This window comes from Lepidothrix coronata, unplaced genomic scaffold, assembly GCF_001604755.1.
Source record: "Lepidothrix coronata isolate B3197 unplaced genomic scaffold, Lepidothrix_coronata-1.0 Scaffold34, whole genome shotgun sequence".
NCBI classification, from domain to species: Eukaryota; Metazoa; Chordata; class Aves; order Passeriformes; family Pipridae; genus Lepidothrix; species Lepidothrix coronata.
In genome coordinates, this window is record NW_016690214.1 from 4,289,359 (window position 1) to 4,433,537 (window position 144,179).

Consider the following 144,179-nt stretch of genomic DNA (forward strand, 5'->3'; position numbering starts at 1 on the left):
TGACTTGTTTCTGAGTGAAGCAAACACTGAATTACCCGATTTGTGTTGAGCTCTTGCAGATTTTACTAGAATGTGTCCTTTACAAGCAGGTTTGTATTTATAGCTGTGACACGAGTCACCTCCTCAGGTGCCATGGATACAACGATCCATCCACTGGCTCCATTCAGCACCATCAGCCTCTCACAGCACTTTGCATTTGTGCTTGTACAACTCAGTGATTGTTTTGCTCCTCGGGGAACTCCTTCCTCCTTGTCCTGGCGAGGGCTGGAGCCGCTGGGGACAGCAGTGCCTCCATGGCCAAAAAGCTTCCATGCAACAGAAACAAAGCGTCAACTGCTGCAGACTTTTAGACCAGATTTTTGGAACATTTCTCTGATGCCTTGCTCAGACATCCAGCACCACTATTTTATCTGGGTCATTATCTAACTGTCTTGTCAACTGTTCTGTTCTGTGAGTTCTTCCCTTCTGCAAGCCCATATTGTCTTATTATTTTAATTTTCTTGAGCGGGAGGTGTTAGACCCAGATGGGAGAGTTAAGCACCGTGTTTGTTTTTTTTTTTTTAATACTGTGTTTGAAAAATAAAATTTTCTTCTAATTTAAACTTTTACACCTGATCTGGAGTCTTACTGAGACAGTTCAGTGGAAGCACCAGGCTGGTGACCAAGTGTTCACCTCTCCAGCCTCTGCCACCACTTGCTGCATGACCTTGGACTGAGTTTCCATCACTGCTGTCTCTCTCACTCTTTGTTTCCTGTAAGAAAGACCACAAAGAAGGTGAGAGTGGTTTACTTACCACATGCATTGAGGTCCTTTGGAAGTCAGTCAAAGGCTTTATTATGCTAAGATTAGTAGCTCTTGAGTAATCTCTACTGGAACAATTCACTCTCACTAGGCTGTTGAAACTTCGAAGGTGCTACAGCTCCCTGCCACAGGGAACAGGTTTTAAAGCCAAAGAAATCTGTGGAAATGTCATATTTCTGGCATAAAGTGTCAGAAAAGGGTCCGCGGTGGAAAGGCAACACTGACTTTGTTGTCCATGTGGGATTTGTTGTTGATTGAAGGCGCTTGTAAATTTGAACACAAAGTAAAACCTGCAGGAGTTCACGGGAGAGAGTTGTGCAGCTCTCACACACACTGCAGGTGCAGGCACAAAACACTGGTTTTGGTTTGTTTGGAGAACACACTTTTCAGCCCCCAGAGAGCCCCCCTCGTGATACGGCAGCAGCACCGACAGCACTGAGGGGAGTTTGCAAATCAACCGAGAAAAAGAAAACAAAATTAGGCTTTCCAGTTTTATAATACCTAACAGGAGATGTGATTTCTTTTCAATATTTAAAACACTTCCCTTCAAAATTACAAAAAATCGGGTTGATTGAGCTTTTTTTTTTCCCAGGTTGTAGGTTCTCCAGGCAGTGAGTAACTGCTGTTCCTTAGCAGAGGATGTTGCACACAAGAACTGAGCACCCTGGCAGCCTGTCCCTGGCTGTCCCTGCTCACGGAGTGAGGCTGTGACGGAGGATGGCAGCAGATATTCTGAGCTCAGAAGTCCTCCCCAACATCACTTTCTTTTCATTCAGGCAAGGGTTTAGGTTTGTTTTTTTTTTTCTCCAATACCTGCCATTCCCTGTTACAAAGAAAGATCTCAGGTGGCTTTTCTGCAGCAGAATTTGCTCTGCTCGAGCCCTGAGCGCCAGCAGTCCCTGTGCCCCTGGTTTTTTGGGTGCGATTTTACAGCTGCTGTAAAGCCCAGAGGCACCAAGCAAATCACAGGATTGCCACTGGGCTTTTCAAGAGCACTAAAATAATCTCACTCCAGCTCTGGGTCTCACCAAAGCAGGTGAGGTTTAGTGACTTCTCCTTGTGCCTCAGTATTTGGACAATAAGGATAATGTTTGCTTGCCTTGAGAACTACAGAGGAACAACGGTGTTCCCATGAGGATCAGCCTTGTTATGAGCACAAGTGAGGCTTCCCTGGAATGTGGTACCATTTCAAGTGGAGACTCCAGGGAGAAGTCTGCCAGCAGCCTTTTCATCTTCCCTGCACCCCGACTCATGAATAAACATCGGGAGAGCTGGATGAAAAGCAGCCAGGACCCGTGCTGCTGCAGAGCTGTGGATCTTCCCAGGCAGGAGCTATAAATGGCTCCTCTCTTTCGGGGATATCCAGGCTTTTAGCAGGTGTTGTGGTGTCTCCCCGAAGGGAGGCAGAGCAGCTCGTGGCACCCACGTGCTAAAGCAGCTCCCACTGATTTTAGGTCACATTAACAGCGAATCAGGGGATTTACTCTGCTCCCTCTGCTACTGTGACTCCAGGCATCAGCCTGCTTCTGATCTGGCTTCAAGAGAGGCTGGAATCTGTTTGAATCCCACTGTTACCTACAATTTTAACGTGTACCTCACCTCCCAAATTTGTGTGAACCAGCACAGGGCTATCATGTGCAATAGTCCTAAAAATCTTGGCAGGTTAACTTTGAAGTAGTCCCTGCTAGCAATTACCAGGCTTTTATCTGTGGCTGTCAGTGCACTATAAAAAGTGGCTGCTACTCCCATTTTATAGAAGAAACAGATGTTCTAGGGACGTCTGAATAGATTTAATGCAGAAATTGCATGCCTAAAAGGTGTTCTAGAAAATCCCATCATTATCACATGACTGATTTTATTCAGTGCACCCAGGAATTCAGCAGATCTGCTGGCTGCGCTTTGCTTCTCTGCTTATTTATTTTAAAGCAATAGTTCTGGTTTGAAGTTTTCCTTTTGCTCCCCTTCTGGGGCAGAGGAGGGGCTGGAATGAGTCTATCATAATTATTTTTTTTTTTTAAGGCAAACTTGTAGGTAGGGATTTGTTCAAAACTTCTTGAGGTTTAATTTGGTTTTGTGATCAAGAGACACAGAAGTCACATTTGTGAAATCCAATTAGGCTCCAGCCCTGGCAGGGACACATGACATCAGGCACGTACATCCATCCCAGTCCCTGCCCTTCCCTGCTTTTAAAGCCCTCAGCCTCCATGGCAGAGCTGTGTTTCTTATCTCAGGTATTTGGGATTACTGCAAACTCCATTTACCAGCTCGGGAGCTGTCAGAGCTGCCATCCTCCCCTTGGAAACGTGGCAGGGAAAAGGCAGCTGAGAACTGCTCTGCTCCAGGGGAGTGATCAGAGCAGGGTAGGGCAGGGGGAGAGGCAGAGATGGGTGTTGTGTGGGCACCAGCACCCACAACGTGTGAATGCAGAGAGCACAAACAGAGGGAGGAGGCTGTGCCGTGGCCTTGGCTTTAGCCAGGAATTACACCCTGCTGTGCATTCTCTGCTCACCCTCCTGCTGCAGCTGGAGCCTGTCAGTGCCTTCACAGGGCACACTGGGTTTTTGGATTGAGGACTTCCCACTACAATAAACTCAAAGCTGCCAGAGCAAGGAAGAGCTCACCCAGTGACGATCCCTCCTTAGGATCCAGCTCCTGTGCCCTGCAGGTTCAAAGAGGTGATGATGTGTCTGACACTGAGCCACTGTCCTCATTCCCAGCCCCAGAGCCCTTGGCTTGCCTTTCCCTTCTGGATATAGCAAAAGAAGGAACTCGATAGTTCTCCTTACCTGGAGAGGCACGATTTCCCTCAGCCACATCAGAAACCAAATTGCTCATTCCCCCTGAGCTGCCACTGCTCCAGGCCAGTGCCCCTGGCCCAGAAGAGCCCTCTTGTAGCACCTCAGCTAATCCTGGAAGTTGTAAATGGAGATCCTGATCATATGCGGCCTCGTGGCTTCAGAATTTGCATGGGACAGAATTTGCAGGGCAAGAACTAACCTCCCAAAACATACCTGGGAGCAGGAGGGATACAAACTTATTTATCTACTCTCTTCAGATGATCAGCTTTAATTAGTTTGGGTTTGACTCAGATACTGTGCCACGGGGACAGAATCAGCATTGATTGTAATTGATTGGTTATCATTCATCAAATCATGATTTCAACTTCCCAACCTCATATTTGGAAACACAAATCCCTATTTGTAACAGATTTTGGCCCATGCCTTTTTTTCTTTATTTCAATTTTATGACTTAATGATGAATGAAACAAAACTCATTGCACCTTTGTGGGAAGTGAATTCAATATCATTATCTTGTAATAAAATAACTTACCTTAAAAGGGTGTTGTGAAAATATCAACCTATTAAATCCAAGGCAACATCAACCACTGTTTGGGGAAAAAAAATCTTGAATGAGCAGTAAATAATCAAACCACCAAAAATCTGAACAGAACCTGGATGGCACAACCTGTGAGCTGGCTGGTATTTTTAGTGTAACATGAAAACAATCCCCAGGGAAAGGCAAAGCTGGTTACAGAGGACAGAGGTGAGGCTTTAGCCACTGGTCTTTGATTTTTGGTAGGCTATCACTGCAAGCAGTAAGGGGAAAGATTTACCAAGGTATTTAGGTACCTAAACATGCCTAGCAGCATTTATAGCAGCATCTAAGTAGGTTAGGTGCCTAATTCCCATTAACTCCACGAACATGTTTAAGCTGCTAAACATCTTTGCCAGGCTGGCCCCAGTGCCTGGGCTGACAGGTGCCTGTTTGAACTGGTGCAACTGGGCTCATTCCCAGTCAGGCTGATGCTCCTTGGAGCGGGTGGAATGGATGACACACAAGGACCAGGAGCACAGAACTGAACAAAGGCTCCTGAGCCGACTCACAGTTTTGCTACTGACTTAAGGAAGAGCCACACAAAAGTCACTCAGAGCAGCATTTGCAAAAAGGCCACTGAATTCTGGCGCTTGGTTTGGAGTGAGGATTAATGTTCCTGCAGGAGTATCTTGAGCTGAGTGTTAAGAATCCCATCAGTTCCCAGAAAAGTAGACATTTCACAGGCCAAGTCAGAACAGCATTTCCCGAGCTCCTGGACAGCCTTTCCCACTTCACAGCCCAGCCTGTTCCACAACCACAAGCATTTTTCTTAAAGGATTTTCCTTGTCCTCCCTCAGTGCCACCAGGCACCTCCTGCGTGTCAGAGACAGACTTAAAGAAATGAACCAAACCACTCCTAAAGCAGCCTCTTACAAGAGGCATTTGATCAGATGAAGAACATTACATGGGACAGGTCTACTCCCATATAAAGCTGTAGTTTCATTATTTTAAAGGATACAACATGCACTTTAATATATTTTCTACTTAAACTTTTTTTTATTCAGGAATAAAAATGAAAAGTTGCTGTTTACAGCGTTGCATATGTTGACAACTGCTCTTTACAAATTCTGTTCAAGTTACCCTACAACCATTTTCTCCAAATACACAGTTCAGTTTAATCAAAATAATTTCACAAAACTATTTCATAGAAAGGAAGAGACAAGGGGAGATCAAGAGAAATAACCTAGGAAACAGTGTATGGCAGCGTACAAAAATAGATTAGAACATTTGGAGATTGCAGGTATGAAAATGTATTCCCCACCACGGAGAATGTGAACTAGTGGATTATGTGGAGAGGTAAAAGCTCACTGGAGTAGCTGGAGAGATGTAGAGACCTATTTCTAACGCCTTTAATTTCTAGGCAAATTTATAAGAGAGAGGGAGGAAACAGGCTCCAGCTTCTGGCACGTTCTCATCCGTGGGTGGGGACAGGGAGCAGAGCAGGCAGATCCCCCCGGTGCACAGCAGGCTGGGATCATTCCCAGCTCCCCGGGAAGGGCAGGCAGCACGTGCAGAGCTGTCCCCCTCCAGCTGAGCCAACAGAAGGACAGCTCTAAATTGCTCCCCGTGAAGTCTCTGCTCCTGCAGCCTCCCTGATCCACAGCCCCCCGTCCCTAAATAGCTTCTCCTCTTTGGAACACCCGGTGAGTTGTCACAAAGCCACAAGCAGAATAAATCAAGGCTGCAAAGAGGCAAGTGGAGATTCCAATCTCTCCTGAGCAGAACTGGAAAACTGGAATCTCTGTGCAGGCTGGATGTCACGGAAGTACGAACAGAAAGAGCTGTCATAAAGCATCCAAATGATTTCCACAGCTACAGCAAACACCACAAGGAATTCAGAGCCTCACATGTCCTCTGTGGGTCATGAGTCTGTGCCATTTGCAGAAAAGGGATTTAAATAAAAATGCTTCTGGAGTCTCCAAGCCTGAAGCACAAGCTCTGTCCCTTGGGACTGTGCTCTCCAGGAGCACAAAGGAGGCTGTGAAGCTGCAGGAGCCACTGGGGTAAAAAATGGCTAAAATATTCATGTGTTATTGTTATGAGAAGTTTTCTTAGAAATATAAGTTACTGTGGGTCTGCTGAGCAAGCTTTTCTTAATCCACACCACCTGTGTAGATTCACAGATAATTTGGGTCTGACCTAGTTAAAAGTACAAAACAAGTTTTTGCTATTTGCTTATTCAATATATCCTGACATCTACTTCCAGCAAAGCCTGCAAAAGCCTCTTTTGTGAGCTGCACACTGTTCCTCCAGGAAGAACATTTGGTGATGTGTCTGCAGCTCTCAGACCAAGTGCAGGAGATTCCTGCACTGCTATTCAGAGACATGACTTGGATTTCAAAAGAAGGTGTATTATTTTGACTCAAAAGGATCAGCAGCTCCAGCGTGCCTGACCTGGCACAGCTCTGCAGTGCTGAGGACAGAGTGTGTGGTTTGAGGCACCAGAACTGTGAGGAAGCCTGAGCTTTATATCCATTCCTCAGAGGACAAGGATTCTTAAATCCAGTGACACATCTACTGAATACAGACCTCAAAGATGTGACTGCAGCCTGTGCCTTCCTCACACTGTCACAGTCCCCTTCTCCCTTTTGCACTGAAGGTCAGAGACAGTTTTCCTTTGGCATATCCATCAGTGCTTCTGCAGAGTTCAGGCCTGTCTTTCATTCATTAGTAACACCCACCATTACACACACACACATACATAAAGAGCCTCCAGAAAAACAGAGCACAGAATCATACATTTGACAAAGCTGACATCAGACACTGTGCTGTCAATAATGAGATTTAAAATATCCTGTGCTATTGAGGTAAACCCAAACCTGCTCATTAACTTGCGCCAGCACCCCCCGTCATTTTCTTTATCCTCTTTAAATCATCACCAGTGTGTACAAAATGATTTTGTTCTACTTAAAGACCAGCTCTGAGGAGGTGACTGATTTCTGCTGATCCTGGAGGTGGTTTCACAGGTTTCATTGTACTTGAAACTTCACAGCTTCCACTGAAGTATTTGATGTGTGCATGTATCGGTTTAGCAGAGCACGAAAGTAGAATAATTTTCATTCTTGCCTCATATTGTTGAAAGAGCATGGTGTCCTCTACCAAAAAACTTTCTTTTCACTTGACAAGATATCAAAGACTCATTTTTCTAAAGCTCAACAACTATTCATAATAAGTATTCATTTTAAAAGTCATCAGAGCTCCAATACTTGTAACAAATAGCTGAATTTCTATTAGCAGAACTTATTTGCAGATTTCTTTCATAAAAATAAAGATTTTCAGTAAAGCCATCTGCATTATACTCAGCAGCATTGGTTCAAAAACCCCAGCTGACCTTGCATCTCAGTCAGGCATCAGCTGGAATCTACCACCAACTGTCCCATCTTAATCTCATGTTGGCCAAAGCCGTGAAAATTTCACTTCAGGTCAGGTGAATTATGTCAGTGGGGAAGTCATGGAAAGACTGGACTGGGCCCTGAGGTGAGACTGATCCCTGCACACCAAAGTGGGACAGATTAAGGACTCCTGCAGCACCCACCTGCATCCTTTGTACCCCCATCAATAAACCCACGTCAAAAATGGCAGAACCTCCTCCAGCTTGAAGGGGAGAAACGTCACCAGGTACAACTACATTACACTGGAAAGCAGGTAGATTAAAACCTGGGCATCTTCTCACTAAGGAACTGGGACCAGACTAACTACTCCCTGCCAGCAGCCTCAAGCCCTCAGCTCTTGGACCCGGGCAGGTCTCTCATTCCATCCTCCTCCTCCTCGGAGCAGAGCAAGCTCAGGGCGCTTGTGACGGGATGGATCCAGGACGTTGTCTGTGTCACGTGGCTGAAAAGACACAAGAAATGCCATTAGCAACCCCAAAGAGGCTCAGAGACCTCAAACCAAGAAACACCAGACGCGGTCTGGAGTTGTAACGATCATTATGACACTTTCAAACGCAGAATTGTCCTTTTCTTGCGAACTGTGAGATTTTTACAAACGAGATGTGGCGTGTTCTGGGTGCCAGAACCTGGACTGAAGGTCCCATTTCGCAACACAGAGAGAATGCTTTTGTATGAGACTCCTGATACACACTGGTGACATTTCCTGTTAATTATCTGAGCTGTAGACAATTAATCCAGCAATGATGTGCAGCCCAGACAAAGGAGTCTTGTGAAACTCCAACATGGTTATTCACATGGCCAGCACACCAGTTACAGCTTGGGCAACAGTGGGCAGGAGGAAGCTGAGCAAATGTGGAATCACATCCCAGAAATACACTCAGCTCTTTAGAACATGAACCCTGGAAGTGTTCAAGGCCAGGCTGGAAGGGGCTCTGAGCAACCTGTTGAAGGTGTCCCTGCCCATGGCAGGGAGTTGGAACTAGATGAGCTTTCAGGTCCCTCCCAACCCAACACATTGTGATGTGTGATCTATGATCACTATTTTAGCACCATTAAGTCATTCCTCTTCTTTCAGAAAAAGGCTGGTGAATAAATCAATTATGTTTACATGTCCTCTAGACCAGTTCAATAAAAGGGTGTCAGTGCTGCTTTTTAAGGCTTAAACCCTACATTTGACATGCAGTCTGAGCTGCTTTCCAGTGCTGGGAAAGCTTCTCTATGAATGGCAAGAGCCCGACCCAGGCTGGGTAAGGACAGATCCATGGGCTGGGTTTAGTGTTTGAGGGTGAGAACACTGCACACCTTGTGATTGGTGTGTGCATGTGAGCCATACTGTGTGTGGGCAAGACACTGCCTCTGCTCCCTTCTGGAATAATGTGTGCTTGGGAAAGGAAATAGCTTCTCTTCACTTAAAAAAAAAAAATCCTGCTAATAAATTCACAGTTTTTGTAGTCAAGTCAGTGCAAAGATTAATTCTGTAATGTAAGTTCATTGCATGAACTAGCTGAAAAATATTGTACATATAACATACACCATGAAGGACAAGCAGCTCTTCTCACAATGTCTGACACACAGTGTCCCTAAAGCCCATGTCTGTACTCACCTTTCAGGTGCTCTGGTTTAATTAAATATGAAGTGCCATGATGGAACTACTCTAGATTTAGCTTTTCAAGTGAAAACAGGCTTTGTCTTTTTGTCTTTAAAAGCACTCTCTTAAATACCTGATTATGGAAAGGGATATGTTAAAGTAGGAATTTGAGTGCATGTTCCACTACACTGAGTTATGGGTTTGGGGATCACTGTTCCCATCAACATGATGGTGCCATGATCTTACCTTAAATCTTTCATTTGAGTACACTGAGCTCAGACTCAGCTGGGTATGATGAGGATGTTACTGTTCACCAAGAGGTGAATATGATGATAAGGTAAATCACAGCTCAAGCTGAATGAATAAATTAACCTGCCTCTGAACGGGTAACAGGAATTTAGGCACCACTTCAATTGAAGCAAGGCCTGAGTAAAGACCACACAAGAAAAACAAAATGTGGAATATAAAGACCATCAAACCCGCAGCCCCAGTTACGTGTAAAAGCAATTCAGAGGTGCTCTTTTGGTGAGAGCAGCACTGGATGGACTCCATTCCTTTACGAGTATGTTACAAAAATGTCCATTACTGGAGCTGTAGAGAGCAGTTTCACAGGAGTTAAAATAGAGGGATAAATGAAAAACATGTTCCTACAGGAGATACACTGCAGTAGACACTGACTACTCTTAAGCACAGTAATTGTTTCATTCTAAGAAAGTGAATGTACCGTTTTTACTGGGAATGAGAACAACTTGCCAGTGTTTCCAATGTTTACCTTTACAAAGTCAGATGACAGCTAACATGGAGTCCTTCTACACTGTTTTATGAGAGACTTGTGAATAAAGTCTATCTAATTAAAAACATCATTCCTACTGTTCCACAACACAGGGAAATGTATATAGTCACATTTATATTATGAATATATTTATATTTGTAAATATACAAGGGAAAATATCTTTGCTGTATTTTTCTGCAATGTTTTCTACAACATCAGGAAATGCCTTCTCTTTTCCTAATTTAAAAATTCAGCCAATAAGGCTTTTTAGTGAAGATAGCAATTTAAATTGAAGTCCCAGCATGTGATTTCATTTATCAGTGTAACAACACAGAACTCCTTCCAACACCTGCAGAATCATGGGAGCTGAATGAGCTGGATTCCATCCATTCCAGCTCTGCCAATGCAAGATTTATTGCCTACACTACTATTTTAAGTGTTTATATCGACTACTTTTATCAAGCCATTTCTGAAAGATCCATTATGGAGTTTAAATAAGAATAAAATTACTTTTAAATTTGTTTTTCTGCCCATTTGACTTCTCCCTGTAGCCTGCCCTGACCTGCTGTGTGCCTCAATCCTTAGTTCCATTTTCTCCTGAGCACTCCTGTGAAATGGGAGAAGCTGCACAGGAGCAGAAGAGTTACAGGGAAAGGCATTCACAGGGCTTTGATACAACCAACTTAAAAATTCCTTGTTAAGTGTTTATTCTTCAGAAGGTTTTCCTCCTACATACTCCAGGGCCAGGAGGCAAATGACAGCACGTAGAAGTTCCTGCTGCAAGAACCTCAGTTTGCTCTCACAGAAATTAAATGCAAAAAACTCTCCCGACCTTTCATAGCACAGAATTGTGGCACTGAAATCAGGATTACAATTTTCTGTATTCAGTGCCATAACATTGGTGAGAAAGAACTAGTTTTCATCCCCTTTCAAAACACACAGGGCCAAATTTTGCCCCGATGTCAATCTGCTGCTGTAGATGCTTCTCATTTGAACTCGGTTCCTTTCAACTTGCACTAGACTTTATCCCATGAGCGACTCTCCTAGGACAGTTTGTTTTAAACCCTTTGCCAAAATCCTTACTAGGAAAAGAGCTCTTATAAATAAACATTAAGTCCAGATACCACGTCTCACACTGTAGACAGACAGACACACACAATACGCGCAGATTATTTAGGCAGAGAATAAATGTATAAACCCCGCTGCTATTTATTTTTAGCTCTCCAAAAGTGCTGTGGCTAAAGAGCTTTGACATAATCAGTCCGAAGAGATAATCCCAGATTTACTGGTTTGCAGAACATTCTTGTATTAGACATACATCCTCCCTGATTTGTGTGTTGGGGCCAGCAATAAAAGTGAGAGGGAGTCCAAATCTACCTCTAGGTATTGCATAATCGATGCAACTGGTTTGAATGTTCAAGGGATATCTGGAAAGCCAGCATCGCAAATTTCAAGTGCACAACGTTTTTCCATTTTGCAAATCTTCCTTTCAAAAGTCTAATTTAGCATTTGCAGAGCAATTAACAACATTTAAGGATTTTTAGGTTTTCAAACAAATCATTGCTATCGGAGGGCAGCCAAATTTATTGTTAGAAAACAGAAACATTTGATCTGGAAATATGTCAGCAGATTTAGTCTGTCGTTTTAACATTAGCAAACTGCAGGACAAATTTCAGAGCTCGGGAAAACAAAACATGAGAACAGAGGGATGTTTTGGCAAAGGAATAGTGGTGGATTATTTCAAATGCCATTATAATTACCCTCCTTATGGCTCTGCCTTCTTCACATGGAAAATTATTTCTTTTAAAATGACAACTACAGATGATCTTTTAAGAAAAGAATCACTCAAAGAAAAACGAAAGAGAAAAACTAATTGAAAAAAAATGTCTGCACCTTAGATTTTGAGCATTATCAAGACATACTTTTCACCTTAGATTGTGTTCTCCAGCCAGGGCCAAACTCTGGAGCCTGACAGGGAATTGTGAAGTCTTGCAGACCACTCAAGTGCTGCAGGTCCCAGTGCAGGATGCTGAGCTCCAAAGCAGCCATGCAGCATTCTTGGAAGTTGTTTTCCCTCCCTTCCTCTCCCCATTTTGACATTCATAACACCTGGCTTGATGTTTCAACTGCACCAGGGTTCCTGAGCTTTATAAGGAGCAATCTTGTGCAAGAGCCTTTTGTTTGAGATCTGTTCAAGAGAGGAGATGCAGCTTTAAACAATTAGTCAGACTCTCCTAATGAACAGGGACCACTGCTCTTTATGGGCCAAACAGGATTTAGTTGTAGTTGAACTTGGAAAGCCAAATTCTGGCCTCAGATGAGCCCTGTTTTTCTCTACCAAACAGCATTATGGAAGGTGAAAATGAAAGCAGAACTCTGCTCATAGGAAATAACACAAAGCCCACAGTAGCTGTTTTCCTCCTAAATGAGCACACCCCATCAACTAAAGCCACGTAATCCATAGTGATAATTTTGCTAAACTTTTAATCTTTCTTATCTTACTTTTTGATTTCCCAAATTTCACTTGCCCTTTAAAGTGCAACGATGCTCAGCTGAAGAGCATTGATGGAGCTGTTCCTGATCTGCTCACAACTGCAAACCTTTGCTGAACAGCCTGAGACACGGGCACTGCACACTCTGAAAGCTGTACTCTTTGCTGCTTTCACTGCTATTGAAATAATCATTAAAAACCGAAGAGAATAACTCAAACAAAGCCCTGCGAGATGTAGATGCAGTGGGTTGGAAGGGGACATGCTCTACACTACCGAGAATTATATTCCAGACTAGGCTTTTGTAGTTTTTAGACTTACATGCACGTCCCAGTGGGAAGTTTTGAAGTTCCTGAGAAAGGAGGATGTGCCATCTGCTAGAGGAGTGGGAATATGGAGACTGCACATCCTCTGTTACCCGCTGGTATGCAGGGCCCCGGGCACTGGAGGCTAATGAGGGCCAGAACAACAGGAAAATAAAGAACAATGCCCCTCAATAAAAATCCTGAAACTTAATCCTTCCTCTAGATGTTCTCCCATCCTCCCTGCTTGCTCTTGCACAGTCTCTATGTTGCTCTTTGCCTTGAATTACTGCCTTTGTCTTTTGTTCCCAGGCCTTTCTCTTCCTGTTCCCCCCTGTGCCCTTTGCTTTGCAAGGATCCTTTTTCTCTTCCAAATTCAAATCTCACACCTTAGAGAAGGTGTCTAAGCTCAGAGACCCAGCTCTTTCATCTTTATTTTACTCACGTTTCTCTCACTTGCTAAAGCAAATCTCTTGGACCACGATCAATGCTCCTTGGGCACCTTTGGAAACGCTGCATAATTAGAAAATACACCATCAAACAGAGATCCTGCACAAAAATGGAGCAGTCCCAGTTTGCACCAGCACCTTGAAGACCTTCAGAGGTCATGGCAGGGAGAGGCAGAATCACTTTTCCTCATGACAGCAGGTGACAATGGAGCATCTGCTGGAGCACAGGGAGCAGAAGGCACAGGAAGGCAGACCATGGGATCATGGCAAGAGCAGGGCTTTAGTTATAGAGGAGCCCCCTCACATGACTGTGGAATTTAGATAAATACAGCAGATATATACAGCAAGATTTGGTACACAGGATGGTCAAAATGCTGGATATGTGCTAGTTCTCTTGCCCTCAAATCTCTACCTGACAGAGTTTCTAAATCACTCCATAATCAGTGAATATAACGTGGAGTTACTGGTGCTGCACCCCACACATGTTGAGAATGCTCTCCTAGGATTGCATGATTTTTAGGAGCAGAACTATTTCTCAGCTTTCAAGAGCCAGTGTTTTTAATACCTTGCTGTTGCCCCTTATGAATTTAAACCTGGTATTAATTCTTTGTCTCTTCAGCACCATGAAAGCTCTCAGAGCCAGCACACACCTGCAGAGCCAGCCAAGGATGGTGTCTGTCATGTTTGGTGTCCCCCCTGGAAATGCCAGTGCTTGGAAAGCAGATGTTAAATGCTGTATGGGGATACCAAGTCAAGCAATGGAAAACTCTTGCTATTTTGAAAGGCAAATGCTGGGAGGATCTGCAAGGAATAACTTATTCTGAGCTGTAACTAAAGCATTTTACAAAATAAGACAAGTGAGTGACATTGATGCAAGTATAATCTATCAATCAACCCTGAGAGCATCTAGGGACAACAGTTTCCAGACACAAATCCTAAAGGCAGCTTGCATTCAGTTTTTGCATTGTATTTATCGAAATCGTCTTATTTTAACTGAAACATTCATTTTTTTCCTTTCCCCTTTTCTGTTAAAATTGGTTTAAGCCTGTACCCTCTTACAAGACGTTTCAAAAGGAACATACAACATTTAATAGTTCCCCAGGAGATGCCAGGCAGGTCCTGGAAGATGGCAGTGACCTTAATTTTATTGGCTGTAATAACATCAAGAGCACTTGTCACCTCATGGAGCTGTGTCCTGAGGCAACATAAATGTTGCTTGTATTTCCCTCAGAGATCACAGATTTTGCTTGAGTATTAATTAAAGATTGAGGGATATAAAGTGAAACCCCAGAAGACAGTCTTGCTATTTATTCCTTGATTAAACCGATTAAACCCTTGTCTAATAAGAAAAATCTGTGAGCCATTTCAGAAGGCAGTAATCTCTAGGAAGAAGATTTATCAAGCCAAATAGTGTGCTGCATCATTAAAAGTTGTCAACAACAAACAAATGGCCCAAAGTAAAATAAAACCAGTAATAACAGTAGAATCTGAGCCAAGGCTGAATCAGCCCTAAGGTTTGAGTGACAGAGTGGCACTGTTTGAAAGCACCACCTGAAATCTGTCTCCCCACTATCAGCCAAGTGCTGTTTCTCTAGAAGTGCAGGTTTTAATATGTGCAGTTACCCAGAGTTCTGTGTCTCTAAGGGAACTTATAAAAAAAAATTCTGGTACCATTTATTTGCAAATGCATCAGAGCACACTCGAGGTTTATGTTTAAACTACACGTGTACCAACGTGACATGAAGCTGGAGTGATGGTTTTGGCCCAAAGCACCTTGCTGTGCTTTGATCTGCCTCTGATGGCTCTCCCAAATTCCAGGGAATAAAATAATTTCAGCTCCTTGTATTTTCTCACAGAAGAAATTTTAACAGCTGCCTTCTCTGACAGGCCAGAACTTGGACAGAGTGTGCAGGATCTGTGGAAGCTGAAAGAATGTTTCTCCATTTTGGTTCTTGATATTAAAAAACAAACAACTTCTCAGGAAAAAAGATTGCCCAACCAAAAGCAGCTTAAGGTCTTAACATTCTTGTATTACAAGCTCATGTTATCATAAAATCCAATGCCAAGTTTCCTGGTTTTACATCTGAGATTATTTTGCTTATAGTCATGCAAAATGATTTCAATGAAAAATCAGAGAAACTGAATTCCAAAAATCCCAAAGAAACATGTCAGGACTTCTTAAATTCGTGTTACATCTGAAGGTGTGTGAACTGACATTATGCTGACAGGTGCAGACTGCTTTGGATCCTTATACATTAAAAAGTAGTAATAGCAGTTAGCACTTGGTTAATGCTGAGCCAGTTCTATTTAAATATTTGCCATTTCTTTTGACTACACAACTATTCTTTCTCTATTTTCAGTTAGAAGGACTTGAGAGTGACAGGTAAAAGAAAACATTTTCAAAAATCACCTCTATTTTTCTGGGGGACATGTAAAATAGGAAAGGTCTGATTTTAGGAGATGCAATGTAACTTCAGCTTTCTTTGAACTCACTGGAACCAGCACTCCATGCCTCAGAACCAGCACTCCATGCCTCAAAATACCCATTCCTGCCCACAAAACATCAAAGTTAAGATGGGGACACCTACAATGATGATTTTGATAACTGCTAATTTTGGTGGAACTAACTTGCCTACCACTATACAAGGAGCTGGGAGCAGGCTCTGGATTCAATCCAGGGGGATTTCAATTGCTGTTGAAATCAGCATGGCAGATCACGGTTTTTCTTAGTTTGCTGCTCTGAAGTGACTGAAACTTGTGTGGAACACACAGAAGTTTATACTTCTAGATCAGGTCTGCTGTGATTTGAACTTCATTGAAGTTGATTTCTTCCAGGAAAGTTGATTTTCTTCTAGGAAGAAACCAGCTAGGACTGGTCCTCCAACCCCTGCTCGGATAACCAGGATATTTTGATATGCCAGGATGTACTGGAATGAAACAGCAGAGGCAAAGCTGGACACACCTCAGTGTGTTGGGGTTTGGGTCCTCCTTTTATAAAGGGAGTGCTGAGTACACTTATCAAAGGCACAACTTTCTTTTTGCAATTTACTTTCCAGTAAGTAAAATCAACTGTGATTTATTTTCCTTTTACGACGACACCTTTAACTCTAGTGCTATAAAACATCAGTGTTTATACTACAGGAGTTCTTCCTCTATCACACATGCTCTGCTATTCTTAGTTCAGCTGTAAAATCATAAACAGCTTCTATGAATGCCCAGTTTTCAGTAAAATGAATGGTGGGTCTTTCCCAAGCAAGACCAAAAAAACCCAGAATATTATAAAATATTGAATATAGAATATATGATGTGTCAGCTTTCCAAGTAAAAACCTGATTTGTTAGGCATGATTTCAAACTCCACCAGAACACATCATGTATGGTTTTTACTAACCTGTATTTTATAAGTATTGACTTTAGGCTTCTACTTAACATGAACAAATTCTCTGCCTTCCAGCGAAGGCACCTTCATTGCCTTCTTTGACACACTGAAGCACAAAAGGCCTGCATGGAAAGCTTCTGATTTTTAGATAAACTGCTGAAAGATAACCTTAAATCAAACCTTACTGTTTCCCCTTTGTTGTAAGATAGAAAACATCACAGACCCTAATACATCTGAGGGAGAAGATCCCAAAAGTTTAAAACATTTGGTAACTTTTCCTTGCCTTTCGGGGAAATTTCAGATAAATGTTCTTGAGGAAAATAGCAGTTAATGTGGAATATTTGGAATGTAGCCCTATTAAAATGCTAGAAAAACAGTGTTTACAGGGGCAAAATTCACAGCTGGTCCTTACAAACCATATACATATGCAAGGAGTGGGTGGGAGTAGGAGGGAGAATAGCAAGGCCCTACCTAATTTTAGGTGCCAGTCTCATGATACAGAGCTGCCATATGTTAAAGGTGAACAAGGTGGGAGGGTGGAAGAGATTAACCAGAATGGGTTTTCTGGGGAAAAATTAGTGTCCCAGCTCTGGGGTTTTATACTGTTCCTGTGGGATTCTTAACTGGCAGAACATAACCATAAATTAGCATGTATGGGCCTCACTGGGAGGGCAGTTCTGCATAGATTGTTTCTCCTGTTTGAAAATCAAACCCAGAAGTTTCTAATTCACAAAATCTGTTCAATGATAGAATGAACACACACTGTTTGCACTGCTGGACTTTAATGCTAGGGCATAGAACAAAAGTGGGATTTCGTTCTAATATCGGTTACAACACTTAGTAAACTCATTCAGCTTTAAACCTGAACTAAGCCTGGGCAAAACCACCCACAGGTCTAACTTTAAAAGTGAACATGATGGCTTTTCTCTTATTACAAAACTTTTCCCATCCTAATGCCTCCCAGCTGACTGATAAGAGCACACACACTCATCTGGATGTAGGTGATACTTTATAAGGGCTCATTAGCCCCTTTGTGTTTCTGGGATTTACAGATAAAATGTCTATTTCAGACAGGAATTTCTATTAGAAAATCAGTAATTAAATTTCTTCCAACAGTCTTAATTGTCTAATAAGTAAAATTAATTAATGAACTTTTTTACCTTATTATGTGGGGTTTCTTCAATACACTGGTCCTCCAAGCTCAAGACAAACAATGGAAAAATTGGAGAGGATCCAGTGGAAGGTCACCAAGATGATGAGAGGGTTGCAGAACTTGGCACACGAAGAAATGTTGAAGGAATTGGGTTTGTTCAGCCCCCTCTTCTCACAAAGAATTACAGCATAGACAAGAAGCAATGGGCACAAGTTGCTTCAAGGGAAATTCTGTCTAGATTAACAAAATATTCCTCAGTGTGAGAACAACTAAACTTTGGAATAGGGTACCCAGGTAGGTGATGGAATCTCCCTGACTGGAAATATCCAAGTCCTGGTTTGCAGGGCTCTGGGTGACTTACTCTTCAATAGATGGTTAAATGAGATGACTCTTCCAATCTGGACTTCTCTGTGATTTTATTCCATTACTTTGGAATGGCAGTGGACTGCTGAAAACCCCATCAGGATACATTCAGTTGTCCCCTTGAGCAAATGAGGTCAGAATCTCAACTCCTCTTAACCAAACTGGCTGAAATAAACACTGATAGAAATTCCAGCTGTACATTGGTGACAAAACAGGCACCAGTGCTGTGTTTCTATCACTCACTGACTGATGGGGCACCAATCTGTGCCGTGTGTGAATGACTGGCTGTGTTGCTACGTGCAAAACACAGCAGTGCTTGCCTTCTCTGTTACTTTAAAGTACACCAGGTTATCTTAAAACATATCTGAGGTCAATCTCAACCTTTCTTGTCCGGCAGGAGGAAAGTTACATTCTCAGTGAAGCTGTTCCCTACCTACTAGTGTAATTTTTGTCCTTCTGAGAACTGACAATTTATATTATGTTAGTAAGACACTTGAACTTGCTTTGTTTCCCAATGCACACTGAGCTGTAGCTCATTACAGTTTACATTACAGTTTGCTATCCCACGGTAATCCCTGGTCTTAATGCCCAGCACAGACTCGCACCAGTTTTAGCAGTCTAAAAGTTAAGTTTTGTCACACTTGCAGCACTTTGTGACCAATCCTGGCAACCTGGTTGATTGAAAATAATTTACTGAGACTGAAATGATTTGCTGAATAAAGGGGTGATTTCAAAAATTGTCAGAAGGTGAGGATTCATGGGCAAGATACAGCTTTCTCTAGTAGGTACAAGGCACTGCTCAGCCCCATGTAAATGTTTTATTCATGTCAGTTATTCACATAAGTGGGTTTCACTTTAGTGTGTAACACAAGCCAGCTGGTTTGCTTCTTTTAAACTCTGATTTCTCATGCACTTCATATTGCTACACCCCTTCAGAGATATTTATGGAAATTTCACAGCAAGCTGTCTCAAGCTTATGTGCTATTAAGATTCCATTCTGGGGTGTTTACTGCATTAGATTTATAATGTATAGATTTATGGACTCAGCTACTTGATAGCCCAATAAAGCATGTTGGAACCGAAGGCAACTACTAATTAAAATAATATTTGATTGTCCTTAGCATACTGTAAAACTGCTGGGGATTTAAACAAAGCCATTGCAGCTCCTATAGAGCCTCACAGCCCAACTGCACAGGAAGAAAACTGGCAATTCCCATCCAAGAGCAGTTCAACTGTGGCACCACTTTGGGAATGTTTTCCTATTTGTACACATGGAACTGGGCTAGTGTTGAAATACTCTTAAGCCCCTCATGGCTTTGGCTGGGCTAAAAATGAATGAAAGGATTCTAAAATAGAATAAAAGGATTGACATTCACAGCCAAAGAGAACAAGAAGGTTACAGCATTAGTACCAGGGTTGTGAGGTATCAACTATTCTGATAATCCCCATTTAAACAATTAGATTAAATCCTCCTGGGAAGGATCAGCTGATAAGATGCCCCTCAAGCTAAGTTCCTCCTAGAAAAGGATATTTTCAATGTTGGTTTTCACCTTGAAATCTCCACCATTCGATGTCAGAAACAAGGGACTTATGCAACCCCTGCTCCTTGCTCCAAACTGAACCTTCTCAGATGACTTTGTACACATTACACAGTGTAGTAAGAGGGGTGAATTGCCAAGCATGCAAACAGCCTGACTTACACTCTGCAAAGGCATTTGGAAACAGTCATGAAAGCAAAATAAGGAAATAGTTAAGAATAATATTAATTGCCATGATGTGCTATTGAAATGCTCAGTTAATTCCATTCTAATGAACTCCATTAACAGTTCTGAACACCACTTGTGGTTACTCCACTCAGAAGAAGTTTTTAGCCATAAAGGGCGATTTCAAACCCTTCTCTGCAATTAAAATGGGTAAATTTGCCTTGCCTGCCACGCAAAGACTGACAGGCAGAACTTTACAGGACAGACTACAGAAGGTAACAGTGATGGCAAACCTGGGGCACTCTCACCTGCAATGCTGGGAGCACGTGGAGAGGGCAGAAAATTCAGGATTTATTTTGGCACAATCAGATGTGCCAAAATTCCTGAAAAAGCTTTCTCACGTGAAATCTTGATTTCAAATCTGTAGTTTTAGCAAGTGGGGATAAATGCAAATTGGGCTTCCACCACCTAGAGTAGCTGAGATTCTACTGTTGCTAATAAGCATCTGGTTGTCACCTCTGCAATGGTTCAGCATCCACGTGCAGAGCTCAGGAGGAAATGCCTGCACACATTCAGCACATCCAGCTTTCTGCTGAGTCATCCACATACCTACGTGAGCGAGAAGCACAGCAACAAACCCAAAAATAAAACAGGAATGGGGGGGATGTTTCAAGAATGTGACATCTCTCCTCTTCTGATTCTAAATTTTACTTGCTATTGTTGATGGGTAACACTATCTTCAAGCTCAGTTTGCAGTCACACAGGTATAAACCCAGGGTATTACCCAGAAAAGTATCCAACTTCCCAACTGTCCTATCATGGCTCTCTGCATGAACAGACAGAGCCCAAGGGAACAGTGCTCTATTTTAATAGTTGCTCTTGTATTTCTTTCCATTGCTACGAAATTGGCTTTTAATTCACTTTCATTTCCTAAGTTATTTTTCTACAATTTTTTTTGGTATAGATCTTATGTAGTAACCTACATCTGTCTGCAAAGAACAGCCACCCTTTGATTAGAGCTGGAATGCAGGATCATATACAGTGTGTTTGGAAACCTCTGCAGAAAAAACCCATGTCTGCTTTAATAGATCTTGCTCGAGGCAGCACGGGGTGAGGCAAGGACAGCAGAGCAGTGTGCTTGAAAAAAAAGGGAAAAAAAAGGTCCCTGCTTTTCTTGCCTAGTTAATGCATCAAATTCATTGTTGTTTACCTGACTTTTATAAGAGTTTGGGATAAAAGTAATTTATTTGCTGCCCTTCCTCTCTTTTAGGAGACTGCAGAAATCCACCTGCAAAATGGCATCTTTCTGGCATCTATAAGAATTAAACTATATGCAAATTTCAGCAGCTAGAATAACCTGCTATTAATTAAATCCATGATATATAGGGAATGGAGATGAATTGTATTTTTCACCATTTGCTTCAACCCCTTAAAATAAAAACCCCTCTATTATACAAATTAATTTTCACTATATTCTGGAAAAAACCCCCAGCATACAGTACAATGTACAATAAATTTCTCCACTAATTCTAGGTTTAAAACTGTGTTTAGTTTGAGGTGCTTTTATTACTACTCTGACTCGTTTTGCCCAGAACTACTCACTTGATAAAATACTTGATTCCATCAGCTGTATAAGCCTCTTCCCATCCATAAGGCAGACCTAAGAGGAGATAAAGAAATAAGATGTCTCTCTAAGCTCAAGTGACACACAGAACAGTTTTGAAACAGTGAAAGTTAGAACACTATAATCTCAAACCATGTCATAAAAAGATTATAAATTCCTGCTATTTTTGCAACAAATAATAATGTAAACAATACAATTTAACAAATATTTGCTGTGCTACAAAGCTATAAACCGTTTGAAGGTATTTTTATTATTAGAATGATGAGTAATACTTTTAGTAGGGTGCTATACTATATCCCTTTAAAAATTAAATTTTCCTCTCAAATCTTTACCTTTTTAATTCCCATTTGCTCAAAAGCAACTTTTTGTAGGGTTTGAAAAGTGCTGGAGAAAGAAGCATCAGTCAATGTGTAAAAATGCCTCTGCTTTTGGGATACTGTACTGTAAAATATATAAAGTGCAAGGTCCTGAAAAATCGCTTTTTTTTTGAGACTAGAAATATATATAAAATTTAAATATGCGAGAAAAATTGTTCTGGAGGAGTTTTGCTTGAAAGTCATCTCCAAATGTGAGTGTCTCAGGAGTTAAACTATTTTTGTTCCAGTCCAAGTGTATCTCAAAGACCAGCTCATTAGAACCATCTGTGAGCCTGCTTTAGATTGGAAGCTTTGATTTGGGAAATGTGCTGGACCGCACGCACCAGATGAGCTTTGGGAGCTGCTTCCTACCAAGGGCTGCCCTAAGTGCACACAGACGTATTTTTTAAAAATTCTTCTACAAGGCTCATTTGCTTCCGTTGTCACACCTTTGTCTCCTTATTTCTTAAAAATCTGGAGAGCGATAACCTCAGTTCTCCAACAGAAACAGCAAGGACTTGGCAGAACGAAGCAGGTACAAACCACCTGAGAAGGAATTATACCTGTAGGCACCAAGTGAAGAGCAGCAAGGAACCAGGACTCCAGAATTCAGGAAGGGAACTTGAGAGGTAAGGGTAAGAACAGCACCATCATTATTCAGTGCAGCTTGAAAAAGCCCACTGGATTAATTTTTTTCCCTCTCACTTTTACCCCATTAGTCAGTTGTCTCAGGCTTCTTCCCATTTTCAGTTTAGAGCAGATCTATACAATCTGTTCCACAAAACATGCCACCTACTACCTTGCAGAGAGAATAATCCACAGCCACTTCCCTTTAAACACAAGGTACCTGCTGTGGAGCAGTTTTCAGGCTCTGGCTCCATTGTGAGGGAAGGAAGAAAAGGATGTTTCAAGTTATAAATATGCTAGACATGATCACTAGTTCTTCCTTCCTCTCCCATGAAAGACGGGACCTTTATTCAACATGGATATTTTCTGATGATTTAAATGGCAATAGGATTCATCCCTCAATTGCTTCCATCTGCCCTGGCCTTTCCTCGCTCCTGCCTGCAACACACACATCCAAAATAAATGACAATGGATTTGCTCAATTATGAATAAAAGCTCAGCATCTGCTCTGTGCTCACATGGATCCCCTACATCACCTGTTTCATTCATCAGTGATAATTACACTTTTTTCACTAGTGATCTGATTAAAATTGTGTCCTTTTTTTTCCCTTCTAAACGAAGAACAGCACGTAGGTAGCAATGGTAACTGATGTTCTGTATTCTTCCCTTAACCACTGAAGACTGTGCTTTTCAAAAACACTGAATACATCTGTCACCTAGAAATGAAACTCTGGAGATATCTCCACAGCTTTATCTGCCTTTTTGACTTTATATGCATTAGATTGTATATCCTGTCTGTTCTTTGCTTCAAGGTTCCACTATATCTGTAAGTTTTTTTAATGCATTGATTTGCCACATTTTTACTTTCCACTAGTTTTTCACTGCTGTTCCCTTTACTCCATTCCTTCCCTTTCAGATTTGTAGTTCTATTCCTTGTATTTCCCATGGTAGCCAGGAGGCTCTCATGTTTTGCATCCTATTTCCCCAGACATGATCTCCACTTCCTTCAAGCTTGCTGTCTCCATGAATCATTCATAAGTTGATCTACTTCCTCATGCTCTATTTTTTCACACCCTCCAGGGTCAAATTTGTTGTCTGTCCCAGGACCTGCCTTGAAAGACTGCTAAGCTCTCACCTGGAGTCAATGGGAGGTAAAGGAGCTGAAACAGTCAGGAATAGAGTCTGAAAGATACAGGGTTAGCCCACATAAACTCCAGCAATCTCAGATTTCCTGCATATTTATAATTTCTTGTGTGAACTGCTACAGTCTTTGATGAATCTTCATAAATAATAAATCTCGGCTGCAGTTGTCTGCACAGATCATCTTGAAAGATTACGGATTTACAGTATTTAAAAACTAGTTCTTTTCAGCAGAAAATACAGGGCTTCTTGCTATTCAAATATTTGTGATTATTTACCTTCTGGAAGGTAAAGCTGCAAAAGCAATTGTGCATGCAAAAGGAAGAACAGTCTCCTGAGAGAGTGCATTTCAGTCAAATCACATTGTAAACTACCAGTATTTTGTTCTGAGTATATGCATTTAATTAGGGTTAGTGCAAAAAAAAAAAAAAAGTCTATAGTTCTATGTGAAAAAATGACCAACATGAAACCAGTTGCTGTTGTTTGTGCCCCAGCCCTGCTGCAGCTGGTCCCAGAGAGCCAGTCAGGATCCCTGGTGACTGCTTCCCTCCTTCCCTGCGAGATGCCAGCTGGGATAACCACTGCTGGAAAGTCAACATTATATAAAGCTGAAAGGAAATGAAGCCCTTGGGCAAACAGAGTCCTCCTGATCCTTGGTAAGTGTGGAGTTCGTGGATCTTTATCACTTCCCTGGGTTAACAGGACAAACAAACTGCACCGGCGCTGGCACTGGGTGGGTTGCAGGAAGAAAGATGAGCATCAGCCCAAAGGATAAACTTCCCTGAAGTGACAGACATTAAAGGCTGTGCCTCCTGTTCCCAAGGCAGGATGTGTGTACTCTCCCTCAATAACAGCTGCACACAGCATGATCAAAGTATGTCTCTAAAGGAAGAAGGGGGAAGTACAGATATTAGGAAAAAGCTTCATTTTCCCCGGGTTATCACTTATCGATCCTATAAACTCTGCAGTAATGCAGCTGGCCAGGGTTTTTTTCCTCAATAAGTTAGTTAAAAATTATTACAGCAAAAGATATGTGCAGATCAGCAAATGAAGCCAGTAAAGCAGATGCCAGAGCAGAATATTCAGTTGACTCAAAGCTGCAGTTATTTCCCTGACATGGAAATACTGCAGTCCAAATACCTTTTATTTCACTTATTTTCTGATAAAATTACTCAAAGGAAATGAGAGATTTAGAGACTATAGTAAGAATTGTTAAAAAAAAAATGCACTGTGCAGTAGGATTCTATCTAGATTTGGCCTATTTAGATGCTTCAAGATAAGTATGTCTTTAAGTGCTTTATTCTGGCCTTGAGGCCAGACTTTAAAACCCTCCTTCCATTATAAGCAGGCACCAAACACCAGTGGTGAATTTGGAAGGAGTGCTTAGGGACAGCTGCCTACCAGAGGTGCAAACCTCACCCTAAACACTCTTTTGTGAAGCACAAACTAATTTCCAGCATTGTGCACAGCTCTGTTATCCACCATTAAAAGGACGTCTGGCTGCAATTCCTTTCCTGTTAGGGGTAAACAGCCTCGTGGCTGTACCTGGAATTAATAGCAAGTACCAAGCTTAAGGAATGTAGTGTCTATCTGGAATTCAAAAGCCACATTGTACAAATATTCTGTTTCACAATGAACGATTCTGTGACCAACAATAGAAATAAGGATGTCTTTTTCACATATCCTTTTACCTTTTATAACTTTTCTAGTTGTACACATCTTTTTAATGTACAAGAGTATGGGCTAGCTCATAGCCTTTATTTCTCTCCTTATAATTTATTTATATTTAATATTAGAATCTCAAAACTAATGAAGTTTTTTTAAGAAACAGGAATTACCTGCTAAAAGGATTTCTGATATCCAAGATGTGCTACAGGACATTAAACCCAGTTTTCTCTGTCACTTGATAAATGTGGGTTTGAATTCTGGTCTCTTTTCAATAGTCACCAATTTCAGCTCCTATCAACACTTAAACCTTCCTCATGTGGCCTCAGTAATGAAGCAAAATTTGTTAGTTAAGATCTCCAGTGCCTTTGGCTCTTCCCTTTTGAGCTACCTGGGCAAAGCAAAGGGGATGGAAAGCTGAAGGTCTGACTTGGGGGTTCTAAATTATCTGGTCTTGGACTCCAGAGTGCTACTGGAATATGGGAATATCCCAAATAAGAGACTACAGGTATCATACGAGATATGAGACCAGCAAAGGAACTTCTCTGTGATTTATGTAATTTGACACAGCTAAAGCAAAACTCTGTGGGGAAATATCCACCCTTGTTTGTGGAGTGTTGTCAGTGGGGTGCTGGCAAAAAATGGCCTTTTATTTTTTTGAGGCTATCAATAATATAAACTGTATTTTATTGCTTACTGGGGAATTAAATACGAACAATCAGATTCAGAAAAACAGCTTTCAGAAGTGAGTATGCTCTTCTGGCATTTGCTTGTGTGTCACTTCAGACCACTTCAAGTGCTCTTCCCAAAACCAAATGTGTTTCCTTTCGTGAATAATACTCTGCTAAGGGGACATTCCATTCCTTTCTTTCACATATCAAATTCCATTTTAAAGAAATTGCTTTTTTCTTTTGTTGTTGGTAATTTAATAAAACAAAGATGGAGTCAGTAGTCTTCAAGTGGAGACATGTGGGAAATACTAGCAGCTGAAATTTATGTTAATTTAGAGTATGGCTGGCAGATTGGCTTGTCTCCCTTCAGTCCTGTTCCTAGAAACCATTCTTCAGGAAAAATATTTGTCTTACTTTGGATATTCAGGGTGTGGTGAAAGACGAGCTTGTGTATTCCCACTGCCTATAAATCACAATATATTGACCCATCTATGTTGGCAAACCCATTAATCTCTTATTAAAACAATTATAAACCAAGTTACAATACAGAATGAGTTATTAAATAGTTTGCTTCTCATGCTGAAGGATTATATGATCAACTTTAAGATCTTTTTGGTAATTTTGAAATTACAAACTGTTATAAATATCTTTCTTCTATTCTAATATTTGTCTGTGAAGAGCTTGGTACAGTTAATTAGAAACAGTTTGGATACAACAGCAATTGAAACATAAGAACAATTACCAGTCAACTGACTGATTTAAGGAACTAAGAATGACCTCAAACAGTACATGTGATCAGACATTAGTATAAGAATATTCCTCTCCTACTCAACAAGGGAACTCCACTTTTAGAACAAACTCTGCCCAGTGTGTGCACTTAAATTCTTCAGAAATAAGTGAGAGCTACATTTACCTGAGCAATGAGGTTGTTGCTACCTGTCTTCAAGAAGGATAATTACCTTTAAAACTGTACCTTTTCAGAAGCTGAATATTGGAAATGCAACAAGAAAAACCCAAAATACGTATTTTTCAAACAAAGATTAATTTTCTCCAGGTCTGAAGGCTCCAAGCAATTCAGCCAGTTATTAAGATGAGAAGCAAACAGAGGAGCTGATGCTCATTTTTACTTCATTTTACTGTTTGTTTCACTGCTGGGTAAGTCCTCCTTTAGCCAGGGGTAAACAGCAGATCCATGGCATTACCTCCTGTCACAGGCTGGAACCTGAGCACCTACACTGCTGGAAAACTGGGAATGTCTTGCAGCATACAAAAAGCTGGAGGAAGACTGCATCCCTTCAAATGCTCACATGAAAGGAATTCAAAGTTCTAGTAATGATTATTTTTTATGTGATGTCATCACCTTTCAGAAAAAAAAAAAAGTAATGAATTAGCAACTTGCATGGAAAAAAAAAGCTTATTTCAGTATGCTTCTAATAAAATCAGTATGTATCACATTTGGCTTCCAAGGCCTTTCCACATACCACACATTTGACAGTCAGGTGTTCAACAACTGGTTTTGAGGAGGCCAAGATACCATGAAGCAATATGTCCCTCACCATTACTGTTATTTTAGTCATTTATCTATTTAATCATTAGGTCAAGGGAGCATCAGCCCTCAAAAGTGAGGGAGAGTGAAAGCAGGGAGGAGTTTCAGACCACCTCCTTCTGACCAAACACTGGATTTTGCATCATCTACTGGCTGTTATTATTTGCTTCTAAAAATGTTCTTAACACCCTGATTATCTGACAATTATTTTTGTATTTTTCATCTACACTGCTTCTTTCTCAAATGCTACTGCCTGTCCAGTGAAAATACAAAAGAATGCAGCGACCAGCTCCCCCCAAATTATTTTGCTTATTGTGGTTAAGAATCTGTGGATAAGGTGAATAAAAAATCAGAAAACTGCAGAATGCAGCAATCTACCCTTTCACAGAGAAGGCTGCTAAGAAAAAAAATCATACCAGTGCTCCTTATCCTCCAGTGGCTCCCATCTGCCTTTAGTTTGCCAACTCTAAGATGTTTTGTTTTATTTCAGTGTTAAGGGCTGCAATAACAGTCTCAATTAGTGACACAGCAAGAGAAATACAGCACCCGAGGATCACAGAGCTGGGAGAGCTCCCTGGTAAAGTCTTAAAAATGGTAAAAGCACATTCCCTAGTACATTTTTTTCAGTCTTGTCCAGCTTCTAAAAAAATATTCCTTTCTAAGAATTCATTGCAGGCTTTTTCTTTTACAGTCTCCCACTAGTGACTGTTAACATGACGTTGTCTATTTGGGATTAGTCAAGAACACATTATTGCTTCCATTGCTGACTGAACACACTGCAAGTTCCAAAGCAATTTTTGATGAACATTTGCATAAGTGAAATTGAAATTCATTTTGTTTATACCTGTGAATCTCAAACTGCTGAAGAGAAGACAGAAAACACATTATCAATCCTCACATTAGAGAAACAGCCCATCACTGGGGAATTCTACACCAATGCCATTAGGCTAAAAACATAGTTAAATTCACAGAAGTTAAGTACTCTCTTGAGAACATTCTTGTTCTCAATTGGTACAATCCACTTTCAGCTGATTAAAAAGAATCTGGAATAACAGATTCTTCTTCCAGAAACACAAGGCTCTGCACACAGGGCTTTCACAGCCAGTTCCAGGTAATAGCCTGGAATAACTGCATGGCCCAGCTCTAAACTTTTCCTCAGTTTCCCTCCTTTCTTCCTCCCCTGATCCCTCTGTTCCAGAATTCATCCATCTCCTCCTTTCCTTACTGGATCAACTCCTCTTGTCACCATCTATTGTGTGATCCACCCACTTCCATCACTGTCATCTCACATTGCTCACTGACGCATGTGATCGTTAAATATAAGTTTAATTAGAAAGAATTCATTGGTAACGAATTAAAATGACTGGCTAAAATTAGAATTGAGCAGAAATTGTCTGAGACTTAAAAAGCAATAGTATTACATGATAGGCCTTTCTTGCTAAGTAATATCTTACTTTTTTGCACTGATGATGCAATTAAAACTGCTCAGGGGGCTGGAATGAACCACCTACAATTGAGAGACAGAACTACTCTGCTGAGCTCATTTCACAGTAAGTACAGACCAAAGTAATACTTTTTCCTTTTGCAGAAAAATTGTAAAAATACATCCATTCAAGATATCCTTTTAGGCCAATACAAAAAAGCCTGTAGTTACACCTAAGTAAAAGAAGGGGTTTATTTACAGGAAGATATGACTTTAAAGCCAGTGTATTTTAAAAGTAATGCTAAAAGTTCTTAAAATCTAGGATAGATACATTTCATTTTTTGTTATAAATCTGAAAGGAAACAAAAAAATGCACAGTGTGCCTCAATTTAGCACACTGGATTTTACCTGAACTGTAAAGGTGACATTTATAGGTAAAGGTAAAATTGTGTTATCAAAGACAATACCCAGAGCAATCAGTAATTCAAGGTAAAAATCCCCATCCAACTGCCAGTCAATGATCCATATGCTTCAGGCCATCAGGTAAGAAATCCAGTATGAGCCATACACACATTTTGTACCTCCTTTAGGTCTCCTTCATAAGCACCAAGCAATTATGTTTTCCTCTTGTAAAATTCTCCTTAAAATATACTTTCAAAAAGCTTCCTCTCTCATTCTTGGCAATCAACTTTCTCTGTACTTCTTCCCATTTGAATTATCACACTTGTGCACCATACATGTCTAAGGAACTCTGCTGGCCCTCAGCTTCTCACTCCTACCTACTGAGGAGAAGTGAAAAAATGTGACAACTGCAGGAGCTGACAGCAAATCCTCCCAGGCCTCCGAGACAAGATGAGCCCTGATAGCTCCAGCACACACTGATTCCCAACAAAGGTCTGCTCATCCCCCCTCCCCTTGTCAGCTTCCATCCAGATCTCTCAGGATGCTCGGAGTTGTGAAGCCAAAGAAAATTAACTCAGCATTAGCTGCCAAAAGCAAACACTTCTCTGGTTCAGCTCCACACTGCAAGGTTGGGTTCTTTGTTGTTATTACCTGAAATAAGGAGGCAGGTGCTCCCTGAGGGGGGTGTGGACACACACGAGAGACATCGGGGTCCCCACCTCTCCCCGTCACCAGCTGACTGCATCTGAGCTGTGCTTGCAAGTCAAAAAAGAGGGATGTCAGCCCTGAGAGCTCAAGGTTCAATTCCCATCTTACCACCTGCATATTTCCTGAGTTTCAGACACTGATCTGGGACTGAGACCAAGCCCTGTCTCACCTGTGTGCTCCCTCTGACTTGTGAGCAATCTGCATCTCCACGCTACGGAATTTCAAAGTTTCTTTCCTCCTCCTTCACGTCGAAACACAACACTATAATGAAGGTTTGCTATACTGAAATTCTAAGCATTATGTCAACAGAAATTAATAGAAAGACAATTTAGGAAGTATTTACCATCCAGTAAAATTGTTGATTCTGGAGAGTTTTGACTTCAGTCTCCATAGTTACCAAGAGCAACTACAACTTGTATGGGAAGAGGCACAAAGTCAATTAATTTTTTCATAGAGGGGTCACACTATGAACTACACAAGACTGTGGACTTTTAAAGGTCTGCTTTTTAATGAAGTCTTCCTTAAGAGATGCTGGCAATTATCCTAATGAGACTGCACTAATCTTGTTAGGTCATCTGCATGTTAAGATATAATAATATCGCTTGTTTTTCATTAATAAAATGTTTTGATTTGAAAGTCAGGACAGACAGTGCCTATTCAAAAGCTGACTCATCTCTTCTCATTAAAGGTAAGTGAATGGAGAGAGAATAATTTGCTTTTCTAGCAGCAACAACAGAGTTCTGAAATCTAGGTCACCTTAAAGAACTGTCTTAAAATACAAGCTTTAGAGACTGAATTTTGGTTTTCCTTGCTGTGGAACATGGGGAATAACATGCATATTCAGTTACCAATAAATCAGCATGCAACTCCTTCATAATTGATACTCTAAATATATTTTCTGATTTGATCAGGTCATAAAATTATTCCATCCTTATTAGTGTCATCTTTTATCTGGCTTCTCTGCTTGCACATAATTACTGTAATGTTCTGATTCTTGGACATCAAATTAAACAAGCAGGGTCTAATTCCTGGGCCCTGTAACATCATCTACAAGTAAGACCAGTCGAGTGAAAACAATGTCATTCCTTACTCACATTCAACAAAACATGGGTTTAGTCCAAGGAAGGAGGGTTCAGGGATAATTCAGGATTTAAAACCCCTTGGGAAACGGACATTTCTTTGAAATGCCATTGAAAAACAGGATTAGAATTTTGTAAGAGCTTGACTAACTGGATCAAATGTGTGAAATAAATAGGGTGCAACTGAATGAAGACAACAGCAAAGTGTTGTACCTGAGGTGTGGATAATCAGCTGCACAGAAGGAAGTGGGTACACCCAGCTGCCTTTGGTTCTGGGGCACAGGAAAGCCCAAACTTCACACAAACCAGTAACATGAAGCTACTGGGGCAAGGGAACACCATCTGGGAACTGGTGTGCTATATTTTAAAGCAAACAAGCTTATTCCACTTTTGTCTCCCACAGGAAGGTCCCAACTACAGAATTCAATACAACTTTGATGAATTGGAGAGGAGTCAGAGAAATAAAAGGGTGAGGAAAGAAAGAAAGGGTAAGGAAAAAAAATCAGCTAACTGGTATTATTTATTTGGGAACAGAAAACAAAGGGGAGACACTACATGGCCTTCAAATATGTTAAAAGCTGCCAAAAGGAGGAAGGTAGTGGGATGTTTTCAATAACTCCAGGGGTCAAGAGAAGTAGTAATGAGCTTTAACTGCAATGAAGAGGATTTAGGCCAAAGGAAAAGGTTTCCTAATGGCAAAGATAATTAAGGATGGGAATAGTTCACCCACAGAGGCTGTGGGATTTACTAGACAAATACCTGTTTGGATTAATGGAGATATAATTCATGGTGCTGGAGGCACATGGATGCACTACCTGACTGCTGGAGGTCCTTTCCAGCCAAATCTTTTCTGATTCCTTGGTGGCAAAGTACTGAGTGCTACTTTTACAAACTTTGGTGTGATTTACATTACATGCAGACAGTTCTTCTGCTTCCCATTTGCAAGGCATTTTTATGTCTTGTGTTCACAGAAGTAATACATTTTCATTTTATCACGTACCAAAAATCTCTTCTTGTCTCCTTCTAAGCCTTTCTTGTAAACCCAAGCCAATTCTGGGCACAGGAACAGGGTTTAGATTATGGTTTTTAGGCTTGTTGTGCAACACCTGAAGTCACATCCCAATAATAATACTAAAGCCAAAGAAAACAACAAAACCACAGCCAAAGGTATAACTGCAAAAGGTTTTGGGTTTTTTCTTGCCTTCCTAATAAACTATTCAACACTGATTTAGGTCCACTGGTGTAACTTATTTCCATAACATTATAGGCACTGCTTTAAAGTACAGGCATGCACATAAATATTACTGTTTTAGCAGTGATGATGCTACAGCTCAGCATTCTCACTTTTTTTTTTTTTTCTTGAGTCAGGGATCACTACCCAACCTCAAAAACTCTCATAGATTATCATAATAAATCTTGTAATTGAAAAGAATATAAAAGTGTCCAGGTTCTGCAGACAAGTTGTAAATCAGTCATAAGAGTTTTGTGGTTCAGTGGCTGACGACAGAATTGAGCCTGGAAACCACAGCTATAATGCTAAATTGCTTTGAAATATGTGGATGACTATGCATTAAAAAATTAATGTGGATCAAGCACACGGCACTGAAACGTTGCATCAAACATATAGTGACAAAGAACTGCAATTAAAAAAAGCAACAGACCCAAACCAGTAAAACATCGTCAGATAATTGTCTAACTCTGTTCTCCAATCTGTGCTTCTTTGTAAGTCATGCCCTTTCCCAAGGAAGATTTCCAGAAGGTAAGACAGTGTAAAGGTACCACCCAACACATTTTTTTTTAAAATGTCAACTCAGATAAGACTCAACAGCAAAAAGTTCATTGAATAATTTAATGTTATTACTTTTGACAAAAATGAAATTACCTCCCCATTAAGTATTTTTGTTTTGAGGAAAAAAACTTCAACCTTCAGGGACTTGCAAAACTGTGCAATTTTTCTTTGGATAAAACAGTTGATAAATTCTCTTTTGGGAAAACTCACCTCTTTTGTTGTTGATCAAAGTTTCAAAGGAATAATGCATTTTTATTTCACCAAAAGTAATATTTTCTAATGGAAGTACTGTCTCAGAAAGTGTTTAATTGACAAACATAAGCTTTTTATCTTTAAAGCATGCAGCACTGATTTTAATTCTTTTGCTAGCAAAAAACTATTAAAAAGGGAGCTGTACAGCTGTGTTCAGGATATACACTGTATAATTTAATAGGTCTCTTCTATTTCTGATTTCAGTAATTCACTGAAATATTTATGGCCTTGCCAGAACAATGAATACACAGAGTTATGTCTTTAGTTATCATTAGGCTGCTCCTTCCCAGGCAGCTCTTCCAGTAAGGAAGAAAAGGCACAGTTCTAGTTTATTAGCTGAAAGAATTTCAAAGGTATTCCCTCCCAATGCAGGCTCATCCCCACAAATTGGATCTTGCAGGAAATAATTTTCTCTCTCTAATACTAAAAATACAAGGAGACAAAGCAACATGAGTTTCAGCAAACCTTAGCAATCAGCCAGTACTCCTGGGGTCAGCAGAAGACACCTATTTTGATATTCAGCCTCTGCAAATGCATCTTTAATATTGCTAACCCAGTAACAGGAGTCAAATTAACCAGGACACGCCTGTCCATGCTACAATTACATCTGGATTTTGATGTACAGGCATAAAAAAGGGGATGAGGAACAGCCCATGTTTACATGTCAACTTAATAGAAACTCTCCTGATGAACTACAGCCAGTGACCTGTGCAAAGTTACAGCACTGTTGTATCCATAAGATCTATAAGATCCATAAAATAGCAATAATGTATATGGCATTAATTCTGTTGTAATAAACACCAGGCCTGCAACAAATAAACACAAGAAATGTGAATACTTAGCAATACTGGCTCTTCTCAAAACAGCAAAATTGTTATTTGTGAAGATTTGCCTACTCTGCCTTATAACTGAGCTCCACTCACATTGTCAAAAGAATGGGAAGGGATAACTGAAACGTTCCTGACTGTGGAATGGTTTTGGCAATTGAACATAACATAGTTGAAAAAACCCTGAACTGAAGAAATTGCTAAAATTTCATATTTCAGCTTTTAATGCCTGAGATCAAAATCACCTTAACTAGACCAAGCACTAACTGAGCTGAGCACCAGCAGTTTCCACTGCCTTCTTTTTATCCAGTCAGCATCCAAGGAGAATGAATACAAAAACTGGGCAACTAAACTTCTGCCTGGAGGATCTTTGACATCAAAAGCACGGTGACTGTTGTGACCAGCAAGATCAATCTGAGCCAGGTAAGTAGGATTTTTGGAATTTATACTGATTTGGAGCTCATGCCAGTGAAATTCAGCGCGACTGCCGTGTGTCAGATCTCAGGCTGACGACGGATTAAAGGATGGGATGAAACAGTTCAGGACGCACTGCTTGAGTTCCTGCCGACTGGAGAAGCAGGCTCCATAGCATTTCATGGATACAGATGGCTGGGATTACATCAACAGGAGCAAGACTGTATTTTTGGATGGAAGTTTCAGAGGCAGAGTGAGGAAATTAGCAGCCAAAATACTTGAAAGCTGTGTTAAACCAGTGCCCATTTGCCTGTTATTTTATGGGGAGATAAGTATGTTCCAGGGTTAATCAGATTTTGGCCATTACCAGCACCAAGTGTATTTCTTTTCTAATTTTGTAATAGAAAAGAAGAAAATGCTCTCTCTATTCTTTTTAGCCTGATTTGCACCATATGGTCTACTAAGTGCAGGCAGCAACTACTTTTAAATGCTGCAGTTCTTTCACTGAGGCATTATTACCCTTTGTATGATGAAAGTAATTTTATGTCTTCAGGAGATCCTTGCATTCTGCAAAGCAGAATGGCCTCTCAAGGCTTAGTTTCTAAAAATACCTTAGAGCCTTTAAAGAAGATGAAGAATGAATCTTTCAAGGGCTGAGCCCGATTATTCTGTTTATTACTTTGTTATTTGCATTTCAGGATCTTGAGGATCCTGCAGTAGTAAGCATTGGAAAACGAGCTGTTGGGTTTTTTTTTTTTTCCAGTCCTCACTTGAAGAATTGCCAAACTGCCTTCACAGAGCTGTCATTCAGCCTGCAAAGCTGAAAACTGATCTGCAGCACTATCACAAGGCAATATGCACTTGAAGATTTTCAGGAATACACTGAACTTCTTCAAGCTTCTTCCCTCAGGCAAAATGTCTTGCTATTACAGAAGAAGGGGACAGTTCGCGGGGCTAATTCATAAATATGTCATTTTGACCTGCTTGTCAAGGATGATCTTTAACAAAGGAAGCAGTTTTCCTTTGGAAGAACACTCCACAACCTTGTCTTGGTACCCAGACTTAGTTTCACGTGTATTGTAAATGAATCAAAGAGGTATTTTGGTTGGGGCTCCTTCACTTCATATTGCACAAAATGAAGCAAAAAATGAAGGAGAAGTTCTGTTTAGAAGGTAAAATACATCACAGTGGCTTCCCAGCCAGCCATTCTCATCCACTGAGCAACATCAAAAATACCAACTCCAACTCTCTTAAGAATTCAATAACAAATTATTATGGTGGGGACATCTTTCTGGCAAAAAAGGAGAACTTCCAGTCTGCAGTGTAATGTCTACTATACTTTTGTCTTTGATATCTGATATTTATGAAATGCTACATCCACAAGAGCCCCCTTTTCATTGACAGCCCATCTGCAAGAAAACTTTAGATCACATGGGGAACACTGAGTGAGAAGCTGGCACAGAGGACTGCAGACAGAATGCTATCAAATAGTTACTTTGCCTTAACCACTTTTTTTTTTTTTTGAGGGAAAGAGAGAAAGCAAGTGAGGTTTAAAGCTTTAATCTCATACCCAAGCTCGTCAGAGCCCAAATCTATCTGTAATACTCTCCAAATCAGAATGAACTCAGAAAGATGACGTTCAATCTTTAAATCCTTCTCTGCAGACCTATTTTTAATTCTCAGGTTCAGAAAATGGATCCCTGCTGTGGCTCCAGAGCTTTCTAACATGTATCCTACCTATTATGTTTGACACAACCACATGGTAGAATTCAGTTGCATTCAGAACTAAGGGTTTTCCTTGCACAATTTCCTGTGTAGGGTTTTAAAACCAACTCAATGTGACAGAAATACCATTGTCACCAGTGGAAAATCAATTGTCTCTTCTCCTGGTCACTGTTATTTTCTTTCACTTCCACCAGTAACTCTTAAATTATAATATTCTGGAAACTTCTGAACAAATTTTATCTTCTCATTTTGCTTTTTTTGCCATAGAGGGATGGAATAAATAAATGCTTCATAAATAATATCAAATAAAACATTTTTCATATTTTGAAACATTTTCTCAAACATATTTCTTCAGTCTCTTTCTAAATTAATTCTGAAAATATGTAAGATATTCAAATCTTTGATACAATAATTATTGACAACCATAATGAACCACCTTTCCCAAACCTCCTGTGAGGTACCAGGCCATTTCTGTTTTGTTTTTTTTAATCAATCCATTTAAGATGGATCAGAACTGACATGTCTGCTCAACTATAGACAAATGTGATCAAAATACACCATTCTTTTGATGATCTGAGTCAGGAATCCTACAATAACCCATAGTTGTTTCTTAGCTTTCCAACTGATGCAGTTTATTACAGTAACTCTCATGAACTATCATCATTTTTACCAATGGGAACAGCTTCCTGTTAATGACCTGAGGATATACATGGATATCTCCAAATGGAACTGCTGGCTACATTCACTCCCTAGAGCAACAACATCTTAATGAAGACACTTAGATACATGTTAATGCAAATCCAGCAGAGAAACACGTTGTAAATATTCCAGTATGAAAAAAAAAGACCATTAAAGTAACGAAATTCTGCTAGTTTTACATGATTCTGGTAATCTTCATATTCCTCACTTTAGCATTAATTTTCTGCTTCAAGTTTTTCAGGGAGAAATGTACTCTGGAATAACTTTATATTCTAATTCTAGTTTGATTAAGATGCATATTGAACTGACACTGAACCTGCACTATCCTCCGCTTCTATGAATGATTTATCCTGCCAGTCCCCATCCAATTTAGAATGAAACGATCCATCTTCCTGGCTAATGAACTGATAGCACATTTCGAAGCACACAAAGATGCACACACTCACTCACAATCGACTTCCAAAATGGCACGGACAGACTTGGCAAGGTCTCTGGCTTCTGCTGCAAGAGCCGTGGTGGCGGCAGGTCCGACCCTTCCCAGCCGGGCGAGAAGAGCTTTAGTGGACAGTGTTGCTCTCCCGTCACTAAGAGAACAAACGACAGTCAGTGTTTCTTTGTAAGGTGATAAAGCAAACTGCTGCTTTTAATACAGCCAGCCTGTGTTTCTAGATTGGTTTTGGTCTCAGTGCATGGACAAAAGCCACGGATGCTGCCAAAGCAATGAGTTTGCCTCAGCGGCGGTTCTGTCTGCACAACAAAGGTATTTGGAAAGCTCAGTTCAAGCCACATTTGTGACTCAAAGTGCAGCATCAAGAACTCAGGGGTATTTGGAAAGCTCAGTTCAAGCCACATTTGTGACTCAAAGTGCAGCATCAAGAACTCAGCATCAAGAGTGCAGCATCAAGAACTCAGGGGGTGTCAGGGAAGGAACTTTTACTTCAAAGGAATTATTGTATTAGCATTTAAGAAGGGACACTGCTTCATAGGACCCAGTTCTTATCTTTGGGACTGTTACTGAGTCAGTTTGTCACCTCGGCATTGTGTTTGATACTTAATCCATTTACTAAAATGACCTCTATGAGCTCTATAAAACAGACAATATCACTGTTGTGCAGTGCCCATGGAACTGCTTTTCACTGACTATCTGCAATATCATCATTGGTCTGAGCCTCTCTATTTTTTTTTTTGAAAAAATGTTCCACCTCACTTCACTTAAATACATTTGATTTCCTTGAGAGCTTTACTGAAAAAGATCACAGGATAGAGACCAAAAAACTTTCCTGTTATAAAAATATTGATGGAACACTGTCTGGGATATATAAGTACAATCATGTCAATATTCTGAAGGACAAAAGGCCGCTGAAATCTTTTTGAATATTCCTAGGCAATATCCCCAGGATCTTCAACAAGATCAACTTCTTTTACAAGAAAAGTAATAAAATGTAAATGGATATGCATGTTATCAATTTATTTATATGCTACTGAATTCATCATGATGCAAAAATCACTTAGGCAATTCTAAAAAAAAAATAAATTTAAAAAATTATAACCCACCGTTAAGGTTCGTTGCATTTTAACTAATCCTGAGTACATTATAATTACTTCATGGAAACATCCAGACAACCATAGCTATGTAATTACTAACTGTTTTAATTTAATTCAGAGGTTTTTAATGAAGCTGTATCCTGAAAGCCTAATTTATAATTCATGCCATTGCCTCTCCTCCAATAAAATGACACTCAGAACTATACAGCAAAAATATAAGGAAAAAAATAGCTACAAGACAGTTTTTGGAGACTTGGGAACAATAGTAGGGTTTTCAATATTAATATTGCCATTTCATTACCTTAAAACTGTTGAGGAAGTAGAGTTATCTGAAAGTATTTCATGCACAACCTGTTGGCCACAGTCAAGAAGTTAACAGTTTAGAGATGGACACAGTCAAAAAGTAATACCTTAAAATTTAATGTTCTATTTGGGTGTTTAATTTAATGTTCTATTTAATGTTTCTATTTGTGTGCATTTGATTTGCAATTAAAGAGTCTAGTTTCTGCCAGCTAGAAGTGTGAAATTAAACACCACAACATTATATTTACTTCATTTAAGGGGGTTATAACAACATCACTTTTATTATTGTTTCATAACATTCCTAAGTATTATCAAATATCAGTTCTTCTGCCTTTTGCTTCTGAGGAATTTCACAGAAATTGATACAGTTTGTGAAAAAAACAAGTGAACAAACTTATATGATCATTTCCATTTGTTTAATACAGCAAAACATAAAGTAAATTCCTGGATGGATCTGTACACTTATACACCATCTATATTTCTAGCAATGAAAGGATCCCTGCAAACTAGTGTACAGTCAGTTTATTGTGCTTATTCTTCTGAAAAAAGGACACAAAAAAACTTTTCCAAATAAAATATTGCCAAAAACGAAAGGCAAAGTTACCTCTACAAACTGTAGCAATTTTTCAGTAGCCACTTCAAAGGTCTTCCTTGCTGATTCTGATTTCCTCAGCTGGCAGTCAAGCACTGTAACTCTCTTTCTCAAGTCTTGAATGTTATCCTGGGAAAGGTATTTTAAGGCTTTTATTCTAGTAATTTTTTCCCCTGGCTCACACAGATACATGGTGTGAACTGAAAGGGATGCTCGAAATGTTTAACACGCTCTTTCCTACATTTCTGAACAACACATCGCTGCTCCTGAGGCAGGAATTGCCTGACCTGCTGGCAAAACAGCTCCAGAGGGCAACAGATTTTGGCCAATGATATAAAGGTAATTTAAAGTTGGAAGATAATAACATTGATGGGGCTGAAGATTAAGGGAGTTTTAACCGATTTGTGAATGGATCAAAAATCCAACCTGATGGTGACAGCACCTGTCAGCAGGGTGGCACAACCAGCCAGTATGTGAACAGACTCAGTCCTCCAGTTTGCATCCACACATCCTTTGGCCAGCACAGTGATTATGGCCCAGCCTGGAGAAAATTACCCCCTGCATGCACTTGTGTAACCCATTGATCAGTGTTATGTATCCCTCCCTACTTCAGCTGGGGACAATGTGAGCCCTGTCAGATCAAGTCCTGGAGGCTCCAAGTTGCAGGTCAAGCCCCTGTTTGTGTGAGAGGATCATGAGGAAAACCTTCACATGCACATGGGCACGTTTGTTTAGCTGAGCTGGCTGCTGAGCAGACAGCCTCTAGAAAGATCTCTCCAAAATTAAGAAGATATCACTATAATTAAAAACAAACTTTTCCATGGCACTGTAGGTGATCATTCTGAAAGCCCACTACCTACTCCAAAACTCTCACAAGAAATCACCATAACCCAATTATTGCCTTTACTCGAAGCAAGTAAGTACAGACATTTGTTTGTGTACATTGTACAAAGCAGCAGAACCATCATCACCCTGAATATCAGAGAATCTGTTGATTCCAAACACCTTTCTTTGGTAATCTCACTGGTGAGATTGGTGAGGGACCTCACTCTTTCATACCAAAAAGAGCGTCCTATAGAGTTGGTACCTACTTGATACTGAAATGTAGAGATTTAAATCTCAGCACAGGTATTCAATCAGAATTTAAGGAATTCAAACTAGTATCTCCAGAACAATTCTCTAGGAAAGCAACCCATACCCTCTGAATTTCTTAAAATTTTACTTTTTATACCACTCCTAGAAAACAAACATTGATTCAAAAACACCTGACATAAAAGATGGGGCATCTCACCCAGATGTTCAGAAATAAGAACTTCCAGGGTATGAACTCACAATTAAATGAGAGGAATTTCTTTCCAGAAGCCACAGGGACTTGCTGTGTTGTTCTCTGCAAGCTTGTTTACCACACAGCTTGGGTTTACCTTTTAATGCCTTGTAATATTGAATTAATTCTAATGATGAAATAAGGCAACATTTCAGTAGGTTTTCTTCATCGAGTCATATGCACATCCATTTCTCACGAGAAAAGTAAGGTAACACATGCCAACCCACTTGCACTTCTACTGTGAGCAGAAAATGGATCTGCAGTTATTGGGAAAAATTTAAAAGTGCCTCAAACATTTTCTTCCTTGGCATATTCTGGAATGCCTCACTGGAGATGAAGTGGGTTTAAAATATAAAGCTCAATTAAAAAGAATTTTTTTTTGGCAGGATTAGTAGCATTTAAGTGATTATCTTGATTAAATCTAAATTTACTTAAGAACAGGACTGGACTTTATACTGTTGTTTTTTGCCTACCAGAAACATAAACATGAAGGGCATTTTCACACGAATACAAAGGCACACGTGTAGCCTTTAAAGACAATATATCTACAGCTCAGAAAGTATTCCATGCCTTAATGCTTGAGATGTGCCACTCTGACCTGTGACCCACATATACCCTCCTAGCTCCTGTTTTTCCAGCCCAAAGATATCTGGATAAAGGAAGACTCGTACACTCCACATCACCCCCTTCCCCACGCGTCCTTCCAGTTATTGAATAATACAAGACAAACAGTGACCTACTTTAGAAAAGCAGATGAAAAGAAAATGAAAACAAGATACATGACAACAGCGAGGAAACCATGGTAACTCTGACAGGCGACTGCTTTGCTTACTTTATTTTGGCCGGAGTGATCGGCGAGCTGAGCCTTCAGCTCTCCAATTTCAGCTTCCAGCAGGCGAATCACTTCTTCGTAGTCCATCTCCATCCCCCGCGCCTGCCTCTGGGCAGCCTCTGCGAGATGGATCCGGCTCCGCAGGGCTCTCGTCTCCTCCACGGCTGCCTTGGCTTCCTGCAGGTTACACAGTTCCATGGAAAAGTTACAATTCCCTTGAAAAGTTCCAAGCCCAGCTAACAGAAGAACAGATTTAACTCACAGGTGCCGCAGGTGAAGTCAGGGCTACCTGCCAGTGTTTATGGTTGGGTGGTTCAATCGATAATTTTTAAAGGGTAGGATGTGAGGCCACACCTGGAGTACTGGTGAGGCCACCCCTGGAGTGCTGTGTCCAGTTCTGGGCCCCTCAGTTCAGGAAGGATATTGAGGTCCTGGAGCAGATCCAGAGGAGAGCAACAAGGCTGGTGAGGGGACTTGAGCACAAGTCCTATGAGGAGAGGCTGAGGGAGCTGGGGCTGTTCAGCCTGGAGAAGAGGAGGCTCAGGGGAGACCTCCTCACTCTCTACAACTCCCTGAAAGGAGGTTGTAGCCAGGTGGGGGTTGGTCTCTTTTCCCAGGCAACCATAAGCAAGGCAAGAGGGCATGGTCTTAAGCTGTGCCAGGGGAGGTTTAGGTTAAATATTAGAAAGAGTTTCTTTCCAGAGAGGGTAATCAGCCATTGGAATGGGCTGCCCAGGGAAGTGGTGGATTCACCATCCCTGGAGGTTTTTAAGATAAGACTGAACGTGGCATCAGTGCCATGGGCTGGGAACCACAGCAGGGTTGGATCAAGGGTTGGACTTGATCTCGGAGGTCACTTCCAACCCAGCTGATTCTGTGATTCTATGAGGGAGCAAAACCCAGGTATTTACAGAGGCAGAATGTGCCTGATAAATTAAATAATAAAATCTATAATTGGTGTAAATCGAAAGGAATGAAAGGTTTTATAGAAATGCACCAGGTGCTGTTAATCTGCCCCCTCACTTCCATCCTAAAAAAGTGCTTTACTGAGATATTACTTCCTTTTATTATTATTGCCTGAATTCACACTCCAGTGAGTATCCTCCAAGGTGTATATCACCAAGGCATATCCTTGGTTTTCCACTCCAGTCAGAGCTCACACATCATGGAGATGGACTCTTAATGCAAGTATTCTCAAAAATCAATGCTTTTTTAAAATTGATTTTTCTGCCTAGTTCCTGCTCCTATATCTTTATCCTCTATTATCACAGAAGAGTGTTAGATAAAATGTTCGTATAAATAATGTATGGAAAACAGAAAGCAGAAACCGTTAGTTTTTAATTCAGCAAACGCAATCCCTAAATGCTGCAAAATCTCACTTTGAGAAAGATACTTCGCAGTTCATTTGACTACTGAATATTATTTCAAGTTAATTTTGATTTGTAAAATTTAGAAAGTCAGACTAAAGGTCTGGACAACAGATGAGTTTACAAACTAGGAATAAAACAAACAAACTGCTCATAAAAAATGTAGACACACAGGCTCACTGGCACCAAAACCAACAAACCTTCTTTCCCCTTAGCTTTTAATTAATCAGTGGGAAAAGTAATTTTATATCAATTTTCTGAAGAATTAAAGTTACAAGCTTTAAACACAAATACACAGAGGCTTTTTTGTACAAATTCCTCAGTTAAGGACACTTAGGTGAATATCCTATTCCTAGTCTACCTATTATTAATATAACTATATCCTAGTTGGGAATGGAACTAGAGGGAAAACGTGGGGGAAGAGGAGAAACACACTATGAATCTATAAAAAGTAGGAAATAACCCTCTAGAAAGTAGGCTTGAAATCACTGTTTCTGAAAAACCTAAATGACCAAATCTCCTATTTTTGTGGAAGAAATGGCATACAATATTTAAGAGGTGCCATAATGGAAATGTCTGGAGAGGTCAGCTAAGCTTACAAATGCAGATTTAATTCTTTCCTAACGCAGAAGGTTTTGCCCTGTGCAATCAATATCCTTCAAGTCATGTTTTCCTGTACTTTGTCATAATGTTTCTTCTGTAAAATGATCTACTAATCTCAGCTTCAGATGACTTTTGACTTGTACTCTGTTAGCCTGAATAAGCAATACAGTTCAGGCCATAGGTCAGTTAATCTCAGCGATATATATACAGGACACCATCCTCCTCAGATTTGCAATGGGTCTGCATAAATAAATAAAATACCACTGTGCACCCCAGCCCCTTAGAAAATACAGCAGTAGAAGAAGTGACCACACGTGCAGAACAGCAGCATCAGCAGTGAATACAGGTGATATTTGTGTTTTATATAATTTACAGGTTTCTGTTACAGAGCACAAGCAATAATCGATCCATTTAAATGACCTTTAATTTCACAGCAGGTAGAATGAGTTTTTTTTTTTCTCTTGAAAGCCTAAAGCATGAGATGAGCCTTTTTAACACTTATTCACCTCCATCTGGAGACACAGCCTATTCCAAAGCTTATTGCTCCATGTCTGCCTGTTATTTGGTGACTTGGCTTCATGGTTGTCTGTTTGCAGCACCACGAGCAGTGCAAGGGTCATCACTGAAAGCAGACTAGAACAATCCACCCCTCTTTTGAGCTGCTCAAAGCAGTTCTTTTTCCTAGAAACAATTCAGAGAACACAGGGACTTCTTAGAAGTTATGAATCTATACAAGCAGAGGTCAAAATTACTGCCTCTGGAGAGGGCACTTTTTTGCCACTCTGAGAAACAATATGACTCAACAGCAAGAAAAGCTGGGCCCTGCTGATCCAGAGCATGAGCTGTGAGTCTTCAGCAGCAAAGGTATCCTTCAGAAACAGGCTGGAGGAGGGAAAAAGAGCCTTGGAGACAAAAGGGGAAAGGTGCTCTGATGTTAAGTTTGACTAATATAAACGAACACTGAAGCCTTGACAAAGGGTGGCATCTTAAAAACCCACACACAGGAATTATTTAAATAAACTGACATCAGAAAAGTGAGGGGAAAATTGTTATAATGAATAGGGAGGTCTTAGTTTTGAAATAAGACCTCCTTGAGATAAAGGTTTAATCTCATATAATCCAGAATTGCCTTTACTCCTCCATTGCTCTTTTCAGAAACCCGGTTGTTGAATATTAATTTCTCTGTAATAGCAGACTGAGTATGACCAGATTTCAACAGTGAAAGACCTAAAGGAATAATTAACAAACAATGGCTTCTTACATTACAATGAAACAATTACACACACTACAACTGAATTAGTAAAATTTTCTGACAAACCAGAGCTGTTTTCTGGAGCAGGGAGGCACAAAGGGAAAGGATACCACCAGCTTTCCCTGTTCTCCAGTTACTGCAGCTGGCACTGGGGGTTCTGTGCAGGTAAGGGGCCCCCACCAGTGAAGAACAGATGGGTAACACCACAATTCAGCAACGTTTGCTCCTGTCCCACTCAGCTGTTGTATGAAAGAAGTGTTCAAGGCCAGGCTGGATGGGGCTCTGAGCAACCCGGTCCCGTGGAAGGTGTCCCTGCCCGTGGCAGGGGGTGGAACAAGATGGTCTTTAAGGCCCCTTCCAAGCCAAACCATTCTGTGATTCTAAGACACACCAAAAAACCAGGATCTGCAGCTGCTAATATTGCATTTATATAAATGCCTGTTGGGACCATTTTTCCTACAAACAATAAGAAATTGAAAGCTGGAGGAGAGAAACCCAATTCTTACAAAATTTCAAGGTACAGGTTTCTTCCTGTGCCAGGTTCTATTTCTGCCTTGGAGAAATCTGAGTGTCTGAAGCAGGTTTTATCCAAGTAATACTCCAGCCACCACAAACACTGGAACTAAAATATTCTCTTAAACTATGTGAAAATTCTAGTTACAATTCAATTATGTTTAGTCATTAATTTCACAAACACCGTATGCTGAAAAGTTAATGAAATGAAAATAAACCAAATACTTCTTTCAGGCAGGGTGAAATAAATTACATACTGCCTCCAAAATAGCAGCCATTCAAAGCCCAAAAAAAATAATAGGACAGAAAATCTCAGCCCTGTGAACCACGAGTCCAGCAGGTTGGGATACCACAAACAGCATCTTTGCAACCTTTCCCATTTACTATGTTTAGCTGAGGTGCTTCAGCTGACAATAACTGTGGAAAAAGCTGCAGCACAGAAGAGATCATTCAGGTTGGTATGACCCAGGACTTTGAGGCAGCACAGGATACAGTCAGACTCCTCCAGGAGGACAGAAGACACTACAGAGTCCACATTCATGCTGTTGACAAGACTTCAGGGACTCAAAAATACCTTTCTGTGTTTTGTGCCAATTTCATCCCAATTTCAAATTAAAAAAAGATCAGTTAATGTATTTTAGCTGTCATACATCAGTATTAGAAAATACTTTCTAGCTCATTTCAAATTTAGCAATACTTCTAATCCTAAGAGCTCACCCCTCCTGTTAGCTACTGATTCAAGCACTGTTTAATGAATTACTACCAACAAAGCATGTTCATTAACCAGAATATTTGTACCCCTGTCTTAATTAAGCTGTAATCTCTGCAATTCACAATTAGTAGACAACAGAAATACCACAAAAGATACTCCCATATATGACTGGTAGCCTATAAAACCTTGTTTTTTTCAGAGGAGCAGAGATTTTAAAAAAATGTTTAAATTACACTGAATTCAGAAGGCCTTAAGCACATACTTAAATTGGGGTTTTGTTTACTTTGGTTGTTTGTTACTTTTAATCAGGCCATTAGGGCCCAATAATGTACTCATTAACTCATTTCACCAACTTCAGCTCAAGCTGGAAGGCATCACAAGTTAAATGGAAACTTGCACCCTAAGTAGCCTATTTTTTTAAAACCTTTGTATCACTATGAATTGCATTGTTAATATTGGTTCCAAATGACAGAAATATGTATAATAATATATATAAAACACTTGAAAATGCACCAAGTATAAACAGAACTAAAATTTCCATTAAAAGCCAACTTGTGGTGCTGTAATTACATATAATTTATTACTTCTGTTTCATTTCACCGTGTGGAACCTTTTGAAGGCTCACTAGAAGATCAGTATTTAGCCCCGGGAGGTTTGCACGGCAAAGCTGAACTTCCCCACCACAGGACAGCACCTGAGAAAAATAAAAGCGTGAGGACCTCGAGTGGTGGCAAACGGGCATTACTGGTGCTTAAAACACCCTCTCAGACCAGCCTGGTCCAAGTCTGCCTTCCCAGTAAGAGCAGGTTTGCACTGGGCTTTGTACTTTCTAACAGCATTAGTCTAGATTAATAGGCTGAACATCTGCTCTGGTTTGAACCCCTATTAGTGAATGGAAACGTGAAATGCATTGTTGGAACACACCTGCAGTTAAATTTTATCCAGAAGATAATTCAATTTATTTCCCTGCCATCCCACAGTGCAACAGCACAACATCAATGGAACAAGCTTTCAAGCACTTCCCTTATATTCAAGGAGCAAAAAGTAATAATGAAGGTGCTCAACAAATCCACACACATAAGCAAAAATATAAAATATAGCAGTACCTAGGAAGACTTTTTAAACTGTATCTTACATTTTTACACATGACATCTGATGGAGCAGATATTCCCTATAGGTTTCTCATGGCTATTTGTAACAGTACAGGAGAGAAGAAGGGCAGGCAGCTCATTAGAAGAGATGAGCTGACAGGAGTTCAGGAGAAGAAGGGAACAGGAAAGTTACTTGGGTTTGAATCCTGGCTATAAGTGACATGAGACTTACATGCAGTTGGAAATTTCCTTTAAGAGACACAAGAAGGCTGAATTTTGTAAGAAACTGTGATTTCTTCTCTCATAATTACAGATATATTTGGAGACAGAAACAAGACATTCCTCACAAAATCCTCACCATCACTTTTTTTCCCTGGTAAATGTCAGGTTGCATTGTCAAGTGTGTCTGTTTTTTCATGCTTAAGACTTTGGCTGCCATACAAAATAGTTAGTGTTAGGACTGTAAATTAGGGACACTGTTGCCTAAGAACAGCAAAATCACAACACCAGAAAGGTACTACATCATTATCCATCCTCACTGACCCAGGTTGTCTTAGGGTTCCTACCTCAATTCAACAGCAGAGGAGTATTACTGCTCTAAAAACTGAAGGATTAATACTCTCTACTTCTAATCAAAAGGTTTGTAGCAACAAAAGAACCACTTTGTGTTGAAATCAGTGTGAAAGTATAGTCTATATGAGCATCAAGACACAAAGAAGTGTTCCCTTCTCCTTTCCACAAGAAAAGAGTTAAAAAAATTTGAAAATAATAATTATAATTTTAAGAAACTTCAACATACTTGCTTGACTGCTTGTAGCTGCTCTGTTAACTGTTTCTGTGCATTCACAGATTCAGACAATTCTTCCTGTTAAAAAAAAAAAAAAGGAGAAGAAAGAATTAATAATTCAGACTAGAAGAGTTTTTAGTCCTAAAACTCAATTAGCTCCTTCAAAACTACAGGTAGCAATTCTTAACTTTTATCCAGGTACTTTCTGCCTTCTGTACAACTACTGTGTCTGTTAACAATGCTGTATAATCAGAAACACACATATTAAAAAAGTTCTGGTGGCAATAATAAGTAATGAACAGCTTTTATAAAACCTTTGACAACCCCAAATTCCCATCTCTCAAAGGCAGCTTTTCAGTGAGTTCAGTGAGACTGGTTAGGTTACTTGAGCATTTGAGGATTATTCACTGAACATTTCTGGGATATGTGGAAAAGAGTATAAAAAATGAGACTATTTCAGATTAATCATTGCAAGTTTTCAACATCAGCAATTTAGGGACTCGTGATAAGTATTCACTGCTTCAACACTCAATGGAAATTGGGTTCTTTCATTTCAGTACAAAGCTTTCAGAAGAAGAAGCCTCGTGCACAGAACAAAGCACAGACCTTTGGCCATATCAACCCACTGTTTTCGTAATTTATAGCAAGAAAGAATTCTTTTTGGACCAGGAGGGAATTTGTATAATTGTCTATATCCTCAGATCAATTTTCCTGTCCAAGAACAAAAGCTACACATGCTGAATAGAGAAATTTTTATCTTTTGGTATGTTAAAAAAGCAATTCAGGACCATGGGGGCGTGATTGTAACCCAGGGTATTAAGAAACAATAAATATATTCGTTGCTTTAGGTTTTAGGAATTTTGTAAAGTCTGTGAAAATATGTATTACTTTGGAACATGATTAATTTGTCCCCCAGTTCTGATTTCTTTCAAAAGTATCACTACATGCTCAGACTCTACAGTCACTAAGATCACATTTTTATCTCTAAATAAAATTGCCTGGCAAATCAGTCACTTCTCCAAATTCACTTTCGCAAAATTTAGTTTCATTTCTCTGTGGATCAGATTAAAAAAATGTGTTAGGATTCAGTATAACAAATAAAATTTACTGTCTCCAGAAATATATTATAAGCAATCTTCAAATGTATTAGGACTGTTTGCTCTGCCTTTGTACTTAATCATGAAAAATTCCACATAAAATTCAAAATAAGAACAGTAAATTATTACATACACTCCAAAAAATGATTAGTCTCTTGAATAATTTAAAGCAAATAAAAATGGTTACCTTTAATTTACCAATTTCTTTTAAAGCTTCATTTCTTTCTTTCTTCAGTCTTTCCACGTCATCCTCCAAAGAATTACAGGTTACAAACTATTTAAATACATAAGGTTATTGCTAACTGTGTCTTCCATAATCTTTAACATCTTATATTAAGAGGTCTTGTTAATAAAATTAGAGAAAAATCTTAACTTTAAAACAATTTAAAGCTCTGAAAATGCTAAAAATGTTTAAGAAAATTTTGACCAACTTATCTTGCCAAGGAACAATTATTTTTCCTGTTAAAGTGAATTAATAAAAGTACTTTTTAAAGTATCGAGAAAACATCATTAATAGCCCCTGTTTTCTGCATTATTTTAAATAATACGTCTTTTTATTTTAGTATTCATATGCTAAAAATGATTTTTTTTAAAGTCAGCTCTAGAATAAAATGATTTTCACAGTAGCAGGAGCTCAAATCACTTGGCCCAGTAATTGTTTATCATTCACACAGGTTGTAGCATTTCCATTAAGAAACCTCAGAAAATCTCTGTTGTCCAGACTTATAACAAACCACAACATAATTATATTAATTGCTCTCTGCAAATCAGGCTGCTTAATAAAGCTTGACAGAAACTGGGTTACCTTAAAGAACCCCGGGATATGGAGCTGTTTTAAACATCTGCCCAAAATTTGGAATGATTTCACATATAATACACTCTCCAATAATCTCCTCCCAACAATTAAAACACTGTTCAAGCACATATTTTTACCTGTGGATCCTGTAAGCTGGAAACTTCACTGACCCCAAATGTGACAGATTTGTGGCCATCATCTGCTGTATTTGAGAACAGATTCCTTGAAACTTCAATGAAATCTAAAAAACAGTTCACATTTTGTTGCTGCAGCCTGTAAGTTCACTTCAGTAGCAGTGTCACCAAATGCAACACAACTCCAAATATTCACAACGAACAGCCAGTCTTTTATAAATGCAGCTTAAGCTTTCTAAAGGAAAATATGAAAATCAGACACATCCCTCTCAAGAGAAACTTTTGGTAAAGCTGGTAAAGAATAAAAATGTCCAGAACACGTCTTGGGAAGAAATAGCCTCAAAATTAAGTCGTGAAGGACAAAAGAAAACAAAGGTGGTGTGAAAGTTCAGCTTCCAAGTACCTGTTTAGGGATGCTTTACATTTGGCAGGTCTCTGTGACAAATGAAAAGAAATCTGCACACCAGGTCTACACCTGCCCTCCCCAGTAATTAATTATGTTTGAGGAGACACATTATCTCTGCAGGAAAAGGGAAGAAAATTCATGCTGGCTCAGAGCTCGTGGTTTCCTCTGCAGGTCCTTTAAACCCCTGACAGAGAGCCGGGAAAACTGACGTTGGCCAAATTGAAAGTTCTAAATACAAACACTGCATCACTCACAAGCAACGTGGCTTGGATGACCATTCATTATGAATGTATTAAAAAAAAAAATCTGCCACGATATGACAGAAAAGTGGAAATATAAAGGTCAGTTAGTTTACTCCACATAAAATCTGATGGAAGATCCGGTATCTTTCACGATGAGATACTTGAAAATCCAGTGCCTTTTTGGATGGTTAAGTATAAAATATTACTTTTCACACACTAGTTTTTGATGCTGTTCTTCATAAACTTTAGGAAAAGTGAAATTTCCATCAGTTTTAGCATCAGAACTTTCACGTCTCACAGCTTTTGAAAAATATTGTTAAATTGTCAGTGTCACCAACCAAAATTGTCATAACCAACAGAAGCGACTCTTTCCCATCAGAATTAGGTTTAGCCAGAAGAATTGTGATGGTCTCCATGCAAACCTCTTTCTATATGCAATAGCTGAAATGTTCTTGCTTCTCACAAACTGAAGTTAAAAAAAATCCATCAGTTTAGTCCCTTCAAGAAGTCTCTTTAACCATCAATACTTTCCCAAGTAATTTTTGGAACAATTACAGCTCCCTATCGTCAAGGTAAAAAATTTAGGCATTTGTGAGCACAAAACAAAGCTTTCCCAAGGCTGCTCTTAATTAGATAAATTTGTGATTTGCTTTCCCAATACTTAGTTTCAGAATTTCAAGCGCATTTTTATACAGTAGAATAAGGTTCTTGCCTCAAACTATCATTTTATTTGCAGCAGCAACCCAATAGTGACAGAAAATATATTAAATGGTTATTATCTATCATTTCTGTACTCCTACTTTTCATTCTTTTCCATAGTAATTAACAAATTATTACCTCCAAAAGACACTGTTCCTTTAGAATCTTTCTGAAGTTGCTGCCTGAGGGCTAGCTGCTGTTCATCTGTGAGCTGAATCCCAAGATAATTCAGTGCCTGAAAGGAAAAAACTTATTTTGGAGTAAAAAAAGAAAGGACTAGGGATAATGACTGCAGGGACATGGGGGAGTAATTAAAGAGCTATACTTCAAAGAGCCTTTGTATCCTGGTACACTCTCACTGACAACACTTTTATTCCAGAGCCACTCTGTGACTTTTCCTTCTAATTGAGAGATGTACAGATATTATTTAACCTTGAATATGGATGAGTGTAATAAGCAAAACCCTTTGTCCTTAATAACTGCCTTAAAAATCCTGAGGGATGTTCGGATTCCCAGAAGAGTTAGTCAGTAATTAGATTAACAAAAACAGTAATTTGCCCAATATATAAAATGAAGTATTGCCCTGCAACACGAAAGAACTACTCGGATGGAAAATTTTGTGTGTCATTTATACCTTAAAAGTTTGTCAGCCTAGGAATATTGTCCAGATGTTTTACCTGCATCAGGAAGGGGGAGGAAGGAAAACTCCAAAGATTTTAAGTATTTACCCTCTCCAGTTTTTCTGTTTTGAGGCGAATAGACGAGTTCCTTCCTCGAGGCTCATAATCATCATTCTGGCTGGGGGCAACAACTAAGAGGAAAAAAATTAATTAATAATTATCTAGTTGTAACTATTGCTTTGAAAAATTTGTTCTAAAGGTCTGCTTGTCAAGTGGGTGCCAGCTAAATACCCACTTGCTAAAAAGACATTTTAACACTTAGACTGACTTTTTTTTTTTTAAAGGACGCAGTTGTAATAAACAAAAATTACGGGTATCAATCACCTACACTATTTTTTTTTTGTATAAAGAAGTGACAAGTAGCAAATTAGTAGAAAGGAACCAGGAATAACTGAGTGATCCATCAAGCATATGGCTTATCCTGGTGGTGTTTTCTCTTCTCTCAGAGATACACAGATAGCCAGGAAACAGAAGGGGAAACACAGTTGTGAATTCCAAGAGAGACCTCCAAGACACACCCTCATCACAGCTGACAGCTCCCAAAAACATATGGAGTGATCCAGAAAACACTGTGGAAAGAGAGGGGATGACCTGTTGCCAACTAAGGGCTGTGTGGAGGGAGCTTAGACTGAATTTCCCAGGCTCCTTAGGAACTCTTTTCCAAGAACTCTCAGCCATCAGCCCCTTCCCCACGTTCCCATGTTTTTAGCCAGCTGCATTAATAACCTGTGGTGCACCCACTGCATTTCCAACACACACAAACCATGAGGCTGAGGCAGGGAGAAAAAGGCAGCAGCACCAAGGAGCCCCTATGCAAGATTTCACAATAATTGCCTTTTATTTTTTTTTTTCTTTTTGTGTGTGCATGCTGAGTTTTGATGGAACTTGAGAAAAACAGTCACAGCTTTGTCATGTTTCAGACACACCTGTGGATGCAACACAACCACCTTTGGCAGCCTTTGCTCACAGACAGCAGGCAGAAGGAGCAGTGAACTGCCTATTGCTTTGGATTTTAGATCTGTGCACGTAGAAAAAATTCATGGTTTGCATTCATTAGTTATAAATCTAATTTAGATCTTAATTCACCGTTCCATTAATGGATTAGAGAAGTACCAAAACCAAACCCAGCATTTAAAAAGCGAAGGATTTTGCAGTTTGAGATTCTCTCTAAAGGAACAGAAGGAAGCACAGAGAACTCTACTTTTTTTTAATTTTTTTTTTAGTTTCACAGCATATCTGTTTCCAAGCTCCAAGTAATTTACATTCTCTCTATATGCCAAAAGCATAAACCAAAACATCTTGAAAATCTCTGACACTAACACCTCTCACATGCTATATTAAATTCTGAAGACAGTGGGCTAAACCTCGGTGGAATTGGCACACTTCCTTTGAGCTCAGAATGAAAAAGCCTCTCGTATGGGTTTGTGCAAAAAACTTTTCAAAACTGTGCTGATTTTTTCATAAAGCATAAAAAAAAAAAATCCTCTAAGAGATACTTTAATTTTTTCAAGGTTATCTTTGAAAGGTTATCCTCGATAAAGGGCAGCATGAAAGAAGTGGCAGGTTTGACAAAGGATGTGCTATTAAAAAGGAAGAAAATGAAACATAAGAAACAGCACAAACTGGAGCTGCAAGTGTTTGTCCTTTCCACTCCACTACCCACTTATTCAGATGTGTTAAGAAACTGTGGCCTTCTTGGTCTCTTTAAACAATAAAGCTCCTGGGTATTGCATTATATTAACCAAGAGTCTCATATTCTGAATATATTAAAAAACAGCCTTTTGTCTTGTTTCTTTCATTTAGTTGAAGTGTTTTTCATGGTCAGTATGAAAATCTGTGTGATCATTAATCTCCAGGTATATTCAATACTACAATCTTTCCAGTTCCAAAAGTTCACATTCATTCAGCTCACCCTTCAAGGAAGGGAGACAACCAGCCAGATTTGCATTATAGGAACTGTTTCATTTTAAATTTGAATATCTAATATGGGCTATAATAAATGCAGGTATAATTTAAGTAACATCTGGAATGAATCAGATCCTGTATGTTTGTTCTTCCTCTTCTCAGTAAATTAGACACCAAGCTGAGGAGCTCAGGTTATGCTTAATTGCTACTACCTGAAGAAAAAGGATATAGTTCAGGTCTTCACAAAGAAATACAGAACAGAGTCAGTTCTGTCACTGTGCCAATGGGGACTCCCATTATTGGGTCAGACTCCTGCATTTTCACTGTTTCTAAACACAACACATATTTGTTTCCCAAAGGAATTACAATTGTTCAGCTCAAATCTGGTTCTGACCAAATTCTGCAAACTCTGTTTTTCCTTAAGTGTTGTTTTCAAGGTAGATCTTTAGAGACATGATCAAAGTGACTCTTGTCTTTCTTCAAATGCCATGGCTCTCAAAGATAAATATTAACATATATATTCTATTTGTTATGAATTGAAAGGCTGTTAGAGGTCTGCATGTTATTTCTACCCCTCCAATATGCTGCCCTGATTTAAACAAAAAACCCCATGCAAGCAGCACACATCTACAGAATTTCATCAAATCAAGAAAGCACAGTTTCTATGGCAACCTAATCTTGATCTATATGTGAGTCTTCATTATCTGGTTTCTCCTGAGTCTATTATCATTACTGCTGTATAGCAAATGTTGTGATCACTCGTTTTTGTTTGGTTTCAGCTGTTTGTTACAGACAATGTAAGTTATATTTGACAGAAGCTCCTAAAAATCCATTGATCTCAGTTCTTTATTTAAGACTATAAAAATATTCCTTTTTTTGAAGACTACTGAGTCTCACCATGTAGTGTGTGCTGCAAGACAGTTATCAAAGAAAAAAAAAAAAGGGTGGTAGGGAATGAAGTCAGCACTTACCCGTGGCAGACACATCAGCAGGACTGTTGTCTGGAGGAGTTATTGGAGATTGCTCTCCCATCTTGACTCCAGTTTCCATCTACAAAAGAAAATCAAAAGTCATGAAACACCACTCCTGAAGCAGATCACAAGCTAAACTAGAAATACACATTAATGCAAAAAGAGAGGGACAGGAAGGAAGACCAGGGGGAGAAAAAAGGGCTGGATAGATCAAAGCAACAATGGAAGGCAGGGAGGGGGTGCTGGTGGTGAGAAGGGATGGCATTGGAAAAACTCAGATCAGGACCTCTTCAAAACCCTGGGTTTTGAATATCTCCACAGATTAAGATAACACAGTCTCTCTAGGCAACCTGTTTCAATATTTATATCCCTAACAGGAAAGAAAAATGGGCAAGAATTTTAAGTACAAACATAAGAAGAATTGAGAATCACCTGCTTTGACTTTGTGTTTGACACAGAACATTTTATTCATTCTTGTTCGAAGGTAATACTTTATTTAGCTTTAAAAGTAAGATAAGCTGAAAAAGTTCCTTCAAAAATTAAAATAATAGTTTTAAAATCTTCTTTCTTATGGTCAACATTATTCCCTTTACAAATTTACTTCTTTAAGGTGAGCTGTATGAACTAAAACAACAATTGTTGATGAGCTCAAAGGGGAAAAAGGCCACATTCTTCTAGGACTTTTTTAAAGCAAAAATCCCAACATCACAGAGCAAGTGTAACTTCTGAGATTGTACTGTTCACACATATGTAGTAAACAGAGAGTATTTTATCTCTGAAATAAATAACTATAGATATCACATTCCAAAACTTTACTACCTAGGGAAACATTAGGGAGAACTTTGTATCTAAGAACACAGTTAATGCTTATTTTATTTGATTTGTTGTCTTACCCCAAGTCAACTAACAGTCTTATTCCTCTCATCAGTGTGGTTTAACCTCCTGTTACACAACATGGTTTTTGCAAATCTTTTGATATTCCAAAGACTTAACATTGTGCAGGAAAATAGCCATTTTCTTACTAAAATGGAAACTCAATTAAAATTAGGAGAAAACAACCATTTGCTCACTTTATTCTAAGTGGAGTAATAAGTGTACTCACAGCATCTGGAGTGAATGTTGAAACCAGCTTCCCATTAGGGGATGGCAGAGCCTGTTGCTCTCCATATGCTACAGAAGATGTCAAGAGGCTGAAAGGACGCTGCAGATTCTCTGGATAACTGGGAGTATTTTTTTGCCTAATAAAAGCTATCTCCCAGAAGTTTTCCAACCTAAAATTAAAGAAGTTTCAACATATTATATGCTATGTTGTTTGTAAGATTATATGTCGCTTCTGCAAAAAATTACATGTTTTCAAACACTGTCTGATTTTATTATTTTTTTTTTCTAAAAGGGTGCTCTATTCCCCATCATTAAAAAGGTTGTGGGTTTGGGTACTCCTTTGATTTTTTATTTTTGAAAGCACTCAAGTATCATAATTTTTCAGGTCTAAAAGGTGCGTCTGAGTCTTTTCTATGAAATAATATTGCAATTGAATCTTAAAAAAATTAATATGCCTGCATTTCCTCTAAAGTCAAGTCATTAATCTGATCATAAACATCATATAATAAACCATTTTGGAGGGTTAGCTGCTTGACAGTAGCAGATACCTCATCTTTGTTCTGTTGATTATACTTTTTGCCTCTTCATAGGAGACACCAATCATGGACTCCTTGTTGATGGACACAAGTTGATCTCCAGGCTTCAATCGTCCATCCTAAGACAGCAAATAAAAAACCAAACCCGTTATTTTTATAAGAACTAATAAACACTACAGAAAGAACTGCATAATCACAGCACTTTCACATATTCCTCTGGATCTGTTGAGACAAGAAACACCAAGAGCAGCTGTGCATTCTGCCTGACAATCTTCCAGGAATAAACAGATTAAATGATCATTAATCACCATCACAGCAGTCATTATAAAAACTTCATTAGACAGAACACACCACAGATATTGTCCAAAAAAGAAATTTGGACCCACATACATATTCTGTTAAAAAACCCCATCCAAAGGAAGCCCAGATTTTTCCAGCAAGGAGCACCAACCCATCTGACTTTAGGAAGCTTCTTTACTAATTAATTCAGCTGTGAGCTGGGTTAATTTGTATTTCAGACCCAAATGTTCACAGCAATACATGGGACTCATCAGGCACTCACTGGCCATGTTAAGTTAATGAGAAAACTAGATTAGTCTATTAGGAATTCACCAGGCAAAACCACGACAGAAATAACACTGTCAACTTTGTGCTTCTGTTAAATTAATTGCAAATTCTCTACCACATTTCTGTCTGAGAGACTATAAAACAAGACTTTAAACATGCTAGGCTATGCTTCTCAATAAGAAAAAGCTTTCTCTACTCACATTTTAAAAGAGGCCTCAACAATTTAGCTGGAATTTCATGCAATTCACCTACAGTTACAGAGTTTGTTATGACATTTATCTAATGTAATAAACATCGAATCACACATCTCTGTTCTTCAGCTCTTAAGAAATTAATCACCAAGTGAAACAAACTGTGTACAGATGATACACAGGAAACAAGAAAAATACCTTTTCAAGACCAGTATAATTATACCTATTTAATATCCACATACCATAATACTAGCTGTGTCATTTCAAACCAATGACAGCATTTTATTACTTTTTTTTTTTGTCACTTAATGTTTTGGTTTTGATTAAAGAAAAAAGCTGTAGGTCTTTTATTTTGCTTTCATCCAGCCTGTTAAAGAATATCCATTTCAATGGTGCCCTCACGTGAACACGTTTTCTGCTTCAGCTTCCCAAAGGGGATAACCAAGGTTGGGAAATTACCTCCATCAGTGCTAACATTGGAACCTACTGAAAATTTATGTCTCAGCCTCAGCCTATTGATTATGTGTGATAGGCTTTAAATTTATGTTTGCAATGAGAAAAAAAGTTTTAGAAGCCACAACAAAATAGGAGAAACAAAAGAAGAATGATTATCATTTATCTACTGAAAAAGGTCTTTGAGAAACACCGAATGTTTTCCTTTACTTAATATTTTAGGACTAAACTTAGTCTACAAAAGTTCAGTAACAAATACTTACAGACTGTTTGGGGACAAAACTGATTGTTTGTGAAATCAGCTTGTAGCCTTTTGCTTGGCCTGAGGCAAAAGCTGGTTATCTACACTTCAAAATAATCATAATAACTCAGGATGCCAAAGGAGATTCTTGGATAAACAGTCCTGTTTACTTGTACCAGATAGTTGCAGTATTTATTTACTTTTTAAACTGACAAGTCCTCCTGATTTACATACTGCATTTGTCATAAATGAAAACAGTAATCAGAACTGATTCATACATTTTATTAATCTGCACTTTCGGAATATTCTTTTTTTTATTTGCCTACACAATGATTTCCAACTGCAAGGATTCATCTAAATAAAGCCTCAGGGAAACATGATTTTTTTGAATGTCCAGGAAAAGAACCAAAGAGATGACATCTGTAGCTGTGTCCCATCCTTCCTATTTACCTTCCACCATGCAACCTCTTACAGAAGTTGATTTTGTACCTTCTCATACATAAACTGGGGAATGAAGATCCTCATTTACCTCAAATAGACTTATGAATAATTTTCATTACCATGTAACCTGCTGCAGTGCAGTGAGAGAAGTCTGTTTAAAAAGAGGGCAAAGAGAAACACAAACATATTTTGTATTTAAAATATGGCTGTATATATAACATACTGAAGCAGGTACTAAATGAAGGCAAAAATACAGGTGTCTGAAGGGAAAAAAGGTCTTTACCTTATGACAATCACCACCAGGGATAATTTCTTGAATATATACCAAAGGCCCTTCATTTCTGTTAATTCCTCCCACAATATTCAAACCTAGGCTTGTTCCTTTGCAAACAGAGATAATCTGAAATGCACTATCCCTACAAAGAGAAGGAAAGGTAGAATTACTTCACAGAACTAGATACTCAATAAAGATTGAAACAACATATTATCCTTATGTATTTGCAAAATCAATAAGATATTACAGCAACAATCTCAATGTTCAAATATTACACTGCCAAATTACTACAAAATCAGCGACTTCAGGTGTTACTTCTGACAATTACAAAAGGAATTGGTACATAATATTACAAGGTTAAAAACTTCTGTCTATTATAGAGATAGATATATATATATATCTCCAAAGCTTATGAGAGTACTGGACATAAACCAGAAGCATTAATTCTTTAGGACACAGATCAAAAGTCAACTTCTACCATGTAAATGACAAATAAATAGGAAAATAACTTATTAGAACTGAAAGTCTGCAATATCCACGGTATTATAAATTACAGGATTAAAAATTAAAAAATAAACCAAAAGTTTAACACTTAGTGTTCAACTCAAATTCTCCTGACCAGCCAAACACAGTATTTCCTGCAGCTCACATAAGACAGTGACAGTCAGTTTTGGAAATTACTTTGCAGGCTTTGGGGATGGTGCTGGGACAGAATTATTTCTGCTGCTGGTAGTGGTGTTCTCCTTCAGATGCAACTGAGGACTCTGTGACCTTGAGGATGACCCAGAGGAAAGGCTCTCTGTAGATTTTGCTTCAAGAAAAGAAACGTTGAAAAAAAAGAAATAAAATACACATTGGGGAAAAAGCACAAAATTTCAGCTCGTGTAAGTTCAGTAGGATTATTTTCATGTTGGAAAACAGACAAATAAAGCATTTAGACAATCAAAAGGAAGCTTAAGTCTACACAGTAAGAAGTGCAAGTCACCCAGGGTCCCAGGAATAATACTTTAAAACATAGCAAGTGACAGTTTTTTCCAATCTAGGTGCAAAAAGCAAAATCTCAACTGACTTTCCTAAAGAATAATCCTCTGTGCTATATAAAGCATCTTAATTAGGCAGCAATTCCACAAAGATTAGAATTTACGGTACTCCAGCTCAAATTTTGTGCTTTGAAATCTTGCAGCACATTTCAGCTACAAATACCAAATACTTTTCACATCATTCATTAATTAAAATTGCTGAAAGCAGACAGTAATATATTTAAAAGTCGAGGACACTGACACACAAAGCCCTCAAGGTATATTTTTAGACTACAAATGTCACAGTCTAAGTGACCATGTGTTTTGCCTGACTTTTAGTCACTTCCTCCAAGAGATCTCCCCCCAGATTAAGAGTTTTAAGTGCAAGTTTCTACTCCACCCAAGGCTGGCTGTCCCACAGGATTATGTCAGGCTTGGAAGTGATCTCTCACCAGCTAACAGATGTGTTGGAGAACTTCTTGCAGAGTTGTTGTCACTGTGAGAGCCATACTTATCCATCAGGTCATGGAATTCTTTCCTGTGGCAATAAAAAGATCCTCTTTGTCAGGATTTGGCATTAGTGAAACCTGCACTGTACTGAAGTTTCTCTTCCTCAGAAGAGGAGGCTCAACCTCAACTGAAAGAGGAAAGCCCTGTCAAATGTCCAGAAAAGGCAAGGAAAAGATCATGTAATACAGGGTAAAGATGGAAAAGCAACAGACTGTGAATGAAGTGGACTATTGCTGAAAAAGCTTAATTATTATCTCTCTTTACCCTGGACTGCATAATTTTAAAAACTTGTAATCCAAATCAATTAGAAATGATAAAACAGTGGTATTACCTAGATCCAGAAAAAGTTATTCATATTAGAAGGCATCAGATTACAGCATACTCATGTTTTTTAAAGAATGCTTTTAGTTCAATTACACTGAACAAGAACTCAGAAGAGACTGGCAAACAAAGATGTGGCACCTCAAAAAAAAAAAGAGGACAGAAGAAATATTTATTAATTACTCAATAATGAGCAAAACAGAAGTAAATTTCAACTTGTACTTAGTTTTCTCAGAAATTTTCAGTCCATTTCATCATTTTTGTATATTAAATATTAAATATGTTTATCCTTAGGCTTTATCTTTTTGATTATGAAATCTCTCTCGTTGAAATAAAGAGCAATTCTTGGTCAGGTGCACTGTTGAAATAATGGAAATAGTTGAAAATACTACTACTACTACAAACCAAAAGCAGAAGTTGTTTGTTATCCATCATATTGTAACAAACTGGCAAAGATCTAAATCTTTGGATCACGTGCACTGAAGAGACAACAAAAATGCGTGATTCACCTAACATTGAATCCAGCCTAATTAAAAATAAAAAGTTTATAATCAGAGCTATGATTATCTCGGCGATACCCGATTTAAAAAATGTAAGTAATCTAGAATGATGTAAGCCAGAAACACTGGCAAATTAATACTGCAGAATTAAACACAGAGAAAACAAATTAACTGATTGCAGGGAGAGTAATTCCCAGGTAATTCCAGTGACTGCAGTTGAAAGCTGCTGGATGTGTTTTTTTTTTTTTTTTAAAATGACAAAATTTACTGTACTAATGCCAGAGCCAGGGAACACACAGTTGAGTGTAAATCAAATAATCTTTTAGCACAGGAATGTAAATCCCCAAGAAATGAATTCACAGGTGTCTAGGTGAGGGACTGTCTGGAGTGGCAAATTCGGCCCAGGCCACTGCTCCTATCCCCAGAGTGGTTAAAGGACTGATGGATTTTAATTATTCAAGGAATTTAGAGGAACTAAGCCAGTATGCTTTAGATAAAAGCAGATTAAGAGTGGACCTCACATATATCTGGGCAGTCTGAAAAAAAATGAGAGATCAGAGGCTACAGAGTGATTTAAATGTCTGTCAAATACACAAAATAAAGGAAACAGAAAGAAGGAAGCTTAACTCGGACAAAAGGCTAAAGGAATTTAGAGAAAAATCCTTTATGCAGAGATTACTCTGTAAGTGGAACATCCCAGGAAAGGCAAATAACAGCAGCTACTCTTGCAATGATTATCAAAAATAGTTACATAACAGCTCATTTCTCTGGAGATTTAAGTCACAAGGGGATACAGACCTGGATCCAGTGCTTCCGATGATGCTCTGCCAATATAGGTTTATATGCTTAACTTCCAACAGTAAGGTTAAAGCAATATTTAACATAAATGCCCTTATAATGGATGTATTTTGGACTACCTGCTGCACTGAACAGTTTAACCTGCTTATCCAAACCATTCAAAGCTCATTAGAGATTGAAAAGCAAATTTCCGAGGGGAAACAACAACTAAATCTGCCTTTTTTTCAGAAGGCCAGACCAGTCTGAACCATATAGTTTTGTGGTACTGCAGCTCTAATGTAGATTCTTAATTTTTTATTATTTTAAAATGTGAGAAGTATTAAAAAAATCTATCACAGCACATAATTTTTAATGGTATTAGCTGGGCACATAACATTAAAATCCTCCTCTTTAAACTCAAATTGGCCTGAGCTTGCTACTTGAATTGATGCAAGTGATCTCAGAATGAACTGCTATCAAATACCACACAGAAAAACGTGACATGTGGTGTAATCCTGCAATTAAATCTAATCTGAAAGAAAAATACATGCAAGCCCAGCCCCCCCAACCCAAGATATAGCACTGGAGTTTTATTAGTTTTGAGGTTAAAACAAATTTTTCTCTTACTTTGCTTCTTCATCTCTTGCAACGAGCAGAGACATGTGATTAGATGCTGATGCTGTTCTCAGGATGTCAACAGCCCTACAAGGGGGAAAACAGCCAAATAAATACACCAGGGGGCTGTCAAGAAGTACAGAGCAATGCTAAAAGAGCAGGAAAATGGACAAATTCCTATCAGAGTTAATCATTTTCACTGCCAGATACAGAGAAAAGAGCTTTCCAGCAGCGTAACTCCAACTAAGCATTGGGGAATGGAGCAAGAGAGACTGTGGTGCCTCTGTGCTGCTGACAGCAACAAGCTGGGACTGACCCCTCCTTCCCTTCCCTTTTGTCCCCATCTCTCCTTGGCCCATCCTACTGCCTTCCTGGACTTCCTTCAGGCTTAACAGCCCACACCAGACACAAACCACTGCTCAGGTGTGGTGCCTTGCTCATGATTTCCCTCAGCAATATATTCAGGATTTTCTGTTTGAATTTCTAGCCTCTGTCTCCAGCACTAAGCTGCACTGATCTCTAGTGATCCAGCTACAGGAACCACCTCCAGATTTTTCTAAACCATTTCCCCTTCATTGTCCCATTACCTGTTCCCTGAATCATTTACATTCACCATTACTGAACCAACAGCTAGTTATCAAAGTTTTTTAACAGCTTAATATGTTCTAATGCTATTTTCACACACATTCTGTAATCTATGGCATTAAGAAACCAGTTTATTCTGGCATTATAAAAACTTAAAAGTCATTCACTTTTCCACAACAGTTTTGCTGAATTAGATTTATAGGATAAATTAATTGCCAGCTGAACTCCAAAGACCTCAGGCGAGTTGAGCTCTTTCACTCAGTCATTGATAATGTTCAAAATAATCTGCATATGATATTCCAAGCTCTAATAAACATTCATTAATCAAATTTACCTTTCATTTGTTACTCCAATCAAGTTTTCTCCATTGACATCCAAAATGAGGTCACCAGTGAGCAAACGGCCTTGTAATGAAATCAACAGTAATTCATGAATCGACAGGAAAACAGTGAACATGGTATTCAAACAGGACTTTTCCTTTCAGTTTGATGTGATTTAATGCAATAAACAATTTTATGACTGTCATGACTTTCTGATCCTAATTAAGATGGGTTATTGTGATAAGATTAATAACTGTCAATCAGTCTTATTAACCACAGAATAGCCACTGAAAATAAGTGTTATTTAGCTATTTGTATTATTTACACACAGCACAAATATTTGTGGGACTGGAATTTGTATTTCACAGTTGTGGAAATTAACTCCGAGTTGAAATTTCTTTTGACAGATTTTTTTTTTTTAATATGCAGTGTGTTGGTAACAAATAAATTCAAAATTACTTACTATCTACAGCAGCAACCCCTCCAGGTAGAATTCTCTTTATAAAAATCCCATAATCTTCTGCTGTTTGTGCCCGATAACCTCCAATAATTTTAACTCCTGCAGGAAAAAATAAGAAACGAGCAAGAAATTGGTTATTCCATCTCCTGTGCTAAATGTATTAAGAGTCAAATCCACAAAAGCCAGATAAACTGTTGGTGATGACAGTGTGACCTGGAAGAGCTCACCAGGTGTTTTTATAGCTTTGGTTTACTCTGAGGATGTGCAATCTTAGTTACCTAATCCATTCTGGCAGTCAGAGAAGGAAATGCGGTGAACAGCTCGATTGATTCCATGAGGGCCCATAATAGTCCTAAGGAACAAAATAAAAGCCATTAAATTACAGAAATGTATGTAGTGCTATGTTGACATAAAAGAAATTACAGTGATTGCGTTTTTAACTCCAATACCAATGTTCTCCACTGACAACTTCATATTGTTTGATCCCTCTGCCCACCCCTTCCCCAACCGAAAATCAACCTCCTCATCACAAATATCAGGTGACAAGGTACTACAAAGTGTACACAGTTTACTTCTTTTTCCCCCAGAGCATTTCGGGATGAACTGTGAATTTCATTTTGTTTATAATAAAGGGATTATGATTAAATACAAACAAAACCCCACAACCTGGTCCAGCTTAGCATGCAGGCAAGAAAAACATACCATAACATCTTAGATCAGGTAACGAATGAATATTAAAATAAAGCCACTGCTAAGACAATGTATACAAAAGCATTTTCTAACATATAATTTTGTTGTTATTTATGAACATAATATTTTCCCTACAGTCTCTTAATTTCTTCACTCAACACTGATTTCCTTTTCTGCTGTAAAAAAAGAGTTTCTTTCCCAACTCTTTTGCCTGGTCCCCTGTGTACCCTCCCACCCCAAGAGAAAATACCAGGATGGCACTTGAAATAGTCTAAAGGCAGAGGAATATTTTGGAGGCAGTTCATCATGCTAAAGAATTAAGGAAGAATAAAAGTAGAGGTTTGAAACTCAAATTTCCAGGCCCATGGGACACATGACCAGCACACGGCTCCGAGAACACAAAGTGTTAAGAAGTCCTGTAAGTCCAGGTGACCCTTTACCAGTTTTTATTTTTTATTAGATGAATTATGATTTAAAAAATGCAAGTTGCATCATAGCTCCTTTGTCCTGCCACTGTACCATTTCTGGGGAAGATTCACCAGATCTCTTCGAGAAAAGAGCAGAAGCACCACTCAGGTTTTTCTGCTTTGACCTACATATTATTCTGTATCAGACAGACATATATATTGTTCTGTATTTTCTAGAGAGTGCTGTTAAAGTGACATGGAACAACCAGAATTCATTAGCAGGAGGCAAAAGAAGATCAAAGTGGAGGACACAGTGACCCAAATCCTCCCACACAACCTAATCCAGCACACAGCCTGAACTCCGTGCCTGAAACTGGGTATATCTGCAAAAGCCAGGGTACATGTCATTAACTGGGGCCATGCCAAATGGAAAAGAGAAATCCAGAAGGTCCAAATGTTCTTAAACTCTAGCACCAGGCAGGAGGTCCAGCTTCTAAAGAACATCTGCAGTACTTTTAGTTTTGTAGAAGAAAACTGGATGAGGGTTCTTTATCAAGGGATAAGCACTAGCTCTGAAAAGCAAGTTTCCCAAAACCTCAATTTCCCAAGTATTTGCAAAATTAGCCTTTGCTTTAGAAAGGCTGGCTACAAGAACAGACCCAAAAATTCATGTTTAGAAACAAAAAGTAGGCCTATGCTTCAAACACTGTCTCATTTTCACTGGATAGTTCTTGAAGTAATTGTTTCATGGGCTAAAAAGAAATGATGAAACCCAGACAGGATATTTGGGCTGTATTTGACACAACTGCACATGACCTTGCAATGACATGGCAGAGCATAAGGCACTGCCATTTTTGTATGGCTAAAAGTGAACCAAACTGCTTTCATTTAGCAGTGTTACTACCCAGTACTGTCACTTCGATTATCCCATGAATCTAAATTGTTCTGAAGCTGAAATACAGCACCCTGGCCATGTTCTTTGCAGGTCTCTCCTGACCTGTATCCATCTTTGAAAACTTAAAAAGGCTACACTGATCTTTACAACAGACAATTATTGTATTGTTTTCCTCTCTTGCCTTTTGCTACTTATGCTCTGGTTCTTGCCCTGCCATGCCCTCAGCAGTTCTCACATGGCATTTTCTTAGTTAAAATAAAAAAAAACAAGAACAAAAGTTACTTCAACCTCACACAAAGTCACACAGAGGTTTACTTTCATAAAGTCTTAAAAGATCAAATCTCCGACTTTAAAGTTCAGAGTTCACTAGAAATTGTAGGACCTATTTATATACTACCATATAAAATGATCATGAAATATGATCAAATCTAAGCACAGGACACTTAATAGGAAAGGATTCACATCTCCAGAAGGAACAGGCAACACTTTCAAAAGATAGATCATAACTAACATAAAATGCATTCTGACAAAGAGGATACAGAGGATATACAAATTAACAATAAACAGTGGAGAGGGATAAGATAACTGTGAAACAGTGGAATTGTCTTGATGCTGCCACCAACAATTACAAAGAACTGTTGAGCTGGTACCTTTAAAAGATACTCAGGTGTTTAAAATTACTTTATCATACAAAAATAAAGACAAGGATCTTCAAATGCTCTGAATTGGTTTAGCATATCTAGCTGACTTTTGGTGGTAGTTTTTTTCCCCAGAAAACTTAGAGATAGATCTTCAAGTCAAGCTGCTTGTCATAGTTCTAATAAAATAAACAGGGCTTTAACAGTTTCACTGTAAAAAGCCTTGGATTCAGCACCCATCCAACATTAATTTCATGTTATCATTATTTAATATTCATGAAATGTCAGAATACTGCCCCCAGAGCATTAGAAATATGCTCAACGGTATAAATAGGGAAACAGGTTTCTAAACAACTTGGCAGGAATAGCAAAACATAATTCAGTGCTCTTTGTGGAAGACACGAATTAAAAAAATCAGATGTTGCTGCTCATTTCTCGAGGTCAGGCAAAAGTTCTTGTAAGCAAGGTTTTAGCACACAGAGCAGATGAGAGGCAACAGACAAAATAAACAAGCAAAACTCAACAAAATGTACACTATAACTGTCTTACACTAGAAAATGCTAAACTCAACACTCCAAGTGAAGTCCTGGAACACTAACAGACTAAGTGCATATCATTTTGTGTAGGTGCTCTAGTAAAGGCAATTAAAATGACTTTCCTTCTATTACTTTTTAGCAGAATACACAAGGAAATTCAACAGCTTTAGGTTTTGTATCTTCTAAGGACTTATCAGAATATACAGGATATTCTTCTGATCTCTATTCCTGAGAAACTGTCATTTATGTGCACGAACAAAATATTTATCCAGGATAATACACTTTCCTCACAAAACAGAAAATACTTGACCCATAAGCAAAAATCTAAACAGTAAACTCTGGCAGCTTATGACAAGAAGCTGGAAATGCCCACAGCTTTTAAATGATCTCTCCTGTACTTTGCCCAATTGCAGACCAGAACAGTGCCCCCAGCATACCAGTACAGGAGAGAAAGCCCATCAAAGCGCTCTGGTTCATCTTCAGCCCCCGGTGAGAGTAAGGACATTCTTCAGGACGGCAGCAAAAACAAAGGCAACGCAACCAAACCGCTCTGGAGGCTTCCAGTCCAGCTGGATAAAGGTTATGAGCTGGATGATTTCTGCTGCTCACTAAAAACCCAAACACAGAGCTCCAGCCAAGCGTCTCTGCCCACTTAATCTCCTCTGAAACCCTCTGCGTCACATGGACTAATTCACCTAGCGAGGTAATGTTTACTTTTTCTCTGCTTGAAATGGCAATTTACAGCAACTTTGAAGGCTGATAAATACCAAGGAGAAAATTTACTGCACTGTGACTAAGGAATCTGGATCTAGCAGCCAAAGGCAAGTGACGTGATTAAAATAAATTTATTTTCTCCTGTTCTTCCAATAATTTATTTCTACGCTCCCTCCAAACAAGGTCAAAAGCAGTAACTCACGACCTTTCCAAAGCAATCTTCCTACCAGACTGGATTATGTACAGCCTCACAAAAGGGAAAGCCAACAAAGCAGACTGAAAGCACTAATGAAACAAATGCCATTATGCTATTACTTGGCATTCTCAATCATGCTATTGACCTGTGGCACACTTTAACCTGGTTTTTAGACTTCCAATATACAGTAGTCAAAAGTTATCACAGAATTTAGGTTACATATTTTCTCTAGGAAGGGAAACTGATACATCTGTTTTTCTGTGAAAGGCAATAAAACTGGTGAATTTTATGTCATTACACTGAGAATAATCTGACTGAAAAAGTGAAAAATATAACCCTGTTCCCAGAGGTCAGACCCTGCTGACAGGAAGCTTGGCCTTGCAGAGATACACATATTTTCAGAAGTTCTGAGCACCTGACATCAGTTTGGTTAATGATCATTTCCTTCCAGTCTTGCATCAGAAGATGCATCCCTATTACTCCCCCTTTTTCTAAAATATTATAAAAATACTGCAATTTAAAATGAAACCCAAACATCCTGCGTTCACTGAGGGCTTTAAGTAGAAAGGTGAATCCTCTGTAGCAAGGAGTGACCCTGTGATCAGACAGCATCTGTCAGGTCTGGAGCTGTGCAGCAGGAGGGCTCGGCTATGCCAGGAATGCACTCGCTTATCTAAAGGCACCTTTTTTTTTTTTTTAAAGCTGCAGGGACTGTGGTTTCATTAGCACTTAATCGTTCTGGAGAAAGGATCCCTTTGCTTACAGACAATGTTCAAATAGAGCCAGGCCCCAGAGCCTGCAGAGCCACTAAAGGGGTAAAGTGACCCACCACAGATTAAGGAGCACATCAGAGGTGGAAGTGGGAACACAAAGCAGCCTTCCCAGTTTCCAGACCGTGAAGAGCTCCACTGGCATCCTTTGGATTGCTCACATCCATTCAGAGATAAAAATTTGGCCCTTTGTAATCTTTTCTCAATCAGTTCACTCTGTCGGTGTTACTGGCATTGCAGTCAGGTGAAAGAAAACCCACTGATATTTTAAGCCTTGTACCAATTAGCTTTGCTCCAGGTGAAGTTACAGAAAACACCAGTAGCTTTTCTCCAGCAAAAGTGTCACCAGTGGAATTCAATTTGTGGTATCAATATCAGGAGCATTTGTCAAAGCAAATCTCTCAGACCAATCTGGCTTGATTCCAGTGTCACGTTTTCTGCAATGCAAACCTGTCCCCCAGTTACCAGCCTGGCTCAGGGCTCTGCATTTTCACTGTTAAAAAGCCAAAAGGTATTTTTATTAAACCAGAAATTACAAACTTCTGAACAATGTAAGCTGACATAAAGTAGTATTAAGCTTATTGCTCCCATTTTATTAGTTATTAGCAGTGATAGATCACTTGTTCAGACAATCCCTCCTTCAAAGTAAACTGTGCCTTGTTCAGCTTCCTGAACTCATCCCTGATGCTTCTATCCCTCTTTACCTTCAAATTCTGCTGCTGTGCTGCTTTTAATGTTTCTAAAGGATTCATACAGAACAATATTCTTCTCATTATTGCTTCTCTTGTAAGTTCTCTGCCTTTCAAGAACATACCCAGGAGAACACAAATTACCTTTTATTTCCAGAATGATCTAGGAATACTTTAACAACTCAAAAGTCCATAACATTTATGATAAATAAGTAAAACTAAATTTTCAAGAGATATCATTTGTTATTAAGTAGGATTCCTTTCCAAACAGTCAGTAAACTGTTCTATTCTGCCAACATTTGTAATTATGACTGGCCTTTCCCAAAGGAAGTTTTGCAATGCTTTAGCAGCTGAGATGGATTACAGGATAACTTAGCAGATGACAAAAAGATTTGCAGAATCTTTGGGCATAAAATTCACAAGATCTTTTTGTAATAAATAAAACAAAAGGCCTTTTACAAAAATCCTCTACAAGTCCATTAAGCAACTGCAACCTTTCAGGGGCACTAACCCTAAATTCAGATACTAAGGACCACAGCCAAAGGAATGCTGTGTCATACAGCATGGAAAAGCACTTATTCTGATTTATCCCAAACCATTAATTATTCAAAATATGTTTTGCTGATTAGGTCATAAAGAGTAAAAGAAAACACACGTCATTATATGGCAATTGTTAAACATGAAAAAAAAGCTTGGGCAACATTGTAATTGTGGAGAAGCATGAATGGTTTGAGGCTAACCCCTGTGTAGAGAGGAAACATGTTATTTAAAGTTCAGGTAAACCTCAGTTAATATATAACCAAGTGCATTCTTGGAGCATTGTGCATCGATACTGCCTCCCAGAAAATCAGAAAGCATAGAAAATTATAGTCTGCCATTATCATGTAGCTCAAGTGCAGTTAGAGGTGCCTTTCCTGTTCCTCTCATATGTGAAAAATTGCCTTTGGAACACTGTGATCCAGGAACTACTCATGAAATACACCTTCCACATGATTCTAGCAAGCCACAGCTTCTTAAAGATGTATCTTTGTGGCACATACCCTGAATTTCCATGGGACAAGCAGAGTGCTGGCTTCTTCAGGTCTCAGTAAAAACCAAGTAGGTTTTTTTTTAAATATTTTGTGGGTTTGGTTTTCAAAAAAATCAAGTTATTTACGAGGTGGCATAATTCTAAATCTATGCTAAATTGGTTGAAAATGCTTTTGAATTCTGTTGGCTGGATTCTATTACAAAAGCACAGCAAACATGATAGTCCAGCAGGAGCTGTCTGTGCCTGGTTTTAATTCTGGTTTGGATGACAGTGTTGCCACAGTTACTTGGCAGTTTGGGAAGGGTCTGGAGTTATGGTTTTCAACCATGACTGAATCCAGTTTTGCCATTTAGAATCTGATCCAACTTTTGAGTGGATAACATTACAGTCTGTAGTATTAATATCATTACAATTTTAGATCCCATGGCACTGGTAAAAATATGATGGTTCCAAACCACTATACATAAAGCATTAAAGGTATACAGACACACTATTCTGAAAAATCCATGCATTATAATAGATAAACTCTATACAGTGTCTTATGTTACTGTAGGTGCCCTATATATACAAGGAAATAATTTGGTATATACCTTACAAGTATGTTTTCATAGTTGCAGAAGCATTAAGGAATTTCTTTGCAGGGTTTTATCTCTGCAGAACCAGTCCTAACCAAGTGCTGATTAACTTAATGAAAAGCTTAAGAGACATTTGCTCCCTTAATGTGTAAATTCACTGGTGTTGGTGTCACCTTCTCTAAGATGTTGATTCAATATCAAAGTTATTTTTCCTGAAGACTTCATCAAAACTAATGGAACTGCAAGAATTTTCATATGATAATCCAGTAATTCCTGTCTCTGGAGGGAAAAGAATACTTACTTTTTATCTGTATTTATTAGGGGATCTGTACTGGACATCTTCTTAGGTGCACTATTTAAATAAAAGTTCAAAATGAAGAATTCTGACACATGAAGAACTGGCTCCTAACCAGGATAACAACTGCTGTGAAAAAAAAAAAAGAAACCACTTTTCGAAATTTAAATGGTCATATCTATTTTCAGACACTGAAAACATTCTCATTTATTTCTGACTATTTGAAATCAAGCTGGAAAAAGAGAACTGCCATGATAAAACAGCTACACTTCATTGCTGAAAACAGTTAACAAGTCAGGCTTCGTTGTATGTGGTACCAAAACATCTCACATCCTAATTCCCTCTTAATTTATGAGGTAGGAATTAGGATAAACCTGAATCCTCTGTGATTAAAATCTTCCAAAAAAGGAAAGAACAGATTGGCAGTTACATTACTTTATCTTGAAATTGTAAAGACAAAAAAAAAGTCTCTCTATTTTTTTTCCCTCTATCAAAGGTTTCTTGTGGAGGGAATGTTGTGTGGAACATGATAAGGTGTTCTGTGTGTCTTTTCTCATGTTTTTTTAACTTACTGTCTAGAATTCAGTGTGCATGAACTTCTCACATGAAGTATGTAGGACAGGCCAAAACACACGAAATGGGATTACATACCACTAATGTAACAAAACCCCCAGTAATTCACATTGTGCTTTTATTAGCACATGCAACAGGTCAACGGGAAATAGAAACACTAATTCCTGCAGGTCAATATTTGGAATACAATAAAATTTCCTGCAGTTTTCAGATCTCTCCTTAAAAGAACAATAACCCACTACGTGAACACAGTGGAGGTACCACAATATTGCTTCACCCCAGCCTTTACCATTCTCTTATTCAACACATCTAAATGGAAAATGAAGCAATATCAGGAGCTGTCAGTCCTTATGTGGTTCATGTTACTGGAACCAGCACAGAAGAGGAGCACTGCTCCAAAGCTGTAAATTTAAGTATTGCTAGAGGAAAGTTTATTACGGTGCATGGGGACCAGTCGTGGGAAAAGCTATTGTTTGTGAATTTTCCTGACCGTCCCCATCCTGAAGTTATTGCTGCTTGCAAACAGCTCTTAATCCCTTTGCAGCGTGTCCACACCTGTGCCTGAACAACAACAAATCCCTGCCCGTGGGAAGGGAAATTAACAGGCACCAAAACACCACTGGGGAAAACAAACAAACAAACAAACAAAATAAACGACCAGTGTCAGTGTCCACAACCGGCGGAGATTTGCGAGGCCTCGGAGGGACCAGCAGGATCAGACTCATGCTCTGCGCCTGTCCGGGGGCGGCTGGGGTGGTACCTGAGGGGTAACCAGGCACCTGAGGGATAACCAGGCACCTGAGGGATAACCAGGCAGTACCGAGGTACTGTCTGGTTATCCACCAACAACCTGGTACCACATATCTGAGGTACCCAGGTACCAGGTTCATGAATTATCTGGTACCTCCTCAGCACCCTGGGTACCAGGGTATCTCGGTTATCCTCCAGTACCCTGGTACCAGGTACCTGAGATAACCAGAGTGCTGAGGGATAACCAGGGTATCTCTGGTTACCCTGGTACCAGATACCCGAGGCATGTGGTTTTCCCTCAGTACCTTGGTACCAGGTACTGCGGCGCCCTGGTTATCCCCTGGTACCCTCGTACCGGGGGTACCCTGGTTATGCCTCGGTACTCTTGCACCGAGGGTACCTTGGTTATCCCTCAGTACCCCGGTACCGCGGGTATCCTGGTTATCCCTCGGTACTCTTGTACCGGGGGTACCTTAGTTATCCCTCAGTACCCTGGTACCGCGGGTATCCTGGTTATCCCTCGGTACTCTTGTACCGGGGGTACCTTAGTTATCCCTCAGTACNGTACCTTAGTTATCCCTCAGTACCCTGGTACCGCGGGTATCCTGGTTATCCCTCGGTACTCTTGTACCGGGGGTACCTTAGTTATCCCTCAGTACTCTTGTACCGGAGGAACCTTAGTTATCCCTCGGTACCCCGGTACCGCGGGTATACTGGTTATCCCTCGGTACCCCGGTACCGCGGGTATACTGGTTATCCCTCGGTACTGTGCTACCAGGTACCTGATGCGCGGACCTCGCTGAGGCATCTGCGGGACAAAACCCCCCTCCCGGCCGTGCCCCGCTCGCTGAACCCGCTCCTGGCCGGCCCTCCGGTGTCGCTCCCGTCCAGCACCGCCCGCCCCGGCACCGCTCCGTGCCAGGAGCTCTCGGGGCTGCGCCAGTTACCTCGTACACAAACCCGCCGCCCGAGCGGTCCCGCTGTGGGGGGACGGAGGGACCGAACACCGGCGGGTGCACCGGGACCCCCCGCGCCTCTGCACCGCTCCGAGGGGGCGCGGCGGGCGGGCAGGCGATGGCGGCTCGACCCGCCCCGCTCCTGCCTCATCCCGCCTCCACTCCCGCCTCCACTCCCGCCCCTCAGCCGGCACCGCCCGGCCCTTCCAGCGCCTCTCCCGAGAGCCCCCGCGCCGCGGACATGGCGCTGTGCGGGCCGGGCTGGGCCCGCTGTGCCCGCGGGCTGCGGCTCGGGGCGCTCCCCCGGTGCGGGCTCTGGGGGACCCGCGGCGTGCGGAGCTCCAACCCCTTCACCCGGCAGCAGGAGGAGGAGTGGCGGCGGCGGAACCGCTCTGCCGTGGGCTACATCGCGGCGGCCGCCGTGGGCATGGTGGGGCTGTCGTACGCGGCCGTGCCGCTCTACCGCCTCTACTGCCAGGTACGGGGGGCCCGCGGGCGGCCATGGCGCGGGGGGCGCGGGGCCCTCACTGCCCTTCCCTGACAGGCCACGGGGCTCGGCGGGACCACGGGCGAGGGGAGCAGCACGGAGCGGATCGAGAGCATGGAGCCGGTGCGGGACAGGGTCATCAGGGTCACGTTCAACGCCGACGTGCACTCCAGCATCCAGTGGAACTTCAAGCCGCAGCAGAGAGAGATCTACGTGAGTCGCTCCGATCCCCCCTCAGATCCCTCACCAAGAATCGTCAAGGCTGGAAGAGAGACCTTTAGAGATCACCCATGCCAACCATCCACCCCGCACTGCCACTGTAACCCCTAAACCACCAAACCACATCACCCCCCGCCAGACCCACACGCCTCCGGAACACCTGCAGGGATGGTGACCACCATTCCCTGGGCAACCTGTTCCAAGCCTGACCGCACGAACAGCAAAAAATTTTCTAATATCTAATCTGAGTCTCCCCTATCTGGTCCTCTCACTGCAGGCACAGCAGAAGAGACCTGCCCCCACCTCACTACACCCTTGTGTGGAGTTGTGGAGAGCAATGAGGTCCCTTCTGAGCCTCCTTGAGACTAAACAAACCCAGCTTCCTCAGCCCTTCCTCATCAGACGTTTTCTAGACCATTCATGAGCCTGGTTGCCCTTTGCTGGACACGCTCCAGCACCACAATGTCCTTTTTAAAGTGAGGGACCCAAAGCTGAAGGCCCAGCCGTGAAGGCGCCAGGTTTAGCCTCGTGTGATTTTGTCTCCTGCATCCCCATTGTGGACATCCATCCATTGGCATATCTGGGCCCTGATCTGGAAAACACCCAACAAGGCACTTCAGCTCAGAGTGCTCCCTCAGTTCTGCCACTTTGGGATGGCACGTTGGGTGCTGGTGGCTTCTGCTTCCAGAGGGCAGAACTTAAGTGCCTGCTGTGGTGTAGTCAAAGCGTAGTTGCCTCCCACCATCCCATCAAGGCTTGCTATCAAAACTGTATTTATATATACACTTCATGGTATATACACCATATGTATATGGTATATACACTGTAAAGTGTGTATATATACTTAAAATACAAATATAGAATGTAACTGTATATCTAAACCTGTGCCATTTCTTTCTCCTCCCTATTCTTGTAGGACTGTTTTTGAATGGGGGTAAATTGTATGTAAGCAAAATGTTCATGAAATAATCAATTTGAAACAGCAAAAGAGAAAATTAATTCTAGCTAAAGCCCAAAGAACTTGGTTTGAAGGGTGGAGGGCTGCACTGGCTTAAACAAAAAAGGAAGTCACTGTACAATTATGTTACACAGGTGGTACCAGGAGAGACTGCACTGGCATTTTATAAAGCGAAAAATCCTACTGACAAACCAATAATTGGCATCTCCACCTACAACGTGATCCCCTTCGAAGCAGGACAGTATTTCAATAAAATACAAGTAAGTGTGAACAAAGCAAAGATTGCATTTTCCTTTGCACGAAAGAAAATAGTTATCCATCGATTAGCACCACTGACTCTGAGGGCAGGTGGGAACAGGGTGAGCTGGCCTGGCCCACTGGCACCTTTGCACACTTCATTAAAAGCTAATTTCTTTCCCTGTAATACAAGAAACGGAACAGAATTGCTGTCATGTTGCTCATATGATTGATCCTTCCCAGGATTTTAGGGACGTACAGGGAATGAGAGTTGATATTAAAAGACGAAGCTTTCTCTCATGTTGGCACAGATAAAACTGCCAGCCATCACTATTGTCTAATTGTGGTTTTTTTTGCTCCCCCCCTGCAGTGTTTTTGTTTTGAAGAACAGAGGCTGAATCCTCAAGAGGAAGTGGACATGCCTGTCTTTTTCTACATTGATCCAGATTTTGCAGAGGACCCTAAAATGGCTAAAGTTGATTTGATCACCCTCTCTTACACCTTCTTTGAAGCAAAGGAAGGACAGAAGTTGCCACTTCCTGGGTATCAGTAATGGGCCATCTCTACAAAAAAGGACTTCTGCTGCCTGACTGACAGTTTTAAGATCATTTTTCCTTGCAAGTCAAAACTGCAGGAGTACTGTGCAATATGAAATTACATTATTAAACCAACACGGGCACTGCTGTTATTAAAGTATATATATTTTTTTTAAAACCAACTTAATGCAGTTGGAATACTATTTCTTAGTGATAGCATTTCTTCAGTGGAAGGGAATACACTCTTCCTGGAATTGAGAGGGTTTTCTCAAGCCATCTTTTTATAAAATGTTACCTGAATACTATGAGACAAATTTTTAAACCCAAGGGTAAATTGAGATCTTCATTTAAATGCAGAAGAACAAATCAGTTTATTAAGCATCTAAAATTGCATTGCTGGCTCTGGAGAATAAATTCCATGTTACTTTAGAAAAAGGTAAAACCAGATAACCAGTTAAGAAAATCTCATAACTAAATAAAGTTAGACTGTATTCCTGTGTAACCCTCCCTGGCACTGGAGGATATTATGATTCAGAAGATGAGGCACCCTCTCAGGTTATTACTGAATCAGTAGTTCATTTGGTAAGAGCAGACTGCTCTGAAACAGTTATCATTAGAACAGTAATTTAAGTGTAAGCACATCAGATCTGTGGGATGGTTTCCATTTAGAAAATACCACCTAATTTCCACGTTGTGTTTTACTCATTTCAAGTCTCTGTACTCTAATTAGAGTGCTGTGTGCCTCTGCAGAGGGCTGCACCCTGGGCACCTCTACACAGAGACAGGCTTGGCTTAGGTACGAAATGCTTTGAGGGAAGGGCTGTACATAAACAACTGCTCTAAACTGCAGCTAAATTAACAGTGTAGGAGTCTCCTCAAAAGCCCAAATCAGCCCCATTCAGAGGCTGAGTCCAACAGAACCTGCCCAGCAGCACAGCAGTTCTTCAGAGGGACTCACTGTTTACCACCAGACCATGTAAGCCTGTATTTATGTAACTTTTGGTCATTATCTGTGGGGTGGGTGTAATAACACTTTATCATTGCTTTGCAAACGAGGAGTTGCCGAGCAAGTTTAAGTGACCTCCTCATTTTCAGACAGGAGTTAATCTCAGCCAGTATCTCATCTGCTAGGCCAGTTCTTTCTACCCCTTTCAGCAGATGAGAGCTAACAAAGTAAGACTAATGTTGGTTTGCTTGGACTCTGAAAAGTTAATGGGTACATCAGAAATGACTTCCAGTTACTTGAGTCTGAGTTATATTTGCATACAATAATTCAAAAAGTGTTCTTTTGAAAATAAATGGATGCTACTTTTAAAATGCATTACTGTACCAATTATCTGTGTTGGCTAAACAGATCCTGGATGACATTCATGCCAGGTCTTCACTGTATATTAAAGTTTTAAAAGTTTTCATTCTTTCATCTCTCTAATGCATTTTATCCAGCAAAACACGTGGAGCCCACACAAATTAAATACATCTGTATGAAGACAGCAGCAAGCTTTATAATTCCATCATGCTTCAGGAAAAGAAAACCCAGCATAAAGATCAGTCTTTGAATCCAGGCTAGGGGAAAAAAATTCTTACCTGGGTTGACTTTAGTCCATTGTCTTTTTGAAAGCTGAACTGATCAGGGCAGTTCTCCACACATTCCTTTGTTCTGGCCACCTGCTTCAGAAGGAAAGGAACATCCCCCTGGCAAGTGCCAGTTCCTTAAAAATGCAGGTTCTCCCCTCCAGTTTGAAAGCCCAAGTTTGTGCAGATACTGAGCACGTTCCAACTGTAAAACAAGCTCTGTAAGCTCGGTAATTAGCCAGTTCCCTTTCACTTATCTGTGACCATTTTGCTGCTTTAAATACATGAAGGTTCAGTCAGCAATCACCCATTATGGATTACCACACTGAAATAGCCCTTTTTGATTTGTTACCCATCAGTGTGTGAGTTTTGCCAATGCAAGTAAGCTGTAGGGAAAAAATTGATCCACCTCAAATCCTATTTTCAGCTGTTTTCTCAGGCTGCTGCAAATAATACAAGAGAAATTAGAGTAAAACAACTTCCCTTTTCACCTCAGCTTACAAAAACCCCAAACTTGTGTTTTGGATAGAAGCAAGGTGTTCTAAAGGTCCTGCAGCAACATTGCTGACTGTGCAATGACACACCACGGATTTACACTAAAATACTTCCAAAACCAACTACATTTGGTGTTTCAGGGAATACACAAATATGCAAAAACTCAGAAGCAATGAGAGTTAACTTCTCAGTAAGCATTTGCCTTTATTTGGAATTTTATGCTACAAAAATTGCAAAACCAGCTGAGAACTTATCCCTTAAACAGTTAACATAAGGAATGTTTAAAATGCAGTATTTCACAAAAAATTAGCTTATCTGCTATGAACATGAACTATGTCCTCAAATTTTATATCAACTATAAACTCAGAGAACTATACCTGTTAAAGTGCACAGTTTACATTCAGCATTAAAATAGATAAGGCACTGTAATTATTAAAAGATAAAACTGTTATTAACAGGGTTAAACAACTTAATTAAAGTAAATGGATAACTACTGCTCATCTGCATTGTAGATAATTAATTTTTCCTTCACCAGAACAATCTCTGCAGGGCAGGAACATTGAGAGAAATAATTGATCCCCCTTCAATATTTACTGAGTAAATACAAGCAACAACAACAACAACATAGGAACAGGCAGTTTTTTTCTGTTCTGTTAATCATGGATGACAGCACCTCGTGTCCCAGCTCTGGTTCTCTATATTGGGGGATTTTAGGAAGGAAATTAAAAAAAACAAAAAGAAAATGTGTATTCAGGATATGATTGTAGAAAAGTAACACTGTGTCTTCAGATCTCTCTGAAGAGGCCCACTTTTAGAAAGAAGTCCTGTATATCAAAACCCCCTTATAAATTTCCAGGGAGATGAACACAGAGAGCAGGGAGGCCAAAACAGAAACTGGATTCTGCAGTTTCTGTAAAGGTAGTGTCCTTTTTGTTTACTTGTGTCAGGTGTCAAGTGTTACCTCCTACACAGGTGAATTTAGAAGTCATATTTTAAAGGCCCCCCCCCAAATACCTCAAAATAACCATGCAAGTCACCGTGAAGAATACACAGCTGAACATTTAGGACAAATTGTCAAGGTGTTAGATCCAGGTAACTCTTCAGCTTGCACACAGCTTAGTACTCCAACACTAATTATTTGTTGTCCCCAAACCTCTTGTGTTATTCACTCTGTAGGTTACAGGAAGCGCTGCACAGGACCAGCACCAGAGAATAACATGGTCAGGACAAGACTCCCCCTCCACCCTCAGCAGTCTGTGCTCTTTTTAACTTCTGTCTTCAGCACATCATCGATTTCTTCATAAATAGCTCTGAAAGAGGAGGAATTACGTCACAGGTGTTTCCTTTGGACAGAAGGCACCAGGGCAAAGCTGTCCGAGCATGGACTGCCAAGGGTTTGTGGTGTTGCCTCAGAGAGGCTTTGGTTGCAGGATGCCCAGGTTTCCATGGAAACCAAGAGGCAACCCTGTGGTGCTGCTCTGATTAGACAGTTAATGAGATACCTCTGGACATTGTCACTTCTGATGAAACAAGTTTGGGAGCAGGACTGCGAAAAGCAAATGGCAAGTGTACCACCATGCAATTACTGCACTAATTAAAACTAAACAATGAAAGCTTTGTTGAGGTTTTTCTGCCTCAGAATTCAATGGTTCCTTGGAAATAAGTTTTGTATAGATGGCTCTATTTTTTTATTATTTTTTTTTTGCAATTTACTGGTAGAAATTTGCTGTCTGACTCTTTTGGCCCTCTGGAGAGTCCCACCATCTCTTCCTTTTTGTAGTTTATATTTAAATTGATGATTTTCTTGACATGCAGTAGAAAAACATTCTTAAAAATCATGATTGCTGTGAACTGCAATTCCTTTGGTTACCTTGTTCCAGAACTACCTGTGCTGAAGTGTCAATCAGCTTCCTCCACCAGGACCCTTTACCATATTTCACTCACCTTTCTATACCACTGGATAGGATTTTAGTAGATCACTTTTGACATAGCATTAGTCCTCTGCTTTTACAAATGCCATTTAATGAGCACGTCATAGGAGTTTATTCCTTAACTGGTTATGCCATAAATATTGGAAGAAAATATACAAAATGCAGCCACTGTCATGTACATCAGTGATCCAGTTGGTCAGTTAACTCAGTCTAAGTGGTGTGGTTTGTTTTCTCACTCAGAAGAAAAATCCATCTTGCCTTTGGCAGGTAAGAAAACTATATTCTGTCTGGCTTAAAAGTTACTTACTCAGTGGGAGCCAAGGGATCAAATTCCATTATCTCGTAGTAATGAGGTGACTGTGACTTGTTCTTTGATGCAGCTGAAGAATAAAGACAGGCAGATACATTCAGATTTAAATGACAGTGAAAAGCATATTTACTGCATGTTACTTTTAGTGTCCTCCTGAAAGGAGCAGATTATCTGCTATGGATCCAGCTGCTTTAAGTACTAAAATGGATAGACTCTTAAGAGAAGCCATGAGCAATATGAGAGTTTGTCATTGATTGTTGCTGCCCATAGACTTAAGCAATCATTAAGTAAAGGCCTTAAGTTCTAACAAGAAAAATAAATCTCTGTGAAACAGGTGGTTTGCAGTACTTGTTACCTGCTGGGGATGGTCCATTCAATGGTGTCTGTCCAGCCTTCACATTTATTGGGTTCAGAGGCACTGGGCTTAAAAGAGTTGCCAGCTAAGGATATCAAGCAAAACCATGCTTAAACAAGTTGCTCTGTGAGAACCAGTTTGATTTAACTTATATAACTGCTGGCTTATCTTTACTCTCAAATTATTGCAGTTGAATTCTAAGGTCAACAGTTAACAAGCCAATTAATCTCCATTCCCCACACAAACTTTGGAGCATCTTTTAGTGTTATCTGTAACACATTTGTATAATTTACTTCTGTGTAATTTGTTACACTACACAGACTCTAAGACTGGCTCTTATTTGCAGTTTAAAATAAGGACTATAGTCCATATGTGTTTGGGGGCTGCTTCTCATCTTTTCTATTTCATGCTGCCTACCACAGAACAGCATTCAAATTCATACCATTACCTCAAAGCCCCTTCATGTTCTTTGCATTCCTTCTGTCATGGCTGTTTCTCTGCACATGGCATTTGTCTTACACTGCACTCAGGGTTTAAGTGTTTGATTTTTTTGGTGAGCTGTGTTTCTAGGGTTTGCCTTTTTTAATATTTATTTATTTATTTTTAATATCTTATTTGGTACAGGAAATACACCAGAGTAACATCATGGCAATAGGAGGAGAGCTCAGCTTGCTTCACATAGCAACAAATTAAACACAAATAATAGAGCAACTGCTTTCTGCAAACTCCCCTGGGATTGTGCTGGACCCAAGGAAAGATTCTTTCATATTAGCACCCGTGGTATCACAAGAAGAAAGCTGACCTGGTCACCAAGCACAGTGTTCCCTGATGTATGGAGGAGAACCAGAGAACAGATCTTTTGTATCCCCTTTGGAAGCAGTCAGGGTACATCAAACAGTTCTCACTTTGACAGCTGCCAGACAAGAATGATTATCCTGAACATAAGCATTACTCACATTGCTATAGGTATGTCCAGCTAGGTTGTTCACATTATGGTTTTGTGCTTCAGTTGCAAATCTAGGAGAGAGTAATACATGGAAAGTAACTGAGAAATGATCAAAACTGTATAATCGAATTATCATTATCTTTTTGCTGGTCTGTCTTTCCTGTATGTCACAACTGAGAGCAGCACAGGCAGGTGGGCCAGTGTCCCATTCAACAAGGACACCTCTCCTACCTTAAACTCTTTTACTGGCCTGTTTCATGTTTCTGCCTTTCCCTGCCAGCACTCCAGCAGAAAGTCACAGATATCTCAAGTATATTTTGCCTGTCAAGATACATCTCTCTCTATAACTAAACAGTGCTGCTACAATAGTGTATTTTAAGCCTGTTTAGCAATGTCTAGCACAGAGGTATTTTTCACTTGTGTAAAAGCAGTAAATCTGTGTTCTCAGATCTTTTTATACTGATTAATTGAATTACAGAGTACTTATACCTCTGAGGATCTGTTATCTGCTCCCATTCCTTGATAAGAGACTACTCACGGGGATTGCTGAGCTTTTGTAGGAGTTGCTGAATCCAGCTGTGGATAAATTGATGGATAATGCCTGTTTTTATCTTCAGGGTGGGCAGATATGCCATCTGAAATTCAAAGCAATAATTAATGATCACTTAAACATTATTAAGCTGATGTCAGTTCCTTTGAACACTGTAAGAGTAAAGTTTTGTTTGGAAGGCCTATAAAGAGTCTGAAGTGAATTGCTGTTTATCACATGAAAGGCAAAATTTCAATAACTCTGAGAAGTAATAGATCCAAGACATTTATCTCCTTAAAATACCAGAACAACATCAGTAGTGCTCTACATGGTAGATACCACTTAAAGCTCTTTTCACTATTTCTAAAAGATTAAAATGGAATTCTAGGCATTTATTCCTGGGGGGACATGCACACCTTTAACTTTAGTATATGGACTTTTTTAGAGTGGGTAAAAGAGGGGCTTCTACAAACAGTAATTCAGGGCACCTGAAGCCAAGTCTTTCTAACACCAAGTGCCTCCTGAAAAAACTCTGGATATGTTTCTTTCTTCCAAGCCTTCCAAGAACAAGCAACTCCCAGACTGTTTTACAGGCCTCACTGGAGTAGAAAACAGAGCATGTTCTACTACTCAAATGTACATAACGGGGGAAAAAGATTATTGCTTCCCCTGTAAACAAATTACAGGGAACCTTATACTACCTTACATTTTTTTCCCTAGGTAACCATATCAATTCTCCTTTTAAGAAGATTTAAGGAGCATCCTTGAAGTTAAGGAGCATCTTTGTTTTCTTTCTTACAAGAAACTTCTTGACTCCTCCACTAAGCTCTTGTTGGCTTGTTTTAGGAGAGCAGGCTGCAAGGAAAAAGGATTTTTATCACTTACTAGGGCCTGAAGGAGCCACTGCAGAGTCAGCCTGCACCACTGCTGCCACAGGAGGTGGAGAATCTATGGAGAGGCCAAGTAGATCACTTGAGGGAGCAGATGGCTGTTTCCTGTACAGCTTAACATTTAAAAAAGGGTAAGTTATTTTAAGGGGGTTTTTTTGGTACATTTTTTTTTTAAGGAACTTGTATTGATTTTAAAATGTTGTTACTTTGACAGAACACAAACTTTTAAAATCTTAATATTAAAAATTGGCAAGTATGAGAGAAGATCAGGACTCTGTGTGTGTGTGTGTGTGAAATATAGCTAATGAAATAAAAAATGCATTCCAGAAAAAAACCAGTTTCAAAAGATAAAGAAAACCAGTTCTAATGCAGAAAACAGAAAGGACTCAGTTCTAAAAAGCCACTGTGAACTTGTTTAGATACAGTTTGATATCGATCTTCTGAGCAATCCTGTACAATTATTTTCATGCTACTTATTTATGATACTTAGATTTATTACATTCTTAGGAGATTGATTTTTTTTTCTGTCCTGTATTGGATAGGAAAAGTTCAAAATCACAACAATATTTCCTAGGACCCAAAAAAGGGTTCCCTTTGTTCCTCCTGTGAATGTGTTGGCATTAAAAATGTAGCCAACCAAAGCTCTTAATAAAACCACATGCTTGAATCATACAGGTTTGGTCACACCAGATGAAAATTAAATAATTAAAGATGATGCATTTTAAACTCTGAGACTCCTGAATAATATAAAAATGCACAGAGAGCACCATTTGGACTATTAACTAATCCAACAGTGCATCCATCAAGCAAAACCATCCACCTACATAACCAGTCTGTAGTAATAGTGACTTTTCAAGGAAAACAAGAACATCTTCTACCTTTTTTTAATAATTGTCAGCAGTATTTCAGCATTCATAATGCATTTTCATGTTGACTCCTAGACTACACAATTATGGCTTAGCAGAAGCTGAAACATGTGCAAAACTACTTTGGGCAATATAATTAACAACCATAATTATCAATCAATAAAGGATAGTCATTAAAGATTTGCATTATTCACAATTCAGAAAAAGCTTTGAGTCAGGAAAAAAACCCATCAGCAACAGCGAATTCTGATAGTGCAAAGCATTTCAGTTCATAAATTCTTAACAGAGAGCAAATGAAAAGAAACATTATGGTTTCTCATTTTGTGTATGGCAGATAATTGTGCTTAGCTGGAGAGGTAATAAACCAGCATTTGAATAGACCTCTCTCTCTCTCATTTTTCCTGACCAAGCTTCCATTTCGGATTTGACATTTTTTTGTATTTTAATTACATGAATTTGCATGTAATTCTGCAAGTGAAACTTTAGAAAATCAGGAAGAGTTGTATCAGTGTGTTGTCTCCTGTACCTCTCAACTAGAGAATATAATTCTGCATGTATCAAAAGGGTATTTTTCACAACAAAAAGAAAAAGGCATGTTTGCAGCCCTGCAGTTGATGAGTTCATCCATAATTACCTCTTCCCGTTCACGTTGTATTCTCTGGTTCTCCAGAAAACGAACTCTGTTTCGAGAGAACCTGTTGAAGTTGCAGAGTTAAATGTTCATTCTTACATTTCTGTGATGCCATTCGTAACAACACGAAACCGGTTCTAAATAAAGTTTGATTATCAAAAGACTCCAGAGGTACCAAACAAGCACTACAGGTGGTGTCCCTGGGCACTGTCCCTGCACAGGCGATGTGATTCCCCTTTCTTGGCTGTGCTCCTGGATCAGCTGCACTAACACCACCTGGTTTATTCCTGGGCTCACATTTGGAGACAGTCCTCTGTTTGTTCCAAAACACAACCAAGGCACAGCTGACAATGGTTTGCCCAAGTTCATGCCAGATAGGTGACTATGAACACACACTGCACCAAATCTGGCTCCTCCTGACCAGAACACTCTTCCAACCGAGCCCCAGGAAACCTTCTGGGCAGCTCCCTGCCTTCCCTCATGCCATCCCAGGGCAAACCACGTGCCTATTCTGGCACACAGCCCTCTCGCTAGTTCAGAAATTTGAAATAATTTTTTTTAAAAAAGGAAACAAATAAACAAAAAATCTACCTGCATAAATGTGTGTGTACTACGAGTGACAACAGTGCTACTGCGGGGCCAGAGGAGACCCAGACAAGTGACCTTCAGCAGCCAGAAGGTCACTGTTTCAGCACCAAGAGCCCTGAGTGACACGGACACGAGACTGTCTACACTGTTCAGTGTTACTGTACCAGTGAGGCCCAGAAAGAGAACACAGATGAACAGAGGAACAGAAGGAAAAAGCCTTTCCAACTGCAGACCACAAAATGTTTCTCTGAAATCCAGGAAGGACGGAGAGGCTACAGACACTAGAGGGAAGCACTGTTACACACAAGAGCCCTTTGTTGCACAACGGAGGTTGCTCCGGATTTAATTTGGATTCTACATTAATAATGAGAAACAGAGAATGCAGCACGACTTGTCCTCAAACAATACCCACAGTATGAAACAGATGCAGCTCGTTAAAATCAGTTTGCCCTTTGCACATCTCATTGTTCAGGGGGAGAGCCAAAGGACAAATCTGCAACACAAAATTAACTAAATACATTTTCATACTTTATCAGCTCCAAAGTGCAATGGATCTGCACCCAGGAAGACTCATTACATATAAACCATAACATTATAGTGTTAGAATGCAGTATTTTATGTCCAGTTTTGTAATGGCAAATTAATTAGTCCTTCAACCACCAGGTCTTTCATAAGGCATTTGTTAAATTATACCCACAAGCTTCTATTCACAGTTCAAGAGATTCCTGGCCTTGCCAGTATTCATCAGTTATAACAAAAATGTAAGCCCACCTCTGACTTCAGTGGATTTACAAATGCTGAACAGAATTCCTTTTTTGCTTTTTAAAATGAAAAACTTCTTCAAGCAAAAAGTGAGAACACAGTTCTTTCAAGGCAATTGCTGTAAATTATGGTAACAGTACTGCAGACATAAGATTTAGGGATAAATGAATAAATGACAACTAAATGTTGCCAAGATTAGGCCCAAAGTTTGGGCCTATGACACTTAGAAGAATTAGTGATATTTTCAATGCAGCATTTGGAAGAGGATTAAAAAGAAAAGATGACTGAATTCTATAAATCTGCTAAATTTAATCATGAACCATTGCACTTTAATGATTTCTAGAACATTTCTTAGCCATGGAAGAGATCAACTACTTAAGGTGGAAGGGTAGCTCCTATTAAATCTGAATACTCTCCATGAGTGTACTCATGTGATATTTTGGGAGCTAACACTGGAATTTTGAGTTTAACAATAATTTCAGTTTTGCTGGCATCTACTCATGCTACCAATGCCATAACAGACAAACACCCAGGATGTCAACAGGAGCCCTGCAGTGCTTTCATGTGTGAAAGAAAGAAACATTTTCTGCTGTAAGACAAGCAGAACAGTCTGTTTCAATCCAGCTGAGAACAGCAAGTGACTCTCTTAGGTGTGCAATGAGGCAGAATGCTGCTCCATGGCCAGTTCCTGCAGTAAAGCTGTCAAAGTTGCTTAGAAAGGAGAACAACTATTCCTTCCTGGAAGCACAGACACTTAACAGAGATAAGGACCATCACCAACACCAAAGGTTTTGCAGCAGGCTGATGACAAATTCACTGGGCACTCCCCAAAAGGAGTGTCAAATTCCAAAATGAATCCCGTTTGTGTGCCTCCACCTGACTTACTGTCTATGCTGTTAACTCCTTTTACTCCATTCTAATGGTTTTCTAACTACCTTCCTGAACCACCCCTTGAAGTGTTGAGAAGGTGGCAAATATATAACTTCTTCTTTTTGCAGTCATGTGGAGGATCAACACCAGGGACCATCTGTCCACTAAGTGCACTTAATTCAGTTAGGATTCCAAATGTGAGGAGAGAGACCCTGTACTTACCTTTCATGTCCCAGGAGGACATTATTCAGATCTTCATTTACTTGTATTAACTCAACTATCACATCTTCATTCTCCACTGTCACCAACAATTCCATGATCCTCTCCTGCATCATCCGACAGGTCTTATACAGTTTCTGCCCGAGGCAAGGGAAGAAAAATAAATGAATAAATTGTAACTGTGATCTCTCAGTTAGTTGGTTCTGGAGATGAATGATAAGACACTCCAGCATTGCAGACTCACAGGCAATATTCCTTAATTTACACAAACCACATGTGCTATTTGCTTGAATTGCAAATGGCCCAATGTTCATGTGTTTGACCTCTGCAGTGCAGGTTCACAACTCCCACCACCACAGCCAGCACTCCTACCCAACCCCTACCTCTTGACCCAGCTTCGTTTCTGAAGATATATCTGTCTCTAAAGTCTAAATTACACATTGCAAAATAACACAGATCCCTCTGGGTGATGCAGAGTAAATGTGATTTTGATTCTGCTTGAAGCTGATTAAACTCAGCAGGATGCTTGGATGTAATCCTGTTCAGTGTCTGCTTGAAGAAAAGACAATAGTGACCTGAAGGTCAGAAGTGACACAAGTCTCCAGCTCTAACTATTCCTCTGAGTGGGGAAGTCTGGATGCATTTCACCTATGCACTTTTGAGAAAGTAACACAAACCTTACAGAACCACTTGATGGGAGAATTATTAGGGTTCATCAAGCAGAACTTTGCATTATTACCAGTTGAAATGGAACACAGTTTGTTTATATTACTCTCCTCTGTAGAACTTTGCATGTTCAAAGAAACAAATTCTTTAGCAACAGGAACTTTAACTCAGCCAACATTTTTTTTTCCCCTTCATTTGCAAATGCTGGCTGGCTCCACTTAAAAAAAAAAAAAATGGTGGGGGGAAATCACTTTATTTGCACACTGCTATCCAGAAATTTCTCTGGTATTATTTTCAAAGTGATCTGATTTTTCCTCAAAAAACCACATACTTCATGTAGATAAATTACTTATGTAAAAAGAAAATTTGCACCCCTTTGCCAAATCTGTGTCAGGATTACAGAGTGCTGTACTTTTCAGTACTGTATCTTCATAGCCCAAGATAAAATGCACAAAAACCTATTCAGCCTAATGTCTGTAATTAAATTTAAAACCTTTCACCCTCCACACTTTACTACCTGATCAGCATTTAAAAAACATATATTTCTTATGGCTCCATTACACAAGCAGACTGGCTCCTTTGCAGGTATCAATAATCCAGAGAGAAGGAAATTGAGACTCTCATTTCAGGCATGGATCTGCCAGGCTTTGCTCCTCGTGCACTCTCCTTTTTTTAAAAACTGGAGTTTTACAATGAAGGAGCAGCAGCTGGAATAACAATCATCAGTGATTCCCATATATTTGTGCTAATTCTTACCAGCTGCTGCTCTGGACCCACATTCCTGCACGTTCATCCAGTATATCTATTCACTATCCAGTACAAAAGTTTGTGACTCTTCTTGGCTGACACTGAGCTATTCTTTAACTACTATTATTGGCCAGCACATTATTTCAAGTAAGATCTGATATCTTAAGCCTTGTCCAAAACAGGGTGGAGAAAGGGAGGAGCCTAGCCACTAATGAAGATAAAGAACTGAAAACATGTCGCACTGATCAAGCTCACCCTGTTTTAGCACTTATTGGGAGACTCCATGTAGTCAAAAGGACTGAAATCAGTGTCTCCAACTCACTCAAAGCCTGAACAAGCAGCTCCTTTAATAAAGGACTTTGTTCTCTGACAACAAAAGCCTAATCCAAGCAAACCAGGTAGTGCCACAAACAAAAGGGAACATTAAACACTGTTCAAGGAACAGGGTGGCCCTGCTTGATGCTTTATTCCACTCTAGGCACAGGGGAAAAAGAACGGAAAGAACAACAGTGAAAGGAATGAGTTTTCAGTCACTCTCCCACATATGGGAACTCCACACCCTGTCCTCAACCTTTTGCCAACAATTTTATTACTGGGAGTGTCAATAGGAATCCACTGGTTTACTGTGGGCAACTGAATCTGTGCACCCACATGCAGAAGGGCCACAGCAGGAGACAGGAAAGGAGAGACATATTTTTCCTGTTTCATAACCAGAAACATTTACCCTGTCATGGACTGGACAGAGGTGGCCAAGCAGATTAAACCCCTGTATTCTCAACAGCACTCAATAAGGGTTCCTTGCAAAGGAAAATTTCTACACTGGGCAGAAGAAGTGCACTCAAGGCTTGCAAAAATTAGATTAGTTCTCCAAAACATTTAATGCTGTAAAACTGCTAAAAATGCATCCTCATCACAGAAGTTTGAAGGTAAGTTTAGAAACAGAAGGATGTGATAAAAGCTTTTCAAGCTCTTGCACACAGTATGGACCAGAAAAACTTCCACTGACATAGGTCACTATTGAAATGCTAAAGTAATACTGTATTTTTAATTTCTAAAATAGAAACCACAGCATAAGCAGGTAGAAGAAATGATGTCACAGAAGGAACATCTACACGTTCACTGTCAAATCCGAACTGGACTATCGCAATACAATTCCTTCAGGCTACACTTTGGGAGCACGTGGATTCACCTGTAGCACAGCAAGCTCCCAGTCTCTGAGGTCAAGCCAATGCTTCATATTCCTCACTGGCCTTCAGTCTGCCTCCAAGGTACTGGTAATAACAAAGAGAGCACTGAAAACTGCAGGACGGATACGAGAGCGAGACTGTGTCATCACCTGTTTTCCCACAAGGCAACTGCGTTCTACTGGAATGTTCTCTGGGCTGTTTGACAGAACATGCTTAACAGAGAGCGCTCCATTATGAAATTCCTTTGCCCTTGGAATTCCCTAGAGCTTAAATTTGCATTGCAAGCTGTATTGTCTTTTCCTGACTGTCTCGATGTCAGGGGCAGGTGAAGGAGACAAAAGAAAAGCTGAGCAAAAACCAGAGATCGAAACCTGTTGATGGATTCCATTTGTCAGTTCGAATCCAGATGTTAAAAGAGAGGATGCAGCATATTTTAAAATCAGCTTTAACCAAATCAACATGCCCCACCAATGAATTATCATATACCTGTAAAAGATTCATATCATCTGGATTTTCAGAGCCAGGAGCATTTTCTTTTAATATTGATGACATGACTCTCACGTTCATTTTTGCCATATCCAGTTCACTGTACAGTTTCCCAACCTGATGAATTCAATAGGAGAATATTGTGTAGGTGAGCAGATAAAGCAGAATAATTCTTACCCCTAATACATACTTTCTTCCCCATTAGGTATAATATGAGCCTAATTAACATTATTTTACTCCAGTGACATGCCAAGAAAATGAATGGAATTAGCTCAGCTTTTATATGTGTAATCAAACTAAGATCCAAACCTGATAGCACTACTTGTTTTCCTTGCAGCTAATCCCTCTCACTAATGTCACTCCTTTTAGTTAGCTACAGGGAGGCAGGAACAGAAGTGAACTGTCCTTTCCTTCCTGCTTTTCAGAACAATCTTTTCACACAAGCCTTATGTAGAAGTAAGTTTGGCTTTCTCACTCACCTTTGAAGTAGTTTTTATCAATCTGCATAGCAGCATTGTAAGACATGACTAGATATTCACACACTTGAGTAAATGATTCCAGCAACCCAAACCCATGAATTTAGAGCTGTATCCCTTCATCTGATGGTCCCTTCAGCGGCCTGAGCACCCAGGCTGCTGGAGTCACACATTAACAGCACGTTTCAAGTGGACCTGCCCTGCTCTAAACCTGTAGTACTGCACCTGCTCTGGAGTCAACAACAGCGTTGGGCCCGTGGGAAGAGGCAGGAAGGAACGTTTGGCAGGGCAAGCAGAGGAGGGTGATGACTTTGTAGAAGACCGAGGTGTCTGTGGAAAGACAAAAGAGCAGAGCTTGGGTTGAACAAAAGGACTGATGCAGACATCCTGCTGAGAGAGGATCATCCCTGTCACACCAGACAACTGGGCAGCAGCTTTCTCATAATCAGTGCTCCCAGGGAATTTGTTGAGCAAGGTCTGTTTACAAAAATAAATCTAATGGCTGTTTTGTCATGAAATGAGGCTTGGAATTCAGGTATCTTTGGAAAGGGCTTGCAAGTAAATTCCATCACAGGATAAAGTGGAAATGGCTAAAGAATGGGCTAGTAAGGAACTCGTGAGCCATCCAAAAGCCAAGAGTCCCTCCCAAAGTGCCACTGCAGTTTTACAGTGAAGGACAGTTCAGAATGAGATCACACTTGGAAGCAGTAGCAAGGCTGGGGGGTTGAGTCTGGGGCTCTGCAGAAGGTGGACAACAAAAGCCTTCTGGATTGAAAAGCTGGAACACTCTGCCTGCAGAAAGCTTCGCCTGCATTGTATTTGATCTGACTGCTAAAAAAAAAAACCAAATCCAAACCCAGCCAGCAAAGGAATACACAGTACAGGTCCTTCACTTCCTAGAGACTGAGGTAAAAACTCTGTTCAGGTCTGCTGTTGCTGAGATCAACAGAAGGTTTGCCAGATTTTAACTGTCAAATACACGTGGTTGACAAAATAATCTCTGCTGTACTTGGCGAGGAAAATAAATTATTGTCTATTGAGAGCATTCTTCACACAGCTTGGTCAAACAACCTTCAAATACATAAGCTTTTGTGCACTCCACTATTCAGCCATCAAATCAAACTCAGGATAAATCTGAGTTATTCCTGTCTGCACTGATTATAGGCATCTAGGTCTATATTGCAAGGTTTCACCCTGCAGTGGATAGCTTTCACACTGCTCAAAACTCTTGTGAAAACTCTTATAATAAAATAAAAAAACAGGAAAAAAGGGCTTTAAAACATGTACTGTATTTTCAGCTGATGTCCAATGCTCGAGCCATACTTATATTTAATGTTCTAGATGCTACACAGTGCTACCTATCACATAGGCTTAAATAACAATTATTGTGTATGGACTGTGAAAACAGCTGGAGAGATATAAAGATAATAGTCTTTTTTATAGTTCTACATCTCTTGATTTAAGGATAGATGATGCTCATGTTCTGAACAGTATGTGTTTTTGTGAAAACCTTACTCATTTTTGTTGAGGCTTTCAGAAGCTGACAAGTTTGGAGCACTCAGCACTCTTTTTTTTTTTAAGTAAATAGCATGGCCAAATCTTTGAAAGTCTCAAGACAGAGATGCTTCATTTTTGAGAATATATCCACTGATCTGTGGTTGGAAATAAAATAAACTATTATATAGGTCAGGTTTCTTTGTTGTTATCTTAGCTGTTATAATTGAAACCGATTCCTGCTCACGTGCTTAAGTAGGTTTGTCATATTCTGCCCTGGAGCATTTTAATAAAAAAAATCCCAAACCAAACACACCTTCTTTGTCTGCAGAGCTCAAACAATTAACATATCCTGCTCTTGAAGTATCCTTGTATATCCTCACCTTAGGTCCACCACTGCTGGTGTGAGGGGATGGAAACTCCACTCCTTTCTTCAGCAATTCCAGGTAAACTTCTTTTACTTCACTCACATCCACCATTCCTTGAAAACCTCGGGCCCACGTCTAGTGTTGAAATGTCAGGAACAAAGCAGTGACAGAAATGGTCAGTCAGTGGGTCAGACAAATGCTTTTAAAACGTGTCGTCCTAAAGACAGGTCATTCCCTACATCCACCCTGGATGGCTCCATTCAAAGCAGGAGGAACCACAAAAGCTCCAGTCACCTCTCATCCTGCTGGCTGAGTGCAGCCACAGCCACAGCACGTGCACAGACTGGGAAGGGAATAGAAAAGGTGGAGGTTTTCCAGTTCTCTGCCTTTGTCTTCCAGTGTGTGCTACTCCTGTGTGAAGCAGCAGCAGCAAGAACAGGGTCTGCTCTAGGAAGAGGTTCCCAGGACACGTTATGGTACAGAAATGGGCTGCACCATGAAATGTTTCCCATCTAGCAGAGACACTGTGAGCACTTACAGTTTGCTCTATAGACTCACCATGATATAGGTCAAGATTTTCTCCTGCATGTCAATTGGCAGATTGTATCTTGGGTTCAGTAATTTCACCAGCTTGTCTTTGCAGAAATCTTTCTTCACAACTAAAGACTGGAATCTTGGGCCACAGTTCTCCATACACATGTCGAGCAGCTGCACACACAAAAATCCTTCTGTTACACAGAGACCAGGGAAAAAACCCACAACTTGACTGCTTTTGTTTCCTTTTGTTTCATTTGTTTTAAGGAGTTATGAGGAATAGCAGGAATGAAGAGATTATTGCAGCTCACTGTGTGCTCTGTTATACCTGTGCAGCACAAAGGAGATGTGTCAGCCACAGTTAAACTATTTTTAACAGAGAAGTGTGGTCACACTTGTTTCCATGTCATAGCAGTAACTGAACATAGAGTACCTTAACAGCACAAAATCTATCCAAAGCTTAAAGAGATTACTTGTACAGACTTAGGAATAGAATTAATTCACTGCCTAGCACATAGGTCTGACAGATTCTGAAGAGCTCTGCAAGAGAAGAAAATCACATCTAATGTCTCTCTTCTAATCTGCCCTGTGAGAGACTAATGATAAAATAGAAGAGAACAAAATCAACAGCTCAGAGCACAGTTTCTTCATGCTTTTCAAAGGTCACATTGATTTGAAACAGAAGAGCTGAAATGTTCCAATTGTCACATTCATCTTCATGAAGGAAGTCTACTTCCAAAACTCTGCTTGAAATGCTCAGAGTAGGATCCCTGTAAGCAACATATCTGCCCTATCAAACACAGCAGCATGAGGTGGTGACATAAAGCTTCTCTCTCTTGTACATTTGGAGGTGGCCAACTACCATTCCCATTTTGCAGAAGAGATATCAAAAGCTGCCACTTCATCCCAGTCACCTGAGATCAGGCCAATACAAGTCTCGATGGGAAACTGGGGTCAATCAGATTGGATGCAGGATCAGGAAAAATGGTTACCCTCCTGTGCTTCTTGCCCTTCAACTGCAGTTTCCCTTTCCCAGTGTAAGAGGGAAGGTGAAAAGGTGAAAGCAAAAGGTTGACATTAACAAAAGGCTACAAAATTTCATGGGTTTCCAGAGAAAACTTCCCCTGAATCATGTAACAGACAGGACATATTCTCAAAAGGATAAACATATTTTAAGGCATGATAATGTAATCTTGATAAAAGTAGGTTAAATATACTTTCCTATTCAGAGCAGACTATATTTGACTAAGTGAAATCATTTTAGTAACTCATTTTCTAGCCTCAGGACTTGGGGATTTTTCTCTCAGTGTGATCATGAATTTACAGGAGAACAGGTTTAAGACCAGAAGAAAATACATTGCCAAAATGAAAACAGGGTAGAACAAAGAGACTCTGGTAGACTGCTGTGCAAAAAACTAACTGAAAGATAATTACAAAAAAAATCTTGGCTAGAAACATTATTTTTCATAGAGAGTACATGAAACATATGCTAATAAGCCAAGTTATTTGCCTGTGCAGTACTTCAAAGATGGTCTGTGTAAAATATTTTCAACCCAGTGCATGGGAAATTTGGTATGCTACTCCCTATTATTAATTCCCTGCTTAAGGGACTGGGTATTTACCCACTGAATGAAAGTACTGAACTAATGGGCTGGATCCTCCACTCAATTATGCCAGTCCAGCCCACTCAGAGAGAAACTAAGCTGGTATGAGAAAAAGAAGAATTTGACTCAATTATTTTTAACTGGACCATTCCTGAACAAGCCACTTTCATGCTAATAACACCTTTCATTAGAATTTCAATACGGGTATTTATTGTGCAAATAGGACTTCACCATCCCAGGGAGCTCCACTGGAAGGAATAGATCCAAGGTGGCCAAGTCAGCAACTGCTTCACATAGCAAAGTGGAATCTCAACAGAAACGTGTTTTAATAACAAAACAGGCGAATTAATTTCAACCAAAGTTCCTGTAAGTGACAGACTGGATATGAGAAGGGTTGGAATGGACAGAGAGGCTATTCCAGGCTCACTGATACCAGAGGAGATCTGCACTGAGCAAAAAAGGGGGAAACCTGTGTAATCCCAGCCTTCTGGTTGGAATCAGAATCACAGAACTAATGTGGTAAAAGGCATCTACAGAGAGGTGAAGCCAAACTGTAAAGCAGAAACAAAAAAAGGGAGAAGTTGGTGAGTACAGCAGAAAGTCAACTACATTCCTTATCAAAAGAGACCTCACTCAGAATTCCATAAGATTTGCTGCTCATCTAAAGCAGCCAGGAATGGTCCATAAAGCTGTAAGGAATGGGTGCAGTGTGTGATGGACACTTGTCAGACCCAAGGTCAACACAAGAAAACACAGGTGAACTGTTCGCTTCTTCACATTTCTGACTCAAAGGGAACAAGCCATTAATCCACCTCCAGGATTACACTGTATGAACACACACTGATGTCTCCCCAGAAGAGTTTTTGAACAGCAAGATGCTATTTCCAAGGCCAGCACTTAACACAAACCGGTATGAGCAGCTCTTTCAGCTGCCATTCCCCAATTACAGTGCAGGGGCTATGCACACTTCATCAAGATTCAGCATTTCAAAAATATTCCACTTTCAGAAGTCTTCACTTTTTCAAATTTCACATTTCAATGTCCCACTCAATGTCCTTTTCTTCTTTGCCCACATATACCATAAAGTATAATAAAATGGACTAGGACTGTTTTGATTGAGGAGCTGGAGGGCTCTCTCATGTTTTTGTTTTTTAGATCCTCTGCTCTGTGACATGTTAATTTAACAAAGTAAAATCTGAAGGCCACCTTTGCCATGCTAAATTTTTTGTACATCTAGAAAATTACAGACTATTGAAAGGAAAAGCAGAAATAGTCTTAGGAAAAAAACCTCCAAAATTTAAATCTTGCCAATCATACAATCACAAAATGGTTTCACTTGGAAGGGACCTTAAAGATCAACTAGTTCCAATGCCCTTGCCATGGGCAGAGACATAATTCACTAGATCAGGTTGCTAAGGGCCCCATACAACTTGATCTTGAACACTTCCAGGGATGGGACATTCCCAATTTCACTGGTAAAATGACTCCCTTTAAAACATTTCCCAACAATGTAATGCAGAAATGAAACAACAATCTTAAATTTCTGCCCACTGCTTTGAATGTAAGAGTGTGTGTGTGGACACAGGCACAGAGAGGGACACATTTAATGTGAGATTTAATGCGACAACTGAACAGGTACCCCAGTGTTCACCACATAAACAGACTTCAGGTATCCAAAGTCTATCAGTAATAAAAAGTCAAGTAACACACACACACACTTGGTTGGATTCCAGCCTGAAAGTTCTAATCCTCTTCCCTCTGCTTGCACAATCTCCACTGCCAAGCCTCGGTGTTATCAAAGGCTGGGCATGGAGCAACTTCATGGCCTGACACACATAAACCTCCTTTCACATGACTTCACAGGTAAATTCTGCAGCTCAGAGCACATGAAACCAAGCACATTATAGAGCTGGCACTCACCCTTCTTCCTCCAAATAAATAAATATGCACTTATGAGCCAGGAGAAGGAAGACACTGCTGAGATTTAACATGTCTCAATAACATAATCAGGGCTAACACGTGCAGTTGTGCTGCTTTGATGAAGACACTCACACTTCATTCTGTGCTCCTTAAGCAGATTCATAAGAAAGACTAAATTCTAGGATTTCAAGGTTGAGCAGAGAGAAGTGGATCAAAGCACCTTTCAAAAGAAATGTGATTTGTAGATCCTTCTTAATTTTACCTAATGTGGGTAAGATGTTGAATCCCAAAGGCTGGAGGACCACATTTACTACAGGAAATACAGGCACTCATAGTTCATAAAAAAAAAAAAAAGAGTCCTTATTTTTGCAAAAATCTGGGAGGAAAACAATGTTATGAGATGAGAGTTGCACTAGGAGGGAAGGGCTTCTGTTTCAGAAATTGAAAATTATTTCTGTTTTTCCCTTTGCAATGATTTGCTGTTGTAATCTAAGCATTTCAAAATGGGAAACAGGAACAATTTCATTAAGGCAATTAAGAAGATAAAAATAGAAGATATAGCACACAGGAAGAGTGATTTGGGAACAAAGTTAAAAGCCACACGTGGCCAGCAGTGGGGTCATTAAAGGAAAGGTTTCACATGTGCTAAACTGATGGCAGTACTGGTAAAAAACCAAAAAGGAAAGAAGTCAGGGGCAGAGGGGGAAGCAAAGGATAGAAGATCTTACATAAGAACTAAAGCTGAAAGAGAGTTAAAGGAAAGGCTGTAACTTATTTAAATTAAAAAAAAAAAAGGAAAAAATATTGAGGAACACAGGGAGGAGAAATCTGCAGAAAGAAAACAGAAGCTGGGCCAAAAGGATGCCACTGCCTGACAGGCACAGGTAACACTTGCACATGTGTGTGGGTGAGAACAGACAGGGAGAAAGGGGCCTGGGATGGCACAGAGACTGAGAGTGTTGAACTGCAATCCCAACTGAACCCAGCACTCCTCCTGCGAGCAAATGCAGTGAGCTTCCAGGTCAAAGTGATAAAGTTCTTCCTTGGCTACACCTGAAACAAGATCCTTCTCCCATTTTTACGTCCTCAAAGGCTGAGCTATAATGTCACCTTGGGTATATCTGCACTGTAAATACCCAAGGAACGGCTCCCAAACCTAAACACTGGGTTATCAAAAGTGACTGTGTCAGATACCCAGAGCAGGACCTCGGTGCACAAGGACTGCACCAAGGACTGGAGGGGAAGGAAAGCAGAGCTGATACAGGGATGGCAAGTACAGTGGAAACCCAGTGTTTCTGTTATGCCAACACAGAAAACACACACACAAACGTGACTCACGAGACAGTGGAGGAGGAAGCCAGGAAAGAAGTGTGGAAATGGAACCAGCTGCAGGTATAAATTGACATGTTAAATACATTTATCTGCATCTCTAACTTGTCAGGAGACACTTGGGCAATTGCTAAGCGACCTACAATTCCACACTGTCCATCACTGATCTTCCTTAATCACTTCTCAGCACATGTTGATGTAGATAATGATTTTGCACAACAAATACCAAAGCCATGAGTAATGGTAGTCAGTGTGATGCAGACAGGCCTCTACAACCTCAAAAAAGGAAATGCTGAAAATAGTTTTAGACAATTAATGAAAGACAAAAGTCTCCAATAACTTAAAACACAAATGATATGATTCTTCTCACAGTTGCACTATTGTTAGCCAAGAGCAAGTCAAGTCAGAAACTCAGGACTTATGACAACATTAAGAACTTCCTGCTGCTGCCTGCATTACCAGTGTAGTGGAAAATGGAACTGCATTAACAAACTCCAGTAAATCTTAAATTGACTGAAATGACACCTCCCCAAACACTGAGGCAGTTTAGAAACACTGTCAGGTTTTGGAAGCCAGATTATGTCAAGTGAGGATCTTTCCAGTCACTACAACCTTCAGTCATAACATCTGGATTTCACATGGCTTATCCTGTCTCTTGCTCCCTTGCTTAACTCATTGTTGCTACCTTTTCACTCAAGTTTCTCATTTATATGTGATAACATTTATCTTTACAAAGCAGTTATCACACATCCCACCATGCTGCACGCTGTGCTTAGTTTAACTAAGATCAGTACCACAAGGTGAGTAATAGAATGGTCAAATGTAGCTTTTATGTAATAACCCAGCCTCCATGTCTTTCACAAACAGGTGGGGCACTCACAGAGGGACAGTCACTAGAGTAAATAAGAGCTATACTACTTCCACATAGTACAAATTTAAAAAAAAAAACCAACCAAACAAAACCACAACAATAAATGTCAGAATTTGCATCATCCAGGATTCCATGGAATGCTGGCAGACCATCTGATCTGCACTGTGGCAGCGCTGTGCACACAAACAACAAAGACTGAAATCATCCCGGAGAGTTGTGTCAGGGATAATTTGCATGCCACCTTATCGTTTAGAATGTTTGCCTCCTTAGTGTCTAATTAATGTAAACATAGCTGTACTTACAGACAGGGTGAGCCTGATCTCCTTATGGTTACAGTTTTTTGCAAGCTTTTTCTTTAGTGCCTTAACTGCATCTTTAGGCCTGCGAGAAGAAATTAAGGAGAAAAAGTTACCAGTGAAATTGGGCTGTTTTTCTAGTTCATAACTTCATCCAAGACCCAAAAATATCAGCCTGAGATACGGCACCAAATTCATCCCTGTATTTACACCCACACAAAACGAGAGCAATTGCCCCATTGATTTCAGCCAAATCACTTCAGAACTGAGCTAGAGCAACAAAGCAGTGAATCAAGTTTGTAACTGCAGACTGTGCATTACTCCAGAGACTGTGCAGAGAAACAAAGTTATTCTCCTCTGTAAAGTCTGCTCCAAAATTATATTTTTCCACTATTGTACAACTGAACTACTTATCTAGCTTTTATTGCCAAGAAAGGGAATATCAATTGCCAGCTGTATCAAGAGTTGGCTGGTACCTATTTTTCATGTATGATGCAATTAAAAAATATTCTGCTGGGAGGGCTGTCGGGAGCAGGGGTGTCATGGATAACTTCCAATCCTATAATTGCAGGATGCATTTAACTCATCTGAGTAATTACCATGTATGGATGGACAACCCATTCCAGCCCAGAGATAGGGCCATTTCCAACCCAGCCATTTTGATTTCTATATATACATCCCATATCTTTTAACTATCTATGTAGGAGGAAGAGGGTGGAAGATGGTATCGAGATTATCACACGTGGGAAGCAGTTTTGCCTCATTAATATGGACTATCTATAGTGTACAATTATTAGGGCCAGCCCAACAATCATGGTCAACATAAACAAGATGTTCTAATGCCTCTTTAGGATCTCTCTAGAATCTAAGATGGAGCAATAGGCACAAAAAATGTTTTGATAAGAAAAAAAATAAATGTTTGTTGAAAATATTTCAAAGCCAATAAAATTAAGTGGGTATTTACCATCACTGCATTTCTCAGTTTGAAACATTATACTTCATGTGAAAAAAAAAAAAAGATACTTCTCATTTTTCTTAATCCTGTGCCATACCCAGGCATACCAGGAAAGCATCAAGGGATGGATGGGAGCATGAGTGAGGAGAAGAAAACTTTCCCTTGCAGAAAGCTGTAGTATGATTCCACTCCTGCTTCTTGTTTCCCTCACTGAAGCATCTGGAAATGCTCTGGTCAGGAGCTGGATATTGTATTAAAATAACCATTTACCTAATTAGATACAGCAGTTCTGCTGTTCCTAGTATCCTGTTACAGACTGTGACTAGTAGTAGCTGCCTAGGAGGAAGTTACAAGGAGTTCCTCTGTAAGCATAAGCTGTGCACAAGAGGAAATAAGTTTATTAAGAAAAGCTCTGTTGCATGGAAACTTCACATAAAAACTAACACTGAGGGTCAAAGCGTGCTGTTGCTTATGGCAATAACCAGAAGGGAGTTATTACTGACATTCCAAGCACTAAGAGCCATGGGTGAGAGTGTGTGGGATCCAAAAAAATGAGAGGGAAGAAAAGTTGATACAAAATAAAAAGATACATGTGCAGCAACTAAGCCCATCTCACTCTCCTGGAGAAAGCTCTTCAGCTGATGTTAAAATATGCCACTGCTAGCAGTGAGCTCTTGCAATGCAAAACTGATCTTACATGAGAACGAGTTTCCTTCTTCCCCTTTTACAGGTGAGAACAAGGAAGCTCAGAGCAGCAACTGCAAGAGGCCACCTCAGTCCTGGGAGCCTCTGGGAACAGACCCTGATGGGATGGATCCCACTGAACAGGGACCCAGCCATCGCTTCACCCCTGCTGTGACACAGCTGAGCGACTGGACAGTGCAGAACTCCAGGTTAAAAGCCGAGAGTTTTAAACAGTGTTGCAGGCACCCAAGTGCCCAAAGCCTTTTTATAGGTGGGTTTTGCAGAGGGCAGGGGTACCCCTTTAGCCTGATGAGGAGTACAGGTTGTACAAAAACACCTCAGACTCAGGTGAGAAACATTTGTTACCACCTTTCCTCCAGCGCGTGTCCACGGGGAAGAGCCTACGACTCTAATCCCTACAAGTTCTGTCGGCTCGGAGACGGGCAAAGCTTTTTTCTACGAACCAGAGGTACGTGCTCCCTGCTGCTATTTCGTTTTGGGTCACTTCACACAAGCGCCCTACACCTCCTGCTCGATGTCCCTTTGCCCTCGAGCAGCGCCGGTGCCACCTCCGAGCCGCGCACCGGCCGCTGTCGATCGCTCGCCCCCGGCCGCGCTCACCCCTCCTCCGTGGCGTTGATCAGGTCGCAGATGTGCATGAACTGCCCCCACTCCTCGGTCTGCAGCGATCCGAGCGTCGCCCGCTCTGAAAGGCCAAGGGGAGCCCAGGTTCAGCCGCCGGGCGGGGAGAGGGGGCGGCCCCGGCTCCCCTCGGGGCGGGACGGGGCGCGGAGCCCCCCCGGTACTCACCGACCAGGCTGCCCACGGCGGTGCCGAACGGGTCCTTCGGAGCCTTCCCGAAAGCCATGGCCGGCTGCCGGCAGCGTCCCGCGGGCTCTGCGGGGCTGCAGCCCCGTCCCGTCCCGTCCCCTCCGCCGGATCCGGCCGCTCCCTCCCCTCCCGCCCCGCCGGTCTCTCCCTTCCTGGCACTGGGGCGGGGCCGCCTCCAGGTACCGCCGCGGCCCCTCGTCCCGGATCGCGGGCGGGACGAGCGGGGCCGCACTGCCCCGGGGGGCTGGACCCACCGGTCCGGGGGCTGGGCTCTCTGCACTGGGGCAGGGCTCACCCCCCGAGCCTGGGCTCCCCACCCGGGACAGGGCTCACCCCCCGAGGCTGGGCTCCCCACCCAGGACAGGGCTCAGCCCCGGGGATGAGCTCCCACCCGGGACAAGGCTCACTCCCCGAGGAAGGGCTCCCACCTGGGCTCCCCCCGGGACAGGACTGACCCCGGGGCTGGGGTCTCTCCCCCAGGACAGGGCTCACTCCGGGACAAGGCTCCCCCGGGCTCGGGGTCAGCGCTAACGCGGGGCCGCACGGACGGGCAGCCCTGCACCCCCGGCCCGTCCCCTGCACCCCACCCCAAATCATCCCCTGACCCGCCCGGGTCACACAGCCAGGTCCTTTCTGTCCTGTCCCGTGGTCGGGATTGAACGTGTGAGCCCCCCTCAGCCACCTCCCGAAGGGGACTTTGTGGCTGAATTCACGAGAAAGTTGGCGTTTCAGGAGGCAAAGCTCCGAAACTCCCTCACAGCCCCTCCTGCTGCGCGACACTGCACCGCATGTACAGACACACCCCAACCTCAGCATCCACCGCTACGGAATCACCCCCCCTGCTCCCGCAGCCTGCAAACAGGTTCTCTCAAACCCCGTGTTCTTTTCTGATTCACAGGTTTAACAGGAGCAGAAGCACAGATCTCAAAGAAACAGGGAGGAAACCCCCAACAGTGCATGCAAGTTACATTCACAAAATGTAACTTTCTTTATGCAGAAACCACTAACGCGTTCCTCTCTCCACATACATATTTCCACACGTGGGACTTTCTCGCTACAATTACTATCAATGACTTCCACTGACACTTCATCACAAGCCTGACTGTACCTCAGACCTGCACAATACTCGGGAACAAACGTAGCATGAATGAAAATTAAAACCTCAGTTGTAATTTTAGTGGACAGAGAGTTGTAATTATTTCAGTATCAAACACACACAGAATTGCATTAACTAGCATTTGAGTACAGCTTAATCAGTCTTACAGTCAGGACATGATACAAGCAAATAAATTATTTGCCTGACATTAGAATTTAATGAATTAACAAAGCTCTATTTGCACTGATTATGAGAGGTTTCCCTAGGATGAACTCGCTTTCTTTCGTGGGTTGTACAACTCCGTGGCCCCATCTGCTGGATGGCTTTAACAGAAAGGCTGGAGAAAAATGTGGGTTTTTTGTGTACCTACAAGTATATCTATGAAAAAAAAGTTATTATGACAACTATTTGGCAAATTGATTGTACACCATGAATGTAGGAGCATTCTTTTTCTAACTCCTTCTATAATAAATGGGTGTTCAGCTCAGGGAGGCTCCATTTGAGACTGTTCTATTGAACACATCTCAATTTTCCTTCTCTCAGTCTTGTCATTTGGATATAAGCCAGACATCAGCTGTCAGAACAGGAGTTTGCTTACTTATTCTTGTTCACAGAATTTTGACAGACATCCTCTCAACTTAAATGTTTTATCCATTTGCTCTTTAACATTGATACTGAAATAAGGGCCTGTTTAAATTAGCCCTTGTTAAACCTGCAGTGTGAGTCAGATCTTGTTTCAAAGAGCATATTTTATTGAGCTACTCTGGGGAAAAAAAGTCCGATGAAGCCTTTTTTCCATTGGAATTTACTAATTAAAGTCACTCATTGAAAACAGCTATTGGTCTAGATCTGTGAACTCCTAATGGGCTTCAGGTTCTGCTTGGAACAAGCCTGCCTGGCTCTTCAGCCTGTTCCTGGCTGGAGTCCTTGGTATTCATCAACTGGTGGTCAAAGAGTCCCAGGAGAGTCCTACTGCACTCCTTGCAATTTTACTATCATTGCAGATGCAATATTATACTTAATTATTACTATTAAGGGACATTTTCTGTCTTTTGCAAGCACGTGGAGCATGTTATAAAAAGAAAGAAGGAAGAGGCTAAATAATTTCTCTTTGCAAAGTGTTTTGAAACAAAAGTGTTGAGTGGCATAGCTGATGTCTGCCTTGGCTCAGCTAACATGTATTATACCAACACCAGCAGGCTTGTCAATGTAATTTCATTTGCACCAGAGATTTTGATGTTGTTGCTATGTCAACTACAAATATAAGTAATTGCTATAGCTATGCAGAAGTTTTTTCAGTCTAGTTTGGCTGGTTTAAAGTTCAGTTATACATAATTATTTTAGTTTCTAAAAAAGTCACACCTTTACCTTATGTAGTCCTCAGTCCTCTTTCCAAAGAATCACATGCACACAGAGCACATTGAGTGAAATACTTAAACAAACTCTCATATTCATAATTTGATTTATGTTATTGACCTGTACCTGCTTTTGTTTGTTATATGAAAATGATAAACCAGATTGATGATTTTTGGTTTAGTTCAAAACTGAGAGAGATTCTTAAAAGATCATTGTTCATCAGAGATTAGGTGAGGAGTTCCAAAGTACTCCCTCCTTCATCTCCCAAGGGCAGAATTTACTCTCACAAACTTCACCAGAAGTCTATTTTAGTGTGATTCTTCCTTGTTATCCAGTACAACAGAGATACAGTCGAGAGGATTCTCACTCTACCTCATTAGAGCAGATGCCAGTTATGGTCTTTGCTGGTAGCTCAGCTTGAACAAACAGCTTGAGGGTTAAATCAAATCCCTTCTGCAGCATCTCCATTAACTCATTGCCTCCAGATAACAGCAAACCTAATCAGGAGCTATTTGGGCAGATTAAATTGATGCTTGGGATGCAGTCTCCCTAAGAATAGAGAGCTGTCCCCAAATATCTATTTAGGTAATTACTATTTTATGAATAAAATAAATAAATATATATATAATCCAAACTCTGTTATGTTAGCAGCACATTTAATTTGCCTCTGCAGAAAAGGGAACAAATCTGGCAGTGCCAAAGGGAGGTGATAGAGGCCTGCAGAGGGCAAGCTTGGTCAAGGAATCTCCTCATTTTTCATGCAGCAGCTACTCGAAGTTAAGGATGGTTTAGGAAAAGGCAATTCCTTATCAGCCATAGTGGGTTTTCTCATACACACGCTGTGGTTCAGATGCAGCTCTTTAGCATTACAATGCTTTCTTGTAATTTGAAATAATCTTAAAAAAATCTTTGTAAACGCAATGTCAAGCTCTCAAAAGGTAGGAGAAGGTCAGAGAGGTGGCATTTTTGTGGATGTCTCTGTACATTGGAGACTACTTAGAGAAGTTTATTTTGTAGGACATCCTCTGTGAATTTGGACAGTTGTAAAACACACTTGTGCAATTAAAGCAGGAATGCCTTCTGAGTTACATGACACTGGTACACAGCAGGACATTCAGATTGCATTTGGTACACATCACTGTGTGCTACCAGTTTAGTTTAATTTTGTTTTCAAATCATTGAAGTTCATGATAACAATCTCTCATACCTCGCTTTGAGCTGCAATATAAATTTCTTTGCCTTCAGTCAATAAGCTTGAAAAAAATATGTGATATTAACTGGTGCACTTTTTAACATTAAAAGATTACTTGCTGAGTGATGAGATCTCCAGATTAATATTTTTATCTATAAGTGGCTGGAATGCATAGTACTACAAATATTTTTGTCTGCTGCTTAAAAAGAAACAAACAAAAACCAATAAACCAACCTCCAAATCCTTCTGTCTCAGGTAGGTGATATAAGAACATAAGCTGCAGGAATCAACCTGCATCAAACCTGAAGCAAGCTGGTATTTTCAGCACCAGGAACAACCTTGATTAGTTGGACACCACTGCAATTATCAGTGTAGAAATCAATCCTGGAAGGAACTCAAATCCCCAATCTTTGCACATCAGCTGCAGGTATGGCCTTTGCCAAGAAGGTCATTTTTTCTCCTCGTGACACTCCCACTTGAAGAGCAAAGCAGCTCTCAGCAAGAGCTGAGTTCAGCACTGTTTCTCCTCATTTTCTTAGTGTTTGGACAATGGCAATGACTAAAACCAGATCCTTTAAAAATACACATTTAAAGAACACAATTTTCAGGCACTGCCTCCTAATTAAATGATTTCAGCAATAATTGATTGCCCGCAAATAGACCTACTGGCTACTGCACCAAATATCCCAAAGCTCCATGGACTGGCAGGAACTTGTCACCCACAGAGCCCTGGTTCAGATCCAAGCCTTCTCCAAGCCATGTAGTGCCATGCTGCTCACATGGCTCTCTCCTGTCCTAATTAACCAGGAGCCTCAGCTGAGCTCTCTGCTGGATTTTAATTACAGCGTTATTAATTCATGGGGAAAAAAATTGACAGATGTTTCAGGTTGGTTGTAGCAAATTAAAAGGCAGGTGCTTGGCAGAAAAGCTCAGAAATGATGCAACAAATGACTCGTGGAGGTTTAGCTGTTTTACAGTGAGCAGGGTATGTGGTACCAGTTCCTACACTGGAGTGCAGGGTGATTTCTCAGCATAAAAATAACAATAGCAACAGATTTTGCTCTCTCTGGTTTTTAAGGAAGCTTGTAAACATGTGTTCATTTTACTCCTCTTTCCTCTAAACAGAAAAAACCCTTTTTTAGGTTGTTAGTTTAGATAAATTGTGTGATGCAGAGGTAAACAATAGAAGTAGTTGGTTACTCTGCAGTGATTGTTACTCAAACTGAGCATATATAATGAAGTAAAAGACTAATTTTCAACTCTTAGATAACCAATGTTGTCATAATTTCACTAATAATTTCAATCACCTGACAAAGCAGCTCAGGAAAATGCTTGAATCAAATAAATGCATTACAGCGAACACAGGCAGGGTTTGAAAAGCTACAAAGGTCAGGATTTTAAGGAGAACAAGAAGCCAGTGCCATGACTTTGAGCTCTCCATCAATTATGCTGTTGCACAGGAATCTTTATCTGAAGTCTCAGCGAGTCTCATCTGTTGTGATGACACACAGTCTCAGATGAGCTGAAAAAACACACTTTCAGTAGACACTTGGTTATTAAAAAGTTGTTTGGATACAGGTTCTGTCTCTGTTTTGGTGATTCTCTTCCAGGGAAGGAAATGTTACAGAGTTTGTGTGCTTTGTTTGTTTTGTTTTGGTTGGTTGGTTGGGTTTTTTTTTTGTTTTTTAAATGGAACACACATATCCAATATATAGTATAACTCCCCTCAAAATGAGCCACTTTGTATTGCTTTCATGTGTTAGTATCATATAAAAACCAAAGTGTTAGGATTTCCCTAAAGTTTTTGGTTTTTTTCTTTTTTTCTTTAACAAGATGATAGTTTAAATGATGCTTCTTATCCAAGTGTATCCAAAAATTATTCAAAGACAAAAAAATCATTAGATTTCATTTTGAGCATGCAGAATCAGATACACTAACAATTTCAGAGCTAGAATTTTGGACAGTTTTGGTTTTGATAAATCAGTATTTGCTTACCAGTGGTGTTTTGTTGGAAAAAATCCCCACCACCTGTAGGTTTATCACACATCAATTGCCTCAGGCTGGGAAGTTAAAAACCCAACCCAAAACCTCTTTCCACTAGTGGAGACAGAGTTATGGGGACCTGCCAAAAGACCCCATTTCAAAGGCAGTGTTTTTCCTACTGTTGGAGTGCAGGATGTAGAGAAAAATTTGGCAACTTGTTAAATGGAAAGAATCAGCTATATATCTAGAATAAACAAAGAAATGCAGATTTTAATGCTGTAACTCAATGAAAGATGAAGAATATCTTTCCCTGTTTCTTAGGGAACAAATATTCATCCATTTTCTTAATCTGGACACAGAAACAAAGTCTGCTGGTGCTTGGACTGAGCCTTCTCCTAAGTAGAAAGTATTTATTCAGATTTCTTTCACTTCCACCACATTTGGACGTGGTCAGTGAGTGCTGTCAGTGCACGTGGCTCTGACCTGTGGGGCTTCTGCACAGCTGGTGCTCACAGATTAATAATTGTGACCTAAATGGAGATTTATGGCACTGTCCCCTCTGGGCCATCCTGAGCCTCCAGTACGTGGAGCAGGGGAACACACACAGTTCTCACAGAGTTCAGACTCTTACTTTGCATTGCAGGTCATTGGGTTTTGCAGGATGAACATAAAGAGAATGAGTTGTACAGAGCCTTGTCATGGAGCCTGAGCTCACTGACATTAAGTTCAATAAGGAAAGAAATTGCAGCAGGTACGTCCCCTGTATCAGGATGAAGCAGAGTGAAATCACTGCTGGTTACTCCTCTGAAACTTAAGGTCAAAATCTCTGAATCTCTGTTCAGAACAGCTGTAAACTTCAAAACCTACTCACTGCTTTGGCTGCATCTCCACACTGCTGTTTTTGGCAAACATTTCTGTGCAGCACATTTTACCCAGGGAGCTGGAGCACTGGCATTCATAAGACCATGCAGCTACAAGCAATTTAATGTTGTGTGAAACAATCACCATTATGTCTAAAAGGTACAGTTCACACACTGCAGGAATCCCTCTGGTATTTCCAAAAGTAGACAACAGTTTTGGATGCACAGGCAGCACAAGTCCTGTAGGCAAACTAGAAATTCCTGCTTGGCTGTACTTGAGTTTTCACCACAAGTAATGATGCACCAATGTCAGCAATGGAGGGATTTTTTAACTGAAATATTTAGTGCAGAAGAGTATCAAAATTATCTGATCTGTTTGTTGTCAAGACAGCTGTGAGGAAGAGCCTCCAAGAATTGCTTTTTCCACCATGATCAATATGTCAGAGGTCTTCCCATACTAGACTCTTACACCAAGTCTGTTGCTCCTTCCTAGTGTGGTCAGTTTTGAAAATAAGCAAGAGATTTCTTCCATCTTTTTTACTAATTCAAGACACATATTTTTCTTTGCAATGACATTTATGTGCACTCCCTACTTCTGACCTTGTGAGCAGAAAGACTCCTAAACTTTACATATAGCTGTGCCCAAAAAGAAAGGTGAAATGCAGAGCTGAACTACACTTTTGGCCTCTCAGCTTAGGAGAATCAGAATCCTTTCTGATTACAGAATTGTTCCCTAAAATGTTTTCCATCCACTTATTCCTGGAACTATGTCCACAATAACAATTTCCTCCATCGTGAATTGAAACACAAAGCTACACAAAAGGCACAGGCATCACTGCTCACTTGACCACTTGCTTGCAGAGCAGCTACACTCAGTATTTGCATCACTTCTGTGAAAGTGCCTATTCTGCAGTCTTGTGTGCAGGGCAGACCTTTAGAGCCTGGCACATTTCCACCCAACAGCCCCCCAGACAGCTCTACCTGCATGGATCAGAGATCAGACTATTACCTCTGAAGAGCTCAAACATTCCCACCATACCCCCTTGTAATGCACCCTGGTGTTCAAGCTCTCAGCAATTATAAATGACAGCATCCCTCAATTTTAGCTGCTTATATGTTCCCCATTGCTACAGTAACCGAATGCCTTATACTCCTTAATCCATTTACCTTCCAATTCCATATTGAGGTTCTGAACCAATTATAGAAAGATTTAATATTAGAGTTGTTAATTTGTCCAAAGTCCCTCTTTTGATGCCCAGTTCCAGAGATCTGAGGTTTGAAACATGCTCTCAGCTGTGGAAACTGGAAAATTTTCCTTCCATGCCTGCCCACAAAGTCTTTTGTCATGACTGAATAGGCCCCTCATTCCCACCTGCCTTTGGGAGGAGTAAGAAACTGGGGACTTTGTTGTTGATGTCAGCAGCACCAGAGGATTGTCATTGGAAATATGGAGGGTTATGTCTTCTTTCATAGAATTGTTGCCCTAAAGCACATAGAAATTACATGAGGATGCTGAGGGTGCTTCCTTAAGTGTGTGGCCACTGTGTTTTTAATTCTGCATTCCATCTATTGAGCCTTGCTCTCCTGCTCATCACGTAGGAAGTCTGAGCATTGTCAGGATTCAAACTTTGTACGACGACTGTAAACCCTTATTTTTATCTAGATATAAGGAATTTGGCCAAAGTTACACAAGAGATCTGTGGGAAATTAGGGAATTGAGCCTAAGCCTCTTATATCTTAGAGCAGCAGCCTGACTGCTGCTTTCAGAAGAGCTTCACTACATTACACCAGCTAAGTGTCTGGCTCAATCACTATTCTGTGGATTACCAGAGGGCAGATTAACTGGAGTCTGTTGAGTTTTTAAAACATAAAATAAATACCTGCTATAAGCTCTTAGCAGGTTTCTCCTAGCAAGGTTTGAGGGATTTCCACCGTCTTAATTCTGCACCTCTGTATATGCACAAAAATTGATAGCACATAAACCTACCTGGTAAGTAAAGCAAAGCCTCATAATTTTGTTTAAGGTTAATGAAAGGCAATGTCGTCCCTGACATCCCAGATAAATGATGTTTTCCATTGCTGTACACAAATGGACTGGAATACGGTTAGCACTGAGTCTGCTAGGCAAGAATAACCTCAGCTCCTTTCAATTTGGAATTCTCTAACCACCCATGGACGATAAGATGTTGTGCACTTACCATCAATTTTCTGACTTCGTGGGGAACGGAGGCTGAGAGCAAGACAGATCCTCACATGCACTGCCTTGTTACTTATAATTTCTTTACTGAGAGTTCGTGCTTCCCCTCAGCTGAGACAAATCTGTTTTCAGCTGCATCTGATAAAGCAACACCCACAGCTCAAGGTCACCAGCTCCAAATTGGTGCTTGCTTTTAACTGGTCTCACTTGAATGGTAATAAGCTTCAAGTGCTGCTTAGTCTTACCTTTGATTCGGGTAACAGTGCACCATCATCTTGTGAACGGGGCACTTGAGCTGCAGTTACACTCTTATTATTCCCGTTGCTCAAATCAATTGAGAAAATATGCAATATTATGCAATATTGTGCAATATTACCAGCGGACTTTTGAATACACAAGTGTTTACCTAAACACCAGTAAGGTGATCACTGGTTTCTCAGTGTTTCACATCAGTTCTAGTTCTTCAGTAAATCCTGTGCCGATGGAATACAGATATAATAAAGGAAATTAATTCTACTGCCACAACCTGAAAGAGCAGCACAATGGTAATAGGTGCAGTGGCACGGAGGCAGCTCACAGCATGCTGGAAGGCTGCAGTCCTGAGACTGCTCCATGGAAGACAAAAAACAGTAATCTTTCCATTGCTCTTCTTTCAGCCCTTTTACTTCTAAGGCCTAAAGCCAAGCCTAGTAAAATATGGCTAATTAAACCTCTGATCTTTAACCACTGGTGTGGCCTTCACACACAACACCACACAGTAAAGCTGCTACAAGTAACATCCTGATAACCTGCTTGTACTTATTAACACCTGTTAGAGGGAATTGGTTTCAAAGCCTCTCTGTTTAACAGGGAACAAGACCTTTAAATCTGCATACAAAACTGTATTTAAAAACCCAGCTCAATTGCAGAGTGAAAGAGCTAAACCCTATGAGAAACAGTAATGACCTTTCTGGTACATAGTTTGCTTTGCCCAGGGATATTTAACTTCTTGATTCAGTCAGTCAGTCAGTTTGGACAACTCAGTTTGCCAAGCCCTTTGTAATCTCCCTCCTTCTTACGAACACAGTTAATATTTAGCTATCAATCGAGTCAATCTTTATTCCCCCGTAACTTTTTTTCAGTTCTTTCTATACTTCTAAAGCCTGATTATAAATATACACTCCACAGAACGACTGATTTTATATTTTTAGCTAGAAAATCTTAGTGCTTAGCCCAAAAGGAAACATATCAGGGATTTCATTTTAATTAAAACCATGATATTTCCCAACAAACTTCTATAAATAAACAGTCATTCGTTACTCTCTACATGTTCCCAAATAAAAATGTTTTGTTTAATGTATGTCTTATGTAAAATGTATTATTCCTAGTCAATACATGCTTCTATAGCTGTGGGAAGCACTGCTGCACCTCATAGGAGTTACAGTTCAGACACTCACAAGTTCCTGCTCTGAGGATGGAAGTGTCTTTGGATTATCCTGAGAAATGACAGCTTTCCCTCAGGATGAGGCATCACATGAAAACATGGGATATCCAAGAGCTTGATAACATGGAAAACTCTTCAAACTTTCAGCATTACCAATGATTTTCCAAATATTTCTCTACATACCTTATCAACGTAAGAACAACAGTCACTTACTACTAAAGAGCATTTTAGGCTGATTGGCAAAACATTAACAAATATAATCCTATTGTGCAGCACCTCCTTCTCTCTGAATGCACAGGGAGTACCTCCAAGCACAGACACATCTACCTTCTCATCAGAAATTATATTTAATGCACCAAAATTACTTACCAGGACTTTGTTAAACCAGAGATAGTGCAGTGCGGGTTATGAAACCAGGATAAAGGAGGCAGGACTCTTGGGATCTCCCCTTCTGGCTTGAAAGCTGTTTGCTGTGGTCTCAGGGAAAAAAAATATGAAAAAAAAAAATAACTTCTCTATGATGCAATTTACTCATCTGAAATAATGAGATACCTCACAGCAACTCTTCAATAATACTTGTGAAACTATACAGTGATCTCTTGGCCAGAAGTGTTCTCATGGAGCCCAAATGTCAAAAATTGCTTTCAAATCAGGGAGTGAGCAAAAAGTATATACCAGACTGACATGGATGGTGCTGTAGTTATTTCCACTACAATGCCTCTCTTACTGTTTCATCTCTTTTATGGCCTATTTCATGGCCTATTTTGATGAGTTAGCATTGCCTAATACTGGTTTTTTCCCCTCCAAAATTTCACGTGTCCTCCTTTGCCCCGCTCACATCTTTTTTTTTTTTCTCCTCACAAAACTGCTCATGAATCGCTTTGGCAGTCAGAGGGTAAAGTGATAAGTACTTTTAGAATATGGCTCATGGTTCAGTGGCCATCAGCAAACGCTGTCAGAGCCCATAACCCTCAGCTGGGAGGTAACAGCAGCTTCACTCACGCCATCATTAACCTGCTGCACTGCCCCCGTGCCAGCTCGGAGGGGGCAGCCAGGCTGGCAGCATTCCTGCCTTGGCAAGCACAGGCCAGGCCACTGTCAGGGAATTTTATTCATGAAGGTGACCACTGGCCGTGAAATTCAAGTACCAAAACAGTGGTGACATCACACACTGAGGAAAACAATCACCTTTTGAGGCTCAGTGGGGAACTGGAAGAGTTGTGGTTGTCCAGATACATCCCCCAGGCCTGCCCCCTCACCCAGACATGAGGTGAGGGCAGCAGACTGAAGGATCACTGCTCCTATAAAATATAAAAACATGGACAACCATGACTGTCTCTCACTCTCTTCCTACAGCATTAAGAAAACTAGCTAGATTGATCTCAGCAGTTTAATATTATGCTTCTGCATTGAAATAGAGCCTCCTAAACACAGAAAAAAGGTCTTGTTATATCATTAGGTGCTTTCCTTAAATATCCATTGTTTTCAAAAGACATGAGGAACCTACTTACCTGTTATTAAAACTCACTGAGTTTAGACATCTCCTTAAATGATTCAGTAACTTAGATTGCTAAATGAAAAAAAAAAAAAAAAACAAAAAACAACCTTATTTGTTCTGTTTCTCTGTGCAAGCTGTACATGGTAAAAGAACAACTGCCCCCTAAACAGAAATATCAAAAGGAACTAAAATTCTTTTAGGTTGATCTAATACTGTATTTGTATAGAACTTTGTGATGACACCAGCTGCTGCTGCTGGCTAGCAGGTCTCCTCCAGGAAGGCACGAATCTGCTGTGCAAAAATAAGTGTGTGCTTACAGTGACATGTCCTTTCACAGATTCCTGCTGGAAGTCAAATCCAATGGAAAATTTATTTACTGTGCACAGCTGTATTTCAGATCTTGATTACTGTGTGTTTCCTTTGGAATGTTGGCACTATGCTGGTTACCTGTTTTTATTCCCTACACAAAAAGTATGAGGCCAGGAAGATGCAGGACGGGAAAATCCCACAAACTTGAAAGGAGGTGGAGACTGATTCATGTCACCACTTTTTCCCAGTGGCACAGCAAGTGACCTTTTATTTCTGACTCTCATCTCCTGATACAGACTGGAGAAACAAACCCTGCTCGAGAGGTGTTAGTCCTGTAATTTGGTGCAGTACTGAAAAATTCTACAGTGAGGAAAATGGTCTGAGGATCTCTAAGAAAGAGAACAGAATGGGTGCTGAAGTTGCAAGAGGCTGTAGGGGCAGCAGAGATGATCTCAGTGACCAGACTGGCAAAAATCCACTTATAGTGGCACATTTAAACTGCACTTAAGAACGTGGGAGCTCTTCCAGGTCTAACCAAGAGATGGACCACAGGGGCAGACACTTGTTTTCCCCTTGGCAGAAGAAAATTTACAGTGCTTATGCTTTACCCCTGGTTTTAGTTCTGCAGAAATACTGAAAGGGCAAGATGAGAGCAACCAGAAGAATTTAGCAACAGAGTCAGTACAGAAAGTTAATGAAAGATCAAACTGTTTCAAGTTTTAAATTTATTTGAAGCGTACTTGAAACACAGATGGAATTTTTATCTAACCTACAATATCCCACAGACACAAGCAAACCTTCCTGAAAAATTTCAAGATGATTGCACAGAAAAAAAAATAAAAATCTATCCAAGCAGCTGGCCAGAGGGAGAAGAATAAGGTCAGACACATCCCCTGGTTTTGTAACAAAGACTAGAAACATTGCATTTAATTTCAGACCTCCTTGTTTCAATCAACTCTGCTTTTCTTCTGTGCACATCCCTTCCTCTGAGGGCTTTCCTGCTAAGAGTCTGCACCAGCAGCTTGGGTTTAAGTCTGCATCAAGCTGGTTTTTATAGTAGTAAGCACACTTGGAAGCTACAAAGACACAGCGTGTTTCCTGCTGCCCTACTTATCAGTCACAGCCAACAATTCATAGCTGCTCTTTATAAAAAGAAAATAATTAAACCAGTACAGGCTTTAAATAGTGCAGGGCTTAAAAAGGAGTGAAGTGATTCTATCTCATGCTTGTGGCACAAGAAGTAGTTGTGAGTCAGGTAAGCTGAAAAATTACTGCATCTCAATTTTTTGAAAATGTTTTAAATGACTTATTGAGACTTTGGCCTTCAGTCTCAGAAAAGTCGAAAGCTGCTCTGTTAAATTATCCACATAAAACAGGATGTGCTGAATTAATTTCATATTAGAACACAAGCTCCATTATTGATGGGGTTACAGACCCTCAGGCTGACCCTTTTACTTGCTCCAAAATCTAATTCAGATTGCCCTGAAATTTAATTTACCACATGGAAGCAATGGATAAAATAAGTATTCCAAATTTGGGGTAATGTATTTTAAAGAGCCTGGTATTTCCTCTCCATGATCCCAGGGAAAACACACATCAATATATAACACTGAAAAAAATCCACTGCTAACACTGAAACCTAATTTTTGGGGGTATATATTTAGTAACTTACATGGGTTTTCATTAGACCTTAAACCAATTTCACATGGATTCCCAGACCCTGAAGAGCTCTTCTGGAAGGTTTCACCTTCAACTACAATTAGCCAAAAGTAAAACAACTTGGAACATCAGATTCTTCTACTAATTTCTTTTCTATAAGCAGTGTGTTTTGTGTTGCTGAAGAGAAGATTTAGCTTGCCACTGTAGCAGAATGGCTGTTAAAAATGTTGTTTTTTTTTTTTTTTTCCTGGAAACTGGCACACATTAGACTCCTTTCACATGTTTTGTTGCCTTCTCTGTTAGGATTAACCTTCTGAAATACCCACCTCTCTCAATCCATCAGATGGCTCGCTTTCTATGGCCCGGTTTTCTTTTTTCCTACCATTGATCCAGATTTCAGCTCAGCTTTGCCAAGCACAGCTGCCATTCCCACAAAATGCCACTTCTGGAGAGAGCTCAAACCCTTCTCTCTGCCCTGGGTCCTCCCTTGCTTGCTTGACTTTCTTCCTCCCATGCAGCCGCTATCTATCCACGTGCACACAGACTTTTAGCTTTACAAGGAAAGCCCAGTCTCAGCGTGGGCAGGGATAATGCCCAAATAATCACTGCACAGGACTGGGAACCAGAGGTTTTAGAAGGCAGGGCTGGAACTGGAGCCCGTGGAGTATTAACAATGCAGAACTTGGTACCTGGACTGTGATCTGTTAACAGAGACAGACAGGCAGCTGCAGCAGGAGATGCAGAATGTCTGTGAGATGTACTTTGCTGGAGTTTTCATGATTAAGCCAGCAATCACCTTCGTGCAAACCTTTCTTTGCAGAGATCAGCGGCGCAGTTGATAAAATTTTGTCCGAGGTATTTCTTCTGTAGATAAACCAGAGTGGAAGGCAGGGTTAATTATGTTGCCTTAAGCAACAGACTTTCTCTTTTCAATAACATTTCAGTTGTCCTGGGCTATTAAATACTACTTAGAGCTGCTTTCACACTGATTCTTTGGGAAGTGCCGTTGGAGATGCTTATCTGGTGCCCTGGCAGCCACATCGATGTTTGCAGACAGGCAGGAGTTTGCCCTTCCAACCTCTGCTTCAGCTTGATGATGGTGGCAGAATGTGAATCACTATTAGCCAGGCAATGTGCATATATCCCTCATTAACTCTATTCCTAATTGTCATAAATCCTCCTTAAATTAGCTTTAAAATGCCAGTGCCGTAAACATTCCCTGTTCCTGTTCTGTCTCACAGGAGGATGATGTTTTTCCAGCACCAGGAATTACTATTTAATAACTTGGCTATTTAACCAAGATTAAAGTGAAGGCTTGTAGGGTTCATGTGTACATGAATATTATTATAAACAGATCCCTTCCCAGAAACATCCTGAAATTCGCAGAGGACCATTGTGTCAACAGCCACAGCAGAATCATGGAGGGGAATCTTCTCTGGTGCTGCATGTAAGGAAGATTTCATGGCTTGAATGCTCTTTGTAACTTAAAGAAAGGATTATGAGTCCAAGGAGCAGCAGTACCAGGCAATTAATGAAATTACTCTTTTGGGAGGGCTCAGTGTACACTCTTAAATGTGTTGAAAATTAGCCACAACTCCTTAAGGAGCCTACTTGGAACAAAAACCAAATTTAAATCCAGAAGTTAATTTAATAATGTGGAATACATCATAAGACTTCTGGTCCACAGGTTCCCTCAACTCATTTGGTTTGGTGTTTTTTGGTGGTTTTTTTTTGTTTTTTTTTTTTTTTAGTATTTAAAGTTAGCATTTTACCTTGTGCACGTTTATCTCTTTATTACATTTAGTTTCATATTTTTCTCCTCCTAATATTGTTTCCAATGTAATACGTTTAAATATCCTAAATCTCCCCAGGTGATGACAGATAAAACAAAAGTGTGTACAACACAAAATCTAGTTCAAAGCAGTCAGGCACAGCCCCACATTGCTGGAAGCAGCAGCAGCCCCTGTCACCTGCTGATACCTTTGCTGAGGGAGGCAAGAGTCTTTTTGGGTATCCCTGGGAAGAGCTGCTCTGCAGCAGCTCTAGCCTGAGTAGTATTTACAGCAGAAGAACAGAGACAAATCCAGCCATTTTATTTTGAACTGTCATTTTGGAATTTGTGGTGCTTACTGACCTTTTGAAACTGTTCCCCAAGTTCCTGCAATCCTGCAGGAGGATTTAACAAGGAGGTCAGGAGGGAGCTGTGCTTGTGTCCAAGAACTGTCCTGTCAGCAAAGCACCACCTCTGCCTCCTGGCAGGTGGGGGTTTTCTCCTTGTGTATCCATGAAGACTCCCTGCGAAAACCACACAAAACCCTCCCAAACATCCTTAAAGATGGACGTTTTTGTGAAAAGAGATGGAATTCTCGGTGTCCTTTCCTTTTTTCTGTAAGGCTTATAATGACCCAACTACAACAGACTGGCCACTCTCCAGTGCTTCATTAAAAGGAGTCTCTGTGTTTCATTAACATCTGTCAGACATGGTTTATTCCTTTTCTTTTATCCTGCCTCTGGAGAGCATCCTGTGAGACACGGAGTGCTCTGCTTTATTTTCATGGGGTGCGTGTGGTTTTGGTTTTTTTATCTACTGCTCTGTGTTCAGTGAGGAAAAGAGTATTCCAGAGATGCCTGGTGGGTTTTGATAGGGAAGATGGAAAGGTCTGTGGGAATCATTTACTCCTAGTACATTGATCTGCAGCCTCAGACCAGCAGCCAAAAAAGCTCTGCCTCCTGCACCAAAGAGGTGACAGTGCCTTGCACCAGAGACAGATTTGTGTCAGCAGGACAAATTCACTCAGGTGAAATTCTCAGGCCCAGGAGCTCAGGGTATTTTGCAAGTCATAGCAATGTCTTGCAGCAGTAAAATTCAATATTTTTATGATTCCTGGACAAAGCTGTGTATACTGACGTGACACCATGAAGGTAAATAGCACAGCAGAGCAAAGGCAATTTCAAGTAGAGAATTGGACCCTGTCTAGACTGACATTCTTCACTTGAACAGCAGCATTTTTTTTGTTTCAAATACTACTGACAATGAACTTTGGCTCATCTGTCAAAGGAACAGGAGTTTGAGGAAGGAGATTTAGAGAAATTTTTGCCTAACATTGGATGCTCATTCATATGCCAAGGGCCAAACACCCTTCCAAATCATCTGTGTTTATTAAGAGCTCAATTTGCCAGTTACTGATGTTTATTTTTAACTTGTATAATGGTGACTATTGCTTTTATGTAGCATCTCCATTTTACAAAATCAGTGAATGAACTGAAAACCAGAGATTTCTCTCACAGGCCACGAGAACGTGTGAATGGCACATCTTCCTTTGGCTACACTGGAAATGGCAGCCCTGTGTTTAGGAAACACCCTGTGCTGACTGAGGAGTGAAAAGAGAAGGGCTTTAGAACTGGGAAGTGAGGTTGGAAGGAAATGGGTACAATTAACTGAGTGGTGAGCAGGATAAAATAAGGGCCTGGAAGGATGTACTGCCCACACATGGCTGTGCTGAGCTCCACTGCTGGCTGGGGAAGGCAGCTCTGCTTGGACTCTAAGTGTGTGCTTTCTCTAAGGGAAGTCATATATATATATGTATGTCATATAAATATATATATAACATATATATATACGACTTATATGTATATACACACACGACTTTTATATATATATATATGTACATAGAGAGAGAAAGCTCCAAACCATTATTAATTTCTATCTTTTCTTGACTAATTGAGGCCTGTGACAGATCCAAGTAGTCTTCCCTTTTTTTCCCATTACCATCTCAAACCCCAGGAAGGCCAGACAGTTGAAAAAGTGGTAGGTAGTGAGTTCTGTACTAGAGGCTGCTTTGCTGTATAAACCAGGGTGAAATGATCTTGCAGTATTTCAGACTATGACCTTTCAAGTAGACAGACCCAATGATTTTCAGTCAATGCTCCCTCTGCTTGATTTAGAAGCCCATTCAGAAGGCAAAAAGGCCAGTTCGTTGTGGCAACTCATTATTCCACTGTGCTGCTACATCCTGATAGATAACAAATCTGACCTTTGCCACAGAAATAGGTTGTTGTGGGCAGTAAAAGTTCACTTTGAGTGACACCATGAATGCTAACTCTCCTGTAGACAAAGGTGGCATGTGGGCAGAGCATGCAATCAATGCTCCAGCTTCAGGAGCTCCCTGAAAACTTGTGTGAGAAAACCTGGGCTGTCTTCCCATTTCAACAGCCAGGCCTTATTTTAGTATCCTGGGAATACCTGTAAGCTCAGAAAAAACCCCACAAGTTGCTTCCTTTTTGCTTAATATTAAGTGAGGGTCAATTGAAATTAAAAAAAAAATACAGTGAGCTCCTTCTTAGATCTAAAAGTGCATTGGCCATATTCTTGGTGCCAACATTAAAATTGTGTTCTTAGATTTCTGGCTGCAGCTGATGATGGTGAGCATTTAAAAGTGGAGCTGTAACTGTGGTTAAGTTCAGCCCTGAATATGGTGTGCTAATAGGTTTATTAGGAATGCACAAATTATAGAAATGTTCAGTGGTTCCCTATTCAGAAAATTAATTCCAAGCATAAAAATCAATTCTTGCTATTCTTCATCAAATCAATTTTATTCTAATGTTATCTGACTTGGTATAATGAGATATTATTTGCTCTCAGGACTTTTTTTTTTTTTCTTCAATTGAACAAAAGCTTGGATAATCCATTTTGCAAAGCTTCATAGATGAAACAATAATATTATCCAATACCTATCAGAGTCCAGAACATATAAGCTCAGGAAAATTTTTTCTCTGTTCCTCACGGTGCTGTCTATGAAATCCAGGGACTTCTACTCCCTGTCTTCCAAGAGAAAACAAACAAAGCCCCTGATGAAGCCATTGGTGAAGTGTGACCATAAATTCACTTTCAGGAACTGATGTGCTGGAGAAGTCTGTGCAGCTGAAGAACCCACTGGCCACCACTGTCCAAAGACAGCAGCAGAAAAGCTGAGGAGACCTGCAGACCTCTTTTCACCTCACTGAAAGCTTCTTTATCAGTGAATGTTGACATCACTTCAGAAATTATCTAAAAAATCAATACACAAACTCATCAGCAAATTAAAGATTCTCCCTAAGAGAAAGGCATTCTGGAAATAATTACTGTTTTTTGCTCTTTAAGGCTTGTGTGGTTACTTGAAAGTCTTTTTTGCTGCAATTCCACTTCAGCTGATATTTTCACTGACACATGTCAGTGGTCTCTATCATTTTATACCAGCTGTTGATCTGGTCAAATCATGTTCTTCTTGCTCCACCATTTAAGCAACTGTTTTATATTTGACTGAGAAATGTGTAGCTTTGTGAACAGCTGAAACACTGAAGTTTGATTCCTAGGAATGTGTGCCTTGAAGTTTGGCTCCTGTTTGGCTCCTGCAATGGCTAATGAGGGTGGTGCTTGTGTGGCAGTGTTGGCTTGGTGGGAAGCAAGTGCCACCAAAAAGCTAAAATACTTAAACTCCAAAATTACTTTAAAAACTACACCCTTAATGACCACAAGACTCAGGACTGTTTTCCTCCCTGACACAGTGTTGGTTGCTCATTAAGCACTGGTCATTGGAGTAACCTGCAGTCCTGTTATAGTGCTGATAAAAAAACTATTAACTTGGCTTCCTCCCAGAGCAGCTCATTTCAGGGAAGTTCCTCCTACTAGACTTTTTGCTGTGTTCAATCCCTTTTCATCTGCTGACTTGGATCTGCTCTAAGGCCACTATTTTTTAGGGGGGGAAGGTGAGAAGATGGAATTTTTAGCACTTACATTTCACTTGCTGACATCCTGTGTGAACAGACCCACAGACCTCTGGGCAGGATCTTCAGTGGTCTAAGAGTGATTTAGGACCTCAAATCCCCTCAGTGCTCAGCAGGTCTCTGTTCCTAATAGACCCCAAACTCCTCTGTGAACAAAGATACATATTAATTTTGTAGATTAATGCCTTAGTGCCCCTGAGGATCCACTAGAAATGACTGTTAAAAACTAATGCCATCAGCAAGAGGGTCCAGTAAGAAGTGGGCATGTTTGCAGCACTTCTTTCCACACAATAAATCCCCTGCAATGAGACATTTTACTGCCTGAACTGAAGCTGAACAACAGCAAAGACATGAGGTGATCTGGGTACTCCCAAATGCCACTCAAGAGAGTTTAAATGCTGCAGAACAACAGCAACTGTGAGTTCAGTGCCTGATTACAGGAGAATCTTTATTTCCAAAAACCCTTTTATAAATTAACACCAAATTGACTAAGAGGGTGCATAATCTTTTGCTGCTTTTGCTTAGTCCACACCAGAGAAATGGATATATGAAAATAAATGATCTGAGGAATAAAATACATTTGCAATATCGTCTCTCTAGCTAGAACCACACACCAAATCTAGCTTGGGTTGTGTCTCACCATTCAAAGTTCTATAATTTCAAACCTCCTGTATTTACTTCAAAGAGCTCATCAAGTCCCAGAACTTCTATGTTGCAAAATATTTCTAAACACCTATTTAATCTATGTTGAAACAAAAACACAAACAAAACCCCCAAATGTCCTGGAAATAGAAGAAATTGGGTATGGAAAACTTGCTGTTTGGTATATCATTTAGTACTTTTGTTCTGTTGCATATTTTATATTGTTTTATGCCAAGCTGGTAGCAATGATTCATTATATGAAATTGGAACATTACAGATCCAATCCTGGAGCATTTGTCTTGCTGACAGGGAAGGATCCTTTAGGTCACTGAGCCACTTCTCTGCAACTGAAGGAAACTGCAAAAAAGACACATAAACTCGAAATATCCCCAGAAGCTTAACTCCATTCAGCTCTGTACCCCTGGATTTATAAACCCCTGACTATCCCACAATAAAATGGAAGCTGTCAGGGGTAAAAAAACCCTCAAAAGCTAATCTATGCTGTAAATCTATGGTACAAACCAGAGCCCAGAATCACTGACAGTGCACTAGGTCCTGGTGCTGGCACAGACTTTGTACGGTTCCATAAAGCAAATATTCAAATCAGAAAATGAACTTATAGACAAGACATTCATGTCCAGATGTGTTGTTTTCCCTGCAGGGTCAAGCTCCAGTGACCTCAGTACCCTCCCTGTTGTGTAACACACCACAAACTTGATAATGTTGCTTCATGTCTCCACGAGTGACACTTTGTCATGTCCATGTAATCTCCAGTGAAGGAAGAACCACACCTTCTGAGTGTGCAGAATTAAGTTACACAATTGATGTGGAGATGGTGGTGATGAGGAAGAGTTATACTAGTTTAAACTGAGTACCATCTAGGAGGAGCAGATGGCCTGGCAGAGATACATTGCTTACCTGGAAGTGCCCTCCCAAGCTCCCAGAGCATCAGCTGCACTTCACCGGTCCAGAAGGTGTCCTTGCACAAAACTCACATCAACTCTATTTATAAAAGTCTTTTTCCTTAGCTGTGTTCTTCTAATGCTTTGTGAAGTGAAAAAAAAACCAGCAGAATTTGTGAAAAGAACAGAGGGAAGTGCTGACCCAGATCCATCGTCCCACCAACAATTTCACTGAATTATGTATCCAGCTCCAAAGGCTCTTTCCACACAGGTGTCTAAATGTAAAGAGAATTAGAACACATAACCAGCTTTCAGAGCAATCTGTGTAAGGGCTAGTGTAATTAAAATACATTATTATTCATTTGAACTACTTAGAGTGCTTGGAAGATTTGCACAGCTTTTTGCAGAGGCAAAGAGAAGACTTTTGATTTAAATGACCATGAGCCAAGACAGGTGAGTGAGTGTAAAACAGGACAGGGCACAAGGCCCACTCTAAATTCAATAAACTCATCCCAGACCTCACTCAGAATAGCATTCAGTAGTTTGCCAGTGATGTACCATGTGTTTGCTCATTGTAGTTTTTAAATATCTTCTAATACTGGCAAGACTTGTGAAGTGTACACTGATTTTAGAAACTGCTGTTTAACTGCTCAGACTCTGGTGAATAACCAGAATTTCTGGCTGGCTGGTAAAAAGAGCCAAGGTGTTACCTGGGTTGTCTGTGGAGTTGATCACTGAGGGGCAGGTGAGAAGAGCATCAGGAAATCTTGCTTTCCAGGCAGGTGCTTCAAACCAGCAGACTTTGTTTTTTCACCTCTAAGGTTGCCAACCAAATGCATGTGTAAAGTAGTTACAAACATGTCTGCATTGCAGTCTCTTGGGTTGTCTGTCTGTCTCTCTCTTTCTTTCTCTAAAGCTCTGAAAGAAAAAATGCATTTGGAAGTATTATAAGACTATTAAACATACCTGTCTGGTTAGAAGTGTAATTACATCCCCTTTGATACCTGTCAGCAGCAAAGGGTGTTCAAACAAGCCAGATCATAACACGTGCACCCGCAACCTTACACCTCATGGATTTCTGAACTGCCATTTGAAGGTAATAAAGGAAATCCATGTTTTAATTTTTAATAATTTCAATGCCTGTTCTTACAGCCATTATATATTTTGAGAATGAACAGCTGAATCCATCATCCTGTCTCCAACTGAATCTCCAGAGGCATTTTACCTGAACCTTTTTTCTCCCTCCTACACTGACTCGCTATATTTTAATTTTTTATAACCAAGCTGTATATGAACAATAAGAACATTAACTCATAAAAACATTAACTTATTGGGGGAAAATTATACCATGAGAGTGCATCCAGCTCCTCATGTATTTTGACATTCCATTTAGCAGACTGTGTTATCATTTTAAGAGTGAGTCATCTCAGCTCTGAAGCACTGCAAGGGAAGGAGAAGGCCTGTCAAGAAGAAAATGTAAAGACAAATACATGTATTAAGTCTGTCTTGAATGATGTCAGAACCGAGTGTCAAGGCAGAGAGTTTCACCTCTCACACAAAAGACCTGGATGTTGAAGTTCTAAGGGGCAAATTTTCATCACTGGGCCTGGCTGGTAACACCAGTAACTGCTGCTCAGGTTTCTCTCAGTCACTAAAATACACTGCAAGCTTTCACAATGTTGGCATTACTCTTTCTTACCCCATTCAGATCAGACCAGGGACATGGCAACCCTACCCCTACCTTGCTGATAAGTTTGTTTCCAACTACCCAGAAGTTCTCAGCCCTACATCCACCTGGTCACCACAGACTTGAGGCTCTGAAGGGCCAGTGGGGACAAAACTTGCCTGAAATCAATGGATCACACGACAGAGAAACCACCACTTCAGGTGTTTTAAGGTACATGTTTTTTAAATGGTGCCAGATGCAAGAAAAAAATGGTTCTCTTTTTGGACAGCAATTGGTGGAGTTGGTGCCTGCACTAGAAATGCCTCAAGAAATGCAAAACTGCAACCAAGAAGCTAAGAACTGTAATATTTTTTTAATGAAGAAATGAAACTGCAGTAGGTAATGGAAGTTTTGATGTTTCCTCTCAGATCCCACGGTAGCATCAGCACTAAACAGATGTCCCATATTCCAAAGAAATGGTAGGTTTGGCACCTCTGCACTGTTAGCAAATTTAATTATGGCTTCACATGCAATAATGGAGCAACCTTGCTTGGCTATAATTGTATCTGCAGTTGGCAGCAGCTTTGCTTCCCTCCCTGCCATATGGGGAACAGCAGAACAAGGTGCTGCATATGTTCCTGCTGAATTATACTGGGTCAAATTGGGGTCAGATAAAAATATTATGGAAAGGAGGGGATGGAAAATCAAAAACAAAGAGTAGCAGCAAACTCAGGGTTTTCCTGCAATACCAGTTTCTCTAGCCATTTTATCTGGGATTCAACTGGATGTGAGTTCCAATAAAATAGCTACTTTAATTAGGAGAACTCCCAGTCTGTCTGAAATAACACCATGTTCTGGGCAGAAGATCAGGAGAGGCAGAAGAGCTGGCGTTGCCTGAATACAAGACAGTCCTGAGATAGATGTGAAGAATGGAAAATAATCCTTTAAATATACCACAAATACTGGGAGAAAGGTTTTCAACTTCCCCTTTCCCCTCCCCTTTCCCTGAACCAATGACATTTCAGAAGATTTGGAATAGGGTGGGGAAAAAACTCTTCTGCCAACCCACATTACAAGTCTCCAACACCACGACAGCTAAGAGGAGTAAAAAGAAAAATAATGCCCATCTTGTTATTTGGTTACATAAAATATCCACTTGAGGCAGGCCAGGTAGCAATATCTGAGTATGGCTGCCTGACATTTTCCATTACAAGGCTGTTTTCTGTTGTCAGTAACTTGGCCAGATTTAAACCATTTGGGCTGAAATTCCCATGTTGACTCTGTCTCAGGCTGAGTTTGCCTGCTATGTTTCTTGCATACGCTTTTATGTCTAATTAGGATGGCTGATTCTGATCTGCAGTAAGAAAAAGGAACCTATAAATAATTGCTCCACCAACTTCATATCCCCAGAAAGGAAAAATAACATTAAAATAATCCTTGTGACTTTTGTCCTGTAGAAGAAGAGGAAAACTCACTTTGTGCAAAGCAGATGCTACTGAAAAAATTATCTGATGCCAATGCAAAAGTACTCACCCCTAGCCACTGTCATCAATAGACACAGGTAATGTCCTTACCCCACTTAGTTTTAATTTAGTAATATTCTGATGCACAATCATTTTCTTTCTCCTGCTGAAACTAATGGGACTTTTCCATTAAATTTATGGAGCCTCAAAGCCTCTTGTTTGTATTTCTTTAGAATTGTATCCCCCTGTGACATCTCTTAAGGCACCACAAATTACACCCCACTTATGCTATTTACTATTTGAAAGGCCAGTTTTTATCCCTGACACTGACGAGAAGTTAATTATTCTTATTTTCCCTCTTTTCGGTACTTTTTCACACTGTAATTTGAAATTATAATTATTACCGATTCGGAATAAAACATGAAATCACCCCTGATAGCACTGAGTCCCGAATGCACAGAGGAGCCAGGCCTTCCTACACTGCACAGCAGTGCTCTGTGAGAGGAGCCAGTTGACTCTGCAATTAAATAATGTTGCCATGGCACCAGGTAGGTCCAGGGAATAGCAGGGGAACACTAATTATGGACGGCACAGCCAGGAGACAGTCACAGGCAGCTGCTGCACTGGAATGTCTGGTCTCTCTGTCAGAAAACAACAAAGCGGTTTATAAATATTAATAATGAATTTGCAACACCTAATAGTAAAGAAGAAGGCTGCACATTACAGGGAAAAATGATGAACTGGGAGAGCTGTGTCTGGCAATACAGGGTTACACAGCAAGGCTGGAACTCCCTCCTGGGTTAAAGGCACCAGTGCTGCCCCTCCAGGTTTCTCCATCATTCCTAAGGAACCTTCCTGCCACTTGGGACCAGTCTGTGCTTCAGCCCAGGCTGCTCTTTCTCAGACTCATTCATTCAAGCCAAGCAGAGCCAAAGAGAACCTGCTGCTTATTCCATTAACAGCCATTAGAACCCTGCAACAGCAACAAGGAAACGATTTTGTTCTCCATCTGGCACGCTGAGTTTGGCTGAGGAAGGACCTGGAGGATGGGACTCAACCTGCACTTCCAGAGGTAATTTGGACTCAGTGACTAAAGCAGTAACATGGAGCAATTTGTCTTTGTATTGTAGCAGTATCCCATTTATATGAGCAGGTAGGTCTTACGAAATGAAAAATGATGATTTATTCTCATTTTAGTAGGAAAATTCCCTCTTCTCATCAGTCTTTTATAACACTGTAACAGACCTTCAGGAGATAAAACTGGACTAAGAGCACCTGGTGAAAGTCCTTCAGAGGAAAGAAATAAGTTCCAGTGGCTTTTTGATTAAATTCTTATGGACAGAAATGAAAAATAATACAGTTCCCTGACACCTTGATATCAGTGATGGCTGTACTAGTTATTAGAAGGATGTTCATGTCAGAAACATTTCTGCAGGTCTACTCCATGCAACTCATTTTATCTCTCCACCACTCCTCCCAAATGTGAGAGAACCAGCCCAGATTATTCAAGGATCTTTGTTTTAAAAAATGGGACCTTACAGAGTTTCAGCTAGTGAGCCAGCTCATAAATTCAGCATTTTACGTGGCAGCCCTTGGCAGAGAACCACCACCCCATTAAATCATGCTGGGCAAGAAACTGTCACTTCGGTGAATCATGAGAATTACTAATTCTATTATAATGTGTGTGTATATGAGGAAGGTAATTCAGTGGGAGTTTTAGTTCCCTCTTTACGGCGTCCTTCAGAAGATTATGATCCTCACCACTTTTCCCCGTTGTCCGTTCAGCTTCCAGAGCGACTGTTAAAAGTTTCAACAGCAGCAGTTAATAAAGACAAGCAAAGCATAAACCTTTGCAAAACTCATCCCTGTTTTGCTGCTCCCCTGGTTGCTGGCATTGCCATCCCACCTTCCTCTCCAAGGGTGCATTTCCAACAGGGTGCAATGAACAGGTCCCAGGGCTGTCCCAAATCCTCTGTAATACCTGTGGGCCACGCTCTTCATCGTCTTTACAAAACTGACCCTCACATTTGGAGGTAGTTCAGGAAAATCAGATGATCACCCAAAAAAGGAACTGGCTCCTGTGTGCCCATGTTTGAGTTAGTGCACACCTGGGAGATGAGCTCTCTCTATTACAGCTGAAGTTACTCAGGACTGCACTTTATATATTATTAAGACCTCTTTGAATTTTAAATTTGAAGCTTCCCCCCCTCAATACATACAATCATACAAATTACAGTTAATTAAAGAACAAGCACTATTAACTATGAAATTCTCACAGTCCAGTGGTTAAAAGAAATTCAAACATCAGTCCGCCCTTAAAACAAATTCAGGAGCAGAGCAAACAGTCCTGTCTGAACACTGCACACTGAGCCAGCTTTTGTGGAAGGTGCTGGTAGCAAATATTTAATTTTGCACTCAATTGTTATTTGGTGAGAGGTGTGGCAGTAACTTCTATTTGACCTCAGTCATTCTGAGAGATACAAATGCACGTGAAAGATGTGAGAAATTTCGCCTTCCCACCATTACACATAAAATATGTAAATCTTCTCCCAGATCAAACACATTTGCACTGTTAAGGAGCTACCTGATGGATGCAGACAGATTTGATGTATTAATCCACCTGAAATAATGCACGGTACATAATTCAGTATTAGCACATTTAATGGGAACTGCACAAGTCCAAAGTGTTGGTAATTTCAGGCCCATAATTTAAAAGTACCTGATTTAATTCAACGTAAAGGAAGAGATAAAAAGCAAATTTGTTCTTTCCTCCACTAATGAAACAGTACTTCAAGGTGCAATAAAGAAAAAAATTTGGCTCCGCTCTCCCTGCAGTCTGCGTTTGGAAATGAACACTCTTCTCGATTCATAAAATCTTGCATGTGTTTAGGTACTAAAGAACAAGTTGATGCTGGGTTTTGTCACCAGTACTTGTGAAGCAAGCTTATCCATTTTTGCATTAACAGATGTAAATTGCTGGAGGCAACTATTAAGCACGAGTAAACATGTGTTGCCTTTTAAACACTGTCACTCCTCTAACAGACCAATGGCGTGATTATAAACATGGCCAAGGGGCTTTCTGCAAATTATTTTAATTCCTTTTCAAATTATTGCTCATTATGTCCTGTGTTTCTTCCTATATGGTCCCTTGGCACGTATATATAGCCCAGTTTAAACAGCAGGGCAGGGAGTTGTTCTCTGGTGCATCTTGCTGTGTATCTCTGTCAACTCCCCCTGACCCTCTCCTGTGAGACACTTAACTACCCTTTTACTTCCCCCTCATAACAAAGCAGAAGATGAGCAGAATAACCCGGGATTGAGCTATCCAAGATTAAGGACATGTCTACACTGTGCAATGGAGCGTGGTGAAAACAGTTTTAGGGAATCTGTGCCTGTGTCTAATAACAGCCACGAGCAGTTTTGTCCAACACTCAGTAACCTTGTCAAGGCACCGCTCAGGTCCAAACAACCAGGGGTAATTAGGGATAATTACCCTGGCACAGCTATTTTGCTCCTGGTTTTGAAGCTGACTTGCAGTGTGGCCATAGGTTTGCTCAGACCAACGTGCAGAATTACTTCTGGCTCAAGGTCACACCAGAAATCAATGGCAGCAGCAGGAAAAGAGCCCAGATGTCTTTAATATCAGCCCAGCTCAAAGTCACTTGGTGCTCTCCTTCCCAAGCACAATCACCCTCTTTTTCCAGTACATAGACAAGAGTTGGAGAAGCTGCACAACTCGTAACACACACAGAGAAAAAGCAGCACATGCAAAACTGAACCACCAGAGTATCACTCCACCAACAAACTGTCCTGGTGCAGGACCATGGAAAATTTGGCCCTTGGCCTCTGTCGCTGTGATGGACCCGTACAAATAAATTACATCTGTATTAAACAGTGGGGAATTCACTGTTTAATAAATGAAGTATTTATTTGACTACAGACAGCCACGTTCGCTCATGTCAGAGCCCTGAGGGGCAGCTCCTGCTCAGGGTGGCACAGCAATAAATTCCAAGTTTCTCCAGTCACTGCTGAGTCTCCACTGGAGATCCTTCACACTCCCACTTCTGTGGCCGGCAGCAGGATCTGACTCTTAATACATGAACTAGTGACACTTAATGCCTAGAAGGAGAAATTCAGTTATCTGCAGCAACTGAAATAACACTGTGCAGCTTGTCATACCCAGTCCAATTTGTTCCACAGTCTTTCAGAGACACCGGGGAAATACTCCATTCTCCAGTTCAGCAAGCTTCATCTACAGTATATATTGCTTCCTAAAGAGTTGCTACAGTGGTGAAGAGAAAGAAATAGAATAGAGGCTCAAAACAAAACTACAAGCTTTCCACCGTGACTCCCACCAACTTCTGTTACTGAATGTAAATCTAAAGCCATTTTCTCTTTGAGATAATTGCCAGTTTCTTCTGTTTGCTCGAACTACTTGCTTTGGTACAATTCTGCACTGATTTATTCTTGCATTTGAGCTCACTTGTTAAAGTGTAAGTGATGGGAAAAATGGCTCTAAATTTCACTGCTTTAAACATTTCTTGAATCCATAGATAACACAGGCAGACTGACTTTCTAAGTTATTGTCATCTCTGTTTCCCTGAAATCACAGTAGTTGAAACCATTATGGTTTTTTTTTTCCCATGCACAAACAAAATTCATATCCTTTCAGCTTAAATTATTTTTAGATGGTGAGGTGCAGGAGTAAATACAATGACAAAGCACAGCGGGTTTCTCTCAATATATTTGGAGCAAAACCAAGATGGAGCTGTTTCCAGCACACAGCAGACTCCCAGAAAATTGCACTCACCGTGCACAGCAGATGTAATAAATTTCCATGCCTCTAGACAGAGCATCCAAGCCCTGCTTTCTCTGCCCCAAACTAACAGAGTAAGAGGCAGTTCTGATAAAAGGCTCTTTTCGGGGCTGTTTTTCTTCAATTCATTGCCATTGACAAAGAATTCCTCTTGATTTTGTAAAAACTCTTTGTGGGAAGTTTGTTTGTCAGCTGCTGGCACAGAGGGGAAGCAAGGATAACTATCCCATTCCCCACAAACTCCACAGGGCTCTCATGAGCAGCACTGGGACTTTCTGAGGACACTGGTGAAGATAACAGGGTACTTCCAAGGGAGATTCCCACAGCAAGAATTAACTGGATGAGGAGTCAGGAAGAAACAACCAAAGGAGCCATTTAATTTTTCTTTGGGGCATTTTGCTTCATAAATCTTCAGACAAGCCATCAACTTTTCCATTTCGGAAATCAAATCTCAACTTGATTCTCCCTGCCAATAACAAAACAAAAGATGTTCTGTGTCTGCCCACAGAGCCTATTACATGGCCCACAGTTATGCCATCTCTTCTGGGTGCTGGTACTGAAAAAGGAAGGATTAGAGCACAGAAGAAATGCTTTTGATGATGTGTGAGCCTCAGAAGGACCACACTAATTTAAGCTCTCTGTGCCTACAAGGAACAGCTATTGCTGTGGGTAGTTACAAATTAGAAGAAAGGGTTCCTTCAGTGGGAAGAATTCAACAGCTCCTTCCCTGAAGGGTCTTAACTTTTTAAAACCATGTTAAGAAAAAGACAAAATGAACAAACACACTTGTTGAAGGAGGAAATCAGAAACTATGTCCCTGCTGAGGCCAGTCCTGCCCTCGGGGAGCTTAATGATGGGCCCAAGGTAAGGCTTGGATCTCAGGAGGACTCAGATTCCTGGAATACACTGAGGTTTGACTTCACTTGTGAAGGCACCTTAAAAAAAAATAAATAAAATTTGAATGCTCCCCATTGTGACAGGATGCATGGGCTCGGGGAACTCACACTGTCCTTGACTGGAAATCTGGGGAGTGGATCTTTACTGGGCTTTAGTCGAACTCTACATGCAACAGCCTTTCCTTTATTACTGAAAATCTGCCTGTACTGGTCCTTGCAGGGCTGATCCCATGATAAGTGTTTCACACCCACTTGCTTTGTTCATTGTTATTTTAACGGGGTGAAAAAAAAAAGCCCACAAGAAACCAGTCTTTCTACACTGTCACAGAGCCCAGCATTGAGCTGCAAATGTCTGCCTGCCTGGGACAGCCTCCTCAAGCCATCCACATCAGCAGGCAGCAAATGTCCTCTGAATGTGCCACCTGGCATGACTGCTCATTGCTTCCTAATCCTCCTGGAATAGCATTTTCCAGACAACTCCTATCACACACCGAGCAGTCTCCATATGTTTGCAAAATGAAGTCAAATTGGTTTGACAACTCCTGCAAGAAACCTTTATCATCAAAATTTGGCAGAAGAAAAAGACAGGACTTGCTTCTGACCTAATGGTTTCCCTCCCCTTTCAGGTAAATTCTTACACTGGGAGACATTTACATCCCAGAGCTGATTTTTCTTGTATACTCAACTAACTCTATGCAAAAAAATCCAGCACAGGATTGCATGACAGAGCATAAAATGTCAGTTTTCTCCTCTATCCAAGCTGTGCTGAAGGCAGACAGGTTTACAGCAACTCTTGCCTCTGCACCTCTCCGAGTGCCTTCCTGATTTATGGCAGAAAGAAGCTCCAAGTCAGAGCTGATTTAACTGTGGCAAAACTGCAGGAACTATGGCAGCAGCTGCAGCTGCAGAGCTCTAACCAGAGCCACTATTACTCATCTGTATTTTTGATAGTTCCATGCATTGAAGTTGTTTCCTGATGGGCACATCTGCTGCATTTACAGCTTCATTCTACCACCATGGAGAAGACACTACCACGTGTTCCCAAGCTCTCCCTGTTGGCAACAGCAAAATGTGTGGCCTCAGAATGAGAGGAAGGAAGGAACAGCTCCTGGAAAACCTGACCTCCCAGTCTGTTTCCAGCAGCTGTGACAGGAACTTTGGTTTGAAGGTTTTGCTGTGGAGTCCTGCCTGGTAGCAGAGTGAGACAAATTTATGAGTTCCCAGTTCCCACAACTGATTACAAGGTTTCCCTGGACAGCTCAGTTACATATGGACATCTACTGATGGACACCTTTAATCCCAAACACAGGGAGCCGATTTTCTGGAGGCTCCAAGTTCCTGCTTTCATATGGAAGAGCTGTACCACAGGCAGAAAGAACAAAAAGGTCTGGTGATTAACATGCCAGTGATTTTAGGAGGAAAGCACAGCTCTTGCTACAGACTCCTGGCAAGAGTTTTGCCATGTGCCTCACTCTCCCAGCCACAAACTGGTGACTGGAATTCCCCCATATCCTGCTGTCAGTGAGGACTGTAAGGTCCACACTGCAGGAACTATTTTTCAGTGGTGCTTTTATCCTGATGTGCTCAGGATGCTCCAGTTTTGCTGGAGTGTGTGGCCTCAGCTGCACTGCAAGGGATAATACAGCTTCTCCAAGGATGACCTTGTCTTCTATTCCCCAATTTCCTACTTAGCATCATGTTTAAAAGTAACATTTGTGCACTTGGTTGAAGCGTTGCAGGAATTCTTTAATTACTTCTAAACCCAGCTATTTGCCATTCAGAAGCTTGTGTTACAACATTAAAAGGCTTTGACAAAGTAACGTGGAATTTCTGGAGCAGGCTCCAACAACACAGTTTCTCCTTTTCATCTCCTATTTCAAGGAAGAGTGACAGCAAAAGTTAAATGCTGTTTTTATTTAGTGCTGTTTGATTGAGAGATTAAGGGTTGAATTTCTAATTTGAAGAGCAATTCTCAACGGAGGCACAATATTTGTATCTATTAAGGACAAGGTGCCCCTGAAATTGCAATTTGCTCCTCTTCAGAAGTTTTAAGTTTCAGGAAATTATAGGTTTCTACCTTGTCTACAAAAAAATATATGTAGTTTTATGAGAGTGGAATATACATGTATTTCAAATAAAAAAGTAACCCATTTAACCTTCAGACAAGGCATCTCTTCCAGCCACCAGCAGCCTCCCAGTAAAGCAGCTGTTGATCTTAATTCATAGACACCTCCTTTCATAGCATGTAAATCCTGTTACATGCAGTTGTATTCCCTATTCTCAAGCCAAATCCTTTCCAGTTCCAGATCATCCCAATTCTGCTGTGCAGCAAATGGAATGGGGGGATAATTATGAGGCAATCATTTGGAAACGGAGAGTCTTAAATCACCCAGGCATCTCATCATCCTGCAACATCCTCCTGCCAAAGGACCTCCTCTTCTCCTCTGCCAGTGTCCAGAACAAACAGACTCTTTTCCTGATCCCTGCACAAGCCAAGTATATCTATGTGGTCCTAGGAAGAGTCCTGCAGGGTAGTGAAGATGTGGAGAACAAAACATTTCCATCACCAACTCAGCTCCAATGTGAACTTGTTAGACTCTTCATCAATCACCCAAACAAAACACTAGTGACTTGTAGGCAAATGACCCCTCACCCAGCAGATTAATTCATTATAAAATAGCTTTACCCAGTGTGATGGTTGCAATTAACTCATAGCACTGTAAGAGGTTTCAAAAACGTAAGTCAGGCTGGAGAGCAGAGGAAATGACAGACACCAACAAGACCCCAGACATTTCAAATGGGGAAAAAAAACATTTCAGCCTTCTTCCCAACAAAATCATTTCTGTCTGGAAAACACTGCAGCTATTTATACTAACTATTGTGTTAAGCTCTGTATAAAGCACCTGCTCCAGGCCATAGCACCTTGCATCCCAAATTAGGCAAAGCTGGTGTCAGCCTCATTTTACAGATGCAAAGCACAGTCACAGAAAGAAGAGATGACTTCTACAAAACAAGCATGACAAACACATGAACTGAATTTGAACTCAGAGGGTATATGGGAATGCTTTAACTGAAAGCCTTCCCTTTCCTGTCAGTGAATTTCCCAAATGCATACATCTAAATTCCTCTGGCTTTCACTGCATTCACAGATTTAGATTCCTTCTGTTCCTACAAAATTACTCAGGCTCCCCACCTTTAAGAAAAACTACCACGGCTGTTAGAGTTATTTCCCTCTCTTTCCATTTCCTTAAAGGAACCTGACTCCAGGCATCAAATACAAAGGCAGTTCTTGTGGGAACTTTCAAAGTTGCTTTTATGTCTGATCATCTTTGTGCTGAAGTCACAGGCTGAATTACTGCTGGCACAGGAGGATGGGCAGAGCTGGAATCCAGGCAGTGTGTAGGTGTTCTTGGGGAGCAGCTACAGGCACGTTGCCTGCTCAGAGCAGGCAGGATGCAGGCAGGAGTCTCCTTGCCCTCAGCTGAAAGATTGTCTCAAAACTCTGCCTGCTCCTTCTCTGGGACATGGGTTTGTGGGGATTTGGGTCTGCCTGGCATGGTTGACTTCCATTGCCTTGACAGCTTGGGAATCAGGGCTCTACAGTGAGTTCTTGGACCATAGGAGCAGGAGATAAGGGCAGTATTATAATATGGAAATGCTTAGATGAATCCTGCATCTTTTTCTTTCTAAGTACAAGTAGAAGCCCCATAGAATCATTTAGGTTGGAAAAGACCTCTGAGATCATCAAGTCCAACTTTTTACCCATCACAACCTTGTCAACCAGACCAGAGCACTGAGTGCCACATCTGTTTCTTGAACACCTCCTGCAGTGGGGAACTCCATCACCTCCCTGGGCAGCCCATTCTAATGCTCAACAATCCTCTCCATGAAGAAATTCCTCCTGATGTCTAACCTAAATCTCCCCTGGTGCAGCTTGAGGTCACTTCCTCTTGTCCTGTTGCCTGGGAGCAGAGCCTGACCCCCACCTTGCTACAACCTCCTGTCAGGGACCTGTAGAGAGCAAGAGTTGCCTCTGAGCCTCCTTTTCTCCAGGCTAAACAAACCCAACTCCCTCAGCTACTCCTCATAGGATTTACTCTCTGGTCATAGGACTTAGGCTCCCACAGACCCACCAGTACTGGGTTACAGAGTTGGAGAGTCTGGGCTGCTTTTGAGGGACTCCACTATCCATCCTCAGGCATCACAGGCCTGCTGGAACAGGAAGTTTATAGTGCAGGCTCTCCATGCTAAGTAAAATTATAACAACGTCTGGCATCCTGCCTCCAGCATAACACAGACCCAAGCTTCCTAAACTGATGCTTCAGAGGGCAGCAGAATAAATAAACCTCTCAGCAATATGTCTAGCCAACCATACAATGCTTTACATGAAGAAAAACATCTTTCCTGAGCCCAATAGGAAATCATTTTGTGCCCTGAAGCATGAGATTTGTTTACCCTTAACTTAACATGCATAATGCTAGTTTTGTCTTTTTGCAATGAAATTATCCATTCTCTTTATAAATCTGGCTCTTCAGATTCCCTTGAAGAAGCTTATGGAATAACTTGGAGAAATAAACCACTGGAATGAAACTGTAAGGAAATTACTGTTATTTCTCCTAAGCTACCTCAGTGTCTACAGAGGTTGGACAAAAGTTCACGCACACATCCAGGCGAGCACTCTCCTGAGCAGTATTTTACTGCTAAGAGTGTTGGCTAAATAACAAGATGTATTTCATATTTAATTCCCCTTGAAATGCAGCACAAAAAGTGCAAATAAGAAAGAAAACTGAAGGCACTGGTCTGCATTTAACACTGGAGTTGCTGGGTTTTTTTTCTTCTCACATTCAAAACAATTTTGGAGGCTGAGGTTAAGAATACCAGGGACACTTCAGACAGACACCATTCCTTAGTGCAGGGGGGTCACACCACTGAGATCCATCACCTCGTGGGCTGGGTCAGAGTCCATTGCACATTTTAAAGAACCTGTATTTTCACAGAGGACACAAAGCTTCTACAGGACAGTTAAGGACTTCCACGACAAGATTCTGGTCTTTTCCAGAAATGTCGATTCACAGCAAAGATTCATTTGTTTGAGCAGCCACACGGTTTTTTGGCTGCCCCCAGGTTCTCCACACACAGATTTAATCAAAGCTCAGATGCTCTTTTTCTCTCATAGGAAGAAAAAGGGGAGAAGAAGCTGCTTGCAAAGGTTAAAGATCTTCTTTTCGAAGGCTCTCCGGTGAGAACCAAAAACATTATTCCAGAGAGAATGAGCACTGCTAATCCACAGCTGACACACCGCCAATATTGATGAGAACAATATTTGCTGAAGGGCGTAGAAAATACCTTTCATATTCACATGCAAACAGCAATGCAGGAGAGTAAATAGCATGGTCAGAGTAGCATGGCTGGTTTTTTTCCTTTCTGGTACCTGTTGATGTGCTCTGGTTGTCTATCTCCATTACATTCCTGGCATTAAGTCTTGCAGGAACTTGTTGCAGTTCCCAAGGGCTTTATTTCCACTACAAACAGTGAGTGCACTGCAGCAAGACACTGAAAAAAACTAAAAAAATCATCAGCTGAGGCAATGCAGAGATAGTGGGGATTCATAAGGACTGCTGCCAGTCTAGTGAGGTTAAACTCTCCAGGCTCCTCTTCACAGTTAATAAAGAAGGAAAGGCCCTCCCAGATGATAAGTCTGAGCAGCTAAATTAAGCTCTTGCTCTGAGGTGCAGGATCTTGATCATTAACTGTAATAGGGCCCAGGTACATTAACTGCAGTGAACAGGGGCCTCACAGCCTTCAGTTTGCTCAGTTCCTTCTCCAAGTTCTGATCTGGATACAATTCAGAGTATGCAAAGTTGGGAGTCTGGGCCCTACATTGACTGTGGCCCTCAGGCCATTTCAGTCAGTGATTTAGGACACCTGCATTGGGTGTATTTTCATGTCTATTGAAAGCCAAGCCCAGTGTTTCTATTTTTTTTTTTTTAATTTAATTTTTAATTGCTTTCCACCTTGGATGAGTGCTGGGCTGAATTGCCCATGTAAGCATCCAGGTGCCAGCCCTGGAATAAGAGATGCTGATACTGATGGCTCAGTAGCAGCCCATATTTAGAGCATCCTAAAGCAGTTACAAAAGTGCAGCCTCAGGTACTGGAAGTCAGATGGTATCAATATCCTCCTGCTTTTTTACTGCCATGATCATCTTGATCCCTGTATCCTCAAACCAGTCGCCACCAGTCACCCTGCTGTATCTCACTTCTTGCCAGTACTCAAGAAAAGGAGTTTCAGAGAAAGAAAGCCAATATCAAAATTTCATTATTTCTAGAGGATAAATTCTATAACAAAGGCTTAGGGTAGGATACAAAACCTACACGGGGAGAGGATGTCTCCACTGCAGAGCCTGTGCACTAGGAAAGCCAGATAAAGGATGGGAGAAGAACACCTTATCCTTTGTTCAACAAAAAGCAAATTAATGGCTTACCTGCCTCTCCACATCAGCTTTTACAAAAAAACCAACCAACCAAAACCATACAAAAAGCCCCTCTCATACCAGAATTTTTTGTTAGAAGTGTTTGTATGTTTATCCCACTACAAATCAGCAAGATCACAGCTAAGCTATCACAGCCAACCAACCCAAATCAGAGCTCAGCTACTCACAGACAGCTCAAAGCAGGAAATAAAGAAAATTTTCAAAGAATCAGTCATCTAATTAATTTCACGTTGCTATATTATGTAAATAGATATCAGAAAAGAAGAAAGCCTTAAACGTGTTAACATTCACTCAAGCAAATATTGACATCGAATCCAATAGGATTACTCCCCTGAGAAATGTTAAGTGTACACCTAAGTCTCTGTGCAATTTGGGCTTAGGTTTGTTGAATAAATAGCTTTCTGAGAATTATTCATTTTGTTATATATTGCACCATCTGTAGGAATACTGATACAGTAATTTGAATATTACTGAAATACTGCTTTTATAAAATATTCAGCTGGTCCCCTCATGCAGGTGAAGGATAAGACAGATACTCATAAAACAAACTCAGGAAATATGACAAACTTAGTCACATTATAACAAACATCATTCATTCCCTTAGAGTAATCAAGTTTATTAAACACAAAGCCTGGTTAATATTTTATATTTGCAAACATCTTTTCCCACTAATGGCCTAAAGCATTTTGCAAGCTACAACATGCAGACAACACTTTAAGTGCAATCTCTCCTCCTGTGCACCCCAGTTGCCAAGCTCTCAGCTGAGAGCTGCCCTCCCACACGTCAACAACAGCCATGTCAGCCCTTTCGTGAGGCAAAAATAAACCCATTAAGTTGCATCTAAATACTCCTGTTGATACCCAAAAATTAGAGCCTGGTCAAAAAAAACAAACAACTGTTCCTGCTGAAATGGGCAGAAACCAGGAGTGAATGTTCTGGCATCTGCACTGGGGCACACACACACATGTGCAAAGGGGTGGCTTAGGCACCACCACATGAGAGAGGATTTGGGGAAGAGGCAGAGACACACATCCAGCATTTCCATTTGCTGGACTGGGGCACCTTCCACCAGACCAGGTTGCTCAGAGCCCCGTTCAACCTGGCCTTGAACACTTCCAGGGGCGGGGAAGTCACATCATCTCTGGGCAACCTGTTCTGGTGCCTCATCACCCTCACAGAGAACAATTTCCTCTCCATAGCCCATCTCGCCCTGCTTGCTGTCACTTTAAACCCATTCCCCCTTATCCTGTCACTCCATCCCTTGTCCAAAGTCCCTCTCCAGCTCTCCTGGAGCCCCTTAGGCACTGGAAGGGGCTCTCAGGTCTCCCCAGAGCCTTCTCTTCTCCAGGCTGAACACCCCCAGCTCTCAGCCTGTCTCCACATCAGAGGGGCTCCATTCCTTTGAGCATCTTCACTTTGGAAACAAAGCACCGCTAGAGGACAGTGGAAGATAAAAAATGCCTGGCAGACCCCTCGGTGCTTGGAAATAGGCTGGAGATCCGGCGAGATTCGCTCCAGGAAATTCGGTCGGTAAATAACTGCCCACGCACGTTTCAAAGGATCGTGACTCCCGTGTGCAGCAGGTGGGACCCAACCGGAGAGGATTCACGGTGGGGGGGAGCGGTAAGTGTTGCCGAGGTGAGGGGATGCTAAACGGGCTGAGATTAATCGAAACCCACCGCCGAGGATCTGCCCCCCCACCCCAGCCGACCAGCAGGCAGCAGTGGCAACCACTGCAGTCAGTGTTTGGGTTCTGATGGGGGTACCGTGCCCAGATGTAATTGTTCTGACTCAGAAAAAAAAAATAAAAATTAATCAGCTCGCAAAAGAGGTGACAGCTGTTTCTCTGATTCCATTTACATCTAATTTGTAGTGTTTACCTAATATCTTAGGTGCATTTCCAAACACAGCTAAGAATACCCTTGTATTTCAGTGACTGGTAGGTTTAATTTTATGTGACTAACTCTACTGTTTCTTGCTAAACAGCAGGGATACAGATGAAGGTAAAAAAAAAGAAAAAAAAGGAAAATAGAAAATCTCTGTTCTGGATTGCAGAACATATTGCATAAACTCACACTGGCCATAGCTGTTTGCACAAAACCTTGCAAAGGCTCGGTAAAGAATAGGATTCAAAAGGAACCATAGAAGATGTTGTCATAGATCTAAAGACAGTTAACTGTGGTTCTGAAGAAAGTACTAACCTAGAAAACATTTAAGACATTTAACTAGCCAGCCTGGCAGTGTGGATATCCCTCAGCTCACCATATATGCATTTTGAAGTGACATTCCTTGACTGGCAATATGAAGCACCCCTTCTCCTTCAAGGTAGTCCCAGCTTGAAGTCCCCATGGTTTTAGCCCAAGTTTTGTGCCACCTCTACTATGATTTCTAATTCTGCTCATGTTTCTCCCTGTATTTAGGAGTAGCTTACTGCTTGCAAGAGAAAATATGTGTAAAAATACATCACAGCTGCCACAGCACCTTTTACATTTGAGTGTCCTGGATCACTTTACAACCACAAGAGTCCCAGCATCACTATGAAATGGCTGCATTTAGATTTACAGCTGTGGTCACCTGCTATCCAGGGTGGGAATGATCTTGATAGCACAGAAGCATTGTGTGAGTGGCCCATGGCTCTGTAAGGAGTCATGAGTGGACCGTAGAGTCCTGCCTTTTGATGCTCTCCTCATTCCCTGGTGGACATTAAATGCCACAATATACATGTGGATGGTTCTTAAGAACATTTCTACACTCTTTTACTGGCAATTTATGGATCATCCTTCCTGCTCTCCCCCTGTTGCTCTCAGACATGGAACAAAATTTAAAAAACCCCTATCGTGGTATTTTGCATTTCAATTAAGTACAATGGACCAGATTCCCAGGGGCTAGACTGGGATGTGCTGGCATAGACCCTTATGAACAGAGCAGGTCAGAGCCCAGTCTGCCACTGAGAAGAGCACAGTGCCTGCTCTGCACCATACCCTGCTGGGCACAGAGGCCAGTCCTCAGTCTGGCAATGCTGTTTTGCCTTAGGAGGTGTGGCCAAAAACTGGCAGCTTGTTACACCGACTCCCAACCTTGTGTGGAATCACAGCAAAGATCCAAAGGGACAGAATACTACGCCAATTCCTGTGGTGTTGGCTGAGCAGCTCAGTCCTGGCATCCACACCCCCAGCAGTTGGATGTTTCCTGGCAGGTTGGCAGCCCAGGGGGACGATTTGCAGCATTCTCTAATTACAATGCTGCTGTCGATGAGTTAATGCCCTCGGGGGAGCTGGGGAGAGCCTGTGCCCGGGCTCCCACTCTGTGTGGAGCTGAAGCACTAAAAGATGTACAGAGAAATACAGCCTCTCTTGATGGCTGCAGTTTAAAACATGGACTCGATTAAAATTCACATCCTGCAGCTCTCAGCTTTATTAATGGTGAAGATAGGAATAAATGTAGGAAAACAAAGTAAACCCAAGTGAAAACTGGAGGGCAAATGGACTTTTTTAAAAAATTGCCCACAGAGCAGGTGGACAGAGTCACGACCTCTTGACAGAAGTACCTGCCAGGTGCACGATGTACCAAAGCAGTGGGGCTGGTTTTCACACTGGATATGGCATGTGAGGGATGAGTCAAGAGACACAGCCCAGCCCTCTGCAGTCAGGGAGTCACCAGCTCAGCCCCTTCCTGTGACCTGTTCTCTGCAATAGCACAGAAAGAACCAGGTACCTGTTTAGTTCTGCTGTAGCATCACCTAGGAAATACCCTTGGAAAAGGCATCACGAGGAATAGGAGCTCTGTTTCTCTGCAGAAAAGATTGGATTTTGAGGATTCTTTGAGGACCTCTACTCAATTCAGGGTCATAAAAATGTCAGTCCTTTATGCTGGTAAAACCCCTTTCTATTTAAAGCAATGGAAGAAGCAGAGTCCACAGTGTTCAGTGTGTTGGTTTGAGAAATCTAAACTTAAGGGAAGCATCTGAAATTTTGGCACTCTGTGGGCCTGAAACATGCTCAAGGGATTATTTCAAGTGCCTTCCCAAATTAAGAATTCTCTCTCTCTGCTAAGGCCTCAGTTCACTCCTGCAGCAGGGGTTATCTCTGAAATGCTCAACAGCAGTGTCTTCATGACTAAAGGAGCATAAGGCTCAGGGAAAAAAAAAAAAAGAACAATGGAAGGAGAAAGAAATGCAATCTAAATTCATTTTAACTCCAGTATACTATTATTAGTTAAAACTCCCAAGGTAACCTCTATTTCCACAGATATGTAGGTTTTCCATTTCAGTAGGACTAGCAAGGACTGTGAATCTCCAAGTGATGACCAGGAAGCCCAGCTGTGTGCATCACATTGTAGCAGACCCTTAATACTTCCATTTCTGTGACCTTTCCCCATGCCTATAGATGGGTGTGATCCACCAGAGAGAACTGAATAATGATCCTACCCGATTCCCAATTTTTTCCTTGCAAAATTATTCCTCAGCAAATCCAGGTGGTGCAAAGGAGCCCGATGAGAAGAATGACCTGGTTCTGAGTGTGGATGTCAGAGGACGTATCCTGCATGTCTGGGAAACTGCAAATGAAGCAGATGTTTGTCATTATTGCCCACTATTTAAGTGCCAGCATTTCTTCTGCACTAACCACTCTCTGCAAGCAGCAATCATGCATCACCCTCTCCTCTTCTAATGGCTACTCAGGCGTGTAATAAGTTGAATTTCACCTTGCTGATGAATCTTACTTTAGTTGTTGGGCATGACAGGGCATTTCTCTGTTAAAAAGTGAGTGGAGACATCTGGCTTTGGCAAGGTGACTAAAATCAGCTGTGTTTAACCAGTGTCTCTCCTGTTTCACCTTCAGTTGCTGACACCAGACCCTGCCACGCTTGCAGACTCAGACAGGAAAGCAGACTGCAGAAGTCACCCTCTACACCTGCCCTATTTTGCCTTAGACAACTTTATATCCCGTGGTGTAAAATGCTTCAGGTGTTCCTTATGTCACCTGAACGGTGTCAATGCTGTATCACCCACTAAACCTGTGAGCACATGGAGATATTCCCATTATTCTGCAGGCTCCACAGCAGACAGCATTCCTGCCAGCCAAGCAAGCACCGAGTTCAGCTCTTTCCTGACCACTTGTCCTGACTCTGCACTCTTGCAGAGGCATGAGACTGTTCTGACTCAGCACCTGACACAGTTTGCGGGGTGGGTGCCTGTTACTGCACCAGCTAAAGGACTGGGAATCAGCCCTGTAATGCAGGGTCACTGGTGAGAGACTGCTGCTGTTTCATCCCCCCTGTAATGGCTTTCTTCCTTCATGATGAGTTATTGCACTCCTATTTTTGGCTGGGCTTCCTTTGGAAAGCTGGCACAGAAATATTGTTTGGCAGACACAGGCCTGCCCCAGAAATCTACTGGTTTTGGGGTTGTTTGCTTTTAACTAATTCATTATGCTGCTGTACTGCAACGTATATCACCTGTTTTCCCCTCCAGCACAGAGTGTTTATTAGACAACTACTCTCAGGAAGCTTCCCCAAGACAAACACTCAATCCTCAGTCTCCTTGGAAAGCCTGGCAGTCCTTATTGCCAAGGACTAGAAAGCAAAAGCAGCTCAAGTACAGTAATGCACACAATTATTAACAATAATATTTTGCTTATTAGTGAAAACTTGTGCTAACATCAGTGCTTCCATGTGGATTCATCCCTGAAGTAACAGGAGCTCATTACAGGGAGATTTTTCAGATCAAGCCTGGATTTTGCTGGCTTCTCTCTCTCTTGCTTCTCTAATGTGATTGTTCTCCATGACCCTGATATATGACAGTCATTTTAATGCTGGTAACTGCTCTTTCGACTGCAGAAGGCAATGAATGCCAAAGATATTTAAAGATATCACCAGTCAGCCCTGACTTTGCAGCCATGAAGCAGTTCATGTTCCTTAAGAGCCAATTCCACCAATTTTGTGTTGGTGTACACTGGTTCAGCAGAGAGACCTGGTGGAGTCCCCTTGGCATTGCTCATTCCCAGAACGGGTTACTGCAGATATTATTTACTGAGCTCAAAACAACCCTGAAGTGCCTGTCAGTTCAGCTGCAAACTGGGGGGAAAACACTCTTCACAAATACTGGAGAAGCATTAGAATTTCATCTCTGCTAGCTGTTCTACAGACTGCTTTAAGTATGTTATCATGTTCACAAGCTTAGTCTGACTGAAAGGAACCTGCTGCAGCAAGGGGATGGTGACATAAAGATGTGGTAATACTAAAGATCACACAGGTCAAAGCCCACCCCACAGCAGAGCACCCACTAATCTTAGAGAGGAGCTCCTGTGCTGAAAGAGATGCAATGGAAAGCAGCATTTGCACCCTTCTCCTGTCTCAAGTGCAGGGTCTGGCAGTGCAGGGTGAGCTCCATCCTCCTGCACTTCCAGGGGAAGCTGCTCTTGAGGACCCTGGAGAATCACCACTGTGGTGGGAGCCAAACACTGGAGTTCTGAGCCTGCCAAACACCAAATTTCCGGGCCTCCTATATGATCATAAAATTAAAATTGTTCCATGAAGACAACCTGTGTGTGCAGTGGGGTCACACCACCCCTGCTGCAAAACAGCTGTGCCTCCCTGTGGGGACAGCCATGGTCAGGAAACTGCACAACAGGACATCACAGAGATCCCTGGTCCATCAGCTTTCTGCCTATCCCAATAAATAATTCACTGAAGAGCATTCTAGACCAGAAGTTATACTCTTTATGAGACAGAAAACCCCACTCTTTTTTGCCTGTGTAGCCCCTCTGTGGGGTGGCCCAGGTTCTGCCCAGATTTTGTGGTTTCTGCTGCAGCTCAGCCCAATGGTGGCAGAAAATTAACTTTGGGAATTAAGGAGCTGATGCATCACTCCAGCCTCTGATGCTGCATCACAGCCCAAGCACAGGCAGAGTGCTCAGTGCTGACTTTGTT

General features: G+C 40.8%; 3 protein-coding genes across 10 annotated transcripts; 1 reads left to right on the forward strand and 2 right to left on the reverse strand.

Annotated features, from left to right (window-relative positions):
• Window positions 1–5,173: 5,173 nt before the first annotated feature.
• STXBP4 (syntaxin binding protein 4) lies at window positions 5,174–73,353 on the reverse strand. Of its 6 annotated transcripts, none has more exons than XM_017812209.1 (23): window positions 73,181–73,353; window positions 70,917–71,036; window positions 63,754–63,827; window positions 63,479–63,574; window positions 63,030–63,099; window positions 62,123–62,197; window positions 59,840–59,925; window positions 59,050–59,179; window positions 58,378–58,510; window positions 56,214–56,320; window positions 55,667–55,835; window positions 54,565–54,643; window positions 51,737–51,819; window positions 51,147–51,243; window positions 49,665–49,768; window positions 48,919–49,005; window positions 47,647–47,712; window positions 41,310–41,486; window positions 39,166–39,282; window positions 38,560–38,609; window positions 37,164–37,297; window positions 21,369–21,426; window positions 5,174–8,011 (listed from the first exon to the last, which is right to left on the reverse strand). In XM_017812209.1, exons 2-23 carry the CDS (start codon window positions 70,952–70,954, stop codon window positions 7,900–7,902), a joined length of 2,142 nt encoding a protein of 713 aa, XP_017667698.1. In that variant the 5' UTR covers window positions 70,955–71,036; window positions 73,181–73,353; the 3' UTR covers window positions 5,174–7,899. The 6 variants fall into 6 exon arrangements, with proteins under 6 accessions (XP_017667698.1, XP_017667697.1, XP_017667696.1 ...); XM_017812208.1 differs by having other exon boundaries at window positions 70,917–71,039; XM_017812207.1 differs by lacking the exons at window positions 70,917–71,036; window positions 73,181–73,353 and adding an exon at window positions 67,079–67,187 and having other exon boundaries at window positions 59,050–59,167.
• A 77-nt stretch (window positions 73,354–73,430) lies between these two features.
• LOC108495948 (cytochrome c oxidase assembly protein COX11, mitochondrial) lies at window positions 73,431–77,041 on the forward strand. The gene is made up of 4 exons (XM_017812201.1): window positions 73,431–73,667; window positions 73,734–73,889; window positions 74,988–75,113; window positions 75,461–77,041. Exons 1-4 carry the CDS (start codon window positions 73,431–73,433, stop codon window positions 75,641–75,643), a joined length of 702 nt encoding a protein of 233 aa, XP_017667690.1. The 3' UTR covers window positions 75,644–77,041.
• Window positions 77,042–77,880: 839 nt separating this feature from the next.
• Window positions 77,881–111,845, reverse strand: TOM1L1 (target of myb1 like 1 membrane trafficking protein). Of its 3 annotated transcripts, none has more exons than XM_017811789.1 (15): window positions 111,821–111,845; window positions 111,515–111,622; window positions 98,575–98,653; window positions 92,573–92,722; window positions 92,030–92,149; window positions 90,378–90,482; window positions 89,677–89,793; window positions 86,594–86,727; window positions 84,155–84,215; window positions 82,650–82,767; window positions 81,774–81,870; window positions 81,246–81,306; window positions 80,290–80,374; window positions 79,932–80,004; window positions 77,881–79,003 (listed from the first exon to the last, which is right to left on the reverse strand). In XM_017811789.1, the coding sequence occupies exons 4-15, from the start codon at window positions 92,711–92,713 to the stop codon at window positions 78,940–78,942; spliced, it is 1,176 nt and encodes a 391-aa protein (XP_017667278.1). In that variant the 5' UTR covers window positions 92,714–92,722; window positions 98,575–98,653; window positions 111,515–111,622; window positions 111,821–111,845; the 3' UTR covers window positions 77,881–78,939. The 3 variants fall into 3 exon arrangements, with proteins under 3 accessions (XP_017667278.1, XP_017667277.1, XP_017667276.1); XM_017811788.1 differs by lacking the exons at window positions 111,515–111,622; window positions 111,821–111,845 and adding exons at window positions 100,829–100,913; window positions 101,022–101,112; XM_017811787.1 differs by lacking the exons at window positions 111,515–111,622; window positions 111,821–111,845 and adding exons at window positions 100,829–100,913; window positions 101,018–101,087.
• Between the last annotated feature and the right edge of the window lie 32,334 nt (window positions 111,846–144,179).

Bases quoted from the DNA above. Each gene is read 5' to 3' on its own strand.
- STXBP4 (XM_017812206.1), bottom strand. From the start codon at position 67,146: ATGTCCTTACTCTCACCGGGGGCTGAAGATGAACCAGAGCGCTTTGAT. The intron at 63,828-67,078 runs GTATGCTGGGGG...TTTGTTCCTTAG, and splicing joins GGGCTTTCTCTCCTGTACTG to GACTATTATGGGCCCTCATG. The intron at 37,298-38,559 runs GTAATGAAATGG...TTGTTCTCTTAG, and splicing joins ACTTCCTCAACAGTTTTAAG to TGACGGGAGAGCAACACTGT.
- LOC108495948 (XM_017812201.1), top strand. From the start codon at position 73,431: ATGGCGCTGTGCGGGCCGGGCTGGGCCCGCTGTGCCCGCGGGCTGCGG. The intron at 73,890-74,987 runs GTGAGTCGCTCC...TATGTTACACAG, and splicing joins CGCAGCAGAGAGAGATCTAC to GTGGTACCAGGAGAGACTGC. The intron at 75,114-75,460 runs GTAAGTGTGAAC...CCCCCCCTGCAG, and splicing joins AGTATTTCAATAAAATACAA to TGTTTTTGTTTTGAAGAACA.
- TOM1L1 (XM_017811787.1), bottom strand. From the start codon at position 101,075: ATGGCTTTCGGGAAGGCTCCGAAGGACCCGTTCGGCACCGCCGTGGGC. The intron at 92,723-98,574 runs GTAAGTACAGCT...TTGTGTGTGCAG, and splicing joins AGATCAGGCTCACCCTGTCT to CTGCTCGACATGTGTATGGA. The intron at 84,216-86,593 runs GTAAGTACAGGG...CAACTTCAACAG, and splicing joins GTCCTCCTGGGACATGAAAG to GTTCTCTCGAAACAGAGTTC.